Source organism: Silene latifolia, chromosome 7, assembly GCF_048544455.1.
Source record: "Silene latifolia isolate original U9 population chromosome 7, ASM4854445v1, whole genome shotgun sequence".
In the NCBI taxonomy this organism is placed as follows: Eukaryota; Viridiplantae; Streptophyta; class Magnoliopsida; order Caryophyllales; family Caryophyllaceae; genus Silene; species Silene latifolia.
In genome coordinates, this window is record NC_133532.1 from 100,627,224 (window position 1) to 100,761,974 (window position 134,751).

At 37.0% G+C, this 134,751-nt stretch overlaps 1 long non-coding RNA gene and 1 other non-coding gene across 2 annotated transcripts; both read left to right on the top strand.

Annotated features, from left to right (window-relative positions):
* Window positions 1–32,706: 32,706 nt before the first annotated feature.
* Window positions 32,707–121,634, top strand: LOC141591193 (uncharacterized). The gene is made up of 2 exons (XR_012520724.1): window positions 32,707–33,056; window positions 121,346–121,634. It is a non-coding gene; the product is annotated as an uncharacterized LOC141591193 (long non-coding RNA).
* On the top strand, window positions 118,714–118,820 carry LOC141593332 (small nucleolar RNA R71). Its single transcript, XR_012521421.1, has one exon. It is a non-coding gene; the product is annotated as a small nucleolar RNA R71 (small nucleolar RNA).
* Window positions 121,635–134,751: the final 13,117 nt, after the last annotated feature.

Sequence of the window (134,751 nt, forward strand, 5' to 3'; positions counted from 1 at the left end):
CATCCAAAACCACTCGATCGACCTATAAAGCATTCGGTCGAGTGATATTTGACTTCAATGACTCACAATTTCGTTAGTTTCAGCTTTGACTTGTCTTTTTAGCTCCCGAAACGGCTTCACGCATCCCGATACAGCTACATTTCTGCTCCAAATTCACTCTTCCTTCAAATGCATGCAAAACGGATGGTAAAAGGCTCGATTTCACTACTTCCTGATCCATTCCTACAAATAGAACAAAACAAACCAAAGTAGCATATTCGGGGCATTTCGTAGCATAAAAATACGATAATAGCATAGAAATACGTGCATAAAAAGGCCTAAAAGGACTATATAAAATGCACGTATCATAATATATGCACAAGCCCAAATTCTCCATTTTCATAATTTCTTTGCATTTCCAATCTTCTCATTTTCATCATTTTCCTTCAAAATGCTCAATTAAAATATGAGATCCTCCTTTCACTCTCATGCAATAATTAAATGAATGCAATATTACACTAAATGCATTTATACAAATTAATGGTTATTGAGGAACTTCATGAAACCAAAGATTGTCAATTATTTCATAGAAAACTATCCCTAGCACTCAAAGAGTCAAAGCTCGTAGAAGTCGGTCAAATTCTCGGGAGTGGGACATGAATAAGCATGAATAACAACAAAAGATTATACAATTGAATAATGCCCAAGTAATAGACCGAACAAGCATGTCAAGAATGTTATGACAAAAATCATAGGAGATATGACGGATGGAAGGGACATGAAACGAGTAGTTGCTCAACACTTCACTCAACTCGTCCTCCAAATAGTCAAAATCACCACATTCAAGGCATGTACTCTCACGTTCATCCATGGTGACCTTAATGGTGTCTATTTGGGGTTCCCAAATGTCATCATATTCCTCATCCCAATAGGTGTAACACCCGCGAATTTTCCATTTTGACATTTTAAATTTATTAAACTGTTCGATTACTTTATTTCATATTTTTGAATTATTCAATTTAATAAATTTTATGTCAAACACGATTTTTATAAACGTATTATATAAAAGCTCGTTTATATAAAAATACGTACGATTAAATTATATCTTTAAGGCATGATTTATATAATAATATATATATATACGTATTTTGGTCGGATAATAATAGCGACGATAATAATGACCGTAATAATAATAATTCCCGTCTCAATTTTCGTCTAGTTAATAGACCGTCACATTTACACTTGTGAGTATAACCTTTCTCGACCTATCCTATATTGACAACATATCACACCTACCTAACATCCTACACCCTACTTGTAAAATATCTCCTTATTACATATTTATATATTATCATTATTATTATTAATATATATTATTATATATTATTATTACTATGAATGTGTGTGGTTGTTGATGTAGTAACACGCCCCCACCCCCCCTTCTTATCTTTTTTTTTTTCTTTCGTCCTCATCCTTTAAACAACAACAACAACAAAACAAAACCACAAAGCAGCAGCACTAAAGAAACACAATTCCGTCCCCATTCAAACTCCGATCCCGCCTTCATTTCTCAACCAAACTCCATTATTTTTGTACCATTAGCTTCCTCGTCCCTTCCTCGTTCTTTTAAGGTAATAAAGTTTAAGTTTTGACTGTGTTTCAAAAAGGTCGTCTTAAAAGACAGCTCGATTCTTTATACTTTTCCTCATTTTGTATGCTCAATTTTAGTTGCGTCTCACTTCCGTCTCATTTCTGTCTTAAATTTCGTCTGAAAACTGAGTTAAAATGGGGCTGTCGAATCCGTCTTATACCCGTGACAGGTGCGGGTTTGGTCTATGTTTTGAAGGGTCTGGTGGCCTGCTCTGTGGGTCGGTTTTGGGCAGGAAATTGGGGTAGTGTGACACGTTTCTACCGGTCCTAATAATCTTACTATTGTTCGGGGTAATATGTATATGTGTTAATTGTATCTTGTTTGTCGGACTTACTCGGATTTAGGTATATTTATTAACTGTTGTTACTTGTTATTTATTAATGTGCGGAAAGTTTTATCATGTATACTATCTTATTATAGTTATATACACACTATTAATTATTGTAGGTTTGGTTCTCGTAAGGTGGGTTAGTGTTTTATTAATCTAAGGTCGTATGGATGAATGTTGGGAGTTTTGCAGGCCTGGGTATTTAACCTCTTTGACATTGATATTTAGTGTATGATTAGGAAATACTAAGTGTTAGGGATTGATAACATTATGATGATATTGGTGGTAATCGTGAATGCCAGTGGTATAGTTCACATTGTTTTTGTGACTTGAATATTGAATACACAATGGGATTATTGTCTGACGCGGTATTATATTTTAATTGTCGATTTCTTTGACCTTCGACTCGTGGGTGAGTAGCTTAAAGCCTTGTACTCTAAGTGTTGAGCAATTCCTTTAATGGAATATTTGACAATATCGATATTGAAATTGAGATGGAAATCTGGTTACTATGGAGTATTATATTATGAGACGGAGTAATGAGTAGGACGGAGTAATGAGAGAGATGGAGTAGAGAGTTGAGATTGAATTAATTATTGGGACGAGAGTGACTATTATAATATTGGCGTCGACTTTGAGTGTATAATCATGATATCCGGTTGTTCGGGTTGTGTTGAGCGGGTATGGGGAGTTAGTTTAGGTACGTGTTTGTGGTTGTGTTAACCCCGTATGATGGTTGGTTGGGCCGTGTTTTGGGTCTTGAGTCGTAGTATTAGTTTGCCCATGGCGCAAATTCGGTCATTGAAATTATTTGAATGTCCGTCTCATTCTTATACAAATACATGTACATTCACTTATATGGGTTGTTGTCGTTGGGATGTTGGCCTAGCAGCGGCCTGGCCATGGCTCTTTGTAGCCTGGCCGTGGCCTCGTAGTAGCCCGGCCGTGGCCTGTTGTAGCCTAAGTAATTTGGCGTGTGGCCTAGTGTTTGGCCGTGGCTTTGGCCGTGGCACAGCTAAGTCGCGAGTTTGGGCCGTATCTATAAATTGTTTTGACGCTAGTTTGGTTTATTTAAAATATAATTAAATTAATTTACGTCTCATATTTTATATAACGATAATTCGTTAATATCGTCCTTTCACATAATTATTTTAGGTGACTCATTTGTGGTTGAAGATGAAGGGTAATTTTGGGTTTTAGAAGCTTTCTCAAGTTATTACTTGTCTCTTTGCTAGCGTAAGGTAACATATTTCGAGTTACTCGACGAATTAATGTCACATTCTTTGGTTTTTGTATGATTTTGTGAATGTTATGTGAGTAGTTTATTTCACATGAAAATATGGGTTAAATTCATGTCTTTTGTAAGTTTAAGTTCACATATTAGTATGGGAATGCATTGGGAATGATTAATTGATGCTTAAAACGATGTTAAAATGAACAAAAACGGAGAAACGGAGGATTTGGGGTGGCGGCCCAATTGGCCGCGAGGCCAGCAGGCCACGGCGACCACAGGTTGGCGGGTCGGCCCGTTGCTTGTTTTCGCGATTTTTCATCGTTGTTCGTCGTTTGGTGTATTAATGTTATATTTAGTATAAGTAACATATGGGTAGTTTTTTTTGAAAAGAATAATGTTAGTAGTAAATATAATGTTGATGGTAAAGTTATGCTTATATTGGTAGTTGGCACATGTTAGGATAGGTTATGATATGAAATTGTAATGAATAGGCTTAAAATGTATTCTATAGCGATAATTGTAATGTTTGGGTGATTATAAAAACTGAGCCCTTAGTCCCTTTGATGAATCGATGTCGATCAATTGTGTGATTGGTCAGCAGCGATTGAACCCGTACCTGTCGCAGGGCTGGGGTTGCGGGTAAAAATTCGGTTGGATGAAATTATAGTGTGAATTGGATAACTGGCCTTACTCTTGTTTTAGGCCATTTGTTATGTTTTTATTTCACATATATTGTTGGTTGATTTGAATGGTTTCTTATGTTGTAGAAACGGCCCTAGATTCCCTGAAACCTTTAATATTGTTAATATTGCTTGAAATGGAATTTGGTATTGAATACTTCTTGCAGGTTGTTGTGTTTGTCATAGATAGGCCTTTATAGTCTTTGACGAGTATATGTTCACTGCTTAATAGCCTTTGTGTTCCTGACTTGGTGGGATTATATCCAAGTTGGGGCATGACCTCGTTACTTATTTTGAGGGTAAGTGGTCAGCTTAAGTACTAGCCAACCCTTTGGTGGACTCCTTAGGGTACTCACTTTGTTTTAGAAAAATTGTGGGTCTTGGGTGCGGTGGTGTGTATCCGCATGTCTAGGTCTGCGTAGATTTAGGACTAGGGTTGTGTTGTGTCTTGGCCATGTTTTGATAGAACCTCTGAGCCATGATACCGGTTCGATTACCTTCCCTACCTCGTGGTATAGACTCGAGTTACAGAGTGACTATTGACGGTGCTAAGAACTTATGCCTGTCTTTGATATATTGCCCTTTCTTGTATGGTGATTTTATGAATTGTAATAGGTGAGATGCAAGCCGGTTACAATTGATAAAGTTTGGATTACTGCTTGTTATATGTTTCACATGATAGTTAATTTGGTCAGTTTAGTGTTCATATGTTAGAATATTCGATAATTAGTTTATTTATGATGTTGTTTACATGTTATATTACATGTTACATTAAATATGACATTTCGTGGCTGGGAGGACTCGAAGTTACTGCCCACTGAATTGTGGCTTTCGTGTTTGTATAAAATGCGATTGACAGGTTGATGATGATTAGATGGGGTACACGGACGAGCTAGTGAGCAAAAGAACCTTGGACCTAGTTTGGTTATATTTTGTAGTAAACCTTTAAACATATGGTCGTGTTTATATTTTGGAGGGACATATGTCTCCCTCTTTTACTTTGGTTTGTATTACTTTATTCTCGCGACTTTAGCAATGTTATGTAAATAAGTTTGTTAGTATTTGCAGGTTTTGGCACTCTTCATTTGGAAATGTTTGTGGATGGTTTAGAAAAGTTTTTAAAATTACATGTTTTATCTAGTTGAACCAATTACAAACATATCCTGTCAGTTTTTCTGTAGAATTTACGTGTTTATTTAACGCTAAAAATGAGGGTGTCACAGTTGGTATCAGAGCATATTTGCTCCCGACGCACGTTTGTGCACCCCAATATAAATAACTTGACCTTAAAATAACAAACTTGAGAGATGGGTAGGATGGGTAGGCTTAGGACCTTATGTTGTAGTCTCTTTGTGATTGCTCTTTGTTAGGTACTAACATGTTTGTTGATTGTCATTCTATAATTGTTGTGCCCTTGGATCAATAACTGTGAACTTATCAACGTGAAGATTAAGACATGGTGCCTATTGCCAGAAATTGAATATTTGTTCAACTTTGAAGAATGCTTCTACTTCCTCGAAGATGTTTCTCATTCTTTGTGTACCTTGCCCTGTTCTTTACTTCTTAATGCTTATCCCTTCTTCTAAATCCTCTTTTCTTTCTCCTTGTGAGTCACTCTTGTATTTCCTAACTTGTCCTTTATTCTTGCTTATCTTTACTTAACGCCTTTTGATAGCACTATTTCTTTTGAGAAATGTTGACCTTGGCTGGAAATTATGACCTTTGAGGAGATAGTTTGTGTTTGACCCTTAATCCTGGTTTTGAGAGGATGTGATGTTAGAAAGACTTAGGTAAGGTGATGAGACATACTTACTGATTCTTATACCTAGTTCCTTGACAAAGTGAGTATAATTGATTGGTGGATTCTTTGTGTTAGGAATGAGTTGCCTATGAGATTAAAGTTATAGAACTTGGCTTTGTTGTTTATGTTTGGGATTTGAAAGCTTAGTAAGTTGAGCGTCGTCGCCTTAGGAGTAAACATGAGATAAGTTTAGGATATGAATTTGGAAGAAAACCCATTTTTTTTAGATGTTAACAATCCCGTATAGATTGGTGATGTGATTTGATGTTAGTTGTTCCTTGAGAACTTTGTTGAGAAATCTTTGTCAATTCATTCTTTGGTGTTAAAAACATTGAGGTTGTGTCGAGTGCTTGAGATAAAGAGATGCTTTTATAATTGAGTGGTAGATTTGCTTTAGGGAAATCCTAATATGTGATAAGATAGGTGGAAGAAGTATCTAACCGATTTATCACCCCTTAAGCGAGCATTTATTTTACCTTTACCCTTGTTTTGGGATTTGGTCGTTGTGTTATAAACGTACAATACCCTAATAGGCGTGACCTTGTTAGAGAGAACCTTAAGTTTTAGGAAGCGTATGGATTAAGCCTTAAAATCTTCTTTCGTATCATTAATCGCTTTTCCCCCCTTTCGTTCATACCTTGGTTGGATTTGATTCTTAAGTACAAAAGTTTACTCGTTATTTCCTTTTCTTGAATACCTCCCTAATTCTAATATCTCTTACTGGTTGTTAACTAGTTATCTTTATGATTCGACTCTTTTAGGCTCACATCTTGACATGTTCATATATCCCTTTTTAAATTTCCTATCATTTCCTGACCTAGTTATTACCCTTTGTTTCCTTAGTGGAGTGATGACATGGTTGTTTGAGATTTGAGTATCTGGTGCTTCCTTGTTGTCTAATTTCCCTTGCTCCTTGATCATAAGCGTTACCGTTCATACCTCATTTCCTCGCTTCATCTTGCTCCTCCTTTAAGTTTGACACTCGTATCTTGTGAAACTCTATCTTTGACATCCTTGTAAATTTGACTTCAATCCTTATCCCTAGGAAGTTCATCATACCTCTTTTGTTGGTTAAACTTGAACCCTCTTAGCATACTTGTATCTATGATGTCTAACTTACTTTTCATTTCGCACAATTTCTAAATATTTCAAGCTACCATTTTTGGTTCATTGTTAAAAATTTATGTTACTATTACAAAATTTTCCCTACTTGTAAAGATTTGGAAAATGAAAATTCGATTTAATTCTCTAATTGTTCTTTGAGTATAGACTTCTTTATCATGGTTTTGAGTTGCTAAACCGAGATTTTTTGTAAATTTTATCCAATTTCTATTCACTTTGATCTAATCATGATGCCTTTGTCAAAGTTTAATATTATATTTCAGAAATTTAACTCCCCTTTTAGTTTAAAGGTGAAACCTTTATTTCTATTTTGTCTTTCGAAAAGAAAATTTGAGTGGATTGCCTTTTTCTTTGATTTTGACGTTGATCGGATGATAGAACTTGTTATTGAAGACGTTTGATAACTTGTTCTACGCTTGTCGGCGATTGGTTTATGGTTTAAATCTGTCTTTGACTTGGAAAGTTAGCGTTCTTGTGTGCACGACAAAGGCAATTTCGTTCCACGAATGAGACTTATACTTTTGAAAACCCTTTGTTAATGTTTTTGAAAGTATTTTGATCTTTTATTTATACAAATGACTTGCCTTTTGACCTTATCTTTGATTTGGAATGTGATGTTCTTGAATACGTAACGAGAACACTTCCGTTCCCTTGATGAGAATCTGGTTCTGTTGGGAAATTTTATTTGAAACTTTTGAAAGAATTTTAGTTCTTACGATAAGTAACCTTTTAAATGTTTTGGTTACTGATTCCAAAGTTCCTGTTTTGTTTTATATAACCTTTCATTTCTACTTTCAAGTTTCGAGGACGAAACGTTTTAAAAGATGGGGTGATTGTAACACCCGCGAATTTTCCATTTTGACATTTTAAATTTATTAAACTGTTCGATTACTTTATTTCATATTTTTGAATTATTCAATTTAATTAATTTTATGTCAAACACGATTTTTATAAACGTATTATATAAAAGCTCGTTTATATAAAAATACGTACTATTAAATTATATCTTTAAGGCATGATTTATATAATAATATATATATATACGTATTTTGGTCGGATAATAATAGCGACGATAATAATGACCGTAATAATAATAATTCCCGTCTCAATTTTCGTCTAGTTAATAGACCGTCACATTTACACTTGTGAGTATAACCTTTCTCGACCTATCCTATATTGACAACATATCACACCCACCTAACATCCTACACCCTACTTGTAAAATATCTCCTTATTACATATTTATATATTATCATTATTATTATTAATATATATTATTATATATTATTATTACTATGAATGTGTGTGGTTGTTGATGTAGTAACACGCCCCCACCCCCCCTTCTTATCTTTTTTTTTTCTTTCGTCCTCATCCTTTAAACAACAACAACAAAATGCAGCAGCCACAAAGCAACGGCTACAGCAACACCAATTCCGTCCCCATTCAAACTCCGATCCCGCCTTCATTTCTCAACCAAACTCCATTATTTTTGTACCATTAGCTTCCTCGTCCCTTCCTCGTTCTTTTAAGGTAATAAAGTTTAAGTTTTGGTGAGTTTTCAAAAGGTCGTCTTAAAAGACAGCTCGGTTCTTTATACTTTTCCTCATTTTGTATGCTCAATTTTAGTTGCGTCTCACTTCCGTCTCATTTCTGTCTTAAATTTCGTCTGAAAACTGAGTTAAAATGGAGCTGTCGAATCCGTCTTATACCCGTGACAGGTGCGGGTTTTGTCTATGTTTTGACGGGTCTGGTGGCCTGCTCTGTGGGTCGGTTTTGGGCAGGAAATGGGGGTAGTGTGACACGTTTCTACCGATCCTAATAATCTTACTATTGTTCGGGGTAATATGTATATGTGTTAATTGTATCTTGTTTGTCGGACTTACTCGGATTTAGGTATATTTATTAACTGTTGTTACTTGTTATTTATTAATGTGCGGAAAGTTTTATCATGTATACTATCTTATTATAGTTATATACACACTATTAATTATTGTAGGTTTGGTTCTCGTAAGATGGGTTAGTGTTTTATTAATCTAAGGTCGTATGGATGAATGTTGGGAGTTTTGCAGGCCTGGGTATTTAACCTCTTTGACATTGATATTTAGTGTATGATTAGGAAATACTAAGTGTTAGGGATTGATAACATTATGATGATATTGGTGGTAATCGTGAATGCGGTGGTATAGTTCACATTGTTTTTGTGACTTGAATATTGAATACACAATGGGATTATTGTCTGACGCGGTATTATATTTTAATTGTCGATTTCTTTGACCTTCGACTCGTGGGTGAGTAGCTTAAAGCCTTGTACTCTAAGTGTTGAGCAATTCCTTTAATGGAATATTTGACAATATCGATATTGAAATTGAGATGGAAATCTGGTTACTATGGAGTATTATATTATGAGACGGAGTAATGAGTAGGACGGAGTAATGAGAGAGATGGAGTAGAGAGTTGAGATTGAATTAATTATTGGGACGAGAGTGACTATTATAATATTGGCGTCGACTTTGAGTGTATAATCATGATATCGGTTGTTCGGGTTGTGTTGAGCGGGTATGGGGAGTTAGTTTAGGTACGTGTTTGTGGTTGTGTTAACCCCGTATGATGGTTGGTTGGGCCGTGTTTTGGGTCTTGAGTCGTAGTATTAGTTTGCCCATGGCGCAAATTCGGTCATTGAAATTATTTGAATGTCCGTCTCATTCTTATACAAATACATGTACATTCACTTATATGGGTTGTTGTCGTTGGGATGTTGGCCTAGCGGGCCTGGCCATGGCTCTTTGTAGCCTGGCCGTGGCTCTCGTAGCCGGCCGTGGCCTGTTGTAGCCTAGCAAAGCCATGGTGATGGCCTAGCCTGTTCGGCCGTGGTAACGGCTAAGTCGCGAGTTTGGGCCGTATCTATAAATTGGTTTGACGCTAGTTTGGTTTATTTAAAATATAATTAAATTAATTTACGTCTCATATTTTATATAACGATAATTCGTTAATATCGTCCTTTCACATAATTATTTTAGGTGACTCATTTGTGGTTGAAGATGAAGGGTAATTTTGGGTTTTAGAAGCTTTCTCAAGTTATTACTTGTCTCTTTGCTAGCGTAAGGTAACATATTTCGAGTTACTCGACGAATTAATGTCACATTCTTTGGTTTTTGTATGATTTTGTGAATGTTATGTGAGTAGTTTATTTCACATGAAAATATGGGTTAAATTCATGTCTTTTGTAAGTTTAAGTTCACATATTAGTATGGGAATGCATTGGGAATGATTAATTGATGCTTAAAACGATGTTAAAATGAACAAAAACGGAGAAACGGAGGATTTGGGGTGGCGGCCCAATTGGCCCGGCAGGCCTGAGCAGCCCACAGCGCACAGGTTGGCCCGGTCGACCCGTTGCTTGTTTTCGCGATTTTTCATGCGTTGTTCGTCGTTTCGGGTGTATTAATGTTATATTTAGTATAAGTAACATATGGGTAGTTTTTTTTGAAAAGAATAATGTTAGTAGTAAATATAATGTTGATGGTAAAGTTATGCTTATATTGGTAGTTGGCACATGTTAGGATAGGTTATGATATGAAATTGTAATGAATAGGCTTAAAATGTATTCTATAGCGATAATTGTAATGTTTGGGTGATTATGCCGAAAACTGAGCCCTTAGTCCCTTCGACTGAATCGATGTCAGTCAATTGTGTGATTGGTCAGCCGCGATTGAACCCGTACCTGTGCAGGGCTGGGGTTGCGGGTAAAAATTCGGTTGGATGAAATTATAGTGTGAATTGGATAACTGGCCTTACTCTTGTTTTAGGCCATTTGTTATGTTTTTATTTCACATATGTTGTTGGTTGATTTGAATGGTTTCTTATGTTGTAGAAACGGCCCTAGATTCCCTGAAACCTTTAATATTGTTAATATTGCTTGAAATGGAATTTGGTATTGAATACTTCTTGCAGGTTGTTGTGTTTGTCATAGATAGGCCTTTATAGTCTTTGACGAGTATATGTTCACTGCTTAATAGCCTTTGTGTTCCTGACTTGGTGGGATTATATCCAAGTTGGGGCATGACCTCGTTACTTATTTTGAGGGTAAGTGGTCAGCTTAAGTACAAGCCAACCCTTTGGTGGAGTCCTTAGGGTACTCACTTTGTTTTAGAAAAATTGTGGGTCTTGGGTGCGGTGGTGTGTATCCGCATGTCTAGGTCTGCGCAGATTTAGGACTAAGGTTGTGTTGTGTCTTGGCCATGTTTTGATAGAACCTCTGAGCCAAGATACCGGTTCGATTACCTTCCCTACCTCGTGGTATAGACTCGAGTTACAGAGTGACTATTGACGGTGCTAAGAACTTATGCCTGTCTTTGATATATTGCCCTTTCTTGTATGGTGATTTTATGAATTGTAATAGGTGAGATGCAAGCCGGTTACAATTGATAAAGTTTGGATTACTGCTTGTTATATGTTTCACATGATAGTTAATTTGGTCAGTTTAGTGTTCATATGTTAGAATATTCGATAATTAGTTTATTTATGATGTTGTTTACATGTTATATTACATGTTACATTAAATATGACATTTCGTGGCTGGGAGGACTCAAGTTACTCCCCACCTGAATTGTGGCTTTCGTGTTTGTATAAAATGCGATTGACAGGTTGATGATGATTAGATGGGGTACACGGACGAGCTAGTGAGCAAAAGAACCTTGGACCTAGTTTGGTTATATTTTGTAGTAAACCTTTAAACATATGGTTGTGTTTATATTTTGGAGGGACATATGTCTCCCTCTTTTACTTTGGTTTGTATTACTTTATTCTCGCGACTTTAGCAATGTTATGTAAATTAGTTTGTTAGTATTTGCAGATTTTGGCACTCTTCATTTGGAAATGTTTGTGGATGGTTTAGAAAAGTTTTTAAAATTACAGGTTTTATCTAGTTGAACCAATTACAAACATATCCTGTCAGTTTTTCTGTAGAATTTACGTGTTTATTTAACGCTAAAAATGAGGGTGTCACAATAGGGACCATTATCAAAGGGGTTGTTGTAACAAGGCTCAAACAAAGCTTCACCGAGCTCAACACATTTGTCTCCCTCCAACATGTCATCCTCAAAGGGTGAGTTTTCATTCAAGCTCACATCCATCTCACTCTCAACTTGCCCTTTAGCATCAAATTTCATAGAAGTTGGGTTCATTGTTACACAACAAGAGTAAGATAACGGGGTCCTAGCATTGGTTTTATAATAAAAAATGTACTCCTCATCATCATCACTCTCTTCATCTATCACTCCATCTTCCCAAGGAGGCGCAAATTTCTTCACATAGTAAGTAGGCTCAAGGTTATAGGAAGGTATCTAATTCTCACAAATCTCATTTTCATCGTAGTTTCCCTCAATGAATTTTTGAAATGTGGTTTTTATCGCTTCCAACATGGTTCCTTGGCACTTTCAAATATGTCATGCACAATTTGTTTAAGACATTCGGTGGCCATGAACTCGACAAATTCCCAAAATTCCTCACAACTCATCTCACAAATCCTACCGCTACTCAAGTGAAATGCTAAGTTGTGGGCTTCAAGGTTTATGCCATCACAAACAACACGACATGCTTCCCAACTTGAAAGAGTAAAACCATGATACCAAGATAAGTCATATAATCTTCAAATATTTCAATATACTTGTCAAATGACTCATTTTCAAATTGCCAAAAAGTGAAAGTAGACATGTTAAACATATGAAATGAAGCAAGTACAAGAAATAAAATTCTCAAGGAACCAAGTGATGTGTCCATTTTATATATGCTTTTACCCCATATTTTAGCTCAAGTTTATATGATCATTGCACTAATCTTAGTGATTTTATGAGCTAATATTGTATTCTAGTTGTCTTTGCAAGGTTTGTCACATTTTGTAGGAACTTGAGCTTTTAGGAGTTTATTTCTAACAAATTTGCAAGAGCTAGTATACAAGGCTAAGTGTGAAACAAACATTGGACCAAACTTGAAGTGTTACATGGATTTGCATGCATAAAGATATGGATTAAAATGAAAAATGCAAAATAAGGTCTTATGCAAAGTCAAGCCCAAGATTTGAAGTCCAATTAAGGTGAAAACTTTGGATGCTTAGTGAAGCTTTGGATGCTAATATCACATTTAACCAAGTGAATTAAGACTGAGTTAATAGCTCACTTAGGATTCCTTTGGTAATTAATCAAGCAATTAAGAGAAAATATTTGGGGTTGACCCCTTGTATTTACTCTAAGTTTCTCCTCTCATTTCCTATATAAAGGGTGTAGACTTCAACATCTTCTTGGACACTTTTACACACCCTTTACACACATTTTTCCACACATTTTCATATATGTGTTAGTCTTAGTTTTAGAATAAAATGTAGGTTATATTTCCTTTATGTTATTTATATTTCCTTTAGCATTTCAATATTGTATTACAATTTCTATTCAAGCACTGTTCTTCAAATCCCAATTCCATTTCCATTGTTGAGGTAATTTATTTCTAGTATTATTTCCTTATCATTATGTTTATCATTTGGTTCATCATTAGCTTAATTTACATAATGCAAGAGTAATATATTTTGTCTAGGGGATAAAGGAAGCCATGCTAAATAACTAATCACAATTGTTAAAATGAGATGTCACGATATTAAAATAGTTTCTATAACATGTTTGCATTATATTGTTTAATCTTTGGTTTTTGGCCGTAATTGTAGATTAAGTTTGTTAATTCATTCTATAAGTCGAGAGGCACGGAATTGAAATAGACTAAACATGTTTAGTAGGACGATCTAGTCATAAACGAGAGTTTCTCTAGGACCCGGTCTATGGTTGACACTAATATCGATAGGTGGGTGTCTCTAAGCCTAAACAATTTATCATTATCAATGCATTTGTAAATTAACATAACTAATTAGTAATTTGCATGTGTGACCCGATTTCCCTAGACGCTTCTTTTTTATTGTTTTCATTTTATTTTCGTAACCAACCAACCAACAACCGATAAACCGACCTCGATAGAATTCAATCCATAGCAACTTGTTTAGCAAACTCCCGTCTCCTTGTGGTTCGACCCCTATTACTACATTTATTTGTGTTTAGGGAATTTATCTTTGCATAGGTGTGCGATAGCCTACCAAATTTTGACGCCGTTGCCGGGGAGACGGTTTTGTTTGTTATTAGTTGTTGAATTTTATCTTGTTTTATTTCGTCCCGGGGAACACTTGTTCCTTGGGATATTTCTCACGGTTTTCTTGTAGTTTTAGTGCCGTTTTCAGGTGGTAAAACTATCTCAAGGGGATCCTCATATTCGTCCAATGGATGTATTTCCTTTCCTACAACAACAAAACCAACCCTTTCATGACTATTTATCCCAATTTGACGAATACGTTAATCGTATTAGTTCTTTTGGATTCATTTACAATGAATATGAATTGGGTCAGGTTGTACTTGAAGGAATGGATTCTGAGTCCCGTGATTTGGCTCTTTACATGAGTTGTGGGAGTCTTTACTACAAGAGTGTGGGGGAGCTTTTGGTTTTCCTAAGGTTCATGGCCTACCAATGTCGGGAAGTAGCTCTCCACGAAAATTTAAGGCGTGTCGCAGAAGAGCTCATAATGCTTACTCAAGTTTATTTGGAGCAACAAGCGTCTAAAGTCCGTTCCTTAAAATGGTTCGGAGACATGCTCACAGTAATGCGAGAAGAAAATGAGCGATGTATCGAAGCTTCTACTCTTCCACCTTCCCAATGTGAGTCTTTTGCCCCTAATAATTTAGAATTATTAGAAGATGATGATAATGGTCATAATTGTTCTTTTGAAATTCCGCTTAACATCACTCCAATTGACCACTTAGAGACTCATGTTAATGACATTGACCTTGTAGTAGATGACACCCATGACATGGATATTGTTGGGCCCGATTTTAATGACACTGATGAGGTTACACCCGAACCATTGGAATCCTTTGAGAATCCTTTCACGGAGGACGTAGTTGACCCAATTGTGGTTAATGTAGGACTTCGCGATGAGCCCATCAAAGATAAGTGGGAAGAACCGACCATTTTCAATTAGACCCACCTCCTTGATTTTTTTACCACCAATTTGAGACCATTCATGATTATAATTTATGCACTAACGGTTATTTTTATGGTCTTAAACATGATGCTCCATCTCTCGCTGACGAGTGGAGTACGGTGGTTCTATTTGAAATCTCTCAGGGCAATTTGATAAGATTAATCCTTTCTTGCCTTTGATCTTTCACGCCTATATCTTATCAATTGCTTACATATGCTTGTGTATTGCTCATGCGCAGGAATATGATCAACTTCTAAGGGTGTTGACATGCTTTTTAGAGGACGATGGATATTCATTTCGGGAAATCGCAATTATTTGTTTTTGTTTTTAATTTTCCGCAAATTTAATGTTTTCGTAGAATTAGAAATAAAATTACTAGACTTGACGGTGTTTTGTTTTCTGATTTAAAGGTGAAAAATGAAGAAAAGGAGATTGCACGCTTCCCCATGCATGAAACCCCGTTCGGGGTTGTAACTTTCAACAACGGAGAAGCTAAAAAAATGCGGAGAAAGTCAAATCTAGCAAGATTTGGTCAACCCCGATCGGGGACGCAGCTTCTTCCGGAAAAAGAAAAAAGAAAGAAAGAAAGAAAAAGGCCAAATCACTTGCACACATCATTCCTTCATCAAACTTTCAATTTTTGGCCCTTTTCTTCAATTATTGATGAATGGAAGAGTCCTCCGTATACATGCTAGCTTGGGGGAAGGCTAGCAAGTCTAGTAAGTCTTATTTGCTTTGCACTTTAGTTTATTTCTCGCAACCCATTAAATATGACCTCTTGTCCTTCTTGTTTATGTGCTTTGAGCCATTTTTATGGTTTAGTTGAGTAATTTAATTGTTGGCACATTGAGGACAATGTTGTGTTTATCTTGGGGGGAGATTGCATTTGCATTGTAGTATAGTTTGCATGTATTATAGAAAATTTGAAAATATTGAGAGAAATTGTGTGTTTTTGCTTGCTTTTGACCTACTTTCCCTCTTGTTTATCCTAATGATAGCTTATAGCTAATGATTTATTCTTCTATGATGGGATCATTGCTACATGGGGATGTCTTGACATAGTAGGTGGGAGATGGAAAATGAACCGAATAGGCTTGATCTTGACTATTGGTGATGCGTGTCTTTTATATTATGTTTTACACCCTATTTTACACGCATTTCAGAGCTCAATTAGTTAGTTTATGCTACTATTTGCCCCATTTCGTCTACTTTCGTATTTTTATGTAATATTGCAGATTTATGCGGAAATGAGTAGAAATTGAGCCGAATCCGTCCCCGAGTATCTTGCATTGCATTTGACGTGAAGTATTTACACAAGAAATGAACTTGGTGCGCATTTCGAGGCCTGAAAGACAACTTTATGAAGAATTAGAAGCGGACTACCAGCTATAGTGGTCGATCGACTGCCTCCTATGGTCGATCGACCGAGTGCGACTTCTGAAGCTTATTGTTCGGGTGAGACCAGTCGATCGACTGCCTTGCATGGTCGATCGACCATCATACGAGCTGACGCGCAAATTAAAGAAATAGAACGAGAATTTCAAAGCCCGTTGTATATTAGGTTTAGGACCTGACATTATCAAGTTTTCATTCATTTTGAGTTTATCATCAGTAATTAGGGTTCTCAAGATTGTTTCGTTTTCAATACAATTTACTTTTGCATTCGGTTTCTAGATCTTTGTTCTGCAATTCTTCTCTCCCATTTTCATAGGGTATTTCCGCTGTCCCATTAATTAGTTTTATTACTTTTATTTCGTTCATAGTATAGAATTGCTAGAATAGTTTCCCGGAAGCCAAATTATCGTTTTATGTTAATTGTTCGTTTAATTAATTTAAGTATGAATTTGAATGTTTTAATTGTTAATTTTATTGCTGTCATTATTTCTAGTATGAGTAGCTAAATACCATGTGATAGGATGTAGGGAATCTGTAGAAGTAGGCGGCGTAGAATAGTAGACCTGGAACGCGCCATGGTCGATCGAGTGGGTTCCCTGGTCGATCGACTGGCCACGCGAGATATGCTTCGTTTAGGAATTGACCGACCCAATAAAGATCGAAAGATAGGGAAGGGAGATAGCCTGCCTAATTAAGACGACTAAATTAATAAGATCGAGAGATAAGTTAATTTAGCCTTTTAAATCACTTTTCAGGACGAAAGTTAGTATTAGTGATATTAGGGACCTGTAGCGAGATCGAAAGATGCTATCTGTTGAGAATGGACCGAGAGGACTTCTTATTTTCCCGTCTCACGTGTTTGTTTTAGACCTACCTATATACTGCCGCCGAAACTATAGTGAACCGACCATCTTAGCACCCTTTTTATATTTGATTTCATCTACTAGCTTAGTTTACTTTTCATTTACTGCCTTTAGTTATAGACCAACTCAATTCAAATCCCCCTCACATTTGTTACCTTAGACTAGAATTAGACAACTATTAATTGCATCACCTCCCTGTCGTTCGACCCTGACTGCCACTAGCTATAGTAGTAGTTTGGACTATAAATATTATTTTTGGTGCATACAACGACAGGCATCAAATTTTGGCGCCGTTGCCGGGATGGCAATTGTTTAAAATTTTTAGTTGTTTCTATTTTAGTCTTTCTCTTAGTTTAAGGGACATCTGTTCCTTAAACTATTCTCATATTCTACTTGTAGTTTCTTCTTATGCGCAGGTCACAGGGTGGTGAATTACTACCGTTCAATCCTGAGATTGAGAAGACTTTGCGTGAGTTGAGACGATCATCTAGAGTATTGCCGACAGAGGAAGAGTTGAGTACTGTGTCTAGTTAATACGAGAACGAGCTGTTTGAGGAGGATCCACCTTCGTCACCTATTTCTACTTCTTCAGCTGAAACTGTCACATCTCCAGACATGGCTGAAGAAGCGAGTATAGCTTGATCACTCACTGAGCCGACAAGTGAGAATCTCTATAAGGGATTCGCATTACCAGGGACAGATAGAAAATTCGAGCCGAAACCGTCCTATATCAACTTGGTTGAGAGAAACCAATTCGGGGGAGCTGCAAATGAAGATGCAGCCAAACATATGAAGACATTCATTGACTATTGTTGTTCCATACCCCCACTAACCGGTGTGACCCAGGACCAGGTGAAGGAGACTATATTCATATTCTATTTTCGTGATGCTGCAAGGGAGTGGTACCGAGACCTGGATCGAGCTGCTAACGGGATCACTGATTGGAATTCGCTGACCTTAGCATTTTACAAGAAATATTTCTCTGCCTCGAAGACCAATGCAATTAGAGCTCAGATCACGAGCTTTAAACAGGGTCCTGATGAGAATTTTCATGAGGCATGGGTCCGTTTCAAGAAGCTGGTGCGAACTATTCCGCACCATGGGTTTGAGAAATGGAGCCTATGCAATCAATTTTATAATGGGCTTTATGACGATCAGAGGGCTATCCTGGATGAGGCAGCTAATGGTAGATTCCAGGAGAATGTTGAAGAAACAAAGGGGTGGAAAATTATTGATGATTTGGCCACCCATAAAGCTGAGTATGGAAATTCCAGGGGAAATAAAAGGAGAAGTCTTTGAATCCCCTTCTGTAGCTGCATTAGAGCCTCTTACGGCGAGATTTGATAAGTACGAGTTGGGAGGAGCTTCAAAAGGAGGGATCTATTATGTGAATGCTGTTTCAGACGGTCCTTTCGTCTGCAAGAGATGTTGAGGAGAAGGACATGTTTTGACATAACCGGCAAAGATTTCCTATGAGTCTTGTGCTGCTTTTCAACATTATAGGCAGACAAACACTTATTTTGAGCCGAATCTCCATCCGAATTTGAGGTGGAGTAGCCAAAATATCCTAAATCCGACTCCACCTCCACAGCAGCAGCAGCAGCAGAATTATGTGCTCCCTCATAAGCAGCAGCAGCCATATCAAAAGCCTCCGTATGTTCCACAGCAGCAGCAGCAATCCCAAGGTTTCGATTTTCCCGAGTTGAAAAATTTGTTGTTGGAGGAGTCTCAAGCTAGAGAGGCTGGGATGAAGATGTTGGAGAGCCAAATCGCTCAATTGGCTAGCAAGAGTGCAACTCGAGCTCCGGGGCATTTACCGTCGCAGATGGATCAAATGGAGACCCTTAATATTATTACTTTGAGGGGTGGGTCCACCCTTGAGGGGACCGCTATGGTCGAGGATGTCACTGAAAAAGATGAGGCTGAACCAAGTAAGAAGAAGGCAGTGACGAATAATAGCAAGGAAAGACGATCGATCAGGGAGGTATGTCGGTCGATCGACCGACATACCCGATCGATCGACCGATCCCAAGTGACACAACTACTATTCTGTAGAAGTCAGTCGATCGACTGACATGCATGGTCGATCGACTGACTACGCTGCTGATGGTGAGTCTTTTCGTCCTCCAATGCCTAATAATTTGAGGGACCACTTGTTTCGGGGTACGACTACTCCGAAAATATTGAGGCAAGACTCAATTGCTGATGGGTCAGTCCCGGTTCCAAAGTATGACCCGATAACGATTAATGGTTCATTTTTTAGACGGTCTGAAAAAGGGTCAAGCTACAACAAAGAGAAGGTAGTGGATTTTCCGCCTAAATCCACCGATGCCGGCATGAGAGACCTAGAGGAGAGGGCTAAGTTACTTCTTTCAGCCCCCTATCCGGAGAGATTGGTGCCGAAAAAGGAACAGGTATCGTTTAACAAATTTGAAAATGTTATTTGTAGCTTAAATGTGCAAGTTCCTTTTCTTGAGTTAGTTAATCAAGTGCCTGCTTACATGAAATTTATGAAGCAACTTTTGTCTAAAAAGAAGTCACTTGAAACTGTGCAATCTGTCGCACTAACTGAGGAGTCATGTTCTTATTTGACCCATACTGCACCTCATAAGCTAGAAGACCCAGGTAGCTTTTCAGTCCCATGTAGTATTGGCACCTTTTCTATTGAGAAGGCCTTGTGTGACCTAGGAGCCAGTATTAGTGTAATGCCTCTGAGTCTTGCTAGGAAGCTGAAGATGACTAGGTTTGCGATCCACGAACATGACAAAGTCTGGATGGGATCGATCGATCTGCGGTCCAGCCTATAGGAGTCTTAGAGGACATTCCTGTGCAAATAGGAAAGTTCTTCTTCCCTGTTGACTTCGTTGTACTAGATATGCCTGAGGATGCCCACATTCCTATCATATTGGGTAGACCATTTCGCACACGCCGGTGTGCGATTATAGATGTTGGCTCAGGGACTTTGACCTTCAAAGTAGGGAAACATTCCATTGTCTTTGCCCAGACAGCTAAGAAGAAAGACCCCATGTGGCCAGTCACTTGTAATACGGTTTCTGAAAAGAAATCATATTTTATGCTTTCTGATATGCCTACCTCTATGCCTGTTTCTGCTATAACACCTCCGCCCCGATTGGGAGCAAATTGGAGGAAGATTCTTCTGCGGATGTTCGAAGCTGGTTTGGGAAGGAAGAGCCACATGTTGCTCGCTATGAAGGAGCCAATCGTTCAAAGAGGTGGTTTAGGATGTTTTAGCTATGGCACAGATGAGGAGCCTGATGAGGAGCCAGTCAAAGTGAGGGAGTCCGACTTGGACTTTGATGAGTTAGATGAAGTTATCGATTGGGGAGATGCTGAAGCTGTTGATCCGTTGAGTTCTGCGGATGTTGAAGTTGATAAGACTGTAGCTGAGGAAATGAGCACTGTAGAGGCTACCTTTTGTAGCTAGAAGCCGAGCGAGTGGGCCATTCCGTGGCCATTCTTGATCAACTATTAGTTGATTAAGATTTTACAAAAACATTCATTTTATTGCTTTCATTAAACTCTTTTTATTGCTTTCGTATGCGCGAGACCTCGCATTTTAATAAGTTTGCTTAGGATTTTAAACACTTTAGACAGTTACTTTGGGTTTTGCTCAATTTTGGGCGCGTTATTTTGTGTGTTTGCAGGTTTATAGACCATGTTAGGTCGAGTTATTGAGCTAATTCGAAGAAAATCAGAAAGTTACAAGAAGATTATTTGATCGATCGATCGCGGTATGGTCGATCGACCGAGCCGCAACTTCCGGGAGCTTCATTCTGTTCACTCGGGTCGATCGACGGGTGATGTGGTCGATCGACCATGTTATTTCTTTGTACTGTTTTTCGATCATTCCCCTTTGTGTTAGGTCGATTTGCGGAGTTGAGGGAGTCTTTTCTCCACTTTACTCTCCGACTCATTTCTGTTTTCTTCCGTTTCTTTATTTTACACATAATTTTGCGTTTCATAAATTATTTTCTCGGTTTTACGCGCGGTATTTTCTGTCTTTTCAGGTACTTATTGGTAGCACTGCTGGCTACTGAAACCTCCTAGCTCACGCTGGTTTGGGGAGGTTTCATTTTGCTGCGCTTAAAGTCTTGTGAGTTTCCAAGTTAACCTTATGTCCTTTTTAATTAATTTTCTCGCAAATTCCCGTTTTCCTTTTATTTCATTACATGATTTTTCACAATGGGGACATTGTGTGATTTGGTTTGGGGAAGGGTTTTACGTCGCATTTCATCTGCTTGCATTCACGTTTACATTTTTGTCTTGCATTGTTGTTTATTTTCTCTTATATACACAGAAAATTCAAAAAATTCAAAAATTTCAAAAATATCACGTTTATTTTAGCATTTAGGTCGAGTCGGAACGGTAGTACTTCTATGATGACATTGCATTTTCAGCTGTTTTATGCCTAAGCCTTGCTAATTGACATGTTATTAGTAGAATCATTTGTATAGTCTACGAGTCTTCGTTAATTTACTTGATGGACTTGAGACTTGACTTAGATTTTTGGCAAACTACATCATTTTCTGAGTTTTAGAGCCTTTAACTGGTGTCATCTATGACCGGTTTATCTAGGATTGTGAGTAGTTACTCCTTATGAGACATGTTATATCAATATGCATAAATATGAACTTAATCTGCTTAATACCGTATGCATTCGGGTTCGTGGTTTGTTGACACATGTGGAAGAGGTATCCTTTATTCATTTTGCCCATAAGCTCCACACTGCCAGAAATAGCCTTTTTGTCCTAATAACTACATCCTACACTTAGCCTGCCCTTGTCAAGCTAGTAGTTTATGTTCTTGGGATTGTTACTTCATTTTTGGTTGCACATGCTCTTTTGGGATGATGTTGGGAAGATGAAAAAGGAAGGAAAGGAAGAAGAAAAAAATAGAATTGAAAAGAAAGAAAAAAAGAGAGAAGAAAAATGATTCGAAAAAGAAAAAAACGCATGTTGTACTGTAGAGGGCGGTCGATCAACTGCCCATCTTGGTCGATCGACTGAATGCCGAGAAAAGAGAAAATAAAATCACATGGTTGGAGTTTTGATTAGTTGGTGATTTTATTCCCATGCTTTATTATCATCATTTGGGGAATTACAATTATGGAGATTGTGAGTGTTGTGCTTGCTATTAGCACCGTTTCGATTGAAAGTTTGAGGAAGAAGTTGGATGTTGTTATAATTTGGTTCCCTTAGTTACTAGCTTGGCTCTTAACTCTGTTTTTATCCAAATTTATTTTAGCCTCTTCTTACCCATTACCTCACATATCCATATTTACCTCGGCATGTGTCATGGTCATTTGTTTGGTTGGAATGCATATGTACGGTCGTAGAGATTACTTTCATATTAGATTGCAGGCATGTTATTATAGGTCGTAGTTAGGTGAGTGTCACTACAAAATGAATTCTTTCTATCTTATACATTATTCACCTGTGCTTATGAGTGATTCGAGCGACCCGTGAGAGTCCGATTTGATAAGTCTCTGATTGATTGTTCGTGATTTTTAACGACTACATAACTTGTTTGCATGATTCATATGGCTAATTGATTGTTAGTTATCGCATTAAATTGGTTTAGGCTATTCGGTTAGCATTTCGCTCTGAGATTGAACTCGTTCCATTAGGTTTTAGGATCGAGTCTAGTTCTTGCTTGGGGACAAGCAAGGGTTTGGTTTGGGGAAGTTTGATGCGTGTCTTTTATATGATGTTTTAAACCCTATTTTACACGCATTTCAAAGCTCAATTAGTTATTTATGCTACTATTTGCCCCATTTCGTCTACTTTCGTATTTTTATGTAATATTGCAGATTTATGCGGAAATGAGTAGAAATCGAGCCGAATCCGTCCCCGAGTACCTTGCATTGCATTTGACGTGAAGTATTTACACAAGAAATAAACTTGGTGCGCATTTCGAGGCCTGAAAGACAACTTTATGAAGAATTAGAAGCGGACTACCAGCTGTAGTGGTCGATTGTGTGCCTCCTATGGTCGATCGACCAGAGCGCGACTTACAGAAGCTAATGTTCAGTGCAGACCAGTCGATCGACTGCCTTGCATGGTGGATCGACCATCATATGAGCTGACGCGTAAATTAAAGAAATAGAACGAGAATTTCAAAGCCCGTTGTATATTAGGTTTAGGAATAAGTGTTACGTTATATTCCTATATAACGTAACCTGACATTATCAAGTTTTCATTCAGTTTTGAGTTTATCATCAGTAATTAGGGTTCTCAAGATTGTTTCGTTTTCAATACAATTTACTTTTGCATTCGGTTTCTGGATCTTTGTTCTGCAATTCTTCTCTCCCGTTTTCATACCGTATTTCCGCTGTCCCATTAATTAGTTTTATTGCTTTTATTTCGTTCATAGTATAGAATTGCTAGAATAGTTTCCCGGAAGCCAAATTATCGTTTTATGTTAATTGTTCGTTTAATTAATTTAAGTATGAATTCGAATGTTTTAATTGTTAAGTTTATTGTTGTCATTATTTCTAGTATGAGTAGCTAAATACCTTGTGCTAGGATGTAGGGAATCTGTAGAAGTAGGCGGCGAGAATAGTAGACCTGGAACGCGCCATGGTCGATCGACTGGGTTCCCTAGTCGATCGACTGGCCACGCGAGATATGCTTCGTTTTAATTAATTTAATTTCTATATTTGACGAATCGAGTGCACGCGACTAGTTGAATGTTTAGGAATTGACCGACCCAATAAAGATCGAAAGATAGGGAAGGGAGATAGCCTGCCTAATTAAGACGACTAAATTAATAAGATCGAGAGATAAGTTAATTTAACCTTTTAAATCACTTTTCAGGACGAAAGTTAGTATTAGTGATATTAGGGACCTATAGCGAGATCGAAAGATGCTACCTGTTGAGAATGGACCGAGAGGACTTCTTATTTTTCTGTCTCACGTGTTTGTTCTAGACCTACCTGTATACTGCCGCCGAAACTATAGTGAACCGACCATCTTAGCACCCTTTTTATATTTGATTTCATCTACTAGCTTAGTTTACTTTTCATTTACTGCCTTTGGTTATAGACCAACTCAATTCAAACCCCCCTCACATTTGTTACCTTAGACTAGAATTAGACAACTATTAATTGCATCGCCTCCCTGTGGTTCGACCCTGACTGCCACTAGCTATAGTAGTAGTTTGGACTATAAATATTATTTTTGGTGCATACAACGACAGGCATCAATTGGCGAGCTACAAAATGGTAAGGTATAACCTCCTTGGACCGGTACATCTATATCCGGTTTCACTTAGGTGAGAGTAGGTCTCCTTATGGTGTGTGTTATATCAATAACGCATAAGTATGGTTCTTATTTCATCTCTTAGTAAGCATTGCATTCATATCTTGTTAGCATTTTGGAGTCATTCGCATGATTAAATTTGCCTTTTTGACTCCTTCACAAACATTTATCCCTAGCTACATTATAATTTTCCTACCTTCTTGAGCTAGTAGCTTTGTTTAGTTTTGTTTGGGTACTCATTTTGGATTTGGTTCAAAGTTTGGAATATCATGTGAGCTTGGTATTAATGCTCAAGAAAGAAATGAAAAAGAAAGAGGAAAATGATGGGAAAAAAATGAAGAATTGAAAAAAAAAATGAGAAAGAAAAGAATGAAAAAAAAAGAAATGAAAAAAGCATGAAAGTAAATGAAAAAAAGAAGTATGGTTTGAAAAGAAAAGAGAAGAAGAAGTTGATGTGAGAAACACTCATGCATTAATCACATATTTTGGAGAGTTTACTTATGATTTGTATTGTAATTTGGGATTAGAATTGGGATTGAGCATCCTTACATTTGATTGTTGCTAGGTTGACAGTAGCTCCACAATTCATAATTCATTTGTTCCCCTTTCTTACCCATTACATATTGCCTTCTTCTTACCCATTTGGCTTTTTTTTTCATGATTTCTTTCGGCTTGTAGTTTTGAAATGTTTACCATATTAGATTGAGGGCACATTCTCATGAGTCGAGGATAAGTGAGTGTTTTCACACAAAAATGTCTTTTCACATACAAATGAGTTTGAGTGCATCGTGAGAGTCCATTAGTCAAAAGATCATGCATGACCTTAAAGGTTCGTTCAAAGTCTTTCATGATACGCCATCATGTAAATCTCATCCCTGTTTTTGCATTAATCCTTATGCCCATGTTGTCTCGGGTTTTGAATCATTATTCTTAGCTTGTTTTAGGATATTTCAATTGATGGGATATGGTTTCTTGCTTAGGGACATGCAAGAGTTTAGCTTGGGGGAGTTTGATGTGTCCATTTTATATATGCTTTTACCCCATATTTTAGCTCAAGTTTATATGATCATTGCACTAATCTTAGTGATTTTATGAGCTAATATTGTATTCTAGTTGTCTTTGCATGGTTTGTCACATTTTGTAGGAACTTGAGCTTTTAGGAGTTTATTTCTAACAAATTTGCAAGAGCTAGTATACAAGGCTAAGTGTGAAGCAAACATTAGACCAAACTTGAAGTGTTACATGGATTTGCATGCATAAAGATATGGATTAAAATGAAAAATGCAAAATAAGGTCTTATGCAAAGTCAAGCCCAAGATTTGAAGTCCAATTAAGGTGGAAACTTTGGATGCTTAGTGAAGCTTTGGATGCTAATATCACATTTAACCAAGTGAATTAAGACTGAGTTAATAGCTCACTTAGGATTCCTTTGGTAATTAATCAAGCAATTGAGAGAAAATATTTGGGGTTGACCCCTTGTATTTACTCTAAGTTTCTCCTCTCATTTCCTATACAAAGGGTGTAGACTTCAACATCTTCTTGGACACTTTTACACACCCTTTACACACATTTTTCCACACATTTTCATATATGTTTTAGTCTTAGTTTTAGAATAAAATGTAGGTTAGATTTCCTTTATGTTATTTATATTTCCTTTAGCATTTCAATATTGTATTACAATTTCTATTCAAGCATTGTTCTTCAAATTCCAATTCCAATTCCATTTCCATTGTTGAGGTAATTTATTATTAGTATTATTTCCTTATCATTATGTTTATCATTTTGTTCATCATTAGCTTAATTTACATAATGGAAGAGTAATATATTTTGTCTAGGGGATAATGGAAGCCATGCTAAATAACTAATCACAATTGTTAAAATGAGATGTCACGATATTAAAATAGTTTCTATAACATGTTTGCATTATATTGTTTAATCTTTGGTTTTTGGCCGTAATCGTATATTAAGTTTGTTAATTCATTCTATAAGTCGAGAGGCACGGAATTGAATTAGACTAAACATGTGTAGTAGGACGACCTAGTCATAAACGAGAGTTTCTCTAGGACTCGGTCTATGGTTGACACTAATATCAATAGGTGGGTGTCTTTAAGCCTAAACAATTTATCATTATCAATGCATTTCTAAATTAACATAATTAATTAGTAATTTGCATGTGTGACCCGATTTCCCTAGACGCTTTCTTTTTTATTGTTTTCATTTTATTTGTGTAACCAACCAACCAACCAACCAACCAACCAACAACCGATAAACTGACCTTGATAGAATTCAATCCATAGCAACTTGTTTAGCAAACTCCCGTCTCCTTGTGGTTTGACCTCTATTACTACATTTATTTGTGTTTAGGGAATTTATCTTTGCATAGGTGTGCGATTGCCTATCACCAAGATCCCTCAAGAATAAGCACAACTAAAATTATACAAAAGAACGATTCAAGTACACAATATCGTCCCCGACAACGACGCCATTTTGATGCACGGGTCATTGTCCGTCGTCAAACACATTTATATCCAACTACTAGCATAGCAAGTAAGGTGAAGTCGAATCCAAAGGACGGGGGTATTCGAATTGTTCAATCTAATTGTAGTTGTACTAAGGGTGTCACAATTGTTTTGAGTTTTATGGTTCTAAGCTAATGAAAAGCAATGTAATGTAAAACAAGCGACAAAGGAAATGATGTAAACAAATGGTAAAAGACACTAGGATGTCATGGTATCATAGAGGAATCATGGTAAGATAGCATAAATGAGTTATATAGATGCAAGCAATTATTATTGTTGGAATCGAGTTAGTTTATGTCTTACAATCCCTAGGAAGACTTAGGTCCCGGAGCCGAGTCGGTCACGACTTTGCAACACCTACATCGACTTAGTTCTACCTATTCAACTATATGCATGGTCTAACAAGTAACAAGCCTTGAGTTAGTTTATATCTTACAAGTCTTGTTGAAAAGAATAAGATAATCAAACTAGGTTGTCAATCAAGCATTTCATCAAACATAACATGTGCATAAGTTGATAGTACAATAGGCAAGCATTCATATGAACTTATTAAGCATAAATTGCCTCATGATTAGCTCCCCTAATCCTCCACTAATCCTAGTTGGGAAACTACTCACTCATTTTTATGGAAAACATGTTAATAATGGTATCATCATCTTAACAAGTATAAACATGATGGAAGAGTAGAGCACTAATTAAGTAAAGAGTAAAGAAATTATACCAATCTTAAGATGAGCAAATGGAAAGGAAAGAATAATAGAAGAGAACTTTGAATGATGATGAAGAATTGTCAATTCTCCAAAACAAAACCAAATAATCTTCAATTACCCAATTAGATCTAAGAATCCTTGAACAATAATTAAGGAAAGATTAAAGTACAATTTGTGGAATGATTAAAGGCTAATCTATTCTAACCTAAGAAAGCTTAATCTAATCTAAGGGAACTTAATCCCATAATTATTACAAATGGAGTATATATAGTGAGTACAACTTTAGGTTAAGCAAAGGTAGATTAGGAAACATGCTTATGTGTCGAAGGAATTTTTCCTTGCACGTTTCAAGAGGATCCACACGAGATAGAGCAGTCTGGGCACCAACTCGAGCGGGTTGTTTTTTACTCCAGCACGTTAGTGGCCAACTCGAGCGAGTTGTACACAACTCGAGCGGGTTGAGCAGCAAATCTTCTTCCTTTGCTTCTATGCTTATGACACTTCCATATACTCCTTATTCCTATCATTCTTGGTCACTATTCTTGCCTCCTCTTTATACTAATCCATCCAAGATCATCAACAAGCTTCCGAGTATGCGTGAGAGACAGGAATTCCGCCTCACTTATCTTCTTTCCTACAACACATATAAAATGCACTAGGAAAGCAAATAGGAAGCAATTGACGAATAAAATGGCTATAAAATGCTATATTAGTATGCAAAATTAGGTTAGTTACGGGACTAAATGTGCGTAATTATGACCCACATCACACTTAGCTCCAAATTACCTAATCTCTTAGGATGCATATAGGGAACCTCATCTTCATTAATGGGCACATTTAGACTTTGATAAGATGTACCGCTCCTCAGTGAAATAGCATTAAGTTGTTCATGTGCTTGTTTACCTTGAGGGGGAAGATTGTCGGGCTGTTTTGAAGGATTTTGAGATGGCATTTGAGCAACTTGAGTGTCCAACATCTTGTTATGAGCTATAAGTTCATAAATTTAAGCCGTCTGCTTCTGTTGAATTAGTAAACTTTGTTGCAACAAAGCTTTCATCTCGGTCATGTCATTACTTGGAGCTTGAGGAGGAGGTTGCATCTGTTGAAAACCTCCTTGATTTTGCCTAACAGAGTTCCCTTGTGGTTGATTACCACGATTTTGAGGAGTAATATAAGCATTTTGTTACGAGGTTAACAGGTCAACACAAAATTTGACTTTTTTGTATTTACCAACTGAAAAAACAATTGAAAACAAAATAAAGTACCAACCAACAAAAAATGGCCGGAAGTTAACAGCAATTGCAACCGTAAAAAAACACTCTATTTTGGTCGCAAAAGTTAATTGTCGGTCAAAAATATTTTCAGATTGCAACCAAAAGTAGTCGGAAAGTGTGATGTTTTATACAACCTGTCTACATAATACATACTCCCTTAAGCCGCTCACTAATATTAAAACCTGCACTTACGCCAAATTTCCAACTCCAACATTGGATGCTAACACAATTTGTTAACCACAATAATGCGATCATTCGATTTTCATAGGAAAAGTTAAATGTATTACGAGAAATTCATTACAACTTCAAAAATAACAAGTTCAAATCTAAACAATCCAAGTCTAAAGATAAGAAAAAGTCTCTTAATCTTAGAAACAAACTAAACAAGTAACTGAAATGAAGACGAAGTGCCACCACCATCTTCATGAGGGAGTAGTAGAGTTATTTTGAGAAGTAGAGCTTAGCAGTACAAATGTTTCTTCAAATTTACGCATCATTTCAATCTCTATTTGTGATTGCATTTGGCTCAACCGTTCCTCATTCTCTTGATCCATCTTTTGCAACCGTTCCTCATTCTCTTAGTTCACCTTATCCATCGTTTCCTTCAAGAGTTGCTCGTGGTGATTTTGGAGTTGAGTAAGTACTCCGGGGGTGTAGGATTGGGAAGATGCAGCAGTAGAGGAGACACTTGGACAAAAGAATAAAGACTGAGCATTACCACCACCAAATACTTGTATGAAATTCCTTGTCCATCAAGTTTAGCGATGTCATTAGTAAACGGTTCCTGCAAATAAAACATTTTCAAAAGCTCATATTATCTATACAAACTGCCATTCCTGCATAAATGTTCAGCACAGCTCGAGGCTTAGCTATCTATCGAGCATAATCATATTACTTCACAAGTTCACAGAATATGAAGACCTATATAAAGGTTAAGTCGTTAGAGCCAAATATACTTTGGATTCCTAGAAGTATCCAGGTATTTAATTTATCTCCTTTTTCTTGACAATAGTCTAGAATTATATCTCTTAGTCTCAGAAATAAATCATCAGAGTTATATCACTTTCCATTCAGCTGAAAGGTAGTCCAAACAATATGAATACATCTAAAGCTCATTTTTTGATTTCTAATTTTTATGATTGCGTCAAAAAAAGATCACAATCTATATTGTTTTATTTAAACTTGTGAACATCGTTACGAGTATGATAATGATCTAAGAGGGTCAACATTATTAATTGACACACACTAAGGCAAAAAAATTCTACAATAAGCTAAATAATGGAAGTACATACCATGACACTCTTCGGCCTACCCGTTTCCACTGTTTGCTTCCCTTTTGGTCTATGTACTTGCTTAAACAATTCAAAAGTCGTAGTCATCTTGCCACCTGCATTCTTAGCCTGCAAAAAAAATTAATTAAACCACCAACAATATCACCAACTTTAATAATATTCAAAATATTAAAGTTAAACAACAAAGTTCGTCATACAAATTATGATAAAACATCACAACAAACACCAAATATCACACCAAATATTCCCAAAGTTCACAACGCTAAATTTAACAAGGAAGTTTAGTCAATAATATTTACCATCTCAGCAGCTTTCTCAATAGCAGTTTTTTTATCCATATTATGGGTTCACAACACTTTTCCATTTTCCTTGTGCTTTGTCCTATTCGCACTACTTTGAGCTGATTTTTTCTTGAATGCCTCTAATGATTTTCTGAGAAACAAAGCATCACGGCCTGCTTCTGACATCCATGTGCCATCATCTTTCGTCTTGACGTGCCAAACTAAGTCTTTGAGACGCAATGCAACCTTCTTTTTTAATGTCATCCTAAGCTCAGCTTCATGTGTTGGATCATACTCAAAATTATTCTGCAATTACATATAATAAAGTAGAATTATTTTATTGTTATGTATTTGAAAGAAAAAAATATAATAAGTATTAACAAATATTTAAATTACCTTAAAGTGATTCCAATAATCCTCTTTTACATGGGTTGGAGTCTCTCTCCAATTAGGACAACAAACATTAGTCTTCGACTTAATCGCACCAGACACTGCATCATTCACCACATTACTCGTGAACCTGTTAATACAATATACTAGTAAGGTTAAATAAGAAAACAACATAATATTAAATTTACGCAATTGCTAAATCCCGCACACACTTTTACTATATCCTACACATTTTCCACCATTATTCCATTATTACCCTTCTTCTAAAAAAATTAAAAAAAAAAACAAAAACCCTCCACTCCTCACCAATCCCCGACCACCCATTCCCCAGCCCCTACCGCCTATCTCCCAACGACGACGACCACCTTGCGCCATCGATCACCGAACTCGAGTTAGTATTATCACAAACCGTCGACCACTCACATCCCTTCCCTGCACCGTTTCATCAACAATTAGGGTTTCGATTGATTTGGGTTGTTGAAGGGGTGGTTGGGTCGTCAGGCTTAGGATGGTTGGAGGGGAAGGCTGTCGAGTGGTAGTGTTAGGCGTGCGTCATCGAGTTGTGATTGTTGCACGCTGTATGCGCGGGAAGGGGGTTGTCGACATGGGGATGGTAGCAAGGAGGTGTGGTCGACGGGGTGGGGTTGCAAGGGAATGGTTGGCGCGATGGTGGGATTGTGAGGGGTGGTGGCCGGCACTGGGAGGGTGCTGGAATGGTGGGGGAGAGTTGTCGGGGGTTGGGTATTATAACGGTGGTTTCTTTCTTTTTTTCTTTTTTTATTTTTCCTTTTTTTTTCTCTCCCTTGTTTCTTTGGGTGAGAAAATGAGAGGGGCACACTCGGTATAACGAGAATAAATGTGCGAGATTAAGTAAAATAGTGTGCGGAATTTAGCAAGTCCCTTATGCCCTGTTTGGGAACGGGCTTTTCATTTACAAATTTGGAATTGGTCCAAATCCGTTGTTTGGGAATTTCAAAAATTTAGAATTTTGATTTGGGCCAAATGCTGAGTATTTGGATGAAAGTCCAATATGTATAATCAAAATACCATCTAAACATATGTCATTCTCAAATTAAAACTGTCTCTCTCCATTCTCTCAACACCCCGACATTTCTATTTTCTACCATCAACACTCCATTATAAACTTGGGTTTCGAAGATTGGGGGCTTCCAAATTGTTAGTTCATTGCAACGAAATTGGGGATTTCCAAATTGTTAGGATTTTGTTCTTCAATTTCCGTGCAAACTAATCGAGGTAATTTTCTATATCTCAATATTTTTAGCAAGAACAAAATCGATATTGTTATACACTTTGATGATATTGATGTTTAATAGTTCAATTAATGTTTTATTAACAAGTAATAAACGTTTTTTGTTGTTGTATGTTACTTTATTTCAATAGTTTAGTTAAAATTGTTCCTTTTTTGGTTTATGTAATGCATTCTAAGTGTTCGATGGTTTGCCTCGGTGAATATGGTTGAGTTTTTATTGTATTTGAACGAAGGATCAAATTTGATTGTCATGAATTGCTCTGCTTTTGGGTTGTTTAATGTAATTTGGACAGATTTTGCTCTGTTTGCTTCATTATTCGAGAGCCGCAGATCTAATTCTTAAGTATCACCATTAATAAATGGTGGTTGAAATGTTTAATCGTTTGGTGCTTATCTGTGTATGTCAAGGGACAATGTGTGTTTACTACTGTTGGATCTAGTCTACTGATTACTTCATTATTCGAGAGCCGTAGATCAAATTTGATTCCATTTTCTTATGGGATAGTTCAAGTTGCTTTTGCTGACTTTTTTTCTAATCCATATTTTTTATAGGAGGTGAGTGAAAAACGAAAGCAAGTTTCAGCCTCTACGCAACCCAAGAAAAGAGGCTATATTATTTGGAATACCTAAATGGATACTATTCTAATCTCAGTGTTGTATAATCAACTAGCTAAAGGGAACAAAGGAGATGGTGAGTGGAAGCCTCAAGCCTACCAAGCTGTGGTGGATGAACTAAGAAGCAAGTTGGACATGTCTCTTACAACTGAAAATGTGAGGAATCGTGTCAAGATTTGGAAAAAAACAATATAGAGTAATAATGGAGATAAGAACACAAACAAAATTCAAGTGGGATGAGGAGAGGAAAATGGTGGTAATAGCAATTGAAGACATGCCCGAGTGGATGAAGTATACACAGGTACCTCTGAATATCTATAGATGTTCTTTCCTTGCAACCAAATCTTGATATGCGGACTTTTAGTATAGAGTCTATCCCTGACTTTTCTTTGATCTTATAATATGCATTCAGACAGAACACTGGGTTTGAATGTAAAGAGTGCCTTTATTGGCTTGTTTAGATCCTTAGTTGTTTCCTTGTGATGCTAATTGTTGTACCTTTATGCAAAAAGTGCACCATAATCATGTATATTCATGTGACTGGTATCAGTTGGGTTCTATTATGACACGCCGCGATAAAGCAGAAAATATAACTAATAAATTAAAGCAGAAATTTATGAGAATTTAAAAACTTTTAAATTACTAGTTAAAGAATAACACGCGGGTGCCAAAAAGAAATGAAACAAATACTACAATAGACAAACTTAGGTTATTACAACCCAAGTCTAGAAAGCAGGGAAAAGATATCCCACGACTAAACAAATAAAGAGTTTCTAAACTAGCAACTAAGGTCCAAGGGTTTAGTTATCGCTAGCCCACACGTCTTCCCCACGTCAGCATCTTCACCACCTGTCATTCATTTAAACATGAACGCCACAGTCAGTGAGGAGTAACTCAAGGTTCTACCACAATATGTCAAAACACAGATAAACATGAACATATTAGAACATCATAAAAACAACCATTTGATGCAAGCATTGAGACATGAGACTAACACTCAAAACATACGTAGTCAATCATAGATAAAGCATATGTTACATACACATGAGACAATTCAACCAACACGTCATAAATGATAATACCACTATAAACACGATAGAATATCATATGTCACGGATAAACAAGATTACATAATAATACATGTGAATGGAAACCTTAGCCATGAACTTTGAAAACCAAATAACATACAATACACGAAATGGGACTACTAAAATCACAAAATAAGCAAAGCATCCGGCTCAGAGGCTACCTTTAAAGCATGTCCGAGACACAAGTCCTTAAGTACCTTGGCTTAGCGGTTACCTTTAAAACATGTCCAAGGCACGACCTCTAAAGTATCTGGCTCAGCGGTTACCTTTAAAACATGTCCAAATACTACAAACAAGTGCCCGACTCAGAGGTTACCTTTAAAACATGTCCGAGGCACAACACATAAAGTATCTGGCTCAGCGGTTATCTTTAAAACATGTTCAAATACTACAAACAAGTGTCCGACTCAGAGGTTACCGTTAAAACATGTCCGAGACACAACACATAAAGTATCTGGCTCGGCGGTTACCTTTAAAACATGTGCAAATACTACAAACAAGTACCCGACTAAGAGGTTACCTTTAAAACATGTCCGAGACACAACACATTAAGTATCTGGCTCAGCGGTTATCTTTAAAACATGTCCAAATACTACAAACAAGTACCCGACTCAGAGGTTACCTTTAAAACATGTCTGAGGTACAACAAACAAGTATCTGGCTCAGCGGTTACCTTTAAAACATGGCCAAATACAACAAACAAGTATCTGGCTCAACGGTTACCTTTAAAACATGGACAAATACAATAAAAAGTGCCCAACTCAGAGGTTAAATTTAAAACATGTCCGAGGGACAACAAACAAGTATCTGGCTCAGCGGTTACCTTTAAAACATGGCCAAATACAACAAACAAGTGCCCGACTCAGAGGTTACCTTTAAAACATGTTCGAGGCACAACAAACAAGTATCTGGCTTAGCGGTTACCTTTAAAACATGGCCAAATACAACAAACAAGTATCTGGCTCAGCGGTTACCTTTAAAACATGGTCAAATACAACAAACAAGTGCCCGACTCAGAGGTTACCTTTAAAACATGTCTGAGGCACAATAAACAAGTATCTGGCTCAATGGTTACCTTTAAAACATGGCCAAATACAACAAACAAGCACATGGGACGGGATTATTAACGTCACATTCATACTTATGGCTTGCATCTCACCATAATTACGGATGGGAACATCAATCCCGACGATCATATCGCAACTAGAGGGCCTATGGCTCACCCCTAGTATCCGATAGGACCAAGACTCAGGGACGGGATGATTAATGTCACATTCATACTTATGGCCTGCATCACCATAAGTACGAATGGGAACATCACTCTCGACGATCATACCGCAACTAGAGGGCCTATGGCTCACTCCTAGTGTCTGATAGAATCAAGACTCCCACAACCGAACAATACTAGACATTATGAAGAATATGACTTTTACAAGTACTTATAATAAATATCTCATACTTGCATTATGTTAATAACATTCCACTTTATAATCTAACATGCCGGTTAAATAAAATATAATGAGCAATAATGAATAATTTACGTTATGTGAAATCTACAGAATAAGATGTGGCTAACTCAAGTGACTCAATTAAGAGTCTGATAAATAAATTATAAGGAGTCCAACAATTGAGTCACATTAAGCCTAACTAGCCCAATTTATCAAACATGACTGGTCCAAATCACCAAGTATAGGTAGCCCAATTACCAAAATCAAATGAGCCCAACAAACTAAATCAAATGAACCCAACAAAAGGATTATGTGAAAGAACGATATTAACGAATTACGTTATAAAATTCGAGACGACAATTTAAACGATTCACACATACCAAATTTGGCACTGAATGCACTCATAATATGAGTGTGGCCAATAACTACAAGTCAAGCCCAACGAATAGAATATGGTGAGCCCAAAGAATATAAGAAAGTGAGCCCAACATGTAAAACACAATGAGCCCAACAAATATTCACTAAATGAATAACCTAAGGCAAAAATAAAAAAGAAGGTAAGGTCGTTATACGGCTCATTCACCATGACCAACAACCGACACTGCCAAGCCACGGTTGAGGTCGCAACCCACTACCACTGCCGTGGTCACTGCCACCCTTGGTCAGCCCACAGCCACGGCTAAACACAGCCCCTCACGCCACCATTCCCGCTCAAAAACAACCCTCCAAACAGAGAGTAAAAACAAGACTCCAACAGTCCAAAACCCAAGTTTTCTAAGCGGCAAAGATCGAGTAAACAGGTGACGACTTTAGCGTAAAGATACAAGCAGAAAAACCGATCCAAGGGACCATTAAATCCGTCCCAAAACTGAGAACGAAAACAGTAAAACGGAGGGTAAAGCAGGGGCGGACAGCCTAGCAGATATACGATTTCAGACAAACAACAAAAGACACATTTGAGACGGGAAGAGCACGACCTGAATAGGGATAAACCCCATCCAAAATCTCCCCAAAAGTGCACCCAGAAAATCAGCAATGCAATATACACAGTTCCTCGAAGAGACAACAAGCAACACTCGGCTTTCGAAGACGACGAAACCGTGACAAACAAGCCATCGGACGGCCAATAACCAACTAAGCTGACCACAAACTTAACAAAATTAACTCCACATATGAGAAAACACACAAAGGTTGAGACTTTACAATAAACACAGTAAAGACGAGTAAGGAGGAATATTTGCAGGGTTAAAGATCTTTTAGTAGGTGGATATCAGGATAACTGTTGGGCTGGTTCAGCTAGTGCTTACACTGTCAGTACTGGATATCATTGGTTACAGGATACACACCCTCCTGTCCTTTGGTATCAGGATGTTTGGGATCTCTGGGTTGTTCCCAAACATGCTTTTGTTGGTTGGTTGATTCATAGGGCAGCTTTAAACACTAGATCTAAGTTGTTTAAGCTGGGCCTCAGTGTTACTGCAAACTGTGTTCTATGTGAGATAAAGGAGGAGACACATGCTCATCTCTTCTGGGAATGTGCCTATTCTTCACAGGTGATTGCAGTGTCCTGGAACATTGGTTGCGGTGAAGATTATTACTCCCCCCGGCTCCATGTCTAAGCTGCAAAGAAGAATTTGTAGGGTAGTAAAGATGGCTGCTTGGTATACTCTATGGATGCAAAGAAACACTGCTCGGATAGAGATTACTCTCTGCAGGCCTGAAAATTTGGTGCATCAGATTCAGCATATGGTGCATGGTCGAATTATTGGCAAGTTAAAAGATTATGTCATGCCTAGAGATTGTACATGGCTAAGTAAGATTAACATTCGTTGTCAGTATTGTACTTAGTATAGTTATGAGTTGAAAACTTGTAAAATTTGGGTTGTAATTTTCCTCTATTATTAATACAAAAGCTCACATTCTACCAAAAAAAAAAGGAGGGCGAGAATATTGACTCATTATCGAGTAACCTATTATCGTTACCTTTAACCTCACGAATTTCAGAGCAAAACGTCCCTAAGTTCGAGCTGCTCTCGGGTCTTCGACACATTCGAAAACTAAGTCAAAACAGAAACTTTCTTACCTTCAAAGAATGAGGAAGGAAGGAGGAAGCTAATGGTAAAAAAAACATCGAATTTGGTCGAGAAATGAGGGCGGGATCTCGGGTTGAATGTCGCGTAAAAAATGAGTTGGAAGGTGGTTGTGTTTGCTGCTGTTGTTTTTGTTTGTTGTCCGCAGGAAGAAGAAGGAAAGAGTGAGGGGTGGGACGGGTTGATCAATCAACAACAACAATAATAATAATAATAGTGCATAGTAATAATATATAATAATAATAATATGTAAGATATTTAAAAGTAGAGCGTAAGAGGTGGGTGAGTGTGTTGTCGATATAGGATAGGTCGAGTAAAGATTAGTCTCACAAGTGGAAATGTGACGGTCTAAGCTAGACGGAAATTAAGACGGGAATTATTATTATTACGGTCAATATTATCGTCACTATGATTGTCCGACCAAAAATATGTATACACAAATTCTTATATAAATTATGCCTCAAAAATATAATTTAATAATACGTATTTTTATATAAATGAGCTTTTATATATTACTTTTATAAAAATCATGTTTGACATAAAATTAATTAAATCGAATAATTCAAATATATAAATTAAAGTAATCAAACGGTTTAATAAATTTTAAATGTCAAAGTGGGAAATTCGCGGGTGTTACAATCACCCCACCTTTTAAAAAGTTTCGTCCTCGAAACTTGAAAGTAGAAATGAAAGGCTAAATAAAATAAAACTGGAATTTTGGAATCGGTAACCAAAACATTTAAAAGGTTACTTATCGTAAGAATTAAAATTCTTTCAAAAGCTTCAAATAAAATTTTCCGACACAACCAGATTAAAAGGTAAATCATTGGTATAAATCAAAAATCAAAATGCTTTCAAAAGCATTAATGAAGAGTTTTCAAAAGTGTAAGTCTCATTCATGGAACGAGATTTCTCTTGTCGTGCACACAATACCGCTAACTTTCTAAATCAAAGACAGATTTAAAACAAAAATCATTCGTCGACAAGCGTAGAAAAAGTTATTAAACGTCTCTAATAACGAGTTCTAACATCCGATCAACGTTAAAATCAAAAGAAAAGGTAATCTATTCAAATTTTCCTTTTTACAAAAGCCAATATAAAAATAAAAGTTTCACTTTTAAACTCAAAAAGGAGTCAAGTTTGTGAAAAGATGACATCAAACTTTGACAAAGAAATCATAAATAGATCAAAGTTAACATAAATTGTATAAATTTAAAGAAATCATAGGTTTAGCAACTCAAAACCATGATAAAGAAGTCTATACTCAAAGAACAAATTGGGAACTGAATCAAATTTTCATTTTCAAATTTTTGAAATAGGTAAGGTTTGTAAGGGTAACATAAATTTTAACAACGAATCAAACTGGTAGCTTGAAAAGTTTAGAAATTGGACAAAAGAAAAGTAACTTAGACATCATAGATACCAGTATGCAAAAGGGATTCAACTTAACTAATCAAAAGAGCTATGATGAATTTCATAGGGTAAGGATTGAAGTCAAATCAACAAGGTCAAAGATAGAGTTTTATAGGTTGCTAGCATCAAACTTAATGGAGGAGCATGACGAAGTGAGGAGGAGGGAAATGGACGGTAACGCTTGTGATCAAGGAGAAAGGAAATTAGACAACAAGGCAACGCCAGATACTCAAATCTCAAACAACAACATCATCCTAAACGGTTCCGAAAACTTTCTAACGACAAAACTTATAATCACAACACTCCCAAGGATTTCCTCAAAACACTCATGTTACTTCATCCTAATCTATTCCTTGAAACAAGGTACTCCACTATAAGTGTGATCTCATCACTCCAAATCCCCAAACATCCACAAACAACTTCCACAAGATCAAGGTCAAGGTTTCCAACAAAGCTATACTCATATCCAACTAGTGTCAACCATACCATTATCCTTTCTAGTTACTAAAACAAGCGCTAAGATTTCCCAACAATGTAGCTTAGTCTCATTCTCATACCATACCTCAAGTAGTAATCAAGATCACTCACTTAGACCAACTAATAATCCCACAATTAGCATTTCTCATATGGTAACATATACATTATCAAACCCTCATATCCAAAGTGATTACGAAAGCCAATCGTAAATTCAACTTACTTACTCACTCAATCTTACACCTTCGATTCCACCACTCATTTCCACCTATTTTAAGTCAAGTACTAAGCACTAGTATCCCAAGACACGTCTCACTACACTTCCCAAGGTTTTCAAATCCCAAACATAAACAACAAAACCAGGTTCTACAACCTTAGTAGCAAATGCAAATCACACCTGACACACAGAATCCACCAATCAAATATACTCACTTTATCAAGGAATTAGGTATAAGAATCACTAAGTATGTCTCATCACACCACCTAGGTCTTTCCAACATCACAACGTATCAAAACCAGGGTTATGGGTTAACCACAAACAATCTCCTCAAAAGTCAAATTTTCCAACCAAGGTCAAGATTCCTCAAAAGAAAGAGTACTATCAAAAGGTGTAAAAGGGAGGATAAGTAAGGAACAAAAGACAAATTAGGGGTATACGAGTAGCTTTCAAAGTAAAACAGAAGAGAGTTTAGATGATGGATAAGCACCAAGAGGTAAAGGATAAGGCAAGGTACACAAAGATGGAAGAATAAATTCGAGGAAGATGAAGCATACTTCAAAGGTTGAACAAATCTTCAATTCTCGGCAATAGGCACCAAGTCTTGATCTTCACGTAGGTAAGCTCACGGTCATTGATCCAAGAGCACAACAAATATTAAGTGACAATCAACAAACATGTTAGAACCTAACAAAGAGCAAACATACTACGGACTACCACCTTAGGTCCTTAAATCTACCCATCTCTCATTCGTTATTCAAGGTCAAGTTCAAGTTTAAAGCTGGGGTACACGTGTGTGTGTGTGTGTGTGTCGGGAGCAGCATAGGCTCTGATACCAACTGTGACACCCCGCGATAAAACGGAAAATATAACTAATAAATTAAAGCGGAAATTTATGAGAATTTAAAAACTTTTAAATTACTAGTTAAAGATTAACACGCGGGTGCCAAAAAGAAATAAAACAAATACTACAATAGACAAACTTAGGTTATTACAACCCAAGTCTAGAAAGCGGGGAAAAGATATCCCACGAATAAACAAATAAAGGGTTTCTAAACTAGCAACTAAGGTCCAAGGGTTTTGTTCTCGCTAGCCCACACGTCTTCCCCACGTAAGCATCTTCACCACCTGTCATTCATGTAAACATGAACCCCACAGTCAGTGGGGAGTAACTCAAAGTTCTCCCAGCCACAATATGTCGAAACACAGATAAACAGCAACATATTAGAACATCATAAATACAACCATTTGATGCAAGCATTGAGACATGAGACTAACACTCAAAACATACGTAGTCAATCATAGATAAACCATATGTTACATACACATCAGACAATTCAACCAACACGTCATAAATGATAATACCACTATAAACACGATAGAATATCATATGTCACGGATAAACAAGATTACATAATAATACATGTGAATGGAAACCTTAGCCATGAACTTTGAAAACCAAATAACATACAATACATAAAATGAGACTACTAACAACACATAATAAGCAAAACATCCGGCTCAGAGGCTACCTTTAAAGCATGTCCGAGACACAAGTCCTTAAGTACCTTGGCTCAGCGGTTACCTTTAAAACATGCCCAAATACTACAAACAAGTGCCCGACTCAGAGGTTACCTTTAAAACATGTCCGAGGCACAACACATAAAGTATCTGGCTCAGCGGTTACCTTTAAAACATGTCCAAATACTACAAACAAGTGTCCGACTCAGAGGTTACCTTTAAAACATATCTGAGGCACAACACATAAAGTGGTTGACTCAGCGGTTACCTTTAAAACATGTCCAATACTACAAACAAGTACCCGACTCAGAGGTTACCTATAAAACATGTCCGAGACACAACACATAAAGTATCTGGCTCAGCGGTTACCTTTAAAACATGTCCAAATACTACAAACAAGTACCCGACTCAGAGGTTACTTTTAAAACATGTCTGAGATACAACAAACAAGTATCTGGCTCAGCGGTTACCTTTAAAACGTGGCCAAATACAACAAACAAGTATCTAGCTCAGCGTTTACCTTTAAAACATGGCCAAATACAACAAACAAGTGCCCGACTCAGAGGTTACCTTTAAAACATGTCTGTGGCACAACAAACAAGTATCTGGCTCAGCGGTTACCTTTAAAACATGGCCAAATACAACAAACAAGTGCCCGACATAGAGGTTACCTTTAAAACATGTCGGAAGGCACAACAAACAAGTATCTGGCTCAGCGGTTACCTTTAAAACATGGCCAAATACAACAAACAAGTATCTGACTCAGCGGTTACCTTTAAAACATCGCCAAATACAACAAACAAGTGCCCGACTCAGAGGTTACTTTTAAAACATGTCCGAGGTACAACAAACAAGTATCTGGCTCAGCGGTTACCTTTAAAATATGGCCAAATACAACAAACAAGCACATGGGATGGGATTATTAATGTCACATTCATACTTATGTCTTGAATCTCACCATAATTACGGATGGGAACATCAATCCCGACGATCATATCGCAACTAGAGGGCCTATGGCTCACCCCTAGTATCCGATAGGACCAAGACTCAGGGACGGGATGATTAATGTCACATTCATACTTATGGCCTACATCACCATAAGTACGAATGGGAACATCACTCTCGACGATCATACCGCAACTAGAGGGCCTATGGCTCACTCCTAGTGTCCGATAGAATCAAGACTCCCACAACCGAACAATACTAGACATTATGAAGAATATGACTCTTACAAGTACTTATAGTTATAATAAATATCTCATACTTGCATTATGTTAATAACATTCCACTCTATAATCTAACATGCCGGTTAAATAAAATATAATGAGCAATAATGAATAATTTACGTTATGTGAAATCTACAGAATAAGATGTGGCCAACTCAAGTGACTCAATTAAGAGTCCGATAAACAAATTATAAAGAGTCCAACAATTGAATCACATTAAGCCTAACTAGCCCAATTTATCAAACATTACTGGTCCAAATCACCAAGTATAGGTAGCCCAATTACCAAAATTAAATGAGCCCAACAAACTAAATCAAATGAACCCAACAAAAGGATTATGTGAAAGAACGATATTAACGAATTACGTTATAAAATTCGAGACGGGAATTTAAACGATTCACACATACCAAATTTGGCGCCGAATGCACTCATAATATGAGTGTGGCCCAATAACTACAAGTCAAGCCCAACAAATAGAATATGGTGAGCCCAAAGAATATAAGAAAGTGAGCCCAACATGTAAAACACAATGAGCCCAACAAATATTCACTAAATGAATAACCTAAGGCAAAAAGAAAGAAGAAGGTAAGGTGGTCATACGGCTCATTCACCATGACCAACAACCGACACTGCCAAGCCACGGTTGAGGTCGCAACCCACTACCACTGTCGTGGTCACTGCCACCCTTGGTCAGCCCACAGCCACGGCTAAACACAGCCCCTCACGCCACCATTCCCGCTCAAAAACAACCCTCCAAACAGAGAGTAAAAACAAGATTCCGATTGTCCAAAACCCGAGTTTTCTAAGCAGAAAAGATCGAGTAAACAGATGACGACTTTAGCGTAAAGATACAAGCAGGAAAACCGATCCGAGGGACCATTAAATCCGTCCCAAAACTGAGAACGAAAACAGTAAAACGGAGAGTAAAGCAGGGGCGGACAGCCTAGCAGATATACGATTTCAAACAAACAACAAAAGACACATTTGAGACGGGAAGAGCACGACCTAAACCGGGATAAACCCCGTCCAAAATCTCGCCAAAAGTGCACCCAGAAAATCAGCAATGCAATATACACAGTTCCTCGAAGAGATAACAAGCAACACTCGGCTTTCGAAGACGACGAAACCGTGACAAACAAGCCATGAGACGACCAATAACCAACTAAGCTGACCACAAACTTAAAAAAATTAACTCCACACATGAGAAAACACACAAAGGTTGAGACTTTACAATAAACACAGTAAAGACTGAGTAGGGAGGGCGAGAATATCGACTCATTGTCGAGTAACCTATCACCATTACCTTTAACCTCACAAATTTCAGAGCAAAACGTCCCTAAGTTCGAGCTGCTCTCGGGTCTTCGACTAAAAAGAGAAAAAGCGAGTTGTATGAGTCAAGGAGCCGAGTTGTCATAAGACTACACATTCGAAAACTAAGTGAAAACAGAAACTTTCTTACCTTAAAAGAATGAGGAAGAAAAGATGAAGCTAATGTTACAAAAATCATCGAATTTGGTCGAGAAATGAGGGCGGGATCTCGGGTTGAATGTCTCGTAAAAAAGGAGTTGGAAGGTGGTTGTGTTTGCTGCTGTTGATTTTGTTTGTTGTCCGCAGGAAGAAGAAGGAAAGAGTGAGGGGGTGGGGACGGGTTGATCAATCAACAACAATAATAAAAATAATAGTACATAGTAATAATATATAATGATAATATGTAAGATATTTAAAAGTAGAGTGTAAGAGGTGGGTGAGTGTGTTGTCGATATAGGATAAGTCGAGAAAAGATTAGTCTCACAAGTGGAAATGTGACGGTCTAAGCTAGATGAAAATTGAGACGGGAATTATTATTATTACGGTCATTATTATTGTCACTATGATTGTCCGACCAAAAATATGTATACACAAATTCTTATATAAATTATGCCTCAAAAATATAATTTAATAATATGTATTTTTATATAAATGAGCTTTTATAAATTACTTTTATTAAAATCGTGTTTGATATAATATTAATTAAATCGAATAATTCAAAAATATAATTTAAAGTAATCAAACGGTTTAATAAATTTTAAATGTCAAAGTGGGAAATTCGCGGGTGTTACATCTATTCTGGATCTTCTAGATATATTCAGGTGTAGTGGACTTCATAATAGGCCTGATTTTTGCTGTGGTTAACATCCTTGGTTCGGCTTAAATATACTCGTCGTCAAAGCTACCAACTAAAAAAATATTTATAACTTCACAAACTACTCTTAGTAAAGAGGTAAGTAAAGGTCAGATCCCAAGGGACGGGTATTGATGTAGGATTTTCAATTGCAAGTAGTTATGTCTTAGGGTGTCATAAATTGGGTTGAGGTGAGATGTAATCTAAACTAATAAACAAGATAAATGAAAATAAAGTAAAGCAATTAAAGGGGTTTATAAACAATTGATTAAAAGCACTAGGGTGTCATGGGTTCATAGGGGATTCATGGAAATAGATCATACAAACATGTTCTCAATTAAAAGTAAGCACTTATTGTTGTGATAGGATCGAGTTAGTGTATATCTTACAATTACTAGGAAGATTTAGGTCCCAGAGCCGAGTCGTCTAGACTGTAAAACACCTACAAGTCGACTTAGTCTCCACCTATTCAACTCTATGCATGGTCTAATCAGGCTCAAGTTGGTTTATGTCTTACAAGCCTCATTGAAAAGATAAGGGATGGTCAAAAATACAAGGTTTCATAGTCTAGCATTTCATCAAACATAACATGTGCATAGGTTGAAATCACAACAAGCAAGCAAATTAATTATGAGAACATATTAGATTAAATATAAATCAATTCCCATGTTTGTTTTCCCTAATTCCCCATTAACCCTAGCTAAAGGACTACTCACTCATGATCAAGTTTAACATGCTAATAAGGTTGTCAATCATACTAACAAAGCAAAACATGATGAATAAAAGATGTGATTAACAATAATTAAACAAGGGTAAAAGAGGGATTATACCTATATGAGATGATCCAAATAATAAAGCAAAGAATAATAGAAGTATTTGATGATTGATGGAAGGTTGTCAATCCTCCAATAAACCCATATAATCTTCTAATTACCCAAATAAAACTAAGAACAATTGAGAAATTAAAGAAAGATTAAGATGTGATTAATATTGAAATGTGTGTTACAACTAAATTAAGAGAGGATTAAGATGATATTAAAGCTTGATTAAAAGATTATTAAGAGATGATTCTAATCTAGGTAGTATAATGGGGTATTTATACTAAAATTAAGTACAAGGATTAGGGTTACTAAGGGCTTAAATGACTATTAAAACCCTAAGAGAAACTTGGTAATTTTGCTCATCATGAGGAACATGCGCGGATCGTTTCTGCAACTCCCAACTGGATCCGCTCGTCCTCACCTGAGGCACGGTCTGCCCTGTAAGAAGATCCGCTCGGATCCTGCCTCTGGGATGCTCGTCCTGAGCTCAGGCTGCTCGGATCGTGGCACAGGGTTCTCCTCTTGTTTGGCTCCTTAGCAATCTGCGAGGATCGTGTTGGGGATGCAAGGATCTTTTAATCATTGCCCATTTCACTTTATTTATTTGCTTAGGCCTCTAGTGTCGGTCTCCTCTTTGATGCTAGGTCATTAGATGCGATCCATTTAGCTCCATTTTGCCTCATAAATGCAAGGTTAGCAATCTTCTCCTACCAAGGACACAAAACCTCAAAGAATATGCAAAATGGGAAACTAAAGATAAGAAATGACACTAATATATGCTAGAAAGCATGGGAACGAGGCTAATTCGGGGACTAAATATGCTCAAATATGAGTCACATCAAACATCCCCAAACCGAATCTTTGCTCGTCCCGAGTAAAGAGGTGACTAAAACTATGACCTTTATTTAAACTAGCATACTAATATAGCCGATATGAGACAATTAGCGGGTCTCACTCCGCCCCTTCAACTCAGAACAAGACATCCATGAGGTAGGGTGCAGTTAGGGATAAAAAAATACACTTTTTATCAAAGGCGACGTGGCAACACACAAATGGACAAGACAAAAGAAAAAGGATTGGTGAGTTGGAGTAGGTGGGGACCATTGGATGAAAAGGTCAACAAACACAACTTGTGTTAGTTGTCTTACGTGCAAAAGTGGGGGGTAGCCTTTGACTAATTCAATAACTACTTCCTATTTTTTGGGCAACAGAAGCAGAAAGTCAGGAGCAGAATCTGGTGAGAGGTTGAGGACTAAAACCCTAGCAAACAACCATTATAAAAAGAAGGGGAAAAGCAATTAGTAAGGCATCTCATTCCGCACTCCGACACTCATACTCCCACGTTTTCATCAATCACATAGCAATACTCCATTAGAAAATTAATCATTGTATTTCCTTACTTGCATAATATCCTCTCGATTATAGTGCCAAATTGGTGGGATTCCGACTCCCACCGCGGTTGTTCCCACATCTGGTTTTCCGCGTCACCAAAACCTTGAGTGTCAATCTTTTTATTCGTCGTTCATTCGTTCATTATACTCGTTGCATTCATTCCGTATTAGGCCATAGATCGATCATTATCACCCACAAATTAATTAATAATTCGGTAAATTTTTACCAAAACAGTTTGGCGCCCATCGTGGGGCATAGTGATCATTTTTTATAGCCAAATCTCGCAAGACCGAACCAGCCGTCACCATGTCCGGAACCAGCCAGAATCCTTCCGGCAGCTAGAGTATGCCAGCCCAGTCCTCTGGAGCAAGACTCTCCCCTGCATCCGCAGGATAAGCAAGCGCTCTTCCAGCATCCAGCCAGATGGTCCCCGTCAGCATGTCACCCAAAACCATGCCTCTTCCTCCGCCTCTTAAACCGCCGCAGATAACCAAGGTAGCAGGCGCGCCCAGATCCAGCAGGGAAAGTAGCCCCAGCAGAGGAGAAGCTGCGTCTAGAGCCCTGACCCAAGAGGGATCAGGTGCAGAAGTTCTCAGAAGCAGAGGACCTCCAGCACTTGACCCGATGCAGGTGATGATCCAAGGGATGGATACTCTGTGCCAGGCCGTTGAGGATCTGAGGAAGGACAATCAGAACCTGATCGCTCAGATCGTAATCGCGGTCCAGCCCAAACCAGCTTCAGCACCTGAGGTCCTGAACCTGACCAGCGGTGAAGGATCAAGCCGATCAATTCCGTCAGAACTAGTCCCAGACTAGACCTTGCAAGAGTAGCACCCTGTGAACCAGTCGAGCCTAGAGGATTGGGATGTTTGTCATTTGACAACCCACCCAGCCTGCAGCAGACACCACGTAATGCACTGCTTAGCACTCCGTCAGAGTCTGACTATCCACCTTTTGCAGGAACGCACATGCATCAGACATCCGGATGGCAATCTGGAGCTGTCATCAACACGGCAGTTCCATCACTCAGCCAATTCACCAGTAGAGCCTGGATCGGAGGCCTGCAGCAGACACCAGGATGACAGCCAGGATCTATAATCAGTGCAATACCAGTGACAAGTAGGGATGGTAGTGGGTCGGGGACCCGACCCAAACCCTGAGGGTCGGACCCTAATGGGTCAGGTATGGGTCTCATTTTTTCAGACCCAATGGGTATGGGTCGGGTATGGGTCTTAAAAAATATTTGGTCGGTCCGGGTCTAAGTTATGAGACCCATACCCGACCCTTAGACCCTTTATTAAAGGAAAAAAATCAAAATCATAACTTTTCTGAATTCATACGACTGTAGAAACCCAACTAAAGTCTCTTTCTCTTCCCTCATCCCATAAAGTGATAAAACCCAACCAAACTCTTCTGACAATACTGAAGGAAAAGTAGATCTATATACTTACATATTCATATATGTTATAATTTAATTTGTCATAAAATTAATGATTGATCTTATGCATGCAAACATTAAAACAAAATAAGGAAGAAACATTGTTCTTACATTGTGATTTTCGGTTTATAGGGCACAAGAGAGATCACCTTTCTCTCTTGTTCTTGAGCTTTCCTTTTGGATGAACAAAGACCCAAGTGTAGGATCTCTCCCAAGGATTTATACCCAAAGCTTACTCTTAATTAAAATTAATATTATAGTTACTAGTACAATATTAATCTTGTAGAAAAATGACCCAAAAATATTATAAAACACTTAATATTTTCGGTTTTGGGAGAGAAGAAGAAGAGAGCTTTTTGTCTCTCTAGAATTCTTATTTTTGGATGAGTATAGAATGAATAATACACTACCACATTTAGTGTGTTATTAGGTAAATAAGATGAAAAACCATAATGGTTTTTCCATCTCAAAAACCGGGTGGAAGGGGGGATTTAGGGGAGCCAATGCATGCTTGTGTTGTTCTTTACAATAAGCAATAGGTTGCAAGGCTAGTCTATAATGCAAATGATTGTGTTTTCCACTAATTTAAACAACACAATATTTAGCCTAAACCCCTCTTAATTTCGGTACATTAGATACTATGGACTCCATATTATTTTTGTCAATTTGTCAATATGTCACATGTCATATGTAACATAAATTTGTTATGTATTTTTAACATGTTAAAAATCAACGTATTAATAAAAATACGTCATATACAAAAATCAACTTAGTAATTCATAATTACTTGTACCAAAATATTTCTCCAATTATAAATCACAATAAATTGTATTTATAATAATTCATTCAATTTAATTGTTTCCTTAAACAATAATTTCATCTGAGTAATGATACAATTCAATTACTCAGACCGTATCTCATTTAATCAAATTTCAATGTGATACGTAAATTTTACTTCCAAAATCGTCCGTCAATTTTCAAGTAATTTAATTAACTCGTAACGTTATACGATTAATTAAATGATTAATTAAGAGTGTTGCCCTATAGGTATGACCTAGGGGATCAACTGATCACCACCGTCGCACGACAGTAATGTCAAACTCTAGTCACCAATCATTATCGATATATGTTGATCGTTGACAAGTAAAATATTACTTCCCAATTGTATTCTTTATAATGAGATTTAAACATGTGATCATCATGATCATGATCGTGATCGCATTATTGTCGGAGGACACATATTCCAACAATCTCCCACTTGTCCTCGACAAGTGTGCGTCACCAATTCTCTTGTCCTATTACTATCTCCCACTCAATGCAAGGTGTCTTTCAGGTCGTACTTGCAAGTGATCATATCGAGAGTGGTTTCCTCGATCTGGAGAATAACTGATTGACCGGATTTATCTATCATAGATACTTTCCGAGCGTGGCCACGCATTTCTAGTTCATTACTCCTCGAGTGGCCTTGAGATATTGTTATAACCCTGACTAGGGATGGACAATTCCTATCGCACTCATTCCCTTCGACTAGCCACAGCCATCATAACCCAAAATATGCCCATTTGACCCCATTTACGAAGGTCGTAGTAACACAAATCAAAGTTAATCTGAAACTGTGCCATCTTAGGCGAATAGTCTTTAGTCAAAAGAATCGACTCATTTGAATACTATAGCAGCTCTCGCCACGACCAGGCTATATAAATTTGCCAGAACTCTATAAGCGGTCATTAGCCCGATAAAATGTTCCTAATGATCTGCCTATGTGATCGACTAGTCATCTCACATGACTCTATGGCACTTGAACTTGCCATCAATCGCATCACACTCTAGTCACTTCGAGATGTCACCTCATGTAAGTAACTATGGGCAAATACAATGTTAATCCATGTTCACTTTAACGGGGTTCAATTGTCTCCACAACCCGTTTGGATATAATAATGTACAAGGTGAGTTAATAATAACTCAAACGACAAATGTTGACATCACACTCGGGTAGTCAATATCATATTACAACCTTGTGATGTATATCGTAAGTGTAAACACTTATTGATTGTAATAGAAGTTTAACATGCCATCTGTCCATGTGTTCAAACTTCTTACACTTGCATTTTCCTTTACATTCATGTTCTCTCTCATAGCATGAATCTTACCAAGTACACATCAAGGTTCCCGACCTCGGTTTTGGTTCTTTATCTTGAAAGAACTTCCTTATCGATTATCACATAACGAACGAATTTGTGGTGAATGATATAACTTGTACTGATCAAGTACTCCATCCACACACAATGCACTAGGTACATGTTTTGTAGAGTCTTGCAACAGTTTGCCAAGACGATTGGTCTAGCACTTCTCGCAAGTCCTAGCATAGTTAGGAAAGATTAGTTTTGAGTAACTTCTTATTCAACTAAGTATCTTTCCAAAACTTCTTATTTCTCTTTCTAGGCTTAAAAGATTTAGGATTCTCATAAATCCTTACATGTGCTCGGATTTTCATTAATATGCGCAACCTCTTGACACATATAAGAGCATTCTGACAAACACCGAAATCGCTCATCGGATTCTACTTGAGAATTCATGACGTTTCTATTGTGGCTTACCAATGAATCATCATGCTCTTATGCATATGATTCACCATTAGACATGTGCATGATCATTCTAATGGCGGAAACATTAGTAACTTATAATCATATCATCAACTATATTTAGGTTCAAGGAACGACCATGACTGCTAATGGCAATTCCATTTCATTTAGATGAATAACCTATGTTTCTGTTGATCCTGTAACACCCCCATATCCAGAGGAGCCTTAACTAGGCCTTCCTTAGCATATAAGGGCGTTACCATCTCGGTTGCCCGAGGAAAGTAATTATCAAACGTCAATAAAAGAACTATTAAGTTATATTACAAGCGGTTTAAACAACAAACAATATAAAAGGTACAACTCAGAAGCTACTCGCTACTATAATCAAATCTCGTGAAGACTCGTCCCTGCCCGGACTCCAGCTATCCACAACATCAACACCTGCTAAGACCGACTGCTCACCATAAGGGATCACGGCAGACACATAACAAACAAACAACCACACAAGGTCAGTACTGAGATAAAATAAGACAATGGCAACTACAATCAACAATACAAACAATGATATCAGTCCCAACCGCAATCATAATAATCCAACCAAATCTGTCACTGACTGTCCACTGGACCAGCCCTGCCAGTGGGGGACCGCAGCCATGCCCACCAAATCCCCGCTCATCAAATCGAGCGATAACCCTGTCCATTAATGTGCACATCCCTTCTGTGGCGGGTTCCACAGAAGGCGAAACTAGGGCGTGAAGCCACTCCCGCAAGTGACCCCACTCAGCCGAGAACGGATCTCGAGAACCATCAACAACGATCACAACCACAATCACAATACAATCGTCACGATGCAATTACTCTATCAAACAACCACAATACTATCATAACGACCGACACACTAGACCATCTACAGAAACTGAGTAGGCGAACCTACCTTTAAGCAACCGCAACCAATCCATGCCGACAGATAACACATCCAGCGACCAAGCAAAGCCTATAACCACCATACAAATATCTATTACTAACAAGTAAACCCTAACTATAGAGACAAAGACACGGATGATGATTATGACATACCTATAGGGAGAAACTCCGCAAAAGACCGCTACCCGACTCAAGAGACGCTCTCCTAAGGCACAAGGATCTTCACAAAGGCTTTCATGGAGGTTTTGAGGTGAAAGGAAGGGAAAGAGGCGACTGAAAGATAGGAGGAAAGTGGTGGAAGTGATATGCGGATTTAACAAAACGCGATATAAAACCCTCGCTGAAAACTAGGTACTCGATCGAGTACCCAACATACTCGATCGAGTAACCCCCTACTCGATCGAGTGACCCAGCTACTCGATCGAGTAGCCTCTACTCTATCGAGTACCATTCTTAACACGCAACCCAAGACGACTTCCGCACTTACTTCTAAGACTATTCCCCTCCCAAGGTCAGTCAACGCTGGTCAAAGGGTCCCTGAAAGGACGGGTATTACAGATCCGATGTCTATCTCCCAATACTTATCCAACATCCCTTGATATAATTGGATTCATCATAGTCCATTTTCATCCAGAATTGAAAACTCAAAACTTCCTCTATGAAGGAAGGTGTTAGCTCGTCATTCTTTAATGAGTGGTGAGTTGTAAACATTCAAAGGATGATAGCTCCCACTAAATTCCATGTCTTCACATGATAATTTCCTAACTCCCACTCAATTCCATATATTTCGAAATTGACTTCTCAATCGAAACTTTTCAAGAATTGAAATATAAATTGCATTGCCAAGTTATTAAGATAAAACCATATATGTTCCCATCATATCCCTTCAAAATACCTATTTCGAAGAGGTCTCATTTTAACCTTACGGAAAGAGATTTTAAATCTCTAACACACTCATGTCATAATGATGTGTGGCAATGTCATTTATTAAATATAAGTAATATCTAATACACATCCTTCAAAATATCCCTTTTAGAAGGATGTTTAACCAATCCATTTTCATAATGAGGTTAAGTAATGACATCTGCGTGGTTTAAAACTTTGGCTATTGGAGATATCGGTATATCAATCCTTGCAACCTCTAGTCATAAATATCGCTTATTACTAGGATGTTACATTGATTCATTTAGGCTCTTAAGTAAATCTCAAGGTTGAAACTATTGGTCAAAATTTCATAAACTTAGTCAAAACTCTAGTTAAGACTTTACATTAGTCATTTTGTTCCAAAACTTTCTTTTGGTCTCCTCGTGTAGTTATCTTAAGAATATATTCTTTCGATTACTTCACTTGGTCTCTTTAGTCATATAGAACTTACTTGAGACCATAGATCTCATCTATTTGGTATACTATGTGAATAGATATACCCTTCATTCAAATCATTCTACCTTGCGTAGATCTCATTTACCCAAGTACATAAATGTTTCTTGCCTTGTGTGTTGTGCCCTCATTTTTCTCCCACTCTATCTTTAGAATAAATACACTATAGATTCAAAGATAGCATATGAGACACAAATAATGATGTTGAAGTTATAAGGAGAACTATCTCATAGATTGACTAATAGTTTTAGATTTCATATGTGTACTAGGTGATTGACATTCCTTTAAGAGAGTTCATAGACTCAAAAACGCTTTATAAATGATCATACACAAGCCTTAAGCATGTGGACATATAATGAAACCCGTCATTATATTTGTCTATTAGATCACTTTAAGTTATATGTTTCTAAGAACAAGCATTTAAACATGAATTTTAGAACAAAAGGATAAAATGATAAAACGGGTGACTTGGGTTGCAAACCAAGTCACCATTATCCAAAATACAACCCATTATCCAAAATACCTTTCCATGTCGAACACGGAAACTTAAGGTTCTAAAATTCAAAAAATAATTTAAAATAAGACAATGAAAAGCAAAGCTCCATGAAAGCTATCCCTAGCTTCTTGATGGTTTCTCATGCTTGCTTTTCCTTTCCCTTGTCTTTGCTTGGTGGAGGCCCTATTTACAATAAAAAGGGAGATACATTATCACAACTTTGCATCATAATACCATAGTTGAATTAGAAACATAAAAGAAAGATAGTCATTTACCTACTGGAGTGATCTTTCCAGCCTTAATATCACCAAGGTATTTGGAACAATTTCTTTTCCAATGTCCCATACCATTACAATAATGGCATTTATCAAGAGGACCCTTCTTGATTTTTGAAGTGCTAGCTTCACAAGTCCTAGCTTTGGTGAAAGTGGGAGCTTGCTTCTTACCCTTTCTCCCATTCTTCTTGAACTTCCCCTTACTCTTAGTGCTTATGTTAAGCACATCCTTTGGGGGGTTCACATTTAACCCCATGTCCCTCTCGGCTTACACAAGTAACTTGTGCAATTCTTCAAGAGACACATCCTTGTCTTGCATGTTAAAATTCACCCGGAATTGAACATACGCTTTTACTTTGGACAAGGAGTGTAGAATCCTATCTACAATGAGTTCTTTGGGGATTTCAACCTTTTGAATCTTCAAGGTCTCGACAAGCTCCATAAGTTTGAGCACATGAGGGCTAACCTTTTGGCCCTCTTTGAAGTCGAGATCAAAGAATGTCGCGGCCGCCTCATATTGGACGATCCACGGAGTTTGTGAAAACATTGTCACAAGCTTGGAGTAAATCTCATTAGCATTGCCCATTTTAAAGGCTCTCCTTTGGAGGTCCACCTCCATCGCAAATATTAAGACATTTTTCATTGCGGCGGACTCCTTTTGGTAAGCCTCATATGCTTCCCTAGTGGCGGCGGTCGACCTAGTAGTAGGTTCGGGTGGAGAGGCCTCGGTAAGGTAACGAAGCTTGTCGTCACCTTGGGCGGCCAATTTGAGTTGGGCATCCCAATCGGAGAAATTTGACCCATTCTTTTCAAGTTTACATCGATCCATGAAGGATCGGAGCCATGATGTATTAGCGAGAGGCGTGGCGTTAGGGGTTGGTGTTGCCATTTGTTATGAGAAAAAGAAATGGTACAAAACAAAGGAGTAAAACAAATGTCGTTTTAATAATAATACTCATAAAAATTTTAATTTAAACAAGTTTTATGCATTTTTCTAGTGACCTCTACCCAACTAGATAAATGATTCCAGGACCCAAATTCATATTAACTTGGGCACGGTGTGGCCGATACATCCCTTATTAATATAACTCGGTGGATTAACGTTTTAATCGATTCTACTTTTAGAACTCTTGGTCGATAATATTACATTAACAATTATCTTTAGCCCAAAACACATCCGACAAGGGCACGGTGTGGCCGATACATCCCTTATCAAAAACCTTTGTTGAGTTCAATCCAAATTTCGAATAAATGTGTCCATTATCCAAACCCATATTAACTTAGGCACGGTGTAGCCGATACATCCCTTATCAACATGAATTTTGTGGATAGACATTTATCACCCATTTCCCCTACGTAACAAGGTTTGTACCCCGGTAAGGCCGAGTGCACTCCCTCGCGAAATAGGTTTTCATGGTTTCTACTATTTGGTAAGGCTATGTCTCAATTAATTGTTTTAGCGAGAGGTCATGTCAATTTATTATCTATCACGTTTTAAGTGAACTAAAGCGGTGAACTACGATAATTCTAATTGACACGGTCGATAAACTCGATAAAATGAGGATGCATGTTTTAGTTATGGCGATTTAGCGATGCATGTGACATAAAATAAAATGCAAGCATAAAATAAATAAATCCTAGTATGGCCTTTCCTAAAATAGAAAAACTATTTAACTATTACATATTCGGAAACCAACTCCATTGGTCCCTTGAACTTCAGTTGTGGCATGCATCTCGAGGTAACACTGTCTTTATGTATCGCCATCTTGAAGAAATCCGTCTTTGGGAAACTCCGAGATAAATAAATTACATAGCAAATTACATAATTTTCTATTCTACATTTGTAACTAAAATAAAATAAATCTATTAAATTACAAAACGGTGATACAAGATCACAATAAAATTACAACCGAATCGATATTCCCATACATTTCGGGAAATACCAATTAAAAACTAAGGCCATACTAAGTAAAATTACATAATTCAAAAATTACATAAATTAAAATTATGACAATCATAAAGAAAATGCAGCATTATAATATTTATGAACATGCCCAATTTTATGCTAAATCGCCTTTAATTAGCCAATATCGTATATTACTCGGTTTTTACGGATTTGCGTGATTTCAACATTTTACAATCACAAAAATTACATAAATTCATATTTATGCATAAGTTAATTATCCTAACCTCTTAGGACTCCAAATTTAGTCTTCACTAATTATTTGACCATAATTAACTCATATTTATAAAATTTGTTCATTAATGGACTAAAAATTACAAAAATAAGCTATAAACTTCAAATAAATCACAAAATTTCAAATAAATTTGAAATTTGAAATTTAAACTCATGAACATTCTGGAAAAATAACATGAAACTCATAATGTTCAAAAACTTAGGTTAAAAATTTCGAAATTTATCCGGAAAAACAATGTTGCGGTTTATCGGTTTTAACTAAAAATCATAAAAACATGAGAAAAATTATATTCATTAACTTTTCAATTTTAGATTTGAAAACGATAATAAAATGCAACATTGGACGTTTTTCCTTAGTCATAGATTATGTTTTATTAATTTTTCATTAATTAAGTCACTATTCATGCCATTTTCCTTGAAAAATCCATAAATCATGCAAAAAGACTTCAATATAGCCCATTATTTTACATACATCTTGTAAAATTGTATGTGACAACATACTAAATTTCTATGACCAGATTCGAAATTTAACTCATATTAACCTATTTTTCACCTAAATCCGAATTTAATAATGAAAAATCCATTTTTCGAGCATAACAAGTCCAAAAATTATGAAACTTTACAGTTTATCTCAAAATAATATATGTGACAACATATCCAAAAATCAATGGAAAATTCGAAGTATAGCTAATTTTAGACCGAAAATGACATTTTTACTCATAAAATCATATTTAAATGCCATTATTGTATAATATGAACAATAAAAATCCGTAAATTTAACCAAAATATCCTAAAACATTTTAGGACCATAAATTTTAATATGCATGAATTAATTTCGTGATATATCATAATAACACAAATTTTACAAGTTTTATATGTTAATCTTTATAACTCGGAAAAACTTTTAACCGATTTGCATGCAAACAAGCATGGCTCTTGATACCGATTGAAGGAAAAGTAGATCTATATACTTACATATTCATATATGTTATAATTTAATTTGTCATAAAATTAATGATTGATCTTCTGCATGCAAACATTAAAACAAAATAAGGAAGAAACATTGTTCTTACATTGTGATTTTCGGTTTATAGGGCACAAGAGAGATCACCTTTCTCTCTTGTTCTTGAGCTTTCCTTTTGGATGAACAAAGACCCAAGTGTAGGATCTCTCCCAAGGATTTATACCCAAAGCTTACTCTTAATTAAAATTAATATTATAGTTACTAGTACAATATTAATCTTGTAGAAAATGACCCAAAATATTATAAAACACTTAATATTTCCGGTTTTGGGAGAGAAGAAGAAGAAGAGAGCTTTTTGTCTCTCTAGAATTCTTATTTTTGGATGAGTAAAGAATGAATAATACACTACCACATTTAGTGTGTTATTAGGTAAATAAGATGAAAAACCATAATGGTTTTTCCATCTCAAAAACTGGGTGGAAGGGGGGATTTAGGGGAGCCAATGCATGCTTGTGTTGTTCTTTACAATAAGCAATAGGTTGCAAGGTTAGTCTATAATGCAAATGATGGTGTTTTCCACTAATTTAAACAACACAATATTTAGCCTAAACCCCTCATAATTTCGGTACATTAGATAATATGGATTCCATATTATTTTTGTCAATTTGTCAATATGTCACATGTCATATGTAACATAAATTTGTTATGTATTTTTAACATGTTAAAAATCAACGTATTAATAAAAATACGTCATATACAAAAATCAACTTAGTAATTCATAATTACTTGTACCAAAATATTTCTCCAATTATAAATCACAATAAATTGTATTTATAATAATTCATTCAATTTAATTGTTTCCTTAAACAATAATTTCATCTGAGTAATGATACAATTCAATTACTCAGACCGTATCTCATTTAATCAAATTTCAATGTGATACGTAAATTTTACTTCCAAAATCGTCCGTCAATTTTCAAGTAATTTAATTAACTCGTAACGTTATACGATTAATTAAATGATTAATTAAGAGTGTTGCCCTATAGGTATGACCTAGGGGATCAACTGATCACCACCGTCGCACGACAGTAATGTCAAACTCTAGTCAGCCAATCATTACCGATATATGTTGATCAGTTGACAGTAAAATATTACTTCCCAATTGTATTCTTTATAATGAGATTTAAACATGTGATCATCATGATTAACAGTCGTGATCGCATTATTGTCGGAGGACACATATTCCAACAAATACCACCACTACACCACTGAAACAAGAAAACCACCACCAGAGCACTGATACGCGACTGTCAACCACCTCTCTAATAGGCGGCGGCCGACAACCACCATTGACGGCAGATTAATAAACTCATAATGTTAAAGTAGTATGATTTTTTTTTAATATTATAGACCCCATAGCTATTAATCTTGTTACTAAAGTGGCTGAAACTCGGACCCGCGGGTAGACCCAAATCCTACCCTTACCCCATAGGGTCTGGGTATGGGTCCTCAAATTTTAGATCCTTGCGGGTCTGGGTCGGGTACGGGTCCAAAGGGAAAATCTCGGGTCCGGGTCCGAGTCTAGGCAGACTCTATCCAGACCCTACCCATTGCCATCCCTAGTGACATGTCGTCCAGCGTCTGGCTAATTTTCTAGAGGGCCCTGGTTAGAAGGTACACTTGTTGGTTCCTTCCCGCCTGTTTCTAACCCCCTTGCAGGAGCAGGGAGTTCGCTAGAGCAGTAGTACCTGGAGCTGAGGGACCTGATATACAGGATACCAGGTGTAGCACGTCCATTAGAGAAAGCGGCACGAGATAGCTATGTAGACTCACCCTTTGTGGACGACATAGCCCTCGTCGGCATTCCCAAAGGTTGTATACCACCACCCATGACGCTCTATGACTGAACCACAGATCCACTCAATCACATCAACCACTACAAGCAGAAAATGATGGTGATAACCGCAACGGGGCCCTTAAAGGAAACTTGTATGTACAAAGGATTCGGATCAACCTTATCTGGAGCAGCCGTGCAATGGTTCATCAGCCTGCCCAATAGAAGCATAACCAGCTTCGTTGACTTGGTCAATGCATTTAACCTGCAGTTCGCCAGCAGAAGAAAGCCAGAGAAGCAGACCAGTGACCTCTATCGGATAGTGCAAGTATTTGAGGAATCTACTCGTGATTATTTGAACAGGTTCAACAAGGAGAAGGTGGCAATTCCAAGGTGCGATATAGCAACCGCTATACAAGCCTTCTGCCAGGGGCTAAACCAGGATTCAGATCTATACAAGGACCTGACCAAACACCCGTGCACTACCTTTGAGGAAGTAGAAACAAAGGCAATTGGCGTTATGGGACTGGAAGAGGACTCTGGACCCAGAAGATACACTTATGATTCAGACTCAGTATCCAGAAAAGTCCCGGTAGAAAAGAGGAGCGAAAGATCAAGACCCTACACCAGAAGCGAGAATAAGGTGTCTGGAAGCACAGAAGGGAAGGACGGCGCAGACCTACCCCCAAAGTAAGACTCAAAGATTTGAGTGGACAAAGGAACATGAGAAAAGCATTTCAGGAGTTAAAACATTATCTCAGCACTCCGCCACTCCTGTCGAAACCAGAGCCAGGAGAACCACTATTCCTGTATCTGTCATTCACAGAAGTAGAAGTAAGTGCAGTGCTAGTACGAGAGCAGGAGGAGTCACAGCATCTAGTATACTATGTCAGTAAGTCTCTACTTCCTGCAGAGACCAGGTACACATCGCTTGAAAAACTCGTCCTTGCACTCATTACGGCATCCTATAAACTGCGTCCACTACAAATAAAACGCGGGTTAGTGACGGGCATACCGACGGAAAAAAGAGGCCGTCAGAAAACACGGGTTACTGACGGATTTTTGACGGAATTTCCGTCAGTAACGTTTCCTGACGGACAATCCGTCAGTTATTATTGGTGCGTTGACTAAGTCAATGGCGCTAAAAAACATGTGACGGAATTTCGTCAGTATTTCCAAAAAACTAACGGAAATTCCTTCATTGGCTTTCATACCTAACAGTGCATGACAGCTGTGAGGCAATTGAGAAAACTGACGGAAATTCCGTCAGTAAAACAGAAAAACTGACGGGATTTCCGTCACATGTTTTATTTTTTTGAAAAACACTGCATTACAGGCTAGCACAATAATTGAGACAGTGACGGAAATTTCGTCAGGAATTAAAGAAAACTGACGAAAATTCCGTCAGTTGTCCATATTATGTGACGTGTATGATTTCTGTATTATTGGTCTGATAAAGCAGGTCAGTGACGGAATTTTCGTCAGTTTTTGTGTTTTACAGACGGAATTTCCGTCAGGAATTCTATTTAACTGACGGAATATCCGTCAGTCCTTCCTTTTATCTCAAACACGGGAGTTCACTCATATCACTTTACCAAATTTCCCCCAAAATTAAAATCGTCAAACCCTCCTCCACCACCTTAAAACCCGACACCACCACCACCCTCCTCCACTTTCGGCGCCGCCACCACCAACAACAACACCACCACGCCGTCGCCATCACTATAAGGTAATTTTCTTTGTTTTTCTTCTATTCTCCTTTCTCTTTTTCCTTTTCCTTTAATTGTTTTTAATTTTTTTTTATCCATAGCCTCCCGCCGCCGCCACCACTGCCGACTCCTGCCGCCGCCGTCACCTTTCCTCTTTCTCATCCTTGTTTTTCATTTTTTTTCTTTGTGGAGCTAATTAGGTATTTCTCTTTTAATTTTTTTTTGTTTAATTATCTTAATTGAATTAGAATATTAGTTATTGTTTTAATTATTGTTGAATTATTGTTGATGTTGATGCATGTTGACTTAGGATAGAAGCCAATTTTGTTTAAATGTATGTTGTGACGGTTTTAATGTATGCATCTAATTTTTTTGTTAATTAGATTATTGTTAAATTTTGTGAAATGTTAATGTTTTTAAAATGATAATTAGACTAGATATGTAAATTGAAAAATTATTCATGTTTGTTTTTAAAATGATAATTAGACTAGATATGTAAAATGAAAAGTAAATCATGTTAGTTTATGTTAATTAAAAAAGTAGTCATTGTTGTATGTTTTGTTTTTAATATTGTTAAAATTATTGTTCATATTGACCTAGTACCCGTTCAAAAATTACTCACTAGGAGTAATTTTTGAATAGTACCCATTTTGGGACTGTCTTTGTACGTTTTAAGTCACTTAGTTAGTAAACATGTGCTTGTGATTTTTTAATGAGAAAAGAGTTTGGTGACAATTCCTTTAATGTTCTCTAAATGCATATGTAGAGTAATTATTTATTCTACTTTGTGTATTTGGAGAACGGATGGGAATTGTCTTTGCGGATTTTTTTCCTCATTAATAAATCACAAGTACATGTTTGCTAGTGACTTGAAACGTACATTGATGGGTTTAGGTTGGAGTGATAAGGACCCAATTCAAATAAATACAATATTTATATTGGTTAAAATGTTAAATTATTGTGTATTATTCAAAGAAATACAATATTTATTCTACATTGTGTATTTGGAGAAGCGTGGAAGCATTTCGATAGAGAGCATCCAGATTTTGCAAGTGAACCCCGGAATGTTAGGCTAGGTTTGTGTACGGATGAATTTCAACCTTTTGGGCAGTTTGGGACGAAATACTCTTGTTGGCCCGTGATTGTGACTCCGTACAACTTACCTCCTTGGTTATGCATGAAGAGACAATTTATGTTCTTATCTGTACTAGTTCCCGGTCCTAAGAACCCTAAGTCAAATTTAGATGTTTTCCTCCAACCGTTGATCAAAGAGTTGAAACAACTTTGGGAAACCGGCGTGGACACCTACGATGTCTCTAAGAAACAAAATTTTCAATTAAAGGCTGCATTAATGTGGACGATCAACGATTTCCCGGCATATGGCATGCTTTCTGGTTGGTCCACAAGTGGATATCGTGTCTGTCCTTATTGTCCAGAAAATGATCATAGATCTTTTTGGCTTAAAAATAGCAAAAATGTTTGTTGGTTTGATTGTCAGCGTGAGTTCTTAAGACCTGATCATCCTTTCCGCGACAATTGTAAGCATTTTCTTAAAAACAGAAAAACTGAGAATCGCATAGCCGCATTGAAACTAACGGGTGATGAAGTGTGGGAATCCGTAAAAGACTTGCCTAAAATAGTTGCTGCTTCTGATCAAGAATTGAAAAGATTGAAAGATCAGAATGAAGGTTGGTAGAAACAAAGCATATTCTGGGAACTTCCCTACTGGAAAACGTTGCTGATTCGACACAACTTGGACGTTATGCACAGTGAGAAAAAAAAAATTTAACAACTTATCAACACCATCATGGATGTACCAAGTAAAACTAAATTTGACCCTAAGGGTAAAGAAGACTTTAATGAACTTTGCTATAAACGGCACACATCATCTAGGTTTGTTTTATCAACCGCAGAGAAAAAGGCTCTATGTGACTGGGTTGCTAATTTAAAATTCCCGGATGGTTATGCTTCAGATTTGAGTCGGTGTGTTGACTATAAAAAGATGGTGTTACATTCAATGAAAAGTCATGATTGTCATGTCTTTATGGAACGACTACTCCCCGTTGCCTTGAAAGAGTTGCTCCCGACAGGTCCTTGGAATGCAATAACTGAGATAAGCCAATTTTTTAGAGATCTGTGTACTTTTATGATTAGAGTTGATTCTATGGAACATCTGAAGTCAAACATTGCGGAGATAATATGCAAGTTAGAGAAGATATTTCCCCCGTCTTTTTTCAATTCCATGGAGCATTTGCCTCTTCACCTACCTTATGAAGCGAAAGTTGGAGGACCTGTTCAATATCGATGGATGTATCCATTTGAGAGATTTCTTAATCATTTAAAAAAAAGATTGGCAACAAAGCTCTGGTGGAGGGTTCAATATGCAACGCTTTTTTGTTAGAGGAAATTTCAAATTCCTGTTCTTTTTATTTTGAAGATCACATTGACACAAAAGCAAAATACTTAGATGTTGGTGTAAATTCCGATGCCCAGTTGAAATCTAAGTTACCTGAGTTATTCAATGATGACATGGGAACTACAACCGGGAAATGTATACAGAGGTACTTAACTGAGAAAGAGTATGAAGAAGCTCATTTTTATGTGCTAAGGAACAGTGGAGATTTTTTAGAGACTTATGAAAAGTAAGTTAATACTTCATCATTACTCAATTGTTTTTTAATTATCAAATTAGATCGAATTTATAGGTAATTAATACATAACTAAAACATGTTTTCCCTACTTATAGGGAATTTAAGGCACATATCAAAATCAATTTTCCTGATGTCACATCCTCTAATGATGTTTGGGCATCAGATGACAAAGTTTTTCCGAAATGGTTCTGAAATCAAGTAAGTGATGATACATTTTCTTTGAAATTGAACTACACATTTTGATTTCTTATTAGATATTGAAAAAAATATAACAACTTAATTAACATTTTTATATTCATAGGTTCATAGATTAAAGGATCGTCTAATAATAGTTTTAGCATTGGGTCCTAGTAACATGGTGTTGGAGACGGTATTCCATCAACGGCTATAAGTTTCGAGCTTTTAAGGAGGGAGTTGATGTTTCGAAGTCTACGTTAAGCAATGGGGTTTCTGTGAATTCAACTGAAGGGTTGGACTACTATGGAACCCTAAATGAAGTAATTGAGCTTTCTTATTATGTCGAGCAAAGGGTTTATAGGTTTATATTGTTTAAATGTGATTGGCTTGATAATTCCCCACAAGGACTTAGTATCCATAAGGTTTATGGACTTGTAGATGTAAACAAGAAAAAGAAACTTCATGGACATAACCCATTTGTGGCAGCTTTTCAAGTCGATCAAGTTTGTTATGCTCCTTATCCAACCATTAAGAAAGGTAATCACGGTGTTCAGTGGTCCGCGGTTTTTAAAACCAAGGCAAGATCACAAGTTGATGCTCCTATTGAAGAAAGTGTCTTGAAGATGTGGTTGTGAATGATCACGCAATTTCACCGATTTTGTTGGAAGATATAGAGGATGAAGATGTATACGAAGTGACAGTGAAAAGAGGTCAAGGGGAATATGACAGAGACGTCGGAGAAGAAGGGGATGAAGATGAAGTTGAAGAACTTAGATACGAAAATGAGGAATCAGAAGAAAAAGTAGGAGTGCTTTTTTTCAGAAGATGAACCTATTTTGATTTGTAGTGATAGTGATAGTGAGGAGGACTAGTTGTAATTGTACAATTATTAATACATTTGTAAAAAAGTTTAAAGTTTAAACATTCAATAAAATTTGCCCTCCGTTTTTTATTACTTGTCGTTCTAGCCTATTTGGTTTTTTGTTTTATACATGTCGTTTTAGCTTAACATCAATAGTGTGTTTCAATTTCCAAGGTTTGGTTATAAGAAACCTCTCAATTCAGCCAATAAAATGCATTAAAGAAGAGGCAAGTGGTAATTAGTTCACAGTTTTCCATAGTTAGTGTTTGTTTCAATTGTTTATATATACCCTGCAGAAATGGTTGTTTTGAACTAACGATTTTTTCTTTGAACTAACAATTTGAATTGTTTTCATGCAGTGATTATGCCGAACATTTTTCGCCGTTATTTTGGGAGCAATAGTAATGCATCTCAACATAATCGGGAGGACGAAGAGGTTGAGGATGAGGAGGATCCTAATCCTCCAACACAGAGACAGGAGGAGATGCAGGTAACTCTCTCATCGGCCCGTGCTCGGCATGATCATTATTGGTAAGTTTATATTAATTTTTTTATTTTTAAAACTTAACATTTACAGTTTTAATTTCAAATATTTATGTGTTTTTCAGGTGGGATGACGAACCAATCAAGAAATATGTTACTTGGTCGTTCACCCGTAACATAGGAGATGAGTACTTCACTAGGTGGGGTGACGCGAGTAACGCACAGCGTCAGAAGATGTGGGATTACTTTGCGGTAATTATGTTTTTCAATAATAATTTTCTTAAGTTTATAATAATTTTCATAAGTTTTATATAACTAATTTCACACTTGTTTTTGAAACAGACTCATGTAAGATCCATCAATCGTGAGTATGATCATGTGCCTGAGTGGCAGTCGAGGGTAACGAGGCGGATTACCACTCTTATTAATGGACTAAAATATAACAAGAAACCGCCGAAGTGGGTGCCTGTTACTTGGTTGGAGAACCTTAGGAATAGGCCAAATGATCCTACTTTTGCCAAACATATATGATTGACAAATATATACTTGATTTTACTTGTTTCCATACTAATTTCAGGGTCAAGAGGCCACCCCCCACAAGTTGTTCATGAAGACGAAGAAAAATAAGAAGGGCGAGTGGGTTAACCCTCGAGCGGCTGAGATTGAGGTAAGTTTTTGTATTTAATTTAATATTTATTTTTATTACAAAGAACTATAATATCTTTCTTATAAAGATAGGTATATATATATATATATATATATATATATATATATATATATATATATATATATATATATATATATATATATATATATATATATATATATTTATCATTTCTGACGTTTTTCTCTTTTTTCAGCGTGATTTCCAAGCGGAGATGAGTCAACCATTGCCACCTGGACAGTCTCCCGACGAGATTCAGGCCTGCTACAAGGTTGTAGGAGGCTTTGAAGAGAAGAAACGGATGTTTGGGACCGGAGATAAAGGGGCCGAAATATGGTATGATCTTCCTCCTAACAAAGCTGGCCGACGGTCTTTCTCTTATGCTCCTAGCATGATTTCACAGCTTTCCACCCAAATGAATGATGAGCGAGCCGCTCGAATTGCTCTTGAAAGACAGGTTCGTAAACAGGCTGAACAAATGGCGGCAATGAAAAAGGCTTGGGCTGATATGCAAGCATCTCAACCCCCAAACACGTGTTCAAAATTTGGTCCTCCACATAGACGGGATGACTTTGGGGGTGGTAATGACGGGTTTGGAGGTAGTGGTTTTATTGAGCCTATAATAAGTTAGAGCCTTTAGGTTAGAACCTTTAGTTTGGTTAGTATTGTCGTCTAGTAGGGAGTATGAAAAACATGGTAAGACAATTCTCTTTCGTATTTAATTTGTAAGACAATGTACAAATTTGACTATCTTTTTATGTAAAACATTTTGCGTTCAATTCTCTTTTGTTGTCTATTGATTCCCGCATTAGCGTTCGACGTGAAAATGGATTCCCGCTTGGCGGTCGACGATTGTATGTGTTTTTCAGGTTTTGGTTATATTGGAAACGATGCAAATAGGCATCGTGGCTGTATTTGAAACGATGCAAAAAACGCATCGTGGCTGGGCAGCAGGCTGCTGTTTCCAGGCCTGTTTTTTAATAGATCTGACGGAAAATTCCATCAATAATACTAAAATACCGACGGAATTTCCGTCACTGTTTTTTTCCCCATTTTTCCAGAATTAAGAGGAAGGTGCCACGTGTCTAAAAACTGACGGAAATTCCGTCATTAAAATGAAAAAACTGACGGAAATTCCGTCACGTCCATCATTTTAATGTGATTTTATGAACTGCAAGGATCTGCCACGTGTCTGACAGATGACGGAATAACCGTCAGTAAAATGAAAACACTGACGGAAATTCCGTCAGTAAAATAAGAAAACTGACGGAATAACCGTCACTTTTGTCCTAGAAATAAGGACGGTTTACCCGTCAGTGATCCGTCAGTGACAAGGATACTGACGGAAATTCCGTCAGGACACGTTTTTTAGTGACGAAATAAGCTGACTCCGTTTCCTAACGGAATTTTCGTCAGGAAATTAAAATACCGACGGAAAAGCCGTCAGTATGGCCTTAATTTTTCCGTCGGTTTCCCGCGTTTTCGTTGTAGTGGTCCTTATTTTGAGTCTCATACAATTTCTGTGATAACTAATTATCCCCTTAAGACTATTATGAGAAAACCAGAATTGTCAGGAAGGATGGCTAAGTGGTCCGTGCACCTGAGCGGCTATGACTTGAAATTTGAACCTCGTACAGCAATAAAGTCTCAGGCTCTGGCGGATTTTGTGTCTGACTTCTGCCCGGCTCTTCAGACACAAGCAGAACAAGACATCCTGAACCTAGAGGAAGATAAAGAAAATCAAGTGTGGGAGCTGCATGTGGACGGAGCCTCCAACGCAAGAGGAGCAGGAGTAGGATTGGTCCTCAAGTCGCCCCAGGGAGATCTCATAGTCCAAGTTGTACGATGTAAATTCAAGGCCACAAATAACAAAGCAGATTATGAGGCATTGATCCTGGGTCTGAGGCTGGCTCTAGATCTGAAAATTAAACACCTTAGGGTTCGTAGTGATTCAAAACTAATAGTTAACCATGTGAATGACTCTTATGAAGCCAGGGACTCCAGGATGATGGCATACCTAGACGTAGCAAAAGAATTGACCCTCATATTTGCTACGTTCAATATTAAGCAGATTTCCAGGGACCAGAATGCAGAAGTAGACGTCCTGGCCACCCTGGGGGCAACGTTCAAAGCAGGAGCCATCTCCACAATACCAATTGTCCACGTTCTAGAACCATCAATACTGAAATCTGAACAGGAAGCAGGAGTGTTGTGCATCACCAGTAGTGAAGAAGATACTCCAGACTGGAGAAAGCCATATCAGGACTGGCTGCAGAATGACATCCTGCCAGCAGATAAAAAGGAGGTAAGGAGCTTCAGAATGAAAGCATCCAGATTCATACTAATTGATGGTGTCTTGTTCAGAAATCCCATTCGCTGGACCCTACCTCAGATGCCTGGATCGAGAAGAATCGTAGGCTTTTTTGCATGCTCTCCACAGTGGAGAATGTGGAAATCATGCAGGGGGGCAGGAGCCTGTCTAACAAGGCTCTGAGGCAGGGATACTTCTGGCCCACAATGCGCAAAGATGATGTAGAGTTCGCAAAGAAATGCGATGCTTGTCAAAGGCACGCTCACATCAGCCACCAGCCAGCAGAGCCTCTGCATCCGGTCATTTTGCCTTGGCCCTTCATGAAGTGGGGAATGGACATCGTGGGACCATTGCCCAAGGCACCAAGAAACAAATTCTATATGCTCGCCATGACGGACTACTTCTCCAAATGGATAGAAGCAAAATCATCCTCCCAGGTTACAGAAACCCAGGTTATATCTTTCATTAAACGCAATATCATATGCAGGTTTGGCATTCCATCTGAGATTATATGTGATAATAGATCCCAATTTATTGGAAATAAGACATAAGCTTTTTGTGCTAGGTGGAATATCTCACTGCAGAAGTCTACTCCCAGAAACCCCCAGGCCAACGGACAAGCCGAATCCAGCAATAAGATTATCGTGGAAAACCTAAAAAAGAAGCTAGAGGAGAGAGGGGCAAGTGGGCAGGAGAGCTGCCTCTGGTTCTCTAGGCTGACAGAACCACACCCAAGGTTGCAACAGGACAAACTCCTTTCAGCCTGGTGTTTGGAGCAGAAGCAGTCATTCCATCCGAGGTCAGGGTCCCAACCCACAGGTATAGATGCATGTGAAGACCAAAATCGGTGGAAATGGCAAGCATTCTAGACACGATAGACGAGCTCGAACCGGCGCTCAGTTATGATGGCTTCATACCGACAAACGGTGGCCAGGAGCTATAACAAGAACGTGAAGGTAAGAACCTTGAAGGTAGGAGATCGGTCCGAGGAAAGTCTTCGAGAATACCAAAAATCGGCAAGCAAGAAAATTCGCCTACAACTAGGAGGGGCCATGCCAAGTAGAGAGCGCAGTTGGAAGTGGAGCATACCGACTCATGACTATGGAAGGGCAAATGATTCCCAGATCCTGGAACATCATCCACTTGAAAAAGTATTTCACCTAAGAGACCAGCATGGTCAACAACCGGGTACTTAGTCTACCAGATGGAACTCCGCCAGGTTTTAGATTTTGCTTTAAATATTCTTTGGCTCTGAAAACCTGATTGACCTCCAACATTTACTCACATATGTTTTCCTATGCATTTTTACCTTTCTCGGGTCTGAATAATTTTCCTACATACATTTTCACCTTCTCTAATTCTGAAAGTTTTTTTGGCACACATTTCAACATTCCCTGTTTCTAAAAATTGTTTTCTGTATATATTTTGACTTAAATATTCTCTGGCTCTGAACTTTATTTTGTAAACGTCAACAACTTTAAACATTTCAAGTAAATAAATGTTAGAAATCTATATCTCATTATACTCAACATATTCAAATATGTTATAATTTAATTTTGTCATAAAAATAAATTTAGATCTTATGCATGCAAACATAAATAAATATAGAGAAGAAATCGTTTTCCTTACTATAAAATTTCGGATCAAAGGGCACAAGTAAGATCTCCTTCTTCCTTGTTCTTGAGCTTTCCTTATATGGATGAACAGAGATTCAAAGATAGAATCTCTCCCAAAGATGAATACCCAAGATAACCCCTTAATAGATTAATATTATTAGATCTAGAATAATAATAATCTTACAAAAATTGACCCAAAATATTTATTTTGTACTCTATTATTTCGGTAAAATAGAGGAAGGAATTTTTGGAGTTTTTATCTCTCTAATTTCATAAGATGTGTAGAGAGTTTTATTTCTTACACTAGAAATAAGAATTGTATGAATGAATAATGAGAGAACCCATTTGGCTCTCTTTAGAAGGCAAAACCGGTTGGTGTGGGGAGGGTGCCCTATGCATGGGCTTGATTCTCTAACCAAGAATATAGGCATGCAAGGCTAGGTGTAGGTTTCATAATTATGTTTTCCACTTATAAATAATCAACACAATTTTATCCTAATACACCCTCCATTTCGGTATACACACATAAAATGGATGAGTCCATTTTATTTGTGATTTTGTCAATATGTCACATGTGACACATTACATGACATCTTATATATAAAATGTATTTTTAACAATTAAAAATCAACATATTAATAAAATATGTCACTTATAAAAAATTAACATAGTAATTCACAATTACTTGTACCAAAATGGTTTACCAATTTATAAATCACAACATCTTGTATTTATAATAAATTATTCATTCGATTTCAATTGTTTAGTAAGCAATAATTTCATCTAAGTAATAAAACAATTTGATTACTTAGACCGTATCTTATTTAATCAAATTACAATGAGACACGTAAATATTATTTCCAAAATCGTCCGTCAATTTAAAGTAATTTAATTAACTCATATCGTCATACGATCAATTAAATATTCAATTAAGAGTGTTACTCTTTAGGTATGACCTAAGGGGATCAACTGATCACCACCGTCGCACGACAGTAATGTCAAACTCTAGTCAGCCAATCATTACCGATATGTGTGGACCAGTTGACTGTAAAATATTACATCCCACATGTATTCTTAAAACGAGCTTTAAACATGTGATCGTCATGATCAACAGTTGTGATCGCATTATTATCGGAGGACGCATATTCCAAAAATCTCCCACTTGTCCTCGACAAGTGTGCATCACCAATTCTCTTGTCTTATTACTATCTCCCACTCAATGCAAGGTGTCTTTCAGGTCGTACTTGCAAGTGATCATATCGAGAGTGGTTTCCTCGATCTGAAGAATAACTGATTGACCGGAATTATCTACCATCGATACCTTCCGAGCGTAGCCACACATTTCCAGTTCATTACTCCTCGAGTGGCCCTGAGATATTCTTATAACCCTGACAAGGGGTGGACAATTCCTATTGCACTTATTCCCTTTGACTAGCCACAGCCATCATAACCCAAAATATGCCAATTTGACCCCATTTATGAAGGTCGTAGTAAACAAATCAAAGTTAATCTGAAATTGTGCCATCTTAGGCGAACAGTCTTTAGTCAAAAGAATCGACTCATTAGAATACTATGGTAGCTCTCGCCACGACCAGGCTATATAAATTTGCCAGAACTCTATATGCGGTCATTGCCCGACAAAGTGTTCCTAACAGTCTGCCTATGTGATCGACTAGCCATCTCACATGACTCTATGGCACTTGAACTTGCCATCAATCGCATCACACTCTAGTCACTTCGAGACGTCACCTCATACAAGTGACTATGGGAAAATACCATGTTAATCCGGGTTCACTTTAACGGGGTTCAATATTGTCTATACAACCCGTTTGGATGTAATAAGGTAATAAAAGAGTTTTAAAGTAAAACTCGAACGACAAATGCGATTATCACATATGAATAGTCAATGCCTGATTATTATTTCATATTCTATAATCTAATTTGATCTTTTATGTAGTTGTTCATCTCAATCCAATTGAAATGACATATGACATGACTCATCATGTTAAGCCTATGAGAAGGCTTTGGTTAGTAGGTTTTATCAACTTCTTGTACCTTACTCAACCTTACTATATACTCGTTTTCCATTGTAATGTATACATTTGTATTACAAAACTTTCTAAGTACGTGTGGAGATCCAATCAAGATATAGTCTTTCATGCCTTAAAATAGCTCCCACTGTTTTCACAGTGTGCGGGACTCATCCCTCTTGCACATCCCATGATTGCAAGTGTACTCAATTTCCGTTGTAAACATTTCTCACTGTTCTTTATTTCCTAGAACGATTCTAGAAAATATATTTCTTAAATAACATAGCCACAATGGTATCTTAACCATCCTAATGTGTTTTGATTATGGTTTTGTCGGAAACCATGCGCAATTTCAATTGTCAATTGTCACTTGTGTAACACCCTTACATAAAATTGCATCAAAAACACATTGCATTACATCCTTAATGCTTCTGCAAGCACTTAAGGGTAATCTTTATGGCTTACTTGGTAACTATTACTTAAATTTGATTTGAAACAATTCATCATACTTAAAGTATATGAAGTGTTATACATCATTTCCTATTTAATTGATTAGAAATGAAACAAATGGAATCAATCAAATATGTTCAACTCGATTGAACTAATCATGAATCTTATCAACATAAGACTTCTTATTTGACTCTAATATCATGTGGATTTATCTCCATAAATCTGGATATTAAAGATGTATTATATATCTCCAAGTCTTAAATCATTCCCAATGATCAATATGTCATCCACATATTAGACTGATTAAAATTTCCGCAACTCCCACTAAACTCCATGTATAAACACAACTTCTCGACTTATCGAGAAAAGTTTTATAACATGATCAAAACAGTGATTCCAACTCATTGATGTCCTACTTAAGACCCTCTCTTAAGTTTCACATTATCTTAGGATTGCAAGAATCTACAAAACTCAAGACATGTATTTAATAGATTCCTTCTAATTGAAGAAGTGGGTTTTAGATTCACTCGTTATATGTATATCATCATAATGAAATACAATCCCTAAGAAGATCCGAATAGTACAAAACAATTTGCTTGATATCTCTCTTTGATATCCAACAATTCCATTCGGAATTTATTTTGGATTTTCATGGCTCTAAGCCTTGTATTGAGTTGTGACTTAAACACTCTCATGTAAGTCATATGTTCATTACTTTCTAGAAGTAATCAACTTGAATCAAACGATTTCTTTGTAAGTTATAAGCTCTTTACTTTCTTAAAAGTAGCATGAATTCATCATCTTCAACAAGTGACGAATTTAACCTCCTAGGTTTTGAAGAAACAACGTCTTACACAAAACGTCTCATGTAGCCAAGAAAGACCAGTTTCTTGTGACATAACATTCTTTGTGGCTCTTGAATAATTTCTCCCACTCTGTCTTCTAGAAATAAACTTGTATTTTAGAAAGACAGCTTCACGAGCCACAAACCCGTTGTACTCGTGATTATAATAAGGAAAAATGAGCATTTGTTTCTTTTGAAAACTTACAAACATGGTACCCTACCATTTCATATCTCATATGACTCGTTTTAGATTTAGTGGAAAAATAATTTAGACAAAATGATAAAATCCCCAAAAGGATCAAGTAACTCAAAGTAACTTGATTGGAGTCCAAACCATATCGAATAGCGTTTGATTTCTTATCCAACCACACATTATCCCATGATGTGTGTTAAGAGAGATTAACTTGTGATACTATATCACATTTCATTTGGTTTATATCAAAGTCTTCACTTTGACAATCCCATCACGATTAGATCGTGATTCCTTGAACTCTTTGAACTTCTTCAAAGATTTCTCTATTTACCTTATTAAGTGAACACATTAGTGTCAACCTAAATCGTTGGTAAAAGAAAATGATCAACCTATTTTGGATCAATGATTTACAACCTCGATCTCCTTTTCAACCAAAAGGCACGAGACATCTTGCTTTGAATACAAGATACGCATATACCATAAGATTAACAATATAATGGTTTCAAGAGTACTCAATAACTCTTTGCGTTCATCATTCCAGAATCTAAGGTTCAATCTTGGGTTACCAATTTGAGTCTTGCATCATCTACATGATATATCATTCTAGTTTGGTTTAGAATATAATCACCTTGATAATGGGCTAGCCATACATCAAATCGTGGTGTATAGGGTCACAAAAGTGAAACCTCTTTTGTATCTTAACAAGTTTTTATTCTTATTTAGAGTTTATGCACTTAATAGTCATAATTAAGTACAACTATAAACCCAAAACTAGATTGATTACACAATGACTCTATCTCTCAACATCATTGTTGCTAGTCGTCATATTCTAATCATCCTATGTATCAAGTACAATGATGAAAACCACCACCGGTTTCTAATATTGATTTAAGTAGTACTAGCAAAATTTATGTCAATCAAATAAACATTTAAAGAAGAAGGTCCCATTAGATGTCCCACAACTAACTTGTTGATTCTTCAATAATTTGGGGTAGTTTCCTTTCAATCGTCCAACAATTAAGACAATGGAAACTATATCGGTCGGGATTGATAGGTTTAGTATCGTTATTCTCAATAACTTTACTTTTAACATTACCTTGTATCAATTCCATTCTAATTTTACTTCTTTAAAAACCTTATCCTTTTCTTAACGGTTTAAGAGAATGCTCCCACTCAATTCAATGAATCTTTACTTTAGAGAAGCAAACTTCAATCTTATGAAGACTACTCTTCAATTCAATCGTTTTAGTCTTAAAACTTTCATTGAAGTGGTTGCGGTATTTTGGTCAATTTTGATTTCCAACAAATCTAATTACCAAAATGATTTAACGTTTCAAAGTACTTAACTCAATTAAGCATATGAGAAACAATTCATTGTAAGTAGATATGTTAGTCAAGAATCAAAAACTCTTTTGATCACGAATAACTTTTATCTATATTCTTCACAAGAGATCCTTACAATGGATAATACGAGGTTTTTAGAAGAAAATTCAAGTTTTGTCTTTAGTTATGATGTTTTAACGGAGATTTGAAACAAAATCGAAATGATATCGTATATGAATTGTGGTAAAGAAATAGAACAATATGATAACGGAATAGTGGAAAATTTAACATTTATCGTTTTATTAATACTTGTAAATAATAAGTAAAGCATTTACATAGTGACCTCTACCCAACTATGATAAATAATTCCAAGATCCAAATTCATATTAACTTAGGGCACGGTGTGCCGAAATACCCTTTATTAACATAACTCGGTGGATTAACTCTTTAATCGATTCTACTTTTAGAACTCTTGGTCGATAAAATTACATTAATATTTATCTCTAGCCCGAAACACATCCGGAAATCGTCGTGAATACTTTCGTTGAGTTCAACCCAAATTTCGAATAAATGTGTCCATGATCCAAATTCATATTAACTTAGGGCACGGTGTGTAACATTTCGTATTTGTTATGTTTAATTGATGTGTCGAAAGTGTGTGTTAACCGTGTTAGAAATGGGTGACGTCCGTAAGTACGATATGAAATACCCTTCTGAGTTTTGGGTACGGGAGCGAACTTCGGGACGAAGTTCATTTTAAGGGGGGAAGACTGTAATACCCCGTATTTTTATATAATAAATTAAATGGATATTATTATATATTATTTATTATACATTTTATATTACTAATTAAGTCGGGTAAATTGTTGAGTCGATAATTATGTTAAGTTATTTTATTTAACTCGCGTAGTATCGATACAAGTTAGTTGAGACGGGTTTATATAGGATTCGAAATGTGACCAGTTGAGCTGGCTCAATAACTGTTCAGCCCAATTAACCCTAACCCTAACTCTAAAACCTAAACCTAATAACACTACCCAACCCGCCTCCCTCTTCCCTCGCCCGCCTCCTCCTTCACCAACATCAAAACATCGATTCACGCCAGAGAGAGAGAGAGAGAGGTCGTGTGTATTGATGGCGCAGCAGGGAAGAGCTAGGGGTGTTGGTCGACGTTCATAGGCGGCCGTGGTGGTTGTTATGGTGACGGAAAGGTAAGCACTCCACATTTCTCCTCTGTTTTTCGAATTTATCGGGTTTTGGGGTTGTTCGCGCCTTGTTGAGGCTTTGTTAATGGTTGTTGGCAGGGTATTGGTAATGGGTGGTCAGGGTAGAGTATTTTGGTGGTGGTTAGGGTGGTCTTAGGTGGTTGTAGGGGCAGAGAGAGGCGGTGTCGATAAGGGGGTAGGAAACGGGTTTGAGATGCGTTTCAAGGAGTTTAGACAGGGGGTTTTGGGTGGCACCACCGTGGACTAGGGGAGGTCGAAACGGTGGTGCTGTGGTGTCGGTGTTCGTGGGTTGGCGGCGAGAAGAACGGTGGTGATTTGGCAGGGGTTGAGTGATACCTGCGGTGGTTGCGAGTTGAGGAAATGGGGCGGGTGGTGAAGCACGGTGGTGAGCGAGTTGATTGATTGGCCCTGGTTCGACTCTTGGCGGCGATCGACCAGGGTGGGGCTGGTTGTCGGTGGTGGGGTCGATGTGGGCACCACGGCTGGTGGTTGTCGGGGTGGTTCGGGCGCGGTTTAAGGGTGTGGGCGTGAGTGAAGTGTGAGTGTAAGAGTTGGGTTATTCGATTTGTTTTGAAGCGGGTTTTATTAGTTAATCATTATAATTCGTTAATCGGTCGTACTTTTAATTAATTAATTTAATTCCCGAGTTGATTAAATTAATTAAAGATGATTTTGAGTCGGGTGTCGAGTTATTCAAATGTTTGATTCGGGTTTTTATTAAATCGTTAATTCGTTTAATCCTTTAATTATCATTTGATTTGACTTCCGAGTTATTAAAATAAAATAATAATTAATCATAATTAATTATTCTGAGTCGGGTTTGTTTAAATAGAAAAGTTACTATATCGGGAAAGTCCATTTTAAGAAATTATACTTTAGTAACGGTCTATTTTGAGAAGTTGGGTCAAATACTAATCGGGTTATTTTAGCTATCAGTTGGGCATAAGTTTGGTGTCGGGATTGTATTTCGGGAAGCTTCTATTTTGGGAGATTGATATATTTGGTAGTTAGTAATTATAAATATTATAATTGTTTTAGGTGGCGGATTCGTGAAGGATCGATAATCAAATTCATTACTTTATTTCTTGACTGCTTAACTGCTTAATTGGATTTGCTGGCATTTGAGGTAGGGAAATACACTTGTCCTATTATCGTCGTTGTTGAATTGTGTTAACTTGATTCCTGGTTGTTGATTTACGTGATCATTTATATTCGGGAAGGTGATTGACTGATCTGTTCGTATTGAGTATGATATCACAACATCGGGTAAGCGGCATGACTTTATGATTTATCGATTCGATGATTTATATACATTTTGGCATTGCATTAATTACTATTGAGCATTTCATTTACATTGGAGTTGGAGGATGATGTGGTGGTGACGATGTTGAGATACGATGTGATGTTGTGATAAGGCCCAGGCGGGTTCTGCAGGACTTGCCCTGGTGTCCTCGGTGTTGGTGGCAGATCGGCTTGGTCGATATATAGTCTAAGGGGATCGGTATGGGCTGGGTTGTCCGGGGTATGAGTTGTGTGTGATGAGTTGAGATGGAGATGGAGGTGACGGAGTATCATGCATATCATATTTTATTGTTTTATTGTTTTCCCTACTCAACCTCGTGGTTGACCCTGTGTATTCGTGAACACCTGTGATGAACCGTTTTATGGGGAGCAGACTTGACAGGTTTAAGAGATAGGACGGGAGCTTGATGGGCGTGAGACACTGGATCAGACGACCTAGTAGCTAGATCATCATCTAGAAGACTTCACTTTTATTTACGTCAGTTCTTGTAATTTAATTTGAAAAGAGAATTTGTAATAATTAAGTTAAATATTATATAAATTGCCTTGGAGTTTAATTTGTTATTCACTACCTCGGGAAACCGAGATGGTAACAGTCCGGTTTATCAAGGAAAGTCTTGACGAAGACCTCTTTTATAAACCGGGGTGTTACACGGTGTGCCAAAATACCCTTTATTAACATAAATTCGGTGGATAGACATTTATCACCCACTTCCCCTACGTAACAAGGTTTGTACCCCAGTGTGGCCGAGTGCACTCCCTCACGAAATAGGTTTCCATGGTTTCTACTTTTTGGTAAGGCCAAGTCTCAATTGTTTATTTTAGCGAGAGGTCATGTCAATTTTTTATCTATCACGTTTTAAGTGAACTAAAGCGGTGAACTACGATAATTGTAATTGACACGGTCGATAAACTCGATTAAAAAGATAATGCATGTTTTAGTTATGGCGATTTTAACGATGCATGCAACATATAAATAAAATGCAAAGCATAATAAAAATCCTAGTATGGCCTTCCTAAAAAAAGTAAATCTAATTAACTATTAGAAATTCGGAAACCAACTCCTTTGGTCCCTTGAACTTCGGTCTTGGCACGCATATCAAGGCAACACCGTCTTTAATGGATCTCCGGAATAAATAAATTACATAACAAATTACATAATTTCCTATTATACATTTGTAATTAAAATAAAATAAATCTATTAAATTACAAAACGGTGATACGAGATCACAATAAATTACAACCGAATCGATATTGCCATACATTTCGGGTAATATCAATTAAAAACTAAGGCCATACTAAGTAAAATTACATAATTCAAAAATTACGTAAAATAAAATTATGACAATCATAAATAAAATTCAGCATTATAATATGTATGAACATGCCCAATTTTATGCTAAATCGCCTTAAGGAGCCAATCTCGTATATTAATCGGTTTTTACGGATTTGCGTGATTCAACCTTTTAAAATCACAATAATTACATAAAATCATATTTATGTACTAGTTAATTACCCTAACCATCTTAGGACTCAAAATTAGTCTCCACTAACTTATTGACAATAATTAACTTATATTTCTTAATATTGTTCATAAAAGGACTTAAAATTACAATATAATGCCATAAACTTCAAATTAAATCATAAAAATTTCAAATAAATTTGAAATTTGAAATTTAAACTCATGAACATTCTGGAAAAATACCATGACACTCATAATGTTCAAAAACATAGGTTAAAAATTTCGAAAATTATCGAGAAAAACAATGTTGCGGTTTATCGGATTTATCAATTATTACCATAAAAAAATATGAGAAAAATTATTTTTATTAACGTTTCACTTTTAGATCTGAAATATATGATAAAATGCAACATGTGACGTTTTTCCTTAGTCATGAAGTATGTTTTAGCAATTTTCACTAATTAAAGTCACTATTTATGTTATTTTTCATCAAAAATTCATAAATCATGCATGAAGACTTCATTATAGCCAATTATTTTACACACATCTTGTAAAATTTCATGTGACAACATACTAAATTTCTATGACCAGATTCGAAATATAACTCATATTAACCTATTTTTCATTTAAATTCGATTGTATACTGAAAAATCCATATTTCGAGCATAAGAACTCATAAAATTATGAAATTTTACAGGTCATCAAAATATAATATATATGTGAAACCATATCCAAAAACCACTAGAAAAATCGAAGTGTAGCTAATTTTAGTCCAAAAATGACATTTTTATCATAAAATCACATTTTAATGCCATTGTTATACAAAATGAACAATAAAAATCCATAAATTAACCAAAATATCCTAAATACATTTCAGGACCAGAAACTTTAACATGCATAATTGATTTCGTGATATATCATAATAAACACAAATTTATAAGATTTATTTGTTAATCGTATAACTCGGAAAAACTATAACCGATTTGCATGCAAACAACCTAAGGCTCTGATACCACTTGTTAGAAATCTATATCTCATTATACTCAACATATTCAAATATGTTATAATTTAATTTTGTCATAAAAATAAATTTAGATCTCATGCATGCAAACATAAATAAATATAGAGAAGAAATCGTTTTCCTTACTATAAAATTTCGGATCAAAGGGCACAAGTAAGATCTCCTTCTTACTTGTTCTTGAGCTTTCCTTATATGGATGAACAAAGATTCAAAGATAGAATCTCTCCCAAAGATGAATACCCAAGATAACCCCTTAATAGATTAATATTATTAGATCTAGAATAATAATAATCTTACAAAAATTGACCCAAAATATTTATTTTGTACTCTATTATTTCGGTAAAATAGAGGAAGGAATTTTTGGAGTTTTTATCTCTCTAATTTCATAAGATGTGTAGAGAGTTTTATTTCTTACACTAGAAATAAGAATTGTATGAATGAATAATGAGAGAACCCATTTGGCTCTCTTTAGAAGGCAAAACTGGTTGGTGTGGGGAGGGTGCCCTATGCATGGGCTTGATTCTCTAACCAAGAATATAGGCATACAAGGCTAGGTATAGGTTTCATAATTATGTTTTCCACTTATAAATAATCAACACAATTTTATCCTAATACACCCTCCATTTCGGTATACACACATAAAATGGATGAGTCCATTTTATTTGTGATTTTGTCAATATGTCACATGTGACACATTATATGACATCTTATATATAAAATGTATTTTTAACAATTAAAAATCAACATATTAATAAAATATGTCACTTATAAAAAATTAACATAGTAATTCACAATTACTTGTACCAAAATGGTTTACCAATTTATAAATCACAACATCTTGTATTTATAATAAATTATTCATTCAGTTTCAATTGTTTCCGTAAACAATAATTTCATCTAAGTAATAAAACAATTCGATTAATTAGACCGTATCTTATTTAATCAAATTACAATGAGACACGTAAATATTACTTCCAAAATCGTCCATCAATTTAAAGTAATTTAATTAACTCGTATCGTCATACGATCAATTAAATATTCAATTAAGAGTGTTACCCTTTAGGTATGACCTAAGGGGATCAACTGATCACCACCGTCGCACGACAGTAATGTCAAACTCTAGTCAACCAATCATTACCGATATGTGTGGACCAATTGACTGTAAAATATTACATCCCACATGTATTCTTAAAACGAGATTTAAACATGTGATCATCATGATCAACAGTTGTGATCGCATTATTGTCGGAGGACACATATTCCAACAATAAATTCTTTTTCATAAATGTTTTTCAAATAAATGGCTAATTGAATAAAAATGCAAACTAATCTGGCAGAGCTTGCGTTTACTACAGAAGGCGTGTGTCCGTGGCTAAGCACGTACAACCGGGACAACCAGTCTCCCACGCTGCATTAGCACCCACGCAAGCCTGGCTTCTCTGAACGAGTGGGCGAATTAGATTCCATAGCCAGCAATCAAACAGCGATGGCCAAACATACAGTGTAAAAAGTGCATGCACAAATCAAAGTACACCAGAAACGGTACGACACAAAGTATTCCTAAAAGCATAAATGCTGCTTTTAGACGTAATGCATAAAGTTCGTCGAATGACAAAATACATTTGGTCCTCTCGAACTGGACAAAGTACACCAAATTGTTTATCAAAAACTAAACAAAATAATACGCCTCGCAGGGCCAGATACTAGCTAACAAGAAAAATAAGTTTCAACTGCAAGAAACTATCACTACTTTAGGTCAATATGCTCCACAATCTCAGAAGCAGTAGTATGAGTACCAGGAGCAGCAAAAGTCACTTCTTCCTCAGCATCTGGTGCGTCAACAGGGCCACCTTCCCCCTCCAGACCAGACAGCACATCCAGGTTCAGACCCTCGGGAAAGTCTGCAGCTAGCTTTTTCTCCTTTGTCTCCAGATCCCAGGCCAGATGCTTTCCACTCTGAACGCCTTTATGCAGTTGATTTTGGTCTCTAGAGAAGCATAGGCAAGGGCATTCATCAGAGTGCTTCCGGGGTCAGCATTCTTATCCTTCAGCACCTGAACCTCAGAGGCTAGAGAAGGTTCAGTAGCCAGGGGCCGAGAGAGGCAAGTCTCAGCATCAGAAGCACGTCCTTCAGCATCAGAGGCATGACCCTCAGAACCAGAGAGGCTAATTTGAAGTTTCTGCTTCTGGGTAGCTTCTTCGAGCAGCAGATTCTGAGCCACATCTGACTCAGCCTGGATCTTGAGCTTGCCCTCCCTAGCTATATTCACCTGCTCCAGAAGCTCAGCCTTTTTAGTTTGCAATTTGCAGACGCTGCCTTCCAAGGAAGAAATCTTCTCCTGCAGGAACAAAGCCATCTACATAGACTGCCAACCACAAGCAATGAAACTCTCAAAACAAAAAAAAAAAAAAAAAAAAAAAAAAAAAAAAAAGTGGGTTGGACTCACAAGCAGAGGTAAAGCCACGAGTAGGAACATATCCAGGAATATGAGGCTTCGTAGCAAGAGGAATTACCTCAATGGGAACTTGCTCCTTGGCTGAACCAGAGGCAAATCTCCTTTTTGCACGGGTACCAAAAGCAGATACAGGGATAACTTTTCTCCTTCCGGCTGGCTTGGAACCATCTTCAGCATGTTTCTTCTCCCTCAGAGCCAGAACTGCAGCAAGTGTAGCCTTGAGTTTTCCAGAACCTGGGGGCAAAAGCTTGGCCAGACGCAGAAAGTCCCAGCAGCAATTACAGGGAGTTGGGAACATAAAGTGATGGTAAGAGAAGATTAATAATTGAGGGGAAGTTAAAAGTCGGCAGCACTGTCAAATCTCGTTAGTTTTTTATGTCTCGAAGCATAAATTCCCGCCTAAAATATTTTAAGACGGAAATTTGGGGGCAATTGTTAGGGATAAAAAATACACTTTTTATCAAAGGAGACGTGGCAACACACGAATGGACAAGACAAAAGAAAAAGGATTGGTGAGTTGGAGTAGGTGGGGACCATTGGATGAAAAGGTCAACAAACACAACTTGTGTTGGTTGTCTTATGTGCAAAAGTGGGGGGTAGCCTTTGACTATTTCAATAACTACTTCCTATTTTTGGGCAATGACGAGAAAGTCGGGAGCATAATCGGTCGAGGTTGAGGACTAAAACCCTAGAAAACAACCATTATAAAAGAAGGGGAAAATCAATTAGGAAGACATCTCATTCCGCACTCCGACACTCATACTCCCACGTTTTCATCAATCACATAGCAATACTCCATTAGAAAATTAATCATTATATTTCCTTACTTGCATAATATCCTCTCGATTATAGTGCCAAATTGGTGGGATTCCAACTCTCCCCGCGGTTGTTCCCACATCGGGTTTTCCGCGTCACCAAAACCTTGCGTGTCAATCTGTTTATTCGTCGTTCATTCATTCGTTATACTCGTTGCATTCATTCCATATTAGGCCATAGATCGAACATTAGCACCCACAAATTAATTAATAATTCGGTAATTTTTACCAAAACAGGTGCCTTTTTGGAAGGCAAGGTGCGGCTTGCCAAAATGGCAATACATCCAAGTATTAAGCACACAAAACAAGTAATGGATGCATCTACAAAAATGAATAGCCACTTTCCTTATCTAAGTGGCGGAAATTATCTAGAAGGGAAGCAATCTAAGGGTACACACTCCATTATAGATATGGTTTCTTCAAGTTACTAAGCCTAGGAGGATACCAATAAATCACCTCCAAATTGTGTCAAGCTAGGGTACCTTTGTCCTCAATAGTTAAATGTTTTCATCAAGATTAGACTCCTTATGGTGTTAGAAACACTGTAGGATCGCGGAATTCCCCTTCTTGCCTAGACAAGAAGAAGGGTCGTCCCGTATCCTCCATTCAAGAAAGTGGGTTCAATGGAAAAAGGGATCAATGTATTTTGAGTTTCGTAATGGGAGTTTGCATTTGATTTTGTTATTTCCCCCAATTTCTTGTGGCATTTGATATTTGAGAACAAATTCTTTTGCCATTTCTTTAATGTTTGGCAATTTTGATGCTTGACAAATTTTCAACTTTTGCATTTCTGAACATTTTCAAAGTCACCCTAATTTGTAACGAGAGTGCTTTTATTTGAAGCATAGGAGTCTATTTTTGCTCCTCTTTTCATTGATGCAATTTGCAAACTTCTTGTTTTTCATTTTGAATGCTTGAACTCAAATCGATAATTTTGTGCCCATTCCCTTTTTATTGACAAAATGTGGTAGAAGTGGAAGATGGTTGCATGGCTTCAAAGGTCACCTTGGAATAAATGGTAGCCAAGGAGTTATCACACCACAAGGTACTCTTGAGTAGGCCTTAATTCATGGGTCAAAGGATACTAGCATGACACATCCTAGGGTGTTTTAGAGGTATTCTACTGAGCAAAGTCTCAAGAAGAAAAAGTATCTACAAGGGCCTTATATACACTTGTCAAGTTTCCCAAATAGATGTTTTCACAAAATGTTTCCTAAAATGCAACTACATGCCATGATGCAACTAACATATATACAACCTAATACATATGCTTCTATCAACTAGTATGTCATATAAACTAAATGCAACTCCTAAAATCACATTGGTTTGTCTTTGCATCAACCAAAATAAAGCCACATAGTCATTAACATAGAGAGGAAAAAGGATATTGGAAATATCATACCCTGCGGTCTTCATATTTCTCATGCCTCGGATGTGGCGTAGTCGATCCAATGTGATAGGAGGACAAAGAAACACAAGTATATACACAATATACAATTCTACACTACTAATGAATGAACATGTTTTTGGTTTTTCAAATTTTCAATTTTTTACGGTTTTTGTTTTTATGAATGAAAGAACATATTTTTGTGTTTTTTTTGAAATTTTTCAATTTTTATCATTTTTGATTTTAAAAGTTAAGTTAGAATTTCCCATCTCCACACAAGTATGAGCATTGTCCTCAATGACCAAAACGATATGAAATTATGCAATGCAAGCTAAATGAAAATGCATGATTTCTACACTAATATGCAAAACTATATGACATATGTATAAGTGATGCATTCTAATCTATCCTATATGATGCATAATTTTATTGGTTGGAGAGCTAATTTGGATTAACTGTAATACTACGGTTTTATGAGTCTCTGGGTACTCTATCGAGTGGGCCTTACTCTGTCGAGTAAGGGTGTTTTGCGATTTAAAATAGTTTCTGACCTGTAGGGTACTCGATCGAGTAGCCTTGGTACTCGATCGAGTAGGCGGCACTCGATCGAGTACGTCAGTTACTCGATCGAGTAGCCGGTTTACGGGGGGATGATTTGTCGGGTTTTGTTAATAATGCGAATTAATATATAAACACTTCCGTCACTTTCATAATACGCTTTACAAACCTGATTACTTTGAAAAAGAGATTTCAACCTACGTACTTCGCATTCATCGCATTATTGACAAATCCCGGAGCTTGGAAGGTCGGAATTCATATTTCTTTACATCTTTGTGATCCTTGCGTCAAGGGTGTTAGGCCCAGATTAGCCTGGCCTGACCATAACCTGGCCTGACTTTACAAGGCTGACTAAAGAAGACGAAGACCGGACCATTCTAGCTATTATTGCAATCGGCTTGCCTTATCCGAAAGAGAAGCACGAAGGAAAGCATAGAATAGCCTGGAAGAGCTCTCGGCGGTGTATTGAATTACGAGACAATGTGACTATCACATAAAGGAAATGATCATGCCCTATTTTCATGGAAGACCAAGTCCAATTCCAAAAGCATCTTATTCCCATATAACTGATCGTATAAAAGGAAAGAAGCCCACGTTCATTGAAGAGGACTCAGTCAAGCGGATTAATAGGAGGTGTGCGCTATATTTCAGGAAGTAGCTACCAACGGCTAAGAGGAACGTTAAACAGCATCCAACGTTATCATTTGAGAAGTATAAATAGAATGAAAACACAATTGTAAAGGAGACACACATTTTTGCTTATTAATCAATATATATCACAAATTATCCTCTATTTTCTCTCTAGTATTTGAGTTTATACGCATATTTATATTTAGCCCATATTAAAAATATAATAACACAATTCATATTATATTCTCTTCTGTCATCCGTTCATACTTATATTTCTAATTTATAGAACTAGATACCCTGATCACGTAATAAATAGGCCGGATCCTTTTAGGAAAAATCCTGCTAAAACAATTGGCGCCCACCGTGGGGCATCTAGTTCTTCAACCAATAAAATTCCCCTTATCATTTTTTATTTAATATTCACACAAAAATGGTGGAACTTACCGCAGAACAACAATTAGCGGCTGCCCTGGCCAAGATCAAAGAATTGGAGACAATCCAAGAGAAGGCACCCAGTGAAGGTAAATTAATAGGTCAAGGAATCGAGTCTAGCATTGAAGAAAAATTGGAAAATCAAGTCAGGATCCAAGACCGATTCGAACCAGGAACCCCATTTTCATCCATTATCAAAAACATAGACTTCTCCAATTTTGGAACCCCGGAGAAGGATACGTTATCCGATACCCCAACCATTCCCAATCATGAGACAAACAAAACTTAAGCAGAATAATGATGGCCATGCTTCAGAAATCCAAAAACTCCACAACAAAATAGAAAACATACCCTGAGTGCCGGACCCTATGGTCAAGTAGAAGTTGACAGACTTTATAGATTCACCCTTTGCAGATGAAATTGCAAAGATTGATCTCCCAAGAAATTTCTTGTTCCATCCATGAGAACTTATGATGGAACCTCCGATTCACAAAATCATGTTGCCATATTCAAACAAAAAATGTTGTTCGCCTCAATACCCAGTGAACTCGGCAAGTCTGCGCATGTGCAAAGGCTTTGGTACAACCCGACCGGAGCAAAGCATTACAATGGTTCATCAATCTCCCAAATGGAGGTATCAAGAATTTTGCAGAATTAATCAATGCCTTCAATCAACAATCGCGGAAGAGCAGAGATATGGCTAAGAGACCCAAAGAACTGTTCAGGGTAAAGCAACTTTTTCAAGAATCTCTCAAAGAATTTCGGCCGATTTGTCAAAGAAAAGGTGGCCATTCCCAGGTGTGATGAAGAAACAGCGGTAGAGGCCTTCAGGCAAGGAGTCCGCTGACAAAGTGACATCTATGCGGACGACCAAGAAAGCATGCCCAACCTTTGCCTTTGTTCACCCATCGCCTTAGAGCATGTCGATTAGAAGAAGATCTCAACTTCGAACGAACTCATCCGGAGGAAAACAAGTCTATGGACACACTAACAGGAAAAGCTCCTACCAGAAAGAAGGCAACCCCAGATCAAGACCCTATTCCGTGTCCGAAAGATCCAAGTCAACATGGCACAAGAACACAAAGGTAACCTTTCTAGCTTACCAACTATTCCGAATATAACTTCCTATTAATCTGCAGGATTAATTAAACGCTAGAAAGCCTCGGGAGACACGGTCGGATGGCCCAAGAAATCGACAATCCCGGGAAAGACCCAACGAGATGGTGTGACTTCCATCAGGATATCGGACACACCACAGAAGAATGCATCCACTCAGAAATGTGGCATATCTCCTCAAGAAAGGTTTCTTGAAGGATTTAATCCAACGACCCAAAGAATAAAGATGAAGGTCAAAACAAGAGAGATCCAGGAAACAGCAGAGACCCTCCTCCTCCTCCCCCATCTATGAAGTCAAATTCATAAATGGAGGATCGAAATCGGGTCCGACCATTTCGGTGCGAAAAAAAGAATATCCAGGGAATCCGGACTTCAACCTCCTTCCGGACCCAAGTCATTGCCCGCTATTACCTTTGATGACTCGGACTGCAGGAATATATCAGATCTACACCATGATGACTGGTAATCACCATGCAAATTGGTACAAAGAAAGGTATCAAGAATCCCGATAAACGGAGGCGATTCAATCAACCTGGTGATGCTTGACGTCCTTAAAGCTATGAAGATAGACGAAGGAAAGATCATCAAGAAATCCAGCGTCTGGTTGGATTGGTGGAGAAACAAAGAACACCTTGGGAGAAATCACCTGCCAACCTATGTGGAAGGCGTGGCTTCATATGAAAGATTTGGAGTAATGGATTACCTATCCTCATATAATGTAATCCTGGGCAGACCATGGATCCACAATGTCAAAGCAATCCCATCAACATACCATCAATGTGTGAAAATTCCAACGGAATGGGGGATAACCACCATCGAGAGGAGAATAAAGGACGGCTCAGAATGTTACACTCAAGGCTTTGAAACCCTCAAAGTCGGGTAAGTCCCTTGCATAGCAATTAAAGTCACATGTCGGGAAGAATATATAGCACAATCACGAGATGGAAACAGGAGAAGTCACATTAGACCCAGAATTCCCTGACAGGAAAGTACTTGTAGGGTCAGATGCACCCGACTCAATCAGACCAAATCTGGTCAGCTTTCTCAAAACTAAAATGTCTTGTTTTGCTTGGTCACATTTTGATATGACTGGTATAGATCTTTGATGTTATTACTCATAAGTTAAATATTGACAAATCCTTTAAGCTTTCAGATGCAAGCAAAAGAGAAGAAAATTCGGCTGCAGAGAGGCATGAAATCATCAACCAAGAAGTTGACAAGCTACTAGACATGGGAATGATCAGGGAAGTAATGTACCCTGACTAGCTTGCAAACGTAGTAGTCGTCCAAAAGAAAAATGGCAAATGGAGAGTCTGTGTAGACTACACCGACTTAAACAAAGCCTGCCCAAAAGATCCATTTCCCCTGCCACACATCGATGCAATGGTAGATGCCACTGCAGGCCACGAAATGTTAACATTCATGGATGCCTCCGGATTCAATCGATAAAAATGCATCCAGCAGACGGGAAAGCACTGACTTTCATCACTGAAAAGAGGTATATATTGTTATCTTGCTATGCCCTTTGGATTAAAAATGCGGTGCAACCTACCAAAGGCTAGTCAACATGATGTTCAAAGACCAGATAGGAGACACCATGGAAGTCTATATAGATGACATGGTAGTCAAGTCAAAAAAGGCGGAAGACCACGTCAAAGACCTGGAAGTAGCCTTTCAAATACTGGAGAAATTCAATATGAAGCTCAACCCACAAAAATGCCACTTCGGAGTCTCAAAGAGCAAATTCTGGGCTACATGGTGACAAAAAGAGGAATAGAAGCCAGCCCTGGACAGATCAAAGCTATTCTGGAGCTAGAACCACCAAAGACAGTCAAAGACATACAAAAACTAACTGGAAGAATAGCGGCCCAACGGGTTCATTTCAAGATCATCGAGAGAGAGGTGCAAATCATTCTATAACCTACTAAGGAAAAACAAGGACTTTCAATGGACCCCGATCATCGACCGCCTTTGAAGACCTAAAGATATATCTATCCTCTCCTCCCCTGTTGGCAAAACCAATCAAAGATGAGCCCCTGACAAAGATACATCGATCCAAAGCTTCTTTGTCGGTGCGGTCTTGGTCAAAGAAGCAGACGGACAACAAGACCCCGTCTATTATGTAAGTAAAAGTCTCTTTGGATGCAGAGATCGGTATGGCTCGCTTGAAAAATATGTTTTAGCTTTAATCATGACTTGCACAAAATTAAGACCATACTTTGAAAGCCACCCTATAATAGTCAGAACCAATCTTCCTATCAAATCAGACTTAGGAAGCCTTTAATTATCCAGGACGAATGTGTAAATGGTGGTCAAGACTAAGCACATACAACATAACATTTGAACCAAGAACAATGAATTAAGTCACAAGCACTAGCAGACTTTGTGGCTGATTTTAGTCCAACCCTAGAACCCGACCTAATAAAAGAAGTAAATAAACCGACAAAGCGACCAGGCAGACCTAGAATGGACCCTATTTGTCGACGGTGCAGCCAACATGAGGGGCACAAGCCTGGGAGTAGTACAAAAATCGCCACAGGGGGATAAGATAGTACAGGCTATAAGCTGTGCATTTGAAGCCACCAACAATGAAGCAGAATACGAAGCCCTAATAGCTGGGTTAAAGGTATGTATTGACCTTGGTGTACAAAACCTAAAGGTACGTACTGATTCCCTCCTTATTTCAAACCAAGTAAATGGGATATATACAGCTAAAGACTCAAAGATGATGCTTTATTTAGATGTTGTTCAAATCTTAAAATCAAAGTTTCGCAATTTTAATATTGACCAAATTCCCAGAGACTTGAATACCCAGGCCGATGCTCTAGCCGGCCTAGGATCCAACTTCAGTCCCCTAGACTTCGACAAAATACCCATCGTACATTTATTAGAACCTGCAATAAACAAACAAAATGAAAGCTTCCCAATTTATATTGCCAATTCTTGGATAAAACCCTACTATGATCACTCAACAGGGAATCCTTCCCCTAAATAAGCAAGATGCCAAAGCACTAAAAATAAAAGTCGCCGTATACTATTATTGACAACATGCTTTTTAAGAAATCGCAGGCCGGGCCGTACCTCGGATGCCTGGAACCACAAGAAGCTGAGCAGATATTATCAGAAATCCATGAAGGATCCTGTGGAAATCATAAAGGTGGAAGAAGCCTGGCAAGCAAAGTACTCGAAAAAGTTATTATGGCCTACCCCGAGAGCCGATTGCCGGATTTTAGCTCTAAATGCAAAGCTTGCGATTCACGGACCATATATCCATCACCATCTAAAGAACTACATTCCATATCCGCACTGGCCATTTATGAAGTGGGGCATGGATATAGTAGGAAAACTACCTCAAGCACCCGGGCAGAAAGTTTTCATGCTAGCAATGACTGATTACTTCTCCAAGTGGATAGAAGCCGAATCATACAGCAAGTCAGTCGAGGAGAAGGATGTCATAGCATTCATCAAACACAACATCATATGTAGATATGGCATCCCCTCCGAAATAGTATGCGACAATGGCACACAATTTGTGGGAAAAAAAAAGACCTTTCCGTGTTCAATGGAACATCAAACGGTAACATCCACACCAGGATATCCAAAAGCCAACGGTCAGGCAGAATCCAGTAATAAGGTAGTAATCAGCTGCATAAAGAAAAAGCTGGAAAGAAGAAAAGGTAGATGGGTGAAGAACTCCCTCACGGTCCTTTGGCCGATGACCACGCCTAAAACATCCACCGGCCAAACCCCTACTCCTTGGTCTATGGATGTGAAGCAGTAATCCCGGCTGAGGTGGACATTCCATCAGCCAGATGTAGCCTGAACACAATAACAAACAATATACCTCTAATGGAGGACAGCCTAGACTATACAGAAGAGCTAAGAGATGCAGCCAGCATCAGATTAGCAGCATACCAGCAAAGGGTTGCAAAAAGCTACAACAAGACTGTCAAAGCCAGGGTATTTAGGGTAGGAGATCTTGTCCTCAGGAAAGTATTCCAAAACACAAAAGAAAAAAATGCTGGCAAATTGGCCCCAACCTGGGAAGGTCCCTATCTGATTGATTCAATAGTCGGCCAGGGAGCTTATAGATTACAAACTCTGGACGGCGAAATGATCCCAAGAGCTTGGAATATTGCACATTTAAAACTATTTCACATATAAAATACATCTCTCAATCCAGGTATAACTCTTCACCTTGACATTTCTTGCCTGAAAACTACATGTATGATACTTGCAATTATATGAATAAATGCCGTATATGATTTCTTCAAATTATGTGCCCAAGTACTTATCTATATTCTCGTATTTACTTAGTGAAATCTTCAATACTTGTTTTACATATTGCATTTTTAAAACAAATCTTAAAGATTGGGGGCCACCCCCATCAAATATCCAACTGATATCCAAATTTCAGTTGCAAAACAGGCCTTAAATATTGAGCTCCACTTAAACATACAAATCTGGAAAACTCCTTCCTGATTTGTATAACATAGATGGGTCATAAGCCCTCCAGACAGGCAGGGGACGTAAGCCCTCCAGACAGGCAACAACCCCACCCATAATTCTCTTTATTATTTAACCCGGTAAAAATTGACATCTCACCCCTGGCCTGGTTCAGCACGGGTAAAATGTCAAGGGGCAATTGTTAGGCCCCGATTAGCTTTGGCTCGACCATAACCTGGCCCGACTTTACAAGGCCGACTAAAGAAGACGAAGACCAGGACCATTCTAGCTATTATTGCAATCAGCTTGCCTTATCCGAAAGAGAAGCCTGAAGGAAAGCATAGAATAGCCTGGAAGAGCTCTCGAGCAGGCTGTATTGAATTACCAGACAATGTGACTATCACATAAAGGAAATGATCATGCCCTATTTTCATGGAAGACCAAGTCCAATTCCAAAAGCATCTTATTCCCATATAACTGATCGTATAAAAGGAAAGAAGCCCACGTTCATTGAAGAGGACTCAGTCAGCGGATTAATAGGAGGTGTGCGCTATATTTCAGGAAGTAGCTACCAACGGCTAAGAGGAACGTTGAACAGCATCCAACGTTATCATTTGAGAAGTATAAATAGAATGAAAACACAATTGTAAAGGAGACACACATTTTTGCTTATTAATCAATATATATCACAAATTATCCTCTATTTTCTCTCTAGTATTTGAGTTTATACGCATATTTATATTTAGCCCATATTAAAAACATAATAACACAATTCATATTATATTCTCTTCTGTCATCCGTTCATACTTATATTTCTAATTTATAGAACTAGATACCCTGATCACGTAATAAATAGGCCGGATCCTTTTAGGAAAAATCCTGCTAAAACAAAGGGTAAGATCTACATACCAAATTTGTTATATTTAATTAAGTTTTGTTAAAGTTAGTTAAACCCTAATTTGGGGATTGGGGGTTTTGTTGTCTTTCTTGATTGGTAGTAATTGTATGATCACATGTTAGGAGGAGGATTCGTAGAAGAGGCCTTTTGATAACAGTTGTTGAGATCGTCTGACTGTATTGCTTTCCAGGTAGGGTTTCCCTACTCAGTATTAGTTACATGATGTGTGTGGTGATTGTGCTGTAGATAGTAATTGTTGGTTGTTTCAGAAGGTTGTGATATTGTGTCGTTGATTGTTTCAGACGGTTGTGATATTGTATTGTTGAATATTATCATACGAGTATTGTGACGATTGTTGGAATTGGTTACTGTTGATGATTGGGATTGTTTGTATCTGTCTGTGTTATTCGGGGCGCGTCCCTGGCTGAGTGGAGTCACTTGCGGGAGTGGCTTCACGCCCATTATTCGCCTTCTGTGGAACCCACCACAGAAGAGATGTGCACATTAAGGAATTTGGGTTTATCGTTCAACGGAGATGAGCGGGGATTAGGTGGGATTAGGTGGGAATGGCTGCGGTCCCCCACTGGCGGCGTGGAGTGACCTGTTGCGATGGGCACTCTGGCAGGGCTACACACTTTAGTGTGTATTCAGTATTGAGGAGTTGGTGATGGAGTTCGGGATGATGTGACAATTGAGTTGTGTTAATTTCTGTCTGATTGTGATTATATAATTGTGTGATTAGTACTGACCCCGTTTAAATGTTTTAAAAACTGTGGTGATCCATTCAGGGGTGGTGAGCAGTTGTTTGACAGGTATATCTTGGATACGCGAGGGATCTAGCTGGGAATGGAGTCATCACATGTCAGAGTCTTTAGTCTTCCGATGTGGTTGTTAAGACAGTTTTATTAGTTGGTTTATAGTTTGAGAACAGTTGTAATTTTACTTTACAGTTGGTTTTGTTATGTAATCACTTAAACTTATTTAATAAAGTACGTTTCGTTATTGTCTTATGATTATCATTGCCTCGGGTAACCGAGATGGTAGCACTTCCATGCCTTAAGTGGTCCTGGTAAGGCACTTGGAGTATGGGGGTGTTATATTAACTCCCATTCCTTGTATTTGAACTTCCCCAAACCAATCAAAATACTATTTCTAGTGTCAAAAAGAGGGAGTTCATGCACAAGGCAAGTATGCAATGCATGAAGCTAATTGTCCTTTTGGATTTTTCGAAATGGGAACAAAATATGAGACACCTCAATGGAACCGAGGTGGGAGTCCTTTAAGTGTTGCTAGGACTCAAAACAAATGATCAAGATTAAAAAATTTTAAAACAAGAGATATAAACAAAGCTAAATGAGGTGTAGGAAACTCACAATGGAATAGGTTTAAGTCAAGTAATCAATCCCGCATATATGGTATCCTCTAAATAGCTTGTCAACCCTCAATTGTCGCTCATGGCGACATCATCATCACTTTCATCATCAATTTCTTCTTCATCTTCTTCATTATCCACCTCCATTGACCCGGAGGATTCACCATTCTCATCATCATCATTGGAACTTGAACCTTGCTCTTCTTCTTCTACTTTTGACATGAATTACTACCTTCCCCGTCTTCAACAACAACAATCTCATTTCCATGAGCCACCCGACTATCCATTTCAGCGTCTTAAGAAGCACTTGGGAAGAATACCTCCTTATCCGCCCAACTAGGCAAAGGACATAAAGGATCAAGAAGTCCTTGCCTAGCTAGATGTGTTGGAGCTTGTGTCCTCCACAGTTAGTGTGATAACATATATAAATCTCTTATAGGTTCACAAGGGTATACTTAGTATTTTATCAGTTGATTAACGTTTATTAATAACGGTTGGCTTGCTAGAAGTTTGACGTTATTATCATACTGATGGCGGTGATCAACTGGTCCCTAAAAGTCACACCTAAAGGATGTGTTTGAGATATGTGATTATATGAAAATGTAATCACATTGATGCCTTATATGACTAAAAGGTTAGTCCATATATTTGACTAAAAAGTTAGTCAATGTGATGACGAGACGATTATTTAATACAATTAAATAATATTAGCTGAGACGAATTAACTGTTAATTCGTAAATTGAATATAAACTGTTATATTTAATTAATGTATATAATGTTAGCTTAAACGAATTAAGATGTTAATTCGTAATTAAACGTAACCAGTTATATTTAATTAGTAAAATATAAATATGTTATATTTATAGTTAATGTATATATTATGCAAAATTGTTGTTGGGCCCTAAATTATCCTGCCTGACCTGATATATGCCAGGCAACAGCCAAGGACAACTTCCATGCAAAAGACATCTGAAACCAGGCATTGATTCAACACGGATAGGCACCAAGCAGGAGTTGATGAAAGACAGGCGAAAGATAACCAAAGAACCCCTAAAAGGAAAAGCACCAGGCCCACCGCAGCGACAAATAGGCAGTTGATATATGTTCCCTACAAAAAAGGAAGACCAATTCCAGAAAGTTATGATATAGGAAGCAGTCAAAACAACGGCTAATAAAGAGGCAACCACCTCCGGGTAAATAGGGCACATTCCTATTATTTACCAGAAACCCTAAACGGCATAAGAAGGAGGGGAGAGATCAGCTATAAATAGAAAAGAGGAGAAGATTAGAAAAACATCAGATATACCCTCACTTTTACTTATATTTTTGTATTCTTAAGCTATATATTCGCCTGACACGCCTGATATAACAATACTCTGTCAGGCTATCTAAAATCATAGTAACAATCACTCCTGGCTTGGTGCCCGTGGTTTTTTCCCTTATTCCCAGGGTTTTTCCACGTACAAAAATCTTTGTGTCATTGTTTATTAGTTCATTTTGCACTTAATTATACCAATCAGGCAAGTTGTTTGAGTTAGATCACCCTACATATAAATCCCTGGCAGGACAATCTAGATCAGTAAAAAGCCTGTCAAAACAATTGGCGCCCACCGTGGGGCATCTAACTCAAAAATAATCAAAGCCCACAACCAAATACCACAAAAACTAAAAAAGATGGCAGGGGATAGCGTTGAGCAACAATTAGTCTTTGCCAAACAACGATTGTTGGAGATGGAACAACTGAAACAAAAAATGATCCAAGTCAAGCAAAAGTGGCAAAATTGAAAGAATCGAGAATCCGGCCCTAAAAATACATTTGGGAGAAAAAGCTTCAGGATCAAAGTTGAAAATCCACTGGCACACCATTCTCCTCAATCATAAGGAACATTGATTTCTCCAATATTGGTACTCCTACTCCATCAAAGTCCAAAGCGGGGAGAAGGAACGGACTCGGGAGAACTCCAAAATGAAGAGACCTCATCGATCGACTAACACGGCCATTATGATGGCTATGCTTCAGAAATCCAAAAACTTCACGAGAGATTTGAAAAGATTCCAGGAGTTCCTACCCCAATTGAAGAAGCAAATCCAGAGAGTTATCTTTGATTCACCCTTTGTGGACGAAATAGCAAAAATAGACCGCAAAGAAATTTGTGATTCCCTCAATGAGAATCTATGATGGAACCACGGATCCACAAAACCATGTTGCCTATTACAAGCAAAGGATCTTTGGCAAACATCAATTCCCGATGAACTAAGTCCGCATGTGTAAGGGATTTGGAACAACTCGAACGGACCGCCCGAAATGGTACATAAACTTGCCAAATGGAAGCATCAAGTCCTTTGCGACCGGTCAACTCTTTCAATCATCGGTTTTGCAGCAGGAACTAGAAAAGAGATCCAGTGACTGCGGGGTTAAACAAAAGCCTGGAGAATCCATCGATCCTACATGACAAGATTCAACAAAGAAAAGGTTTCAATCCCCAGATGTGATGTTGGAACAGCCGTTGAAACTTTCAGGCAAGGGCTACCCCCCGGACGGTGACTTCTACGATGCAATGACCATGAAGCCTGTCATACCTTTGAAGATGTCCAAGCATTAGCCATAGGCTATATTAGGCTAGAAGAAGACAAAGGCTACAAGGCGATAATGCGACAACAACTCAGGATATGACAAAAAACCAACAGAAAAAGCTCTAACCACAGAGGAAGCGTTCCAGGCCATCTCCCTACACGAGACCGACTGGATCGAAGTCAACTATACACATGAACAACGAGGTAACTCCTATACTTATCCTCCCGTCCAGGAATATAACTTCTCTGTTGACATTGCAGATCGATCAAGAGACTTAACCATATGGGAGACATTGTCAAGTGGCCAAAGAAGTCAGACAACCCCAACTCAAGGAAGGACACTACCAGGTGGTGCGAATTTCACATGGACATAGGACACACAAATGAAGAATGCCGGGATTACGGAGACAAGTGGCTTACCCGCTAAAGAAAGGATACCCGAAAGACTTGATGCCAACAAAGAACAGGGAAGATGATGGAACAAGAAAAAACACAGAAAGGCAACAACGTGACTTACCCCTTGCACCACCCATTTATGAAGTCAAATTCATCAATGGAGGATCGGAAATTTGTGGCCTCGACATTTCATTTCAACCTGCAAAGAAAATTGCCAGGGAGTCAAAAATGAAATCTCATTTTAAACCTATCAATTTACCTCAAATTACTTTTGACGACACCGATATGCGGGGCATTCCGGACCTCCACCATGACACTGGTGATCACCATGCAAATAGGGACCGCACGTGTCATGAGAATCCTGGTAGATAGAGGCGTTGAAAACCCGATCATGCTTGATGTCCTTAAAGCAATGAAGATTGATGAAAGCCAAATCATAAAGAAGTCTAATGCCCTAGTGGGATTCAGTGGAGAAACAAGAAACACATCGGGAGAGATACACCGCCCACATACGTGGAAGGAGTATCTTCATACGAAAGATTCGAGTCCTGGATCGCTGTCATCCTACAATGCCATATTGGGAAGACCATGGATCCACAACGTAAGGGCCATACCCTCCACCTATCACCAATGCATCAAAATACCAACAGAATGGGGAGTAGCAACCATAAAAGGTGAACATAAATCTGCCCGGGAATGCTATCCGAGTCACTAAAGCCTTCCAAGGCGGGTAAGTCCTCGCCTAGCAATTACAAAGCACTGTCAGACAACTCGATGTGGCGAGAAACCAAAATGGAAATCGATCAAGTAATTTTAGACCCGAGTACCCCGACAGCACGCATCGGGTAGGATCTCGATGTCCCCGATAATATCAGGCCGTAATTAGTAAATTTTCTTAAAGGTAAATCTTCATGTTTTGCCTGGTCACATTTTGATATGACCGGAATAGATGCCAATATTATTACACATAAACTAAATATAGATGAGTCTTATAAGCCTGTCAGCAGTAAAAGAAGAAAGTTTGCATTTGAAAGACATGCTATCATTAATGAAGAAGTAGACAAACTATTGGACATGGGGATGATAAGAGAAGTCATGTACCCTAACTGGATAGCCAACGTAGTGGTGGTACAAAAGAAGAATGGCAAGTGGAGAGTTTGTGTAGATTACAAAAACCTCAATAAAGCCTGCCCAAAAGACCCATTTCCGCTCCCACACATAGACGCAATGGTGGATGCTACAACAGGGCATGAACTCCTGACATTCATGGATGCCTCAAGTGGATTCAATCAAATCAAGATGCACCCATCGATCAGAACATATGCGCATTTATCACGGAAAGGGGCATATATCGCTACACAAAGAATGCCCTTTGACTGAAAAATGCAGGGGCAACATACCAATGCCTGGTCAATACAATGTTTAAGGACCAAATAGGAGACACCATGGAAGTCTATATTGATGACATGGTAGTTAAATCAAAGAAAGTCAAGATCATGTCGGGGACTTGGAGACGACCTTTAAGATCCCTGGAAGAATTCAATATGAAACTTAACCCATCCAAATGCCATTTTGGAGTATCTTCAGGAAAATTCCTAGGTTACATGGTGACCAAAAGAGGAATAGAAGCCAGCCCAGAACAAATAAGAGCCATACTAGAACTGGAATCCCCAAGTCGGTCAAAGATATTCAAAACCGACAGACGAGTTGCGACCTCAATAGATTCATTTCCGGATCATCGAAGGTGCAAGGCATTCTATGACCTACTCAGAAGAACAAAGCATTCAAATGGTTGCTCGAACACGAGTCACCTTCCAGAGCTCAAAACATACCCGACTACACCTCCGCTACTTGCCAAACCAGACAAAGGAGAACCCCTGACGGTCTACCTATCTGTCACAGAAACAGCAGTAAGTGGAGTCCTGACCAAAGAAATTGATGGCCAACAGCATCCAGTTTACTATGTAAGTAAAAGTCTCCTAGACGCAGAAACCTGTATGGCCTACTTGAAAAATATGTACTTGCTTTAGTAATGTCCTGCACTAAACTTCGACCTTATTTTAAAAGTCACCCAATCATTGTAAGAACCAACCTGCCTATCAAATCTGTCTCCGAGAAAGCCCGAGTTGTCAGGCAGAATGGCAAAATGGTCAAGACAAAAAAAGACCTATGATATAACCTTTAAACCCGGGACGGCAATTAAATCTCGGGCATTAGCAGACTTCGTGGTGAATTCGGTCCTACCCTAGAACCAGACCTCATAAAAGAGGTCAATCTTCTTGACACCCAAAAGACAGACCAGGAATGGACTCTCCATGTAGATGGGGCAACAAATATGAAAGGCGCTGGCCTAGGACTAGTCCTAAAGTCACCACAGGGAGACCTAATTGCACAAGCTATTAATTGTGAATTCAAAGCCACGAATAATGAGGCTGAATATGAAGCCCCGATTCTTTGGATTAAAGGTATGTATAGAACTCGGTGTAGCAAATCTCAAGGTAAAACCGACTCTCTCTTAATTTCCAATCAAATCAAAGGAGTATATCTTTTGCAAAAGATTCAAAGATGATACTCTATTTGGAATATGTCAAAAACCTTTGCAAAAAATTCAAAACCTTTGACATTGACCAAATACCAAGAGACTTAAATACCGTGCGGATGCCCTAGCAGCACTGGGATCAAACTTCACCCTACTTTGTGTTTGACAAAATACCCATCGTCCACCTGTTGGAACCAACCATAGAAAGGCCTGAACAAATTTGCCCTATCCAGGAAGATACAATCTCCTGGACTAAACCTTACTATGATTGGTTCCTACAGGGGATACTCCCTACAAATAAAAATGAAGCAAGGGCCCTGAAAATCAAAGCATCCACTTATACCATTATAAATAACACCTTGTTTAAAAAGTCTCGGGCTGGACCTTACTTACGTTGCCTGGAACCAAATGAAGCCAGCCAGGTCATAGAAGACATACATGATGGATACTGCGGAAATCATAAAGGTGGAAGAAGCCTGGCAAGCAAAATTCTCAGGACAGGCTACTGCCAACTCGAGAGCGATCGCATAGCATATAGCTCAAAATGTGAAGCCTGTCAAATCCATTCCCCTTATATCCATCAACCATCAGAGCTACTACATTCCATCTCAGCCCCCTGGCCATTCATGAAATGGGGCATGGACATAGTAGGCAAGCTACCTCAGGCGCCTGGACAAAAAGTCTTCATGCTAGCAATGACTGACTACTTTTCCAAATGGATAGAGGCAGACTCTTACAGGCAAGTCAAAGAAAAGGATGTCATATCATTTATCAAAAGGAATATCATATGCAGATATGGAATACCTTCAGAAATAGTCTGTGACAATGGTACACAATTTGTGGGAAAAAGAACAAACAAACTTCGTGCACAATGGAATATCAACCTAGTCACATCTACACCAGGCTACCCTAAAGCCAACGGCCAAGCAGAATCAAGTAACAAAGTAGTAATCATTTTGCTGAAGAAAAAGTAAAAAAGAAGAAAAGGAAGATGGGCGAAGAGCTCCCCTAGTCCTATGGCCGACGGGACCACACCCAAAAAAGCCACAAAGCCGGACACCATATTCCCTGGTCTATGGTCGCAAGCGAATAATACGGCAGAGAAATTCATGTGCCAACTACCAGAAGCAGCCTGAACACAATAGAAGAGAACAGGCCCCTATTACAGGATAACCTACTCTTAACAGAAGAACTAAGGGACGCAGCCAAAGTCAGGATAGCCGCCTACCAACAGGCAATAGCCAGAAGTTACAACAAAAATATCAACATCAGAGTATTCAAAGAAGGAGACCTGGTACTAAGGAAAGTTTTCTCCAACACCAGAGAAAAGAACGCAGGCAAACTAGCCCCTACATGGGAAGGCCCGTATTTAATTGATTCAATAGTGGGACAAGGAGCTTACATACTACAAACTTTGGAAGGAGAAATGATCCCCAGATCTTGGAACATTTCCCACTTAAAACTATTTCATATCTGAGAAGCAGGTAAAACTACCTATCATATATAAATGTCAATAGAACTTCCTGCTATGTGCTAAGTTGCTTGCCTGTTATTCTTAGCTTCACATAAAACTTTATTTTAAATCCTGAAAACTTGTTTTACGCCTTCTTTTCACTTATTATATGTTACACTTTAGGCTTAAACAAATGTTCAGGATTGAGGGCCACTCCACCCCACCTGAACAGCATTTCTAAAAATGCTCTAATTTGGAACCCCCGCTCGACCCGAAAATTAAACGAGCTCAAGTACATAAAAAGATAAGTACAAAGGTGGAATAGACCATAGTACTTGTCAAAGAAGCCCCCTCGACAGCCGAGGGCCATAAGCCCTCCCGACCAAGCAACCACCCTCATTCTCAAAAGCCCTCCCGACAGGCAGATAGAGCCACCATTCCCCATAAACACAGGAATAAGGGCCATAAGCCCTCCTGACAGGCATTACTCTAACAAAAAAAGTCACATGAATGTACAGGTACAAATTCCAGTCAAACACAGCAAGAAAATCAAGAGAAGAAAGGATATATATATTAAAACCTACCCAGGAATATACCCTTCCCAGGCAACAAACCGTTTATCCAGGAAAAGCCAACAAAAACCAAAACAAATCCTAAATTATTTGTTCAGGGAACATCCCCCCCCCCTGAATAGGCCAAAACAACACAAAATTCCACAACAGAAAAAATCAAACTAGCCCGCCTTGGACACAGTAGCAGAGCCAATCCCCTCATCGTGACCTCCTCTTCTTCATCTCCCTCCCTTCAAAGATCACTATTTTTCCCTTTGGATGGAGGAGAGTCCACTTCCTCGTCAAAGATGCAACTTACAAAGCTCGGGATAAGTGGCATTGAGATCAGCCAACTCCCGATCAGATTCCAAAAAGGCCTCGACTTCAAAGCAGGCTCTTTCATAGCATCCACACGGCCCTTGCCAAAGAAATACAAAGTGGCAAACATCTTTATACCTAGCCTGGACCTCATCCCTCTCTACAGCCAATTCTTCATTTACTTTTAACTGTTCCTTCATAGCCTGCTTTTCAGCCTTCAACTCTTCCTGAGCAATATCAAACTTAGCCTGAAGAGCTTTCAGAGCATCCTGAGCAGATTTCAGCTTAGAGGACTCCACCAGCAACCGAGCCTTCCCTGCCTCATTATCCTCCTTCAAAGAATGATTCTCAGCCTTGGACACCTCCAACTCAGCTTTAAACTTGTCAGCGTCTTTTTTCAAGATTTGTACCTCCCAATCCAAGGCATTTTTTAGACCATGGACTGATTCCAGTTGACAGGTGCTCCTCAGCACATCATTAACATTCTAAAACAAAAGAAAAAATGCCTATCTAAGCCACAAAAAAGAAAACACACACAAAAACCCACAATAAACAAAGACAGAGAATATATACCTCCTGAAGCATGGTAATCGGGTTGGCAAAGATAGTCCCCGGAACGATACATAGCGGCCAAAGCACGGGCGAAGCTTCCTCTGCCTGGTACTTGAAATAGGGATCATCAACCACAAAAGCCTGAGCCTGAATTTGATCCTTGGCAAACTGGACCTCATCCATACGAGCCCTGACCCCCCTGACCTCATGAACTCCTCTAGACTCATCCACTCTCTTCCTCTTCTCAGGACGGTCACTATCATCCACAATCTTTTCAGAGACACCAACCGAACCTCCCGCACGGGTTCCGAACTTGAACAAAGACTGTCACTTCCCGTTGCCTCACCGCTCTTTGACTTCTCCCCTGTGTAACTGGGAGACCCCGCCTTCACCAAAGACAGACCAAAACTAGCAATTCGCGAGAAGCCCTGGTAGCCGCACGACGAGTTTCTAAATCAAGCAATATAAGCATGAATCCAAATACGGAAAACAGAATGACAAAAATAAGCAAAAGAACTTACTCCCGACGAAGATGCCCCTGGAACCTTAGTGCTCTTTACAGGCTTATACGTACTCAACTTAGCCTTCTTAAAACGAGGCATAAAAGCTTGCCCTGCACAGGCGTAGGCCAAGCCCTCTCTTCTTCAGTAACGCCATAAACGCTTTCGCTATCCGGTCACCGAGCCCCTCAAAGATCGGGATCATTCACCCAATCATTTACTAAAAGAAAGCACGGGCAAAGTAAGTAAACTCTCCAAAACATATTATTACTAAACCAAAAAAATTCAGGAAAGAAAGTTACCTCCTTCAACAGCTGGGTAATTCAGATAGTCCAGGTCAGGGGCAATTGAATCAGCCTTGATAAACATATAAGTTTGAGCCCATCCTTCATCATCCCCTGAATCAAAGTTGGTAATCAGGTGAGCCATCTTTGACCTGACTCGAAAATTGAACCTCCCAAGAGAATGACTCTTGGTGATAGACATTTTTGAAATCATCCAGGGTAATAACCAATTTATGCTTAGAACATAAATGCTCAATAGAATGGACAATTTTCCAAACCATTGGCATGAGTTGAAACGGAGGAACCCTAATAGCCCTAACCACCTCAGTCATAAAAGGAGAAAGGGAAGCGACCGCCACCCCGAACGCCCACTCAAAAATACAGAACCAACCGGGCTACTCCAATTAGCCCTGACAGGACCATTCTCAGGAATCCAAACCTCAGCCCCATGAGGAATAAGGCCCCTGCCCTTTATATAATGCTCAAAAGCAGGTTTCAGTTGATTGGCTTCTTGAAAAGAAGCCGCCAAAGCCTCATTAGGAGAATATTCAACCCCCTTATAAGACATTGATAGAACCTCTGGAGGAGCAACAACCTCCACCACATCATCCTCAGGGATGATATCAGGGACCCCCTCAACCTCAGCAGAAACCATTTCAAATTCAACAGAACTTTTTCGGCCTCAAAGATGAGCTTTTGAAGTTTCTTTGTCTTTCTCCCGCCACCACCATATCTTATTTTTTTCCGGAAAGATGAATTTTTCAAAGAGAGAATTTTTAGAAAGGGAAAGAAGAAATTTGGGGATTGAAATGTGGAAGCAATCACGGCAAAGGAAGGATATTTATAACCGCAAATCCTAAACGGCTAGAAAAGCAAGTGGTAGAGACTAATCATGACTCTCCTAGGGTTTTGTGAACCTACCCTATTAATGACAAATAACCGTTACAAGAAGTTGAATCAAACACCAATTCTAAATCCGATAAAAAGACCCTGCACAAATCACTTGCCTGGCCCAAATTTTTATCTCCTTATTCTGACGGACCCAATAATGGAATAAGCGAGATAAGGGGCAATTGTTGGGCCCTAAATTATCTGCCCGACTGATATAGGCCAGGCAAAAGCCAATGACAACTTCCATGCAAAAGACATCTAAAACCAGGCATTGATTCAACACAGATAGGCACCAAGCAGGAGTTGATGAAAGACAGGCGAAAGATAACCAGCAGCCTAAAAAGGAAAAGCACCAGGCCACTGCAGGCGACAAATAGGCAGTTGATATATGTTTCATACAAAAAAGGAAGACCAATTCCAGAAAGCTATGATATAGGAAGCAGTCAAAACAACGGCTAATAAAGAGGCAACCACCTCCGGATAAATAGGGCACATTCCGTATTTACCAGGAAACCCTAAACGGCATAAGAAGGAGGGAGAGATCAGCTATAAATAGAAAAGAGGAGAAGATTAGAAAAACATCAGATATACCCTCACTTTTACTTATATTTTTGTATTCTTAAGCTATATATTCGCATGTCACGCCTGATATAACAATACTCTGTCAGGCTATCTAAAATCATAGTAACAATCACTCCTGGCTTGGTGCCCGTGGTTTTTTCCCTTATTCCCGGGGTTTTTCCACGTACAAAAATCTTTGTGTCATTGTTTATTAGTTCATTTTGCACTTAATTATACCAATCAGGCAAGTTGTTTGAGTTAGATCACCCTACATATAAATCCCTGGCAGGACAATCTAGATCAGTAAAAAGCCTGTCAAAACAATTGTCATAATAAAATGTTTATAAACCGGTATTAATAAATCGCCTACAAACTGTTGTGTGTGGATTTATTAATACATGTCGACATAATTGACAATTAATATAATACACATTATATACAATTTGAGAACAACCAAAAATAAGAATATTTTTCTCTTTATTTTTGTGGTTGGTGAAACCGAGAAAGAGAGAAAAAGGGAAATAATAAAATCTTCCCATTTGACTCTCCTTGCACGGATTTAAGAGGAAAAAGAGGGGATCATTTTTCTCATTCCTTTTGACCTAATTCTCTCATCACAAAAACAAAAACCCTAAAAATAATTAAAAATTTTGGGGATCTCTTTCTAGCAAGAACAAGGGCATTTCTCAAAGCATTTTGGGTGCAACGATTAGGAGAATATCGATTTCGATATTGTTCTTAGGCCATTTTGCTAGGACCAAAGGTTGATTCTAATCTCTATACTTTTGTTTTTGCAAATTCGTTTATGACTAGTTATTTCATAATTATAATTTCGTTATAATCCGAAATTTTCTTGATGAAATATACCGATATTTCCCACAAGATGTAGTAGGGGTGGATATTGGGCATGGTAAGCATTCACCCGATCTTCATGAGATTCTTTATGCATTTGTTGCATTAGTTGGGTCAAATAGTCGTTGCCTACCATGACATTAGAGCCACTCGGTTTGAATTATTGGTAGGCAAAGGGATATGGTGGAGTCACAATGGTGGAGGAGGAGGGCTTTGCATTTTGTTCCCTATGTTGCTTAATTATCACTTCGGCTTCCTTGGAGACGGGCAATAGGTAGTTTGGTCTACGGACGGAGATACGGCAAATCTTGCTAGGCAAGATAAAGTACTTAGCTTCTTTGATGAGCCACTTGTACTTGTTATCAAGATTGTCATTCTTGACCCAATGGAATTTGTTGATCATAGTGCTCATATCAAGGAGGTTGCTCCCTTTAACCGGTTTGTAGGTGTTATCTTTGTTGAAATTTGGGTTAAAGTGCTTAGCTAACCATGTTACTAAGCCTCCGTTTACAATGAAGGCCGCTCCGTCTTTCCCATTATCAATCTCAAGCCACCGATCAAGTAAGAGTTGAAGAATATTGTATTTTTTGGTGAACTTTCCATTGATAATCATGAAGGACTCAAGGTAGACAAAATCAAGCTCGGTAAAGTGATTGGTGCCTTTTCTAGCAATCAAGGTATTGTCCACAAACTTGTGCCATACTCTTATGCCCGGATGGTGAACATATAAAGCATGACACTCCCGGAAAGAGTCAAATTTTCATCTGGTAATCGCTTTCCAAAGGGGTGCGGCATCATATTTCAAAGGCTTTTTCTCAAATTCATGATATTGTAAAAGACCAAACACTTTACCAAACTCACTCAAAGCCATTCGTCTACTCTTGTTCTCAAGACGGAATTCAACATAATGTCGAGTCTCTATCTTATACACCTTCAAGAAGCTTATGAACGCCATGGCCAATGAAGGGTAAGTCAATTCTTCCATTTCAAAGAGGGTTAACAACCTCATGGACTCGAAAAATGCTCTAGTTCGCTCAAGCACACCCAATTTTTAAAAAGTGTCTTGACAAATAAACTTGGTAGCCACAATAGTCTTTTTAACAAGGGATAAAAATTTGGCAATTGTTCTATAACCGGAGTAGATGTGGTAGATTCCTCAATAGGAGTTGCGGTTTCTTGGATTTCCATCCTTGGTTGGATCACTACCAAAGCCTTAGATGCAAGAAGAGCTTGTTGCCTCTTTGATAAATTTGTTATCTTGGGTGCCTTGGTTCCGCCTTTGGTCATTGCCATTGTATTCTCCTTCTCAAATTGGTATCAACAAACCAAGTCTTTGCTTGAATGTTCCTTGCTTCTTCAAACTTCAACCAATTCCTTAATCAATTTGGGATTTTCGAATTTTTGCCCAAACCCTAGAAAATTGATTCAATTTGTGAGGAATTTGGTGTTTAGATGGTCTTTTGTTGATAAAGGAGTGATTTAGTCTTGTTTTGAGCAAGTTTTGTTTGGATGGTGGTGAATTTTGTTTGAGAAATTGGTGTTTTTGAATAGGTTGATTGAGGGTTTTAGTGGGAGAGAATGTATGTGTTTGTGTTTTTGAAAGATAGAAATGAATTGGGAAGGAAGGGAATTGTCCCGTGTTTTTGTTAAGTGCAGGTCTGGGACGAGCGGATTCTTCTGGGGACGTGCAGATCTGTTAAAAACCTTTATCTAATTACTTGACATATTCATATATGTGATGATTTAATTTAGTCATAAAATTAAATACAAATCTTATGCATGCAAACAATAAAAGAATAAGGAAGAAATCATCATTCTTACATAGGTATTTCGGATCAAAAGGGCACAAGAGAGTTCTCCTACTCACTTGTTCTTGAGCTCTCCTAAAATGGATGAACAAGGATTCAAGAATAGAATCCCTCCCAAGGAATAATACCCAAGATATTCTCTTAACAAATTAATATTATTATTACTAGAACAATATTAATTTAAAATAAAATTGACCCAAAATCCTTATTTTTGTTCTCTTATTTCGGATAAGAGAGGAGAAGGAGGAAGAAAAATTTTATCACTCTAAAACTCTTATTTTAGATTGTTAAATGAATGAATCACTAGTTTTCATGTAGTGAATATTAGGTAGAAAAATGAGCAAAAGACCCTTGGCCTTTTGTCAAGGGAAACCGGGTAGGAGGGGGAGGGAATGGCCAATGCATGCACAAGGTTGTCTTCACAAGAGCAAGTAGGTATGCATGGCTAGTATTAGGCTAATATGATTATGTTTACCACTAACATAATTAACATAATATATACCTAATACTCCCCATTATTTCGGTCCATTTAGTGTAAAATGGAAAATCCATTTTACACATTATTTTGTCAATTTGTCACATGTAACATGTCATGTAAAAATGTTATGTATTTTTAACATATTAAAAATCAACGTATTAATAAAAATACGTCATATACAAAATTGACTTAGTAATTCACAATTACTTGTACCAAAATATTTTACCAATTATAAATCACAACATCTTGTATTTATAATAAATTATTCATTCAAATACAATTGTTTCCTTAAACAATAATTTCATCTAAGTAATAAAACAATTCGATCACTTAGACCGTATCTTATTTAATCAGATTATAATGAGATACGTAAATATTACTTCCAAAATCGTCCGTCAATTTTAAGTAATTTAATTAACCTATATCGTCATACGATCAATTAAATGATCAATTAAGAGTATTATCCTTTAGGTATGACCTAAGGGGATCAACTGATCACCACCGTCGCACAACAGTAATGTCAAACTCTAGTCAGCCAATCATTACCGATATGTGTGGACCAGTTGACAGTAAAATATTACTTCCCAATTGCATTCTTTGAAATGAGACTTAAACATGTGATCATCATGATCGACAGTTGTGATCGCATTATTGTCGGAGGACACATATTCCAACAATCTCCCACTTGTCCTCGACAAGTGTGCGTCACCAATTCTCTTGTCCTATTACTATCTCCCACTCAATGCAAGGTGTCTTTCAGGTCGTACTTGCAAATGATCTTATCGAGAGTGGTTTCCTCGATCTGGAGAATAACTGATTGACCGGATTTATCTACCATAGATATTTTCCGAGCGTGGCCACTCATTTCCAGTTCATTACTCCTCGAGTGGCCCTGAGATATTGTTTTAACCCTGACTAGGGGTGGACAATTCCTATCGCACTCATTCCCTTCGACTAGCCACAACCATCATAACCCAAAATATGCCCATTTGACCCCATTTACGAAGGTCGTAATAACACAAATCAAAGTTAATCTGAAACTGTGCCATCTTAGGCGAATAGTCTTTAGTCAAAAGAATCGACTCATTAGAATACTATAGTAGCTCTCGCCACGACTAGGATATATAAATTTGCCAGAACTCTATAAGCGGTCATAAGGCCCGACAAAATATTCCTAACAGTCTGCCTTGTGATCGACTAGTCATTCTCATATGACTCCATGGCACTTGAACTTGCCATCAATCGCATCACACTCTAGTCACTTCGAGACATCACCTCATACAAGTGACTATGGGCAAATACTATGTTAATCCGTGTTCACTTTAACGGGGTTCAATTTGTCACTACAACCCGTTTGGATGTAACAATGTATAAAGAAAAGATAAAAGACAAATGCGATTATGAACATGAACAAAAACAATACTTTTATTTCATTTCAAAATCTAACATAAACTTGGTACACGTTTAAGTCCCATGGACGCAACATGTCCATCATGCTTGGCCTGCGATAAAGGCTTTGTGAGCGGATCGGCTATGTTGTCATCCGTCCCAACCTTACATATCGCAATTTCTTTTGTTTCAATGAAATCTCTAATTACATGATATTTTCTAAGTACATGTCTAGATCTATTACTAGACTTTTGCTCTTTAGCTTGGAAGATCGTCCCACTATTATCACAATAGAGAGTGATGGGATCATTGGTAGTAGGTACTACTCTTAGACACTCCGTGAATTGCCTGATCCACACAGCTTCCTTGGCAGCTTCTGATGCTGCAATGTACTCAGCCTGTGATTTCATGTCATCTCTATCCGTTTGAAAACTTGAGTCCGTGTATCCATTAACACGCAGCTCGGTTTCTCCTCCCAACACTAAGATAGAATCTTTAGTTCTTCTCAAGTACTTAAGGATGTTCTTGACGGCTATCCAGTGACTCTCACCTGGATTTCCTTGATATCTACTCGTCATGCTCAAGGCATACGAGACATCAGGACGTGTGCATATCATGGCGTACATGATTGATCCAACAGCGGAAGCATAAGGGATCATCTTCATGCGTTCAACATCATGGGATTCGGGGAGAGATTGAGACTTGCTCAATATTGTCCCAGTTACCATAGGTACCAATCCCCTTTTGGATTTGTCCATGCTGAACCGTCTAAGAATCTTATCAACATAAGACTCTTGACTTAGTGCCAATATCCTCTTGGATCTATCTCTATGGATCCGGATACCTAATATGCGTTGTGCTTCTCCTAAATCCTTCATTTGGAAGTGGTTACCTAACCACTTCTTGACAGAAGACAACATTGGAATATCATTTCCAATGAGTAGTATGTCATCCACATACAAGATTAGGAACACAACATTGCTCCCACTAAATTTCATGTATAAACATGGTTCCTCAACACTTCGAGTGAAACCATTCTCTTTTATCACATGATTGAATCGATGATTCCAACTTCTAGATGCTTGCTTAAGACCATAAATGGATCTCTTAAGTTTGCACACTTTGTTAGGATTCTTAGAATCAACAAAACCTTCGGGTTGTATCATGTACACCTCTTCTTCTAAATGCCCATTTAGAAAAGCGGTTTTGACATCCATTTGCCATATTTCATAATCATGAAATGCGGCAATTGCTAACAAAATCCGTATGGATCTTAGCATGGCTACGGGGGCGAAGGTCTCATCATAATGGAGACCTTGGACTTGGGTAAATCCTTTTGCCACTAGCCTAGTTTTGTAGACATCATCATGTCCTTCTGTGCCATTCTTGACTTTGAAAATCCATTTGCATTGAAGAGGTCTTACCCCTTTAGGCAAATCTACCAAGTCCCAAACTTGGTTTTCATGCATAAAATCCATTTCGGACTTCATGGCTTCAAGCCATAAGGAAGAATTTGGACTAGAGATTGCGGCCTTGTAGGTGGTGGGCTCGTCACTTTCTAAAAGCAACACAACGAGTGTTCCATCTTCTTCGATAAGTCCCACATATCGATCAGGATGGCGAATAACTCGGCCCGTTCTTCTTAGTGGAGGAGGGACAACCGCGTTAGACGACGAAGGAACATCTTCTTGCGTCTCTACCTCGGTTTGTGGCTCTTGAACTTCATCAAGTTCAAAATTTCTCCCACTCTGTCTCTTAGAGATAAAGTCTCTTTCTAAGAAGACAGCCTCGCAAGACACAAACACTTTGTTATCTTGAGGTTTGTAGAAGTAGTATCCTCGAGAGTTCGAGGGGTAACCTACAAAGGTGCATTTTTCGGATCTTGGGGCAAGCTTGTTGTCAGTCTTTGTCTTGACGTAAGCATCACATCCCCAAATTTTCATGTAGGATAGATTAGGAACTCTTCCTTTCCACATCTCAAATGGAGTCTTTCCGGTGGCCTTAGTGGGACTATTGTTCAAAGATATAATTGCAGTTTGGATTGCAAATCCCCAAAACGAGTTTGGTAACTCGGTTTGACTCATCATGGATCGAACCATATCAAGTAGGGTTCGATTTCTCCTTTCGGCAACACCATTGAGTTGTGGTGTTCCAGGTGGAGAAAGTTGTGATATAATACCACAACCTTTCAAGTGTGAATCGAATTCAAGGCTAAGATATTCTCCACCACGATCGGAACGTAGTGCTTTTATCTTTTTGTCCAATTGGTTCTCTACTTTGTTTTGAAATTCCTTGAATTTCTCAAACGCTTCACTCTTATGTTTCATTAAATAGACATATCCATGTCTACTCAAGTCGTCGGTGAAGGTTATGAAGTAGTCATAATTTCCTCGAGCGGTTATACTCATTGGTCCACACACATCGGTATGTATGAGTCCTAATAGTTCACTAGCTCGTGTCCCTTTACCACTAAAAGGATTACGAGTCATTTTGCCAAGAAGGCAATATTCGCATGTTCCATATGATTGATAATCAAATGGTGTAATCACATTACTTGAAATTAATCTTTTGATGCGATTCTCGTTTATATGACCTAATCGACAATGCCAAATGAACGATTCATTTGGGTCACTTGATTTGAGTTTCTTTGATTGAATGTTATAGATATCATTAGTCGGATTCGAGGTTTCTAAAATGTAAATGCCATTAATAGAAGGAGCTTGGCCTATAACCAAATCATTCCTCGAAATAGTACAACGATTTTTCTTAATGACAAAACAAAAACCGTCCATGTCTAACATAGCGATAGAAATAATGTTTTTAGAGAGTGTAGGCACATAAAAACAATTATGTAAATACAACTCAAATCCATTAGGCAAAGCTAATATATAAGTTCCTTTGGATTCGGCCGCTACTCGAGCTCCATTTCCAAGGCGTAGATCTACATCTCCTTTGCTAAGCCTCTTCACGTCTCTTAAACCCTGTAAATGATTACAAAGGTGAGAACCACAACCGGTATCCAGTACCCATGTCGTAGTGGAAGTATAATTTATATCAAAAACATAAATTTCCTTAGGAATTTTACCTTTTGGAACGATGATTCCTTCCCTTATATTTCGCAAATATACGGGATAATTCCTAAGCCAATGTCCCATGCCATAACAATAATGGCACTCATCATCAACTTGCTTGAAGTTTTTCACTTTCTTTCCCTTCTTCTTGAACCTTTTGCCCTTTGAATCAAGATCTTGATTGCTTGAGCTCCCACTGGTTTTGGCATCTTTATCTTCCAGAGACAAAGACCCTATAGATTTTATGAGGCGGTCTTCCTGAGACCGGCTCACAAGAGATCTAGTAGTAGTAGGTGGTCTAGTAGAAGTGATAAAGTTAAGGTTTCCATCCGAACCTATCCCAAAATGAAGTTCTCTAGTAGTGTCGAAATCATTGTTGGAGCAAACGTCGTCAAAAACATGGTGGCAAGACTCAATAGTTATTGGTGCGGTAGCGTTTGATGGATTCATTGTAATGAACTACAAGTATGGAGGAAAAGGAAATATTAACATTTATCTTTTTAATATCATACTTGTAAATAAATTAACAAGATATGAGCATTTATATAGTGACCTCTACCCAACTATTATAAATGATTCCGAGATCCAAATTCATATTAACTTGGGCACGGGATAGCCGATGAAACCCTTATCAATATAACTCGGTGGACTAACTCTTTAATCGATTCTACTTTTAGAATTCTCGGTTGATAAAATTACTCTAATATTTATCTATAGCCCGGAACACATGCGACTACGGTCACGAATACTTCCGTTGAGGTCAATCCAAATTTCAAATAAATGTGTCCATGATCCAAATTCACATCAACTTGGGCACGGGATAGCCGATGAAACCCTCATCAACACGAATTCGGTGGATAGACATTTATCACCCACTTCCCCTACGTAACAAGGTTTGTACCCGGGATGGCCGAGTACTCCCTCGCGAAATAGGTTTTCATGGTTTCTACTTTTTGGTAAGGCTATGTCTCAATTGTTTATTTTTAGCGAGAGGTCATGTCAATTTATTATCTATCACGTTTTAAGTGAACTAAAGCGGTGAACTATGATAATTATAATTGACACGGTCGAAAAACTCGATTAAAATAGTGATGCATGTTTTAGTTATGGCGATTTAGCGATGCATGCAACATATAAATAAAATGCAAAGCATAAAATAAATCCTAGTATGGCCTTCCTAAAATAGAAAATATAATTAACTATTACATATTCGGAAACCAACTCCATTGGTCCCTTGAACTTCGGTTTTTGCCACGCATCTCGGGGTAACACTGTCTTTATGTATCGCCTTCTTGAGTGACACCGTCTTCAAGAAACTCCGGAATAAATAAATTACATAACAAATTACATAATTTCCTATTATACATTTGTAATTAAAATAAAATAAATCTATTAAATTACAAAACGGTGATACGAGATCACAATAAATTACAATCGAATCGATATTCCCATACATTTCGGGTAATACCAATTAAAAACTAAGGCCATACTAAGTAAAAATTACATAATTCAAAATTACATAAAATAAAATTATGACAATCATAAATAAAATGCAGCATTATAATATGTATGAACATGCCCAATTTTATGCTAAATCGCCTTTAAGGAGCCAATATCGTATATTTAACGGTTTTTACGGATTTGCGTGATTCAACCTTTTAAAATCACAATAAATTACATAAAATCATATTTATTCACAAGTTAATTACCCTAACCTTTTTAGGACTCAAAATTAGTCTCCACTAACTATTTGACTATAATTAACTTATATTTCTTAAAATTGTTCATTAGAGGACTTAAAATTACAATAAAAAGCTATAAATTTCAAATAAATCACAAAAATTTCAAATAAATTCAAAATTTGAAATTTAAACTCTTGAACATTCTGGACAAAAATACCATGACACTCATAATGTTCAAAAACTTAGGTTAAAATTTCGTAAAATTATCGGAAAAACTATGTTGCGGTTTATCGGATTTATCAATAATAATCATAAACACATGAGAAAAAATATATATTCATCAAATTTTCAATTTTAGATCTGAAAAAGATAATAAAATGCAACATGTGACATTTTTCCTTAGTCATGAAGTATGTTTTAGCAATTATTCACTAATTAAGTCACTATTTATGCTATTTTTCATCAAAAATTCATAAATCATGCATAAAGATTTCAATATAGCCTATTATTTTACATAAATCTTGTAAAATTGCATGTGATACTAAATTTCTATGACCAGATTCGAAACTTATCTCATATTAACCTATTTTTCATCTAAATCCGATTTTTATCATGAAAAATCCATATTTCGAGTATAAAACTCCAAAAATTATGAAAATTTACAGGTCATCTAAAAATAATATATGTGAAAACATATCCAAAAACCACTGGAAAATTCAAAGTTTAGCTAATTTTAGTCCGAAAATGACATTTTAATCATAAAATCACATTTTTAATGCCATTATTATATATGATGAACAATAAAAATCCATAAATTAACCAAAATATCCTAAATATATTTTAGGATCAGAAACTTTAATATGCATAATTTATTTTGTGATATATCATAATAACACAAATTTACAAGTTTTATATGTTAATCGTATAACTCGGAAACACTATAACCGATTTGCATGCAAACAACCAAAGGTTCTTGATACCGCTTGTTAAAAATCTTTATCTAATTACTTGACATATTCATATATGTGATGATTTAATTTAGTCATAAAATTAAATACAAATCTTATGCATGCAAACAATAAAAGAATAAGGAAGAAATCATCATTCTTACATAGGTATTTCGGATCAAAAGGGCACAAGAGAGTTCTCCTACTCACTTGTTCTTGAGCTCTCCTAAAATGGATGAACAAGGATTCAAGAATAGAATCCCTCCCAAGGAATAATACCCAAGATATTCTCTTAACAAATTAATATTATTATTACTAGAACAATATTAATTTAAAATAAAATTGACCCAAAATCCTTATTTTTGTTCTCTTATTTCGGATAAGAGAGGAGAAGGAGGAAGAAAAATTTTATCACTCTAAAACTCTTATTTTAGATTGTTGAATGAATGAATCACTAGTTTGCATGTAGTGAATATTAGGTAGAAAAATGAGCAAAAGACCCTTGGCCTTTTGTCAAGGAAAACCGGGTAGGAGGGGGAGGGAATGGCCAATGCATGCACAAGGTTGTCATTACAAGAGCAAGTAGGTATGCATGGCTAGTATTAGGCTAATATGATTATGTTTACCACTAATATAATTAACATAATATATACCTAATACTCCCCATTATTTCGGTCCATTTAGTGTAAAATGGAAAATCCATTTTACACATTATTTTGTCAATTTGTCACATGTAACATGTCATGTAAAAATGTTATGTATTTTTAACATATTAAAAATCAACGTATTAATAAAAATACGTCATATACAAAATTGACTTAGTAATTCACAATTACTTGTACCAAATTATTTTACCAATTATAAATCACAACATCTTGTATTTATAATAAATTATTCATTCAAATACAATTGTTTCCTTAAACAATAATTTCATCTAAGTAATAAAACAATTCGATCACTTAGACCGTATCTTATTTAATCAGATTATAATGAGATACGTAAATATTACTTCCAAAATCGTCCGTCAATTTTAAGTAATTTAATTAACCTGTATCGTCATACGATCAATTAAATGATCAATTAAGAGTATTATCTTTTAGGTATGACCTAAGGGGATCAACTGATCACCACCGTCGCACAACAGTAATGTCAAACTCTAGTCAGCCAATCATTACCGATATGTGTGGACCATTGATGATAGAAATATTACTTCCCAATTGCATTCTTTGAAATGAGACTTAAACATGTGATCATCATGATCGACAGTTGTGATCGCATTATTGTCGGAGGACACATATTCCAACAGGATCGTCTTACAGGACTTCCTGAAAAATCAAATCAGTGCCAGGATGCGCAGATTATTCTCAGCTCGAGCGGATTTCTGAGGGGACGCTCGGATCATTCCTGGGACGTGCGGATTTCCTTACAGCTAAATTTCCTAAGTTTGAAGCATCTCAGGACGCGCGGATTCGTCTCAAGACGAGCGTCCTGAAGTTGGTGACGAGCGTCCTGATGCCAATCTGCGCAGATTCTCTTACAGGACTTTTTCTTCAATTCAAACTTTCCCATCTCCCACGTCCTAAGGGTAGGACGCTCGGATCGATGTTGGGGACGCTCGGATCCTTTCCAGTTCCCACGAGCTCAGGTCTGCTCATGGGGATTCCTTTTCCCATGTAATTCTTTCTTCTTTTCCTTTGTTAAATGTTGTGGGTGCACTACAAAGGATTGGTTAGCCTAGGCATTTGTCATCCCCACACTTGATCAAACACTACACATCAAAACATGTTAAAATACCTCCCTCACTTGCTCTCGTGTCAAAGATCTTGATCAAAGCATAAAAATGCAAATCCAAAAATGACAAAGATGCAATAAAGGAAATAAAATGCTAGTTAAGGGGTTAGAATATTTACAAATGGTGGTTTAGGGAGGACTCCACCAAACTCTCATTCTTGGATGAGATGTCAAGGGGGCAAAGCCAAGGTGTTGTTAATGTTGCTCAACACCTTATAGAAGTAGTCAAAGGCTTGCTCATTTTCATTATAAAGATCTTGCATAGATCTTTGCGCATTGTTTTATTCATAGTTATGGTCCGAGTCAAAGTGATGACAAGGATCGACAAAGCCTTGGTCTAAGGTCATAGCATTTCCAATATAAGGATTGACTAATCCTTAAAATTCATTGTCCCATAGACCACAAACTTCACTAGCTTGTTACCCAATTATGTCATGAGTTGACAAGAGCAACTCTTCTTTCTTGTTGTCATGGCCAATGAGGCCTTCTTCATTACTTGTCATGATGGGTGAGCTATTCAAGCTCTCATTGTTGTTGAAAATTCCTTGCTCTCCGAATAGAGCTACTTGAAGGTCATCCACTTTCTTCTTCCATATGGATGGTGTTTCTTTACCCATGGTTTGATCTTTTCATAGAGATTCTAACTTCTTTCTATCACATTTTTGGCTATAGTGATCGACCATGAAGCATGGCTCATGTAGTCGGAGAGCTCTCATTGTTTTGTCAAGGTTGAAAGTGATTGTATCATCCCCTACTTCGAGTGTGAGCTCTCCATGTTTCACATTGATTACCGCTCTCGCGGTATGCAAGAAAGGTCTTCCTAAAATGATAGGAATGTTGGAATCCTCCTCCATGTCTACAATGACCAAGTCTATCGGGATGAAGAATTTGCTAATTCTCACGGGCACATCCTCCCATACCCTTAAAGGTATCTTTGTTGATCGATCCGCCATTTGAAGAGTAATGTTGGTGCATTTGAGCTCTCCCATTCCTAGCCTTTTACACACCGAGTATGGCATGACACTTACACTTGCTCCAAGGTCACATAATACTTTGTTGATTGTAGTGTCGCCAATGGTACATGGAATAGAAAAACTTCCCGGATTTTTGAGCTTTGGAGAGGAACTTCCTTAAACAATAGCACTACTCACTTTGGTAAATGCAATAGTCTCCAATTTTCGGATGGATTTCTTCTTGGTAAGAATATCTTTCATGTATTTTGCATAAGCCGGAACATGATTGATCAATTCCGTGAATGGGATTGAAACTTCTAAGTTCTTCAGAATTTTCATGAACTTTCCAAGTTGCTCATCAAACTTAGGCTTAGCTTGACGACTTGGGAATGGAAGTCTAATCACAATAGGTTATTTTTCCTTAGCCTTCTCTTCATTCTTCTTCTTTGAAACTTCATTGGTGGTGGTATCTACCTCCTTAGAGTTCTCCACAATTCTTTGCTTGTCACTAGCATCCACAATATCTTCATCAATTGGCCTCTTCAGCCCTTCATATGTTGTACCACTCCTCAAATGGATGGCACTAACCGTATCATGTCTTGGGGGATTACTTTGAGGTGGTAATTGCCCCTTTTGTCTTTGAGAGCTAGAAGATGCTAATTGAGTTATTTGAGTCTCTAACATTTTGGTGTGAGCAAGTATGTTGTTGATGGTGATTTCTTTAGCTTGGCTATCTTTTTGCATTTGGGTGAAAAATTCTTGTTGATTCTTTTGCATTTGGAGGACCGCTTTTTGAACATCAAAGCTTTAGTCATTGGATTAGTTATGTAACACCCCAAGTTATTGAGAGTAAGGTTGTCCCACATCGGGGAACTGAGGAGGTTGTGATATGTTTATAAGGGATTCCACCCAACACTTAGTAACAAGGCCTTGTGCTTTTGGGCTTAAGTGAGGACAAGTAATGGGCCCAAAGGTACATATCCCATCTTATTGGGTTGTGTTACAACTGTGGTGGGTCGGGTTGTTATAAATGGTATCAGAGCGACCCTACAACCGTGTGGTAAGCCCGTGGTCGGGAGTACCCGGGTCACACATCTAGCGGGAGAGGATTCTGGGCTTGGCTGCGGTCAAGTTGGAGGCACAACGAGGACGTTGTGTTCTTTAAGTGAGGGAGATTGTAACACCCCAAGTTATTGAGAGTAAGGTTGTCCCACATCGGGGAATTGAGGAGGTTGTGATATGTTTATAAGGGATTCCACCTACCACTTAGTAACAAGGCCTTGTGCTTTTGGGCTTAAGTGAGGACAAGTAATGGGCCCAAAGGTATATGTCCCATCTTATTGGGTTGTGTTACAACCGTGGTGGGTCGGGTTGTTATAGGTTGTAGGAAGGTTGATTTTGATATCCTTGGCTTTGGTTGAAAAAGGGTCTTTGAGCTTGATTTCTCATTGGAGGTGGGGTGTATGTTAGTTGGGGGTTTTGAACATTTTGACTCTTGTATGAAAGATTTGGATGAAATTTGGTATTCTCATTATAGTAGTTGGAATAAGGGGTGTCATTCTTGTATGCTTGAAAAGCATTCACTTGTTCATTTGTTCCCCTACATTCACTTTGCTCATGTCCCAAAGTTCCACAACTTTCACATACTCCACTCGGAATTGAGGATGATGCCACCATAGCATTGACATGTTGTTTGGGTGATTTGGAAGCTTCATCAAGCTTAGCCATGGCTTTTTCAAACTTCAAATTGATGGCATCAATATGAGCACTTAGTTGAGCACCTAATTGTGTGATGGAATCTACCTCATGCCTTCCTCCTCTAGTGGCCTTCGAGGCCTACTATATTGGGAATTATGAACCGCCATCTCTTCGATTTTGGCCCATGTTTGATTGTCATCAACTTAGGTAAACATCCCATTGGATCCCATATTGAGTATATTGCGTGAGTCTTCATATAGACCGTTCCAAAATTGTTGCACAAGGAACCACTCACTAAGCCTATGGTGTGGACAAGAACGACAAGTGTCCTTAAATCTCTCTCATGCTTCATATAACGATTCCTCATCCCTTTGCTTGAACCCGGTGATTTGGGCTCTCAACATATTATTCTTATCCGGAGGATAGAATTTCTTGTAGAAGGCAAGTGCTAGCTTCTTCCATGAATCAATACCAAGGGTAGCCTTGTCTAGGTCTTCAACCATTGTTTTGCGGTACCGATCAAAGAAAAAGGAAACAATACCCATCGGATTTGGTCTTGAGTAACTCCGGTTTGAGAAATTGCATCACAATAGTCACAAAAAGTCTCCATATGTGAATGAGGGTCTTCACTAGGCATCCCTCCAAATTGACTTCTCTCAACTAATTGTATGAATGCGGATTTGGCAATGAAATTACCGGTTAAATGTGGTGGTGTAGGACTACCATTTGGTAGGTTCTCCTCGGTTGGTACGGAATGTGATGAAAATTTAGGCATTGTGGGTTAATTTTGTGGTTGGTTTTGAATTGGATTGTCCTCTACTTCTCTTGCAAAAAGGTTGACAAACTCAATGTTATTTGGTTTAATGTCTACAATCTCACCAATACCTACAACTCTTGAATTACCTCTAGCAACTCTTCTATTGTTGGTTAAAGTCCTTTCAATCTCGAAATCAATAGGTAATAAATCACCTTGTGATCTCCTAGTCGTGCAAAATATCAAACAACTCGAAAACAATTAGAACAACCTTGAGGAGATTGACTTCCCCAAGGTAAAGAAAGACACAACTAAAGACAATTAAACAAAATCAAATCAATTGAATACCGTCCCCGGCAACGGCGCCATTTTTGGTTCGGCTTAAATATACTCGTCGTCAAAGCTACCAACCAAAATAATATTTATAACTTCACAAAATACTCTGAGTAAAGAGGTAAGTAAAGGTCGGATCCCAAGGGACGGGTATTGATGTAGGATTTTCAATTGCAAGTTGCTATGTCTTAGGGTGTCAATAATTGGGTTGAGGTGAGATGTAATCTAAACTAATCAACAAGATGAATGAAAATAAAGTAAAGCAATTAAAGGGGTTTATAAACAATTGATTAAAAGCACTAGGGTGTCATGGGTTCATAGGGGATTCATGGAAATAGATCATACAAACATGTTCTCAATTAAATGCAAGCATTTATTATTGTGATGGGATCGAGTTAGTGTATATCTTACAATCCCTACGAAGATTTAGGTCCTAGAGCCGAGTCGTCTAGACTGTACAACACCTACAAGTCGACTTAGTCTCCTCCTATTCAACTCTATGCATGATCTAATGAGGCTAGAGTTGGTTTATGTCTTACAAGCCTCATTGAAAAGATAAGGGATGGTCAAAAAATGCAAGGTTTCATAGTCTAGCATTTCATCAAACATAACATGTGCATAGGTTGAAATCACAACAAGCAAGCAAATTAATTATGAGAACATATTAGATTAAGCATAGATCAATCCCCATGTTTGTTTCTCCTAATTTCCCATTAACCCAAGCTAAAGGACTACTCACTCATGATCAAGTTTAACATGCTAATAAGGTTGTCAATCATACTAACAAAGCAAAACATGATGAACAAAAGATGTGATTAACAAAAATTAAACAAGGGTAAAAGAGGGATTATACCTATATGAGATGATCCAAATAATAAAGCAAAGAATAATAGACGTACTTGGTTATTGATGGAAGGTTGTCAATCCTCCAATAAACCCAAATAATTTTCTAATTACCCAAATAAAACTAAGAACAATTGAGAAATTAAAGAAAGATTAAGATGTGATTAATATTGAAATATGTGTTACAACTAAATTAAGAGAGGATTAAGATGATATTAAAGCTTGATTAAAAGATTATTAAGAGATGATTCTAATCTAGGTAGTACAATGGGGTATTTATACTAAAATTAAGTACAAGGATTAGGGTTACTAAGGGCTTAAATGACTATTAAGACCCTAAGAGAAACTTGGTAATTTTGCTCATCATGAGGGACATACGTGGATCGTTGCTGCAACTCCCACATGGATCCGCTTGTCCTCACCTGAGGCACGGCCTGCCCTGTAAGAAGATCCGCTCGGATCACCTAGAAGACGCTCGGATCCTGCCTCTGAGATGCTCGTCCTGAGCTCAGGCCACTCGGATCGTGGCACAGGGTTCTCCTCTTGTTTGGCTCCTTAGCAATCCGCGGGGATCGTGTTGGGGATACAAGAATCTTTTCATCATTGCCCATTTCATTTTATTTATTTGCTTAGGTCTCTAGTGTCGGTCTCCTCTTTGATGCTTGGTCATTAGATGCGATCCATTTAGCTCCATTTTGCCTCATAAATGCAAGGTTAGCAATCCTCTCCTACCAAGGACACAAAACCTCAAAGAATATGCAAAATGGGAAACTAAAGATAAGAAATGACCCTAATATATGCTAGAAAACATGGGAACGAGGCTAATTCGAAGACTAAATGTGCTCAAATATGAGTCACATCAATCCTGTCATTTGAAATGAATATAGGAACATCTTTTATCGACTGCGGTTATAACTTCGTTTATTTTTCAATGCTTTGTCTGTGTGGAGCTCGTAAAAGCGACATCTCTTCCAACATATCTGTGTGTTTTTATTGCAGGCTAACCCAAATGTTGTGGCTTATTCAAATAAGTCTATTGAGCATTGGGATGACATATGTGCGTTGGTTGGACCGGATCCTCCGTCCTGAAGTGTTGAAAGCCGTGAGCATGTTTATAGAGTCTCCGGTAAAAAGTTTCAAGTGCTCAAGGATCTTCCTGATGATCAAAAGTTGGATTGGATAATCCTTTGCCTTGATGAGCGTAGTCGAGGGTTGTAGTTGAAATCTATAAGTAATAGTTGTGAAAACTTGACCATTAGTAGTTTTATGTTCAGATTTATTGGTTGTATTTGAAAACTTATGTTCAAGCATTTTATTTTTAGGGTTTTTCTACATGGTAACCCTGTGTTTTTTTCAAATTCTACATGGTAACCCTGTTTTTCAGAGAACACACATGGTAACCCTCAACTCTATTAATACGTATCGTCGTGACCCTAAACTTTTTTTCAGTCAATTTTGTCTGTTAAGTATATGACGTGGCCAATTAAACTTTGAGATTTTCTACATGGTAACCCTATATTTTTAAAAATAATACAAGATAACCCTATTTTTTCTACAAATCACACGTTCTTAAAAATATAATCCGTTAATTAATCTTCTTTTCACAATTTTACTCAATTACACCCAAATTATCAAATCCACCCTTATTACCTTCAATTATCCAAGTTTTAAAAGAAAATTCTAGTAAGAACTTTGTTCGATATTAAAAAATTCCAGACAAGATATTCTAAATATCAAAGTAATAAAAGTACTCAATACCGAGCATTATAATAATCAATCCCAATTTTGATTCATAGGTTTAATCTAATTAATTTTTTTTTCCGAAATCTCATCAAATACCCCAAAACTGAAAATGTTGCAAACACAACAATGACTCATTTCAATTATTCGACAAATAGGCACAATAAAGTTTGGTACAATTGAGGAGTGGAGACTCATTTGTAAATATTAGGCTTAATAGTGGATTTCTTTATTAATTATTAATTGAACCCGATTTGAAGATTCATGGTAATGATACCTTAAAGAGATAATGATACTGAGAGTTGACATTTTTTATGAGTAATCGAGTAAAAAACGTGCTAAGAAATAAATTGAGGAACTAAGGACGTACTTTTAAGAGTGTTTCATTTGTAAAAGTAAACACAAAAAACAAATAGAGTTTTCTTGTGAAATTTTTTTTTAAAAAAAAACCATAGGGTTACATTGTAGAAAATCTCAAATCCAATTGGCCACGTCACATACTTAACGGAAAATATTGACAAGAAAAAAGGTTAAGGTCACGACAATACTTATTAATAAAGTTGAGGGTTACCATGTGTGTTCTTTGAAAACTAAGGTTACCATGTAGAATTTGAAAAAATACAGGGTTATCATGTAGAAAAATCCTTATTTTTGTGTTGAAAATGGAAACTTTTTGCCTAAGCCTTAGAATTTAATTTGAAGCCTTTAATAAAAAATCTGAGTAAAATTTGAATTTCCAAATTCTGTGTTTCCCAAACAGAAAATTTGAATTTCAAAATCCATAATTTCAAATTCTCTGTTTCCCAAACAATGAATTTGAATTTATGATTCCTAATTTCACATTCCTAAATTGAAATAAGTGATTTCGAAAAGGCTACATGTACACGGGGTGTACAAGACCTTTGGACATAAGGTAGTAGCATGACACATGGAAAGGTGTGGGTTCCATATAGAATCTTTTTCAATTGTAATTTTTGATACTAAAAACTGAAATATTTTGAATTTCAAATTCAAATTTAAGAAGTTGAATAGTCATTCTTTTTAATTAGACTTTTTATTTTTTCCAAATACTTTTATTATTTTTTTACTATCATATTTCCTTTCATTTTCTTAATTTACTTAAAACGTAATACATTCTTATCTTTTGTCTCATTTTCTCCCACCCTTCATCACCAGCCAGCCACCTTCCGATCCACCCGTCCGATCCACCACTACACCCAATAACTCCCCTCAACCATCCTTCATCACCGTCCACCTTGCGATCCACCCTTTCGATCCAACACTACACCCAATACCTCCCCTCAACCGCACCCACATTCAACCGTATTCAAAATGACCTACACAATTAGAAATCAGATCTGAAAATGTAAACTCGCTCAATGTCCAAAAAATTATAGTTCATTTGTTGAATGTTTGGTTTCGTCTGAGAGCTGAGAAGAATCCATGGCGTTTGTCTTTGCTACGATCTTCTATGCTTGCAACCTATTTCAGTAAGTAATTTGTGTAAAATAAAGGATAGTAAACTTCAAAGTGTCCCACATAAAATTTTAAAGGATAAAATAATCATTTAAGAAAGTGCAAGAAATGTGACGATCTGCTAATCAAGAAATGTAAACTTCAAAGTGTCCCATATCAATGGTCTTCAACTTCTTCAGATCCTTCTTCATTCTCTCTTATGATATCAATTAATTAATTTTATAAAAATCCCTCACATCATCGATCCTCAAAAGATGTAATCTTTCTGCTAATTTACTCAAAAGATCCCGTTTTTTTTTTCTTCTTTTCTGGGGTTTCCTCATAATTGTGAAACAATCAAAGCTTTTTCACCAATTTAATCTCCAGTCAAATCCCAATAATAAAGTTTCAATTTTTTCGGGTCAATTATCAACATTTCTAAAAGAAATTTAAAAATTGTGATGCATTTGTGTTTGTGTATCAAGTGGTGGCCGGGTAATCTATAATAATGACATTGGAGATCTATTCCATTGCATCTTGCTTCTTCTACTAGATGTCAAATACTTATATGTATGAATTGTAGAGTACTGTGTTTTTCAGACTTGTGTAATGGTGGCGGGTGTTGTTTTCGGTGTTGAGCAGTGTGCGGTTGGAAGGTGGTGGAAGGCGTGCGATATGGTGGTATTGTTGTTGGTGTCTGGTGGTTGATGTAGTGTATAATGGCAGTTGTTGCTGGTTGTGTTAAAAGGCACATACTCGACTCTAATAGAGGGAGTTGGTGACGATAATGATCCTGAATTATGACTACTTCATTAAGATAATGTTATGAAAAATGATCGACGATAACGGCCTTCACATCTTGAATAATGATCCGACGATTACGTTAAATACTACAAATTTCATCGATACCAGACGATAAAATGTGAACTACGTCGTAATTTTATGTATAAGATATCGGACGAGTTAACAAAATATACTAAATTTTATCTATAAAATTTCATATTAAATGTATAAACTTTACATAACATAATTAATCTAAATGTTAAATTAATTTCGTGTATTTAACTTAATAAAGTTGAGTTAACTAGAGATATTCGACTTAACTTAACTTAGTTACACTTAAATAAAATTAGGTAACTATTGTTAGTAACTTAATTTCATTACTTAAGTATAATTAAAATTAACTCAATTAATTTGAAGTTAAGATATATCTTGTTATGTTAAGGTAATTTTTTTAAAATCAAAGCTAAGATAGTTTTAGCTAAATTATATTAGATTAGTTTATCGAATGACAAAGTTAACCGAAACACATTCAAGTAATCATAATACGTAAAGATATCAATTTTATCGAGATTATACGGTCGATAATGTGAAATAGTACAGATTTTTTCGATATGATAGTAGACGATAAAATGTAACGATAATAATTTCTAGTAATTAAACGTTACCGGCCTATAATAAGAATGATTCGATTGGGTTGAATAAGTATTTAAGATAACGTCGTTATTCATACAACTATACAATATAGTTAAAAGGCAACTTAAAGCATTTAATTTTAATTCCACGTGTAATTTTGCTATTGGTTAATAATAATTCACTTATATTAATTACTTGATTACCTAACTAGAAGTAATCTCTAAATACAATGTGTTACATGCTTATAAATAAAAACAAAATAAAAAATATTAGTTGCAAACACAAAAAATTAATTAATATAAACTCTTTATTTTCCTCTCATAAATTTGCTATAAATCTACATACGAGTATTTATTTAACTTTTATTTCATTTATTTAATAGATTGTCTTTTTGTTTTTCCTCACAATTATTATACTTTGTATTTATTTTACCATAATTTTGTATCTCCCCCTTAGTTCACAATCCATCTTCTTCTCTCAAATAAATTCTTGAAACTAATTAAATAATTAATTACAAAAATTTTCTTATATAAATATTAGAACAATTCTATTTTTCATTTTTATCCAAAAAGTTGGTAGGTAAAGTATGCATATATAACCAAATGAGTTATTTAACTTTTTTATTCTTATTATATTTTAAATTAATTAATAGTTATGGGTTGTTTGTTTATGAATGAAGTTCCATAGAACTCTAATTCCTTAGTTACCTAGGTCCCTCTAGGTAAGTGGAAATTCCTATGGAATTTACTTCCCACATTCCAACCAAACACTTTTTTTCCATTTCACATGAATTGCAAAATCATGTGAATTGTAACTCCCTTGGAACTTTAATTCCTCCAGCGAACCAAACGACCCCTTATAATATTATTTAGTTATTATTTTTGTGTTTGTATTGAAATTTCAGGAGGATGTCATACTCACATATCAATAACATTGCATGAAATCTGGAAATAATGGTTATGAAACTTCTTTGCAATTTTATTTTCACTTGAATATTTTGTTTGTTGGGTTTTTCATTTTTTTTAATTATTATTATGATGTATCGCAATATCAAATTTTATTATGAATCTCTAATTATTGGTGAAATATTACATTATATATTCTAACCCTTAGAATATATATTAATTAACAATTTTTTTAAAATTACTAAATTGTCGTACACCCTTTCCTGCGCTTTTATTTTGTTGCCTTGATTAGGTATCCTACCAACATATCTCCAAGATAATAAACAAGAAGACAAACAAGCCGAATAACGCATTCATGAACAATACCGCAAAAACAAAAGAACAAAAACAATTAAACCCGTGATTCTCATGGGTCATAAAACTAGTTTTATATTTAAAGGTAAATATGAGCTTAGACATTGTGATCCTACCATCGATCCTTAATTGAACCTAACTTAAAACTTTTATACCGGGTCAGTTGAACGATGCTACCACTTAATTGAACCTAACTTAAAACTTTTATGATACTACTATCGATCCTATACAATTCTGTATGATTAATATGTTAGACTAAATTGAACTGAATTAAGTTGATCAATAAGAGACTAAATTGAACTGAATGAAACTGAACTGAGCTCAATTGAATGAAGCTGAATTGAACCGAATCGAAATGAGCTGAAATTATGTCCAAACAAACAGAGCCTTAATAAAGTTTAACTGAACTGAACTGAATTGAATGAAACTGGACTAAAGTAAAATTAATTTGTCAAGAGATGAGTTTGTAATTAACTTAATCAAACTTAATTAAATATTATTTATCTAAAGTTATAAACTTACTTTAATTAAAGTTAATTTGATTAAAATTACTAAATGAAGTTAAATAAAAATAACTTAACTTAACTTAACTGTAGTTAGTTTAATGAAACTAAATTAAACTTAACTTAACTTAACTAAGTTAAATTTAATATTATTTATCTAAAGTTATAAGCTTACTTTAAATAAATTTAATTAATTAAAATTACCTTAATAAAAGTTAAATAAAAATAATTCAACTTAAATAACTATAGTTAGTTTAATGAAACTAAACTTAACTTAACCAAGTTAAATTTAACTATATTTCAGTAACTTAACTATTAGGCTCTGGTCTTTTCTGCTGAAAAGAGCTCAACTGAATTGAATTGAACTTAGGTCATGTTCTTTTCGCCCGAACAGAGCTGAACTGAACTGAACTTAATGGAGCTCAGCTAAACTGAATCGAATGACGAAATAATATAAAAAATTATTAGTGGAGCTGAATTGAACTTAATGGAGCTTAGTTGAACTCTTGGCTCCTCATTTCAGGTGTCGTGTTAACTCGGGGCTTGTCTTTCGAATCGGGTCAATTATTTTGATATTAATCAAAGACTACAAAAATAGTATAAAAATAATTAGTTATTTTCTCTACCCAAAATTTATACTTCGTCCGTTCCATTAATTTCTTTACGTTTGCTTTTTTCGGCAATATTCATTAGTAAGAAGAATCTTCAATACAACTTCTAATATATAACATAAAAGATAGTCATGCGAGATCTTGTTTAAATCGTCTCACCAAGTGCATTAAGAAAGATATATGATATTATTTATTTTGGTCTAAATATCGCTTAATGAACTTTTTTTTTACCAGACAATGATTATACTGAAAGTAGTAACGGGAACAACAGATGTATCTCATAATTTAGCTGAGAAATTTCGACAATTTTAAAAAATATTATATAAAAATGTATTATAATTGGTAAATGAATGAATTAGACAAGTAAAATTTAATATTAAATAAAATATAAATATAGGTAACTCAAAAGGAACTGGACATCAAAACTACTTTTCATTAAACTTAATAAAACTAATTAAAATAATGTTGTTATCAAATGGGGGGATGAGAGGTGTGGATTGATGATATGGCGTTCTACAAGTGGGTGAAATGGGATGGCGTGGATTTATGATGTGGTGGACTATTAATGGGTGAAATGGGAAGGTGTGAATTGATAATTAAATATAACTATGCTTAAATTAACTAAAGTTAATACTATTGGGTGAAAGGTGGAGGTGTGGATTAATGACGTGGCGGACTTCTAGTGGATGAAAGGCGTGGCGCGGATTAATGATGTGGCAGAAACTATGTACTGATACAAATTTTATGGGCATGATATTAGAGAATAATAAATGATACTAATTTAATCAATATAATAACAAATAATTATCTGTGGAATACTAATTAGACACACCTTAACATAATTAAACTTAATGTTACCTAAGTTAGCTCAAATTGCTTAATTGACATAACTTGCTTAAACATATCTTAAATAGATTTAAATAAACTCGCCTTAACTTAAAGATCATCTGAAATTGACCCGAATACAACAATTAAATCATTAACAAGAATTAAACAAAATTATATCACTTTCATGTATTGTGAATAAAGGTGTCAACCAGGTCACTCATGCGGGTTACTGGTTAACCAATGGGTCAATATGTTTGATCAGATCGAGTCTGATTCGTTTCCGGGTCACTCATGGGACCAATTGTTTGTATTCCTGACCAGATCCAACCAAAACCCAACCTCGCAAGTCTATATGAATCGTTTTCCACTTTTTGGAGCATAGGATCGTTCGACCTGACGATTTAGATCGCAATTTTAATAACATTGTTACTTTCACTCCTCCGACTACTCCTATTGTTACTTTCACTACTCCCAAACCTAACACTGTTAAAAAACATATATAACAATGACATAACAATATATATATATATATATATATATATATATATATATATATATATATATATATATATATATATATATATATATATATATATATATATATATATATATAGAGAGAGAGAGAGAGAGAGAGAGAGAGAGTGAAGTTCAAATGAGTTCACCTAAATTGGTGAGTCCCTAAGTCCTAATCTAAGCCATTGATCTTCTAAGATTGATGGTTGAGATTTGAAGACTTTTTAAATGAAACTTTAGTGTTTTATAAGTGAAACTTTAATCTATTATTGTAACTTTAATTCTCTACGATTGAAACTTTAATCTTTTATGGTCATTTTGTATATAAAAATTAAATTTATGATATATAATGTAAATTTAAATATAAAAATTTAAATTTCACTGATTTAAGAGTGAAATTTTAATGTTTTACGAGTAAAATTTTAATACTTAAAAGTAAAACTTTAATTTTTTTTAGGTTATTTTTCAATATAAAAATTTGAATTTTTGTAATAATGCAATTCTGACTAAAATTTATGAAACTTCATTGATTTTAGAGTGAAACTTTAATGTTTAACGAGTGAAACTTTAATACTTAAAAGTAAAACTTTAGTTTTTTTAAGTAATTTTTCAATATAAAAATTTGAATTTATATAATAATGTATGTTACTAAATTTTATGTAATTTCACTAATTTAAGATTGAAACTTTAATGTTTCACGAGTGAAACTTTAATGCTTAAAAGTGAAACTTTATTTTTTTTAAGTTATTTTCTAATATAAAAAAATTTAAGTAATTTCAACGATTTATGAATTAAACTTTAATGTTAAACGAGTGAAACTTTAATTGTAACTTTAGTCCTAATTTATGAAACTTTATTTTTTTAGGAGTGTAACTTTAACACTTGACAGGTAACTTTATACTAATTTTAATTTACGTAATTTTAGTCCTTTACGAATGTAATTTTAGTCCATATTAGCATAACTTTACGGATGTAAAGTTAGTCCATAACAGCGTAATTTTATCCATATTAGACTAACATTAGTCCTTTACCAACCACAACCAACACCCACCAAGTCCCCCCTGCAACCACCAGTTCTGAAAAAAAAAAGGAATGTAGAAGGCAACGCACAACCACCAACAGCCCCACATATGACCCGCCACAAACAACAGCCATTCTAATAAGATCTGAAAAAAAATGGCGATAAAACACCAACCACCACGGTTTTTCCTCCTTTGACTACAACCGCGAACAACACCTCCACCATCGCCTACACATAAAAAAAAAGTGTAGATCTGACCACCACCAAATAACAACGGCCGTCGAATCACTCTCCTCGTCACCATTTTGGTCAATTTTAATTAAATTTTCGATGAAAAATAAAAGATCTCATATTTTTATTTGAAAATCTAAAATTTTCGAAACAAGAAGAGAAAAAGGAGTTAATTTTCGATAAAAAAAATAAAAGATCTCATACTTTTATTTGTATATCTGAAAATTTTGAAACAAAAGAGAGAAAAAGGAGAAGGGGAGGGAGTCGGCAGCGTGGTGGTTGTTTTTAGTGGTCTTGGCCGGTGCGTGTGCATCAGGGGGGGCGTCCACAAAGTCGGCGTGGCAGTGGTGGTTTTTGTCAGCGTGTGGCTGCTGTTGTCGTTGCTTGAAGTCGTGGTGATTTCAATGGGGGAGGTGGTAGTAGTCGATAGCAGGTGGCGGCGTCGGCTGAGCAGATGGTGGCAGTTGGGAGAGTTTGAGAGAAAAGTGGGAAGAGTGAATGATAAGAGAGAGAGGGGTGTGTGTTAGGGTTTGTGAGAGTGTGAGTGACTGGGTGGGTAGGGTTTATTTGCTTTTATATCTTAGGTTTTGTTTTTGTTTTAATCTTAGCCATTGATTTTTTATGATCAAAGGGTGTAAAATAGGACTTAGGGACTCATCTAAGAAGGGTGGACTTAGTTAAACTAATTATATATATATATATATATATAATATATATATATATATATATATATATATATATATATATATATATATATATATATATATATATATATATATAGTACTAGTTTTTGGTGTGTGGTCACGCTGGGGATACCTCTGTTTACCATTTAAATTTCGTTAGTCCTGCTTAATCCATACTTTTACCAACAAAACACCTATTAATACTATTATGTTCACTACACCTCCGGTTACTATTGTTTTTTTTACTACTCCTTTTGTTTTTACGGTTAAATTCACTATTCCCTTTAATTTTATCAAACTTATATATTTAAATAAATAAAATATTTTCTAAATGTTAATATTGTTACTTCTACTACACTTGTTGTTATTATTGTTACGATCCTCAATTCGATCCTACGATACGAACCCACCGCTCTATCTTGATCCAAAGTAGAATCGTGATCCTGACAACCTTAGACTTAGCTAAAGTGAACTTAATTAAATTAAACTCAAGTTAATATAACTAAATTTAATTACGTGGCGGACTATTAATGCCTAGATGAAAAAGGTGCGGATTGATGATATGATGGGCTCTTAGTGGAGGAGAGGCGGTGGCGCAGATTAATGACGTGTCGGACACTATGTAGTGATACAATTATTATGGACATGATACGAGAGACAAATGTATGATACTAATTTAATCATATGATAACAAACAGTGATCTGCACGATACTAATTAACAAAGCTTAACATAACTAACTTAAACTTATGTGTGGATTGGTGATATGGTAGACTATTAATGGGTGAAATGGAGAGGTGTGGATTGATGATGTGGTAGGCTACTAATTGGTGAAAGTGGGAGGTGTGGATTAATTATTTAATTAAACTTAATTTAACTAAAGTTAGTTTCGCTTAATTTAATTAAAGTTTCGGATCGGATATCCAAACTTCACTTCCGGATCGGATATCCAAAAGTTTGGATCGGATATCAAATTGGTTTGAATAATCGTATTTTTTGCTCAACTGTAGTAGGAACCATATAGGAGGAGCTTACATCAACCTTAGGTATCATCCAAAAGAAGCGCATTGACCCGACCTAGATTCGAGCAACGATTACTTGATTGTTTTGTTTTTTTTACCGAAACACTAAGAATAGTGAATACAACTCACAATTTGGTTAATAATTTTTATCTTGATGATATTCTTGTTATACTATAGATGGTAAAATTAATAAAGTTGAACTAAATGAAGTTGAATTGAAGTGTAAGAGTTAATTTGTGAACAGATAAGTTTGTAATTAACTTAATCAAATATTATTTATCTAAAGTTATAAACTTACTTTAAATAAAGTTAATTTGATTAAAATTACCTTATTTAAAGTTAAATAAAAATAACTTAACTATAGTTATTTTATAAAACTTAACTTAACCAAGTTAATTTTAACTATATTTAAGTAATGTATATATTAGGATGTGTTCTTTTCGGTTGAACTGAATTGAACTGAACTTAGGCCATGTTTTTCGGCTGAAAAGAGTTGAACTGAACTTAATGGAGCCGAGCTGAACTGAATCGAATGACAAAGTTAATCAAAACACATTCAAATCAATATTGACTTAATTAAACGTGTCTCATGAGAGTCGACTAGCTTCGAGCCTTCGACCATCTTAATTTAATTTAACTTAGTTTGACTATGTGAATCGTTTTCCACTTTTTGGAGCATAGGATCGTTCGACCTGACGATTTAGATCGCAATTTTAACAACATTGTTACTTTCACTCCTCCGACTACTCCTATTGTTACTTTCACTACTCCCGAACCCAACTGTTAAAAAAACATATTGACATAACAATGATATATATATATATATATAGTACTAGTTTTTATCTTGATGATATTCTTGTTATACTATAGGTGGTTAAATTAATAAAGTTGAACTAAATGAAGTTGAATTGAAGTGTAAGAGTTAATTTGTGAACAGATTAGTTTGTAATTAACTTAATCAAATATTATTTATCTAAAGTTATAAACTTACTTTAAATAAAGTTAATTTGATTAAAATTGCCTTATTTAAAGTTAAATAAAAATAACTTAACTATAGTTAGTTTATAAAACTTAACTTAACCAAGTTAATTTTAACTGTATTTAAGTAACGTATATATTAGGATGTGTTCTTTTCGGTTGAATTGAATTGAACTGAACTTAGGCCATGTTTTTTCGGCTGAAAAGAGTTGAACTGAACTTAATGGAGCTGAGCTGAACTGAATCGAATGACAAAGTTAATCAAAACACATTCAAATCAATATTGACTTAATTAAACGTGTCTCATGAGAGTCGACTTAGCTTCGAGCCTTCGACCATCTTAACTTAATTTAACTTAGTTTGACTATGTGAATCGTTTTCCACTTTTTGGAGCATAGGATCGTTCGACCTGACGATTTAGATCGCAATTTTAACAACATTGTTACTTTCACTCCTCCGACTACTCCTATTGTTACTTTCACTAGTCCCGAACCTAACACTGTTAAAAAAACATATTGACATAACAATGATATTGATAGGCTATCGCACACCTATGCAAAGATAATATTTATACCCTAGACAACAAATGAATGTAGTACTTAGGGGTCGAACCCAAAGGAGACGAGAGTTATTAATTAATTGTTATGGATTGAATTTTACCTTGGTAGATTAACGATTGATTGATTGAGTTGAAGTGATAAAACAATACTCCCTCCATTCAACTCCATAAGGCCCTTTTCTATTTTACACACTATTCACAAGTGAGCATTCACTATCAATTTTCTCTCAATACGTAAGTGAAAATATATTCATGTGGATCTTATTTGATTCGTCTTTACGAGTACATTAAAAATATCTAACTTTTATAATTTGCAAATACGTAGTTAACGATATTTACCGCGTAAAACACGCGTTGGCAAACGTGAAAAAAGAAAAGGGCCTTGTGGAGTTGAATGGAGAGAGTAATAAATAAAATGTCTAGGGAGGTCGGGTCACACATGCAAATTATGTAAATGCTCAAATTAAACATAGGAGTTGATAAATCGTTAATTGTTTAGGCTTAGAGACATACACCTTACGATATTAGTGTCAACCATAGACCGGGTCCTAGAGAAACTCTCGTCCATGACTAGGTCGTCCTACTACACATGCTTAGTCTAATTCAATTCCGTGCCTCTCGACTTTTAGAACGAATGAACAAACTTAATCACTGAATACGGCCTTTAAACAAAGATTAAACATGACGATGCAAACATGTGATATAAACAATTAGACAAAATTATATCAACCTAATTTAACATTTTACAAATACTTTTTATGCATGACTCCCTTCATTCCCTAAACAAAAGAAACTACTCTAACATGGTGGAAATATAAACTAAACTAATGACAAATGAAATGATAAACATAATGGAAATGTAAATAGAAATTACCTTGCAATATGGAAATGAACTAGAAATGGAAGAACAATACTTGTAATGAAATAACTTGAAATGAAACTTTGGAATATAACTTGAATGAAAATTGTATTGAAATGTTTATAACATAAAGTAAATCTAAACTAAGCTAAGCTAATAACTAAACTAATCTAACTACTAAACTTAGAGAGAATTATGAGAAATTGTGTATGTGAATGGTGTATAAAAGTGATGAAGTCTACACCCTTTATATAGGAAATGAGGGGTGAAACTTAGAGCAAATACAAGGGGTCAACCCCAAAATATTTTCTCTTAATTGCTTGAGTAATTGCCTAGAGAATCCCATGGTCGTATTTTAATGCTGTTTTAATCACCTGGTTGAATGCAATGTTTGGCATCTTAGAAAGGATCTCTATGTGATTTTAGCATCCTAGGCATTTGTTGACTTGTGAATTATGGGCTTGACTTTGCATTTGTAATTCTTCAAATTAATCCATCATTTTATCCATGCAAGTCCATGCAAATCTTCCATGTTGGTCCATCATCTTTTCTTTAGCTTACCTCATGCTTCTAGTATTTGTACTTGAGTAGAATTGGGCTCATTTTAGCTTATTTTTCTACAAAACATGAGAAAACATACAAATGGAACTAGAAAGCAAATATTAGCTCATAAACACTAATGGTAGTCATAGTACATATAAAATAGAGCTAATATAAGAGGTAAAACA